We start from the raw sequence: 132,976 nt of genomic DNA, 5'->3' as shown, positions 1-132,976 counted from the left end.
CTTGTAACAAGAGATTGTGAGCCATTTTGTGTCTTCTAATGAAAAGCTGCTGAACTCACAGCAGTGAAGACTGTTTTACTGATAAGAAATAATAAACACCTGATTCCAAACATGAACTACCATCTCAAGTGCCTTCAATCCAGACCCAGAGACACCAACAACTGGTACCCCCACAATTACTCATCCAAATGAGAACCCCTGTGCTCCTCCCTGGATGAATCCCTGCTTTTGCACAGATGGAGAAACCACTGCTGCTGGATGTTGTGTACACAGATCCTGAGCAGGGACATCAGGAGTGCAGTGGGAAACCAGTTTGTCCCAGTTCCATGTAAAACCTTTGCTGAGCAGCTTAAAATGCTTTTGTCTGTTCATGTGGTTTTAGAGGACTGCAAGGTCAACAGCCTGGCTATGAAATTCCTTCTGGAAATAAACTAGCCAGATCAGTGGGAAATTGTATTATTGTTCAATTCCTGTAGCAATCCCTGCATTGCTGGAGTTGTTCTATCTTTCACTGGTGGGCTTTGTCCCTCTTGATCTAATCAACAATTATTGGGTTGTAATCCACCTCGCCAAAATTTTTTATTCCTCTTCTCCATTAAGAAACATACTGGCACAATGAAAGGAGTAGCCAGTAGTGGGTCAGGAGAAGTGGTAGGAAGAAGGCCTCAGAAATGCCCTAACAAAGTTAAAATATATTTAATGTACCAACATAACGTGAAGAATTATGTAAAAAATGTAGTGGTTAAGATAAAATAACTTTGAAATTCTTTTAAGTTAGGGCATATTAAGAAACACTAGTACTTTTTTATCTGGGTAGGCTACAACCTACCTTAGGGTTGAGATGCAGAACTGCAAGGAAGTGGCAGAGTGCTCAACGTGCCTTTCTTATAAAGCCTTAACTTAATGAACATTCAAAGGAAAAGTCTCTAAAACTTTACTGGTCTTCCTCATTCTCCTCTTGATGTTGTCTGTATTGTCCACATTATATTGGCAGCAGTCGTTTCTTTTTACTCTTTAGTTGATGTGGCCAAACATCAGCCATAATTTATATAATTTATATATAAAGCCAAACATCAGCCATAATTTATATATATTTTATTCTATATTTATATATATTTTATTCTATATTTTAACTAAGGGTCGGCACAGTCAGTAGACATGCCTGTGGTTGGTCCAGTAGTAATTAATAATTGGAATACTGTGACTGGCTTTTAAACAAAATTTTTATATACTAAGACTTCAAGTGTTCCTTATACAACATGATTATCACTTAACTCCGATGTATTTAAGCATACCTGTGCTACCCCTGCAATCACTGTTCAGAGGGGAAGTTCCAGGCTTTGCAGCACAAGAGTAGGTGTGTGTCACCTGTGGCCTTTGTGGTGAGAGGAGTGTGGCAGCCACCTATTTCAGCACGCCATCACAAAAGAAATAGTGATATTTTTGCAGTGAGAAGGATTCTAGGTCTTAGCAGCTGCCTCGTCACAAGCTGAGTATCATCAAACATGGACTTTAATGAGTGGTGTCTGAAAGGTTTCCTGCTTCCCAAATGTCTTATACAAGTCCATTTCCCCTCACACCACACCCTCAGCTGGAGGGTGGAGCAGCATGGTGAAACGAAACAGGGAATAAGTTAAAAATGGTCTTGTTTCTGTTTTGTTAGGAGTTTTAACTGTGATCAATTCACTGATCCATTCCTTTGGAGGTGTCAAGAAGTGAGGGAAGAACTACAATCCCAAGCAGTAGAAAGCTTCCAGGCTGTACTTTCCATGAAAGTACACCCTTTGTGACTGGTGAATCAGAAATCTGTTGCTAGTTTTCAAAACAGGATACCAGGGCTGGGGCAAATGTATAACATCTGTGCTGCTTCAGTCATGAAAGGCTTTAACGCTACAAATCTTTTCCTTTTCACCCTCGTCACAAGCCTCATTTCTATTTTTGTTTTACCAGTTTAGAGTAGCAAGGCTTTATATTTGATTTCAGCTCAGAGAGGGAGCACTGGGCAGGGAGAAGGCATGAAGACCTGCTCTAGAAGCAAATTTAAACTGGGTTTTTAAGTAAGGTTTATTACTAGGAAGCTTAATAGCTTACTTTTTTACTCCTTTATTTTCATGTGGTCACTGTCTCTTCCCACCCAACTGTCCTTCCACATCACACTGCTATGAATTAAAAGTATTTCAAGTAAAATCTTCCTTTCTCATAGGATTAGATTATATTTGTCCCTTTTTGTAATGCCATTTTACAATGTCACCGGTGTCTAGTTACATGTTGAAGGAGGAGTTACAATGCGAACCTTCTGGTGAACTGTTCATCCTTTAGAGAAACTGCTCTGAGCAGGCAACCTCTCCTCTGCTTTTCAATCCCAATTGATGAACCAATTTGCTAAGCAGCATTCTAAGGAAGGTAAAGGAGTGCATGATGTGAAACACAGGCTGCAGGGAATTGTTCAACAAGCCAGCCACAGGAGTTCATGCTTCATGCATCACTGTTCACACCTCTGTTACCAACAAAGCTTTGGGTGAATTCCACAGAACAGATGGACAGCATATTTAAAACACTGTGTTTGAAAAAGTACTTAAGATTTTAAGGATGAGGGGTGTCGTGAATTTATAGAAACAGTCATTTGATAATTAGCTGGGGGAGAGGGTTACAGAACACTGTTGTGGCTTTACTTCACTTTAACCCCATCTTTAGGATATATGAGACTGATGTGCTGAGCTACCTTTTTATGGTCATGCAAAAATCAATCCAGGTGACTGAATATTAGAGGACACTATAGCTCATTGTTTACACTAGAAAAATCATGCTAAATTGCCTCTGAAAAGCAACTGATCTTTATCCTTAACAGGAAGGAGGTCATATGAAAACTTTATACTACAGTACCTTTGAAGTGCACTCTAGCTTCTTAAACTCAATTCTTCATCTGATGTAGTTTCGCATCTGAATGTAGGACAGATTTAAAAAAAAGCTGAGGCTGATGTTAAGTCTGCATTTTATAATGGTTTGCACTTCCTGTTAATTGGATGTATATTTAAATAGACATTTCAGGGCCTTAATTTAGAGTATCATTAATTGTATACCCAAAACATTTTTGTGCAAGACTGATAAGAATTCGGTATAAGGTTCAGCTTAGGTTTGTGTGATCCATCCCATCAGGGCAGTAGGTGTAGCTGTAATACCTTGTGTTTGGTTTCATGGAAGACCCAGTCACAGGACACAGAAATCCTGTTATATACCATCTATCACTATCTCCCCCTGAACAGCAAATTGTTAGAGTATTGAAATATCTGCCAGAGTTCAAGAAGCATTTGGACAATGCCCTCAGATAAATGATGTGCTTCCTGGGGCTGTCCTGTGCAGGGCCAGCTGTTGGATTTTGATGATTCTTATGGGTGCCTCAAGATATTCTATGATCATCTCTAGTGTTACTGAATAGTTACACTTCAGCTGTCAGGCTGTAGCTTAGTGAAACTGGATCTTCACCTCTTTGCTGAAATGACGATGCTTTATTCTGACTTTTTAATTGGATATAATACATTTTCCTTCACTAATATTTTTGCAAAAGGTGAGTGGATTTGCCCTGGTGCCGGGTTTTCTTACTTGTTTGTAAATTAGGCTGGGGGTTCATTTTTTCAATCCTTTATGGGAAGAAAGCTTGACCTCCACAAACGGTAGCAAGTGTTTCAGTTTGTGGAGCTTGTCACTCCCATACTGATTCTGATTTCTTCATTTTCCCTACCCATTTAACTCCCCAAGACAGTTCTACCATACACTGCTTTATTCTTTTCCAAAACAAGAAAAAGAGTAGATGCTTTCGTCTTTCATTGTACCCTTTCTAACTAAAAATATATTGCTCTTCTAGAATTGCCTTGATTTTTTCCTTTCATTATAAGTGCACTGCCTTAAGTTTCCACCCATGACAGATCATTCTGGAAGTGTGTTGTTATTCTGTTCTTATTTGCAGAAATGTTATGACTTGTGTAGTGGTATGGTTGCTTGGTTTTGTCAGCTGCACTGATGTGCAGACATAGATAAAACAGTTAATGGATGACATTCAATAAAAAATGAAGTACAAGAAATTAACTTAGCTTGTCCTTGAGCTGCAAATTTCTAATGAACATAGAGCAAGTGATGTAATTGCTATATAATAGGCTAACTTGCTGGAAACCTGGTAATTTAATATGACTTTAATAGAGGTGCCCAGTGACAGGACCCAGGGGAGTGGCCTGAAATTGTGTCAGGGGAGCTTTAGGCTGGATATTAGAGAAAGGTTCTTCACCTGGAGGGCGGCTGGGCACTGGAACAAGTCTCCAGGGCAGTAGTCACAGCCCCGGCCTGACAGAGTCCAAAGAAGTGTTTGAACAACACTCTCATGCACATGGTGGAACTGTTGGGATGGTTCTTTGCAGTGCCAGGAGTTCAACTTGATGGTCCTTGTGAGTTCCTTCCATCTCAGTGTATTCTGTGATTCTGTGAAAACAAGTTGAAATAATTGGAAGAATCCTTCATTTTTCATTTGAGATAATTGCAAGAAAATTGCAAGTTCCTTTATCTCTGCTGGCAGCAGAGATTAGGGCAGCTTTCTAGCCCTGATAAATATCTCTGCCTAAAGGAAGAAAAATGGTAGATGCTTAGAAGTTTCTCAGGAATTACCAGAGGCATCTAAGAACTGTTTTAATCTAGTGACATTTGGAAGGATGAGAGATAGTCCAGGTGATGAAAGAGGTAGACTGACCTCAGAACAATGTAAATAGACTGAACCATACAACCCTGAGAAGAGATATTTGTGGGGTGCTTGGTGAGAAGGAGCTTGGTGACAAAATTTGTCAATTTTTCTGATTCTCTGTATGTTCAAGAAAGCAGAATTCTGAGCTTTCTTTTTGATACAAAGAACAGTGCTGAAGACTAAGATCCTTCCTGAGTTTTCCTTTTAAAATCAAATAATCTACATCAAATCCCACACTTATATATCACCCAAACCTTTTGCCAGAGTGGGGATGACATTGATGCCTGTGTGCCATTCAGTCACAAAACTTGTGCAGGTAGCCATCACTACAGAAAAATCAGTATTTGCATTAGATCATGACTGCAGTTTTACAGACTAATTAGCATTTGCTTTATGCCTTACAGTACAGCTGGCTTATGCCTTTTGCTGAATTTAGCAAATACATCCCTCTGGAGATGCTAAATTAGGATAAACTCTATAAATTATGAAAGTTTTATTAGCCCATTTTTCTAGATTATCAGGGAACTAGGAATCTTCATCTATGTCATAGTTTAACTCTACCCAGCAGCTAAACCCTGCTTAGCTGCTTGCTCACTTTCCCCTAGTGGGATGGAGGAGAGAATTGGAAGCGTAAAAGTGAGAAAACGCGTGGGTTGGGATGAACAGAGCTTATTAGGGAAAGCAAAATTCACACACACAAGCAAAGTAATAGAATTAATTCACTGCTTCCCATCATCAGGCAGGTGTCCTGCCATCTCTAGGAAAGCTGGGCCTCCTTTTGCACCCTCATACTCCTTGCTGGTGGGGTGGGATGAGAGGCAGAAAAGGCCTTGGCTCTGGCTGCTCAGAGATAAGGAAAACATCCCTGTGTAATCAGCACTGTTTCCTGTACAATACCAAAACACAGCCCTAAACTGGTTGCTCTGAAGCAAATTAACTCTGTCCCAGCTAAACCCAGCACAATCCAGCTGGTCTATGACTGAGTATAAAGTATCTAAAGTGTATAGTTTGGGGAGCAGCAGGGGAGGGATGTTTATCCAGTTACTTAAACACTTTCCCATGAGAGTTATGAGGCTAGAGTTATGAGACCAGAATTTGCCCACCATGACCTCTTACAGCATTCCCAAAAAAGACACAATCAACGAGGGAGGATTTGGGAAATGTGAATAATGGTCTTTAGCATATCATTCCCAAGAGATAAACCCCAGGTAGTTCTGTGGCTAGAGAGGATTATATTTTCATCTGTACCCCACCACCTCTATGCTCAGAGAATGTCCCATTGCATAAAACAAGTCTCACTGAGGAAAAGATATTGGGAGCCAAGCTGGCCTCAGAAAGAGGTCAGCTTAATCTGGAGAATGCAATGGCCTCTTGCAAAATACAGAAGAAGACAAGGCCCTAAAAAGTCTTGTAGATCACACCAGTAACAAAAATTGAATTGAACAATGTGAAATTAAAGAAACTGGCAAAATTTCAGGTAAAATAGAGAAATTTTAATATCCTTAAAATTACTGTTAGCAGGTGGCCCAGTTTGCGCAAATTATACATCAAAAATCACTGTCATCAACTTCCAAAATTTTTGTGACAGAAACCTGGCAGGGCTGCCTCAGTGCTGTTGGAAACATAAGAATTGACACAGGGAAAACCACTCAGTGTAAGAACTACGAGAGTTTCTACACCAGAAAGACATAAAGCAAACACACAGTAATGAAAACCTATTTTAAAAATAGTAAAGGTGAAGGTTCTTGTTATAGCTTGCTACAGCATGTGTTCCTTGAGGTCTTTAGAGATGACATGTAGTGCCTAGGTAGCAATTCTAATGCAAAATAACAATGATGTTAAAATCTTGGGCACGTTTGAACTGGTTCTGAGTCTAGTCCAAATGGTGAATGATTAAGTTAGATGTTGCTGTGTGAATACACTTTTGGTTCACAGAGCTCTACTTCCAGATACATAAAATGCCTTGAGATTCTCCAGAGTGTGCTGCAAAGACACTTGAGGAAAATCTAACTATTACTGGCAAATGTACATGCCCTATTGGTTGTCAGACATAATCATAACACTGGCATGTCAGTGGAAACTCACTGAAATAGGGAGGGCCAATAGACACCTCTTCAGTAGCCCACTAGTAAAAGATACACTCAATGTTTCAGCATAAAAGACAGAAACATTCAATGTTGCAGCATCTGAAGAGCTGCTTTAGTTTCCTACCAGCTGCTGTGAAAAATGAAAATATGTAAAAACATGAGAGAGCTACTGATAAAACTGGGAAAATAACAGCAAGAGCAAAGCAGCTTAACAGGAAGCAGCGGAAGAAAGAAGACTGAAGCAAGCTTCATAAAAGCAAAACAAGTGAAGATAAGCAGTTTCTAAAAAATGTCCTCAGCTCTGTACAGAGCAGCTAAGCAGGCCACTGGGAGTGCCTGCAAGGTCCATGGTCTGCTTGCCACTTTCTCCTGGTCTGACACAGAAGAGTTCTGCAGGTGGCGGGATGTACAGGGGTTGGTACCAGACAGGAGTGTAGCTACACTGCTCTGGGAATCAAAGTCCATGGACAACACAGACCCTTTCCCATGACTCTGAACCCAAGTGAATGACAGGAACCCATCAGGTTCAAATGGGTTCCTACACCTAACACCCAGATGTGTCTAGACCACCCTCCAGCTGCACTGGGGAGCACAGCGCTGTAAGGAGCCCAGAAATACAACACTGAAGTGCTTCTTCAGAGACAAGGCCTGCATGCTTCCATGATCCCTTCCACTTATGGTCTGCCTCTGTATAGACTAAGGTAGTGAGCTCTGTGTGGCAGTTTGGGTGCTGGTAAGCCTTACTAGCTTGGGCACAGGCCATACTCACAGAGCATGGCACCTGCCAGTGCTAGCCTTTCCAGAGTTAGAAGTGTGATGCTTCTCACCCTAATTGCAGTATTGTTTCTGCCCTGCTAGCCATGCAGAGGGTGACTGTAGTGAGCAGATGGATTCCTTTGGATTATCTTAATTATTATGAATGCCCTGATCTGTTGAAAATATTATTCAATGCAAAAAAAAAAATTGTACTTCAAGAAAAGAAATCAAGATATATTGCTAGATGCATTCCAAAACACCTGATTGCATAGTATTACAGGAACAGCAGGAAAAAAAATAGTTTCACTTATCTATATTGGCAATGAGCAATGAATGTCTAAGCAACAAATCACCTTCATAAATTAAGAATGTCTCTCTCAGAAATATATGCCTTCAGTGCAGACTTCATACTTTTTTAGTGAGGGGACATAGAAAACCATTAGAGTATCTATTAAGAAAGACTCATTTATTCCAAAGTCAATGATCCTAGCAAATCCTCAGAGAAAATTCTTCTTACAACATTAAGAATTCTAACTAGGACAAGCCCACATCAGTATCAAGCACAGCAAGACAATTGAAAGACAGATTTAGGACATCATCAATATGACTTCCATAACAAGTGATAATATGGGTGCCATCTGGAAAACACAGAAAGGGAGTTGGATATGGATGAGCTTCTGTCAAGTTATTTTCTATTTTTTTTCTGGGTTTTTTTTGGTGCAAGTTCCTAGCTGTGATTATTTTTATATAATAAAAATCCTCATACTCTAAGCATGCTTATGGGTGGAGTGGTTCTGAGACTTAAGGGCTTTGGTGGAGCAAATGCTTAGTTCTGCAAGGTTTCAGAGAAAGATTTTAATCTGTCTGGAATTGCCGTAATTTGCTGTGATGTGTCCTAACAATTTTGAAACACATTTTTCACTGCCACAAACAGCAGAAAAAGGGTTGCAGCTTCCCGAGTATATTGTAGGTTGTTCTTATGATCAGGTATACTTTAGCAACTGTTACTCCTGTTGGTCCCACAAGGACTTAACTTGTCTGAAGACAGCCCATTCCTGCCCTGCCTGGCTGTATATGCATGAATTCCCTTCTGAGGCTGGCATGCCTGAGTAATTTAATTGGACTTAGTTCTTCTTTAGAACACTTAACATGGAACTCTAATCCTTTAAAGGAAGAGCACCTCATTTTATCACTTTCAAATTCACAAGCCCCTTAGAACTTGTCATCTTCCTGTTAGCAAAAAAGGGACCCTGCAAGCTGTAGTGGTAATAATCCCCAATTTATGGTAATTACTCACTGTCTAAAGCTGGTTACAAGCTATGTTTCTTGTTCTCATTGAAACAGCCATAAAATAAGTAGCTGCTGAGGCCTGCAATATAGAAAATTTATGTGCTTCAATTCTCATAAATTCAGGTCCTGTTTAACCTCTTTGTCAAAAGGGAGACATTTGCACAAGGTAATTGACCCATCTCTTGGTAAGTTGATAGCAACAGAGGGCAGGCCAGGTGGCCAGGCTGGACTCTCCAAAGCACATGGCAGATCACAAGCTAATGCTATCTGAGACAGTGTTTCACAAATTGGGCAGTCATAAATTAGGGCTGTGTTTAGAACTGAAGTGTCATGACCGTGGGATACAGGATGTCTCCAGAAGAGTGTTTATATTCAGCTGAATCACCAGAGTGCCAAAGAAATTCATTGGAAAAGCTTTGCTGTAAACAGCAGGTTGTAGCTCAGGGGATAATGCCAGAGCACACAGCTTGTCAAGGGAGTCAGCTCCTGACTCCAGCCAGCTGCAGACATGTCCTGGCAGCTCCTGGCTGAACAAAACAAGAAGAGGACCTTGGGAATCTCCTTAAACACAGATAGCCAGTAAAGTTTGTGGTTGGTTCGTTTGTTTGTTTTCTGTATTTACTTTCTAGTTTCTTAATTTATTTTGCTTTTCATCCGGTCATCTGGCAGCTGTCACCTGGCTTGGTAAATACATTCAGCAGAAGCTGGCAATAGTTCAGGTGGCTTGACTTCAAAGGAGAGCAATATAACAAATATCCACTAGATTGCACCTAGGCATTAAACCACACATGCTTAAATTAGTCTCTCCTGCTACCTTCTGGAAGGAAGTTGTGCAAGGAGAAGCTATGAAAGAAGTGATGCCTTCCAAGCAAGTCAAACTAGGCAAAAAGCCAGCTTAATCCTGGCTAGATAAAACATGATATGTCAATGCAAAAAAAAAAACCAAAAAAACAAAAAAACAAAACAAAAAAAAACATAACAAAAAGCAAGAAAATCAGTCAACAATGCAATGAAGTTGTCGACCAAGAAGCAGATGTCAATAAATTGGGGCTTCTCAGCTTCTGAGAATCCAAGAACTAAGGTAAGGAAGCTTAGCAGTGTCAAATATGATCTGATACCTGAGGGCAGACAGATATTCAGGTACTTGAAAGAAGTTCTTATAAACAAGCTCAAGTTGGTCATTTAAACAAATGCAGAAATTGAATTCATGCATACAAAACACTATGAAGTTGATATTACATCAACAGAAGAGGGTGGAAAAAGCACAGAGAGGCTGAGGAGCACTTTGCTTTGCTGGAAGTGGGCTTCCAGCATAAAGCAGCACTAGCCCAGCTCACACTGCACAAGCTGGGACATGCACCTCTCATATTTTGAATCTGATCTGCATGTTGGCAGGAGTTAGAAAGAGCCTGGGGGCAGGAAGAGGATCTTGCTTCCTTCAGTCTAAGGGAATGAACCCCATAGGACACTTTTAGTTTAAAATACTGAAACTTCCTCCCATGAGCAGGAAATACACTCTCTCTTTGGCAAAGAGAGACCAGATTCTTAGAGAAGGCTGCCAGAAAGCAATTACTCAGGTTAAGTGCACAAGCTACATCTGGGATGGGGATATTGCTCAGTGTATTTAGCAAATTAAGTTATTTCAAGGTAATACAAATAGAAACAGATTGCTCTTATTTAAAGGGTGGTGAAAAAGGAAGAAGCACTGGAAAAAGGAAGAAGCATCTGTCTTTCATGAGTCAGAAAAAAAATTACTTGGCTGAAAGAGGCAAGTAAATTACTGAAGGTATGCCTGAGTGTAAGTAGGAGTGGACATACCTAAAGTGTGATCATACCTCATTTCCACTTTGCCCACCAAGAGATTTCTTGGACTGTATTTGTCCTCTCTGACATATATGGACAATACACAGAAGCCTTTTTGATTTCTCTAAGGACACCTAGTAGAAAAGCACAAGATCTGAAGATGCATGACCAAAGTCTGCCATGATCACTTAACTGCAGTTTAAAAACATTTATAAAATGTGAACTAGTTCAGACAGGGCAATGCAGATTCAACCCTGTCTTCTTCACATGTGAAATTTTCTAGCTCAGCAGTAAGCTGAACACAAAGGGTTCATAAAGCTGTATCAGGAGAGTTTCAAAGGTAAATACAAAGATGAGAGAGGATAAATCTGCTCCAATTCTACATTCCCAGTGCAGACATCTGCTTTGGCATTGGTCTCTCTCTGCAGTCAACTGAGAGCAACAGATGTTTCTGGGCATGACTCATCCCATTCAAAACCTGGTACTTGTGCAAGCAAAGTGCACCTTGAGATTGCCACTCTCTCTCCAGTGACTGAGGAGGGTAGACAGGGTGATCAGCTCAGCCTCAAATGTTTCCTACATTGATGCACAAAACCGAGTTAGAAGACTGAGTGTTGGACCAGAAGACTTACAGAGGTCCATTCCAGCCTCAGAAATTCTGTGAAGTTCAGGCCAAGTGCCAACAAGTAAAAGTAGAGCAGCCAAAATTAGAGCTGCCCCTCAGGTCACCCAAACTAGCTATAAGTCCAGTCTTTCACAACATTTTAAATGAAAGCAGGATGGGCATGAGGGGTCAATGATATTATCCCATAATTTACTCATCTGGGTGAAAAAATGCAAACTTTGACAAGAGAGTATGTGCAGAGGCTCATTAAGTGATTGTCAGAGAAGCAAAAGAAGACTTACTGAAGTGTCTATCTTGTTACTGACAGCCTTAATTTGGTAAGATATTGATCTGTGTACCATTAGCCATTTTTAAGAAGAGATCAGCTGAAACTTTGACTCTTGAGAACAGAACATACAATTTTTTCATACTCTGACTTAACCAACTACTAAATAATGGTTTTTATCCCTTGTGGACAGAGAAACAGGTGCTGAACTGATGTCCAAGCCGCTGAGGAATATAAAATGCCTCAGGCTTGAGGGAATTTAGATGCAGCTGCCATAGGAAAAGGAAACAACAAAAATGGCCTGTTTCTGAGGAGACTGTGATGGCCAAAGAAGCAACTAACTAGGAGAAGATCATGTTATTTGCCTGAAAGCCTCATTCTGCCACTAGTTTCTGGAAATAGATCAACTCAGAGGAGTAAGTATAATCATCTCCAAGCCATTTATGAGCCTGAGATTAAAGTGGGCTGGTGGGGTGTGAAGAATTATGGAGGTGTGAGGAAAAGAAAATGCTCCTCTTTAACTGTTGTCAGATACAGCATCCAACATGCAATCCCATAGGCTGATTGCATTACAGAGGAAATGTAATATATTTTGTAATCATCACAGGATTTAGTTTTCAGTATTCTTTAGATTTGTGTTTTAATGCAATTGTCTAGGCTCTCCAGGAGCATCTTGACCTGTGATGGCCATAATTCCCACCCCAAAAAAACCCTTAAAAATTCCTCCATACTTTTAATGAATTTGGGAAAGAAAAACCAAACAACCCCCAAAAAAACCCCAAAACCAAAAACAAAAATAAACTAAACAACAACAACAAACCAAAACAACTAAAAGAAGTAGCCCTTCTCACTTGCCCAAAACACTACTGAGTAATGGCAGGTAGCTTGGACAGGTGGATTTCCAGGGCAGCTATATTGGACTAATGCCTGCTCAGAAGAAAAGGTTTATATTACTTTATGTGCCCTTTCTCTTTTCAGCACTTTCAGTCTTGAGGATTTTATGAGTAAGGAAAATACTTGGGTGTACAGTGACAATATCAAAAATGTACATTTACTAGACAAATAAATTTTGTTAAGCAAGCCAGGATCATTATAAAGGGAAAGTTAAGGCGAGAAGGAGAAGAAATAAAAACAAAACGTCAGAATTCTTGTGACTGTTGAAGCTATTCCTTGTCTGACTCCAAAACACAGTCAGAGAGAGAAAAAGGAATGTATTAGGTTGGCATTGGCAATTTTATATTCAACCTCTTTAGTACTTTCCTGCTACAGTTAGTTCATGAGGGATCTGATTCCTCACTTTGCTATCCGATTTGAAATCAGGTAATCATGAAAGGTAATCCTGTATCTTTTACTGTGCTAAATGAAGCAAACTGGCTTATGTGGCAAGGAAGTAGATGATCTACCAGGCGTATTTAATATTTTAGTACAGTGCTGCTTAGTTTTTCAGTTCCTTTCAGAAGTATTTCCTCATGTTCCTAGCCAAAGGAATGTGCCATACTCACAACTGCCAACAATCAGTGTCCTGAAGGAGCAGAAAGGCTTTGCTGCTAGTCAGCACCTCCCAAGTCCCATGTATGAGATAAGGAACAGCAGCAGATGTCACAGCATGATTGGTGCAAACTAGGAGTAAATCTTAAAATCATGGACTCCTGTGCACTACCTCAGCGAGGATCTGGTGTGGACACCAATCAGTTTGAAATCACTTTGTCCCAGATCTTGCAATGCCTCCAGTCTCTCTGACTCTACTTTGAACAAGTGCAGCATTTCCAGGCCTGGCCAGTGAATTTTCTGGTATTTGATGCATTCAGCTCTAAAGTCATTCACACAAATACACAGGGGGAAAAATAATAATCAAGTAATGCTTTTCTGGTAAAAGCATTGCAGGAGGAGCCCACAGCCCTCTAGAAACTAGAAAAGCAAAATTTTTTACATTAATAGTTACTTCTTTTCAGCACACTTTAATAGTCTCCATTATTTTGCTAGCTTTTCATCTCATCCCAAGGCATATATTTACATGTTTGATTGTTTCTTTTCCCTCTCAGAAAAGAATGATGTGATGTCATCAGCAGTTACAAATGCTGGGCCAAAAAAGCTTTACAAATGCTAGACCACATTTATGGATCCTCAGCATCTCAACCCTTTGCAGTTTCTGCAACTGGGGCCTGTCCCCTTCTCATCAGGAATACCTGTGGACTCTCTCCTGGCTGGCAGAGCTTCCCTTTAGTGGCCTAGTTCAGATTTACTGCTCCATGCCCTCACCTCCAAGCATGACTCTCTCTTTTAATTTTTATTCTCTGCTTTCTCTGCTGGCTGTAGTCGCTTTAAGCAAATGAAAAATGAAAAAAAAAACCACAGGTGGAAGGTACTGCTTTAAAAAGAGTGCCCCCAAATCTGCCCCTCAAGTGAATCCTGCATGACTGTTGTAAGTGCAGCTGCTGTCACAGGAGCCTGGAAAGACCAGCCCTGTGACCCATTTTAAACACACAATCCCTGATTCATGGCAGAAATCTCATTATGGACATGCATTTTTTTAAGAACTGCTGAATAGTGGGTAACAACATATCTTCAAATTAAATCCAGTTCAATAAATAGCACAAAATTAAATCATTCAAGGTCTGGCCTGCCTTGAGCTATACTTAAGCCCTGTGCATGATTAACAGATTAGAATGTGAAAAAAAAAGCAGCTTAATATGTCCACTGCAGAATGCTTTTATTCCCCTGTGCTACAAATTGTTTTATCTCTAGATACTACACCAGCCTGCTCTGCCTGTAAGCCTGAGCAGATGGTGTGGCTAGAGGAGCACTGAATTTCCAATTTTACCCTAAAACCTGGATATTTGTGTTGTGTTCTTTGCATGATAGTGATAGTAGTGTTTTCAATTCTTGCAAAGAGCTATGTATTTGTCTGTATTACACTCATTATAGTAGTATTCCCAGTCAAGATCAATACAAACAAACGCTGACAGGCTCAAATTGGTCCCAAGCCATGCAGTAAATTCAGTATAAAAGAAAAGGCAATGGCATCCACATAGCCCAAATCCTACCTTCATGTCTTATCTGTAACAACACACTATGGGGCTGTCACTTACCATCCTTTAAATTTGCACTTTTTTTTAGGACATTTAAATCCTAAGTATTCCTCACAATGAACTTTAATTTATTAACAAAGCTAGCATTCCAAGCTTTTATTCTCTTAAATGGAGCCTACTTTTATTTTTTTATAAGACTGCATAGCTGCATGACTACACCACTGCACTTAAAATAAAACTAAAGTAGATTAATATAAGGCTCAATACAACAGAATATAATTTAAATTCTTCTGGCATGGCAGAACCATGTTTCACTTTCAGCAGAAATGGAGAGGTGAGAGGGCTCAGCCTTGTGCAGGATGAAACCATTTGCAATATTACATAGCACTGAGGACAGAGAGAATCAGGCAAACATTGAGACCATGCTCAGGTCTCAATTAGAAATATCAGTGATATTCCAGGCTCAGGTGCCTGCAATATCACTGCAAAGCCTTTGGCACTTAAATAGCCAGAAAATCCTTGTCATCATTTGCATTTCATAGCTGAAACTCACTTAAATATAGGGACATATCAGAACAGCAGTGAGAGGCACTGGCATATTCATGTATTTTGAAATATGAAAAAGACCACCCTGCTGTAGCAGGTGACATTTTGCAGTCTGCTCTGATACTCTCCTTCAATCACGCCAGCTACTTCCAGCAGATGTTTTCTGCCGAAGTGCCTGAACAAATTAGAATCCTGCTGGCACAGGGGATCTTTCAAATTGAGCAGTGGGATTTTAATTTAGTGATTCTCTTAAACATAACACTCTTAAACCCCTCTGTGGACTTACAAGGTGTATGGCCAAGTCAGACTTGCCTCAGGTACAAAATTCCAATGACAATCAGCCTGCACCAGCTGTAAAAGCAGTACCACTGCAGGGTGGTAGTATGTCACCTACATCTGCTGAGGCACAGGCTTATGTCAGAAAATATGTCCTAGGAATAAGTATACCTGTGATATTGTTTCCTTCTGTTAAGGTTTCATGTCATTTTCCTCTGCCAAGATTTCAGAAATTAGTCAGGTGATAAATGACCCAATTTTGAACAGGAAGGTTACCCCAATTTGCTATGCTACTGTGAGCATGTATAGTCTTCTGATTTTAAGTACACATAAAGAAAAGAAGTGTTGATTAAATAAATCATTAGTTCTTTGTTGTAACTTTTCAATGAATTGATGTTTGAGCAGCAAGCTTTGTTGTGTTAGAGGTTTTTTCCCAACAGCAGTTTCTGTAGTGACTTCTGCTAAAACAAAGGCAATGTGGTTTTCAGACCATTCAGTGTGATAAGGCTGTGCTGAGAAATCAAGAACCTGTTTGTATATGTCATAATACTTTTCTGAAGAAATAAATCAGAACAGCACTCTGCAACGTTGAAAATTGTGAGCACTTTTCCAGTTGCTTGCATAAAAATGACTGCATTTTTAGTGCTCTGCTTCAAAGTCAAGTGGCCACAATTCTATTACCTGATTGATTTGTAAATCTTGGAGTTTGAATTGTGCAAAACCCCTAAAAAATAGTCAAGTGTGTCTGAGGCATCTAATATTTGAGGAGAGACTGACTTTCCAGACTCCTCAAAACAGAAAATCTCAGGAAAACATGCAATGTCAACAGCTAAGCCTCCCAGATGCTCTCCAATTCACCTTGAAGCAGCAAAGAAAACATCATTTTATGTGATGAGCTCATTGTCTGCAGTGCCAGACTCTGCCCTTCCAGAATCCCAGGTGCTGGGGAAAGAGTCAGTGAGCCCAGCTTTTCCCACCTTTTATTTTCAGTCATTTATTATCATTGCCAAAGGGATATCCATAGCCATGTTCTTTCTCTTTTTTTTGTTGCAACAAGGGCACTGACAGCTTTGCACATGCCAGATGTAAGAGGCCCATGTCTATACACAGCCCAGCCAACATCAGCAACCAAAAAGACACAGCCAAAAAGATTAGTCCCAAAGTCTCAGCATCTTTCAAACACGTCAGATTTGCTGTGAATATGCTGATCAGCTGGGCTCCTGCAACTGGTCTGAAAATGTCCAACTAAACATGTTAAGTTTGTCCAGGATGACTGAAAAGGCAACAGGGTTGGCTATCAGAAGTTCAAAGACTGCAGAAGTTCAGAGTATATCAGCAGCACTCCAACCAGAGCTGTGGGGAGGTCCCCAGCTGCATAGTGATTTTTAGAGTTGAATGCTGTATGACTGGGGGAGGAAAAAAAAGCTGTCAGTAAGGCAGGAGAGTGTAGGTGAGAAAATTTTCCCCAGATTTAACAAGATCCTAAATATTTTCATCAAGACAATCTGTGAACAGTTCTTTGCATCTAAAATACCCTGGAGATTTGAGAGTGCCGCGTGCTCTTGTTTAATTAATGTTTGTTACAAGACCTACTGAAACTATTTTTCTTATGTTCATATTATAAAGACTCTGTGATAGTAATGTGAGACCAACAGGAATAATCCCATCTGCATAAAAGCTAAAGGAAGATCTGATTGAATTTTATTGTGTTTCAACTACAAAATACATCTTTTTATATCAGAGACACATAATAAATTGCATTTCTGTCAATAGGTAACACAGATGAGTACACCATTCTATCAAAATGAAACTTTAGCCATTTCCTGTTATTAAGATTATGATTCTTGCAGCCACATCCAGACTTTGGATCCAGAAGCACATTCTTCCAAAGATGTACCTTCTGGACTGATGCAGACTGACACAGAAAGAGAAAAGAACAGACAGAGTTAATACAAGTAGGAGAACTGTGAGGTGCAGACAGGAAATACCCTTTCTGGTTTTAAGTAATTTGGTTTAGTTTGTTTTAAAACTTCTATTATTCAAAGAGACATGGAGAAAATTAGTCCTTTTTGATTCCTAGACTTCAAAATTATACATCTTAAAATTATAATAGAAGGACACCAGTTCAGTTTGTTTGGAAATTACTTGGGATTGAAATATTAGCCATGTGCACTTTCATTTTGACCAGTTTTTTTTCAAACTGAAAAAGATAAATATATTTTTAATTTCACAATCCTTTTCTGCTTTTCATTTCCTATAAATGCTGTTTAAGGTATTTTGGATTACAGTGAAAACCTATATATTTTTGCAGCTGAGAAGATGCTTACTTACCTACTGACTGCTGAGGGTACTGATGACTGACAAATATCCATTCTTTGAAAATTTGAGATTTGTCACTATAATTACTAAGCACATCAAGTTATTTTAAATTTCTTGTCAGTCTTCCCATTCAATGGCAGCAGAAATTGAGACAGCATTCAGCAAAACCACAACACCAGTTTTACTTTCATCAGGAGACATTTGGAGGCATCACTACTTAAGTCAGAAAAGACATTAAATGCTTTTTACTAGAGCATGTTGTAGGACAGAAGGAATTGTGGTTGAGAGAGTAAAACTCCATCCTACAACATGCCTGGTTGGAACTCAGATCAGAGGAAGCTCCTATTTGGGCCATGGAGGGAAGGGAAACAGGTCTCTTAACACAAACAGAGATAGTTTTAATTACTTTAATTGTTTTTGCAGGAACTCTTTAAAGAGAAATTCGATTTTTTAGGACTCCCACAGGATAAAGGTAAGTTAACAAAGTAAATAGACACAGAGCATCTTAGATCCCAGACAAAACATTTAAGCAAACTGATCTATTTGGCTTGCATGCAGAATAACTGTTAGTATTCCCCAGAGGAAGAGGGATGGCATTGAGAAATCCCTGGGCTTCATCTGAACCCTTCAAGTCAGTAAAGCCAGGTGACTGTGAAAAGTGACGATTTAGACTTCCCTACAAAACCCTTTTGATGGTACAGTGAAGGTGCAGTACATCAAAGCCCAAGATACTCTTGAATAAAGGCAGTTCATACTGAAAAGAAAAAAAAGTTTTATAAGAGCAAGAAACAAAATGGATTAAGAATGAAGGAACTGACATTGAAGGGTTTCTCTAAGTACCAGGGATGGCTAAATTGACTGATATCCTCAGTAACTATCAGTAAGTCACTGATGCCAAGGTCCAGGAGAGCTGGATGAGGGCCATGTACTCCTGACCAAGTCTGTGTTTTTAAGGAGGTGTGCCTCAGGAGATGACTTAAACCAGAGCCTCAAGGAAAGTCCTCAGTGTTCCGCAGATGAAAGTCTGCTATGGCTGAGTCACTCAAGAGACAAGGTCACACCACTGCTAAGCAATGCCTCTATTTCCAGTCATTCCACAGACCATGAACTTGGGTGAAACCTGTTTGGAAGCTTATCACCAAGACCAAGTAGATAAAACCCCAAAATAACTAAAATGTAAAGCAACTGTTTAGCTCCCTGCTTTGGCTACGTCTGGAAGCAGGCATGACTCTTCATGGTGAAGTTATTTTCCTCAGTCCCCATACTCAAGAGGACATCCCATCCCCTTTGCAAAACAGCTGTGTGTGCGTCAAGGAGGCTCACAGAAGACAGACCCTGCCATGTTTGTGTTATGTTTGCAAGGGGATATCCCGACAATAACTCCCTAGTACCTGTTTTAGCAGCTCTGAGTGAGTACACGTGGGAAAGCCCAGTCCCTTTCAGCAGCAGCTCAGCTCAGATGAAGGAGGGTGTCAGCAAAGTGACTCTCAGCAGAAATGAAAGCCAAAGGTGCAGAAAATTGTCAGTTACAAAATGCTGAGCCTCTGAGAGCACCCCCTGTCCCTGCCATATCCTATGGGGTTCCCCCACCCTCCATTGGTCAAGGATCCCCTTTCAGCCCAACCTGGACCCATCAGTCAGGTCCCCATTAGAGTTACCTTGCTTGAGGTAACTTACCTTCCTCAGAACTCAGATGGAGGCAGCTGTGACAATAATTTCAAATACTTAAAATATTAGACAATTTAGTAAACTTTCTTCCTGCTTTGCCAGTAGCCTTGCAGTGTTTTCAGGGGGTATTTCCCAATGGTAGGCTGGAGGAGAAATCACTTATAAAAATCTCCACCTAGTAAAACCACAAAGTATGACTGTTTCTCAAAACAAGATGTAAAGTAGGGGCATTTCACCACAGTACCAAAAAAACATGAACAGTCCTCTGTAGCTCCTGCCTGGGCAGCTGCTTCAGCTTCAGACGGATCAATACTTTTCCTTGGAGGCTGAGTGACAGGACCATCCAGCAAGAGGATAAACATAAAAAAAAAACCATAGGGAAGAGGACTGAAGACAGTGAAGGAAGGACAAAAGAAAAATCAACCACCAACAACAAGAAATACAGCAAGAGAAACTAGAATAAATTTTCCTTTAAGCAGAGCAGAGGTGTAGGGACTTCAAATACATGCTTCAGCCTTGGCCATTCCTCATGGCCAGGAAGCTGGAGCAGCCTGGTTTGACCACCAGCAATGCCTACATGCTCTTCTGCATACAGCAAAGTCCAGCAGCTAATAAATAATGTGTGAAATCTGCCTGGACAGAGGATCAGGTTTTCCCAGAACATTTCCACAGTCAGCCCAATTCTTCTGAGAACCTGAGGAGTATTGTAGAAACTGTGCTGAGATCAGCTTGAAGTTTTCAGGATGTATTTGAATTTTTTCTCTTTGAGCTGCATGGTTGAAATAAATTTTTTGCAGCAGCTCAGCAATTGCATGTAACTTTTTTTGTTGTTTTTCAGCTCGAACAACAGTTATCTCTCCTTAGAAAATCAGCCTCTATATCCTGTAATGACCTTTTACTCTGGTGTTTTTTTCCTGTTCACCCACTTGTTTCATGAACTAGGGCTGTGTGTTTTCTCTTCTTTTTCTACTAGGTATAAGCGTGAAACTACTGAAGAGCAGATGATTTCTGTGCTAAAGCTTTAGTAAATTTTGTGAGGCAATTTTCACAGTCATATAAAACCTGAAACTGCATTAAATTGTCTATGTAGCTAAAGTAACAAAGCCTGACAATCAACATTTGCATACCAAAAACTGCCCAGAGACAATGTCTCTTTACAGAAAGCAGTGTACAAGTTCTTTGTTTACAGAAGTTTGCAGTAAAACCAAGATGGTTTTCATCCACTGTTTAAAGCATACAGGCATAGGGATGTCTCACTAAATAAATGATGTGCTGCAGTTGTGCCATGATTGCTTTGGACAAATTTTGTAAAGCTTGCAGTGAAAGCTCAAAGCAAGAGACTAACACAAATTTTCAAATCTGCTGCACTCATTAGACATCTGAAGAAATAAATTGTGGACTGCTGACTACCATTCCAGTTGGACACCCCCAATTAACAGCATAACAAGCACAGAGAAGACTGCCTCATTAATAACCAGTAATGACAGGCAGGGAGTTAAACTGGTTCCCAGAGGTTCCAGGAACCCAGGAATTTCTCAGAATCAATATCTTTTTGCCTACTAACATTTCCCTCATGAAAGTTAAATTATCTGGCACAAGCACATACAAGATTAATTTTCAAGTGAATTATACATTCTGGCATTTGTCTTTCTTCCGTATAGTCACAGTAATATCTCCTGGGAATAATTTGCAGAAATTATTCAGAAATTCCGAATTTGCAAAATTATCTTTAGAAAACTTGATGGGACATATTTATAAAGTAGGTGCAGTGATTGAGCACTCAGCATTTTCATTTGCATATGTCAGTACGGATTTGCACATATGACTGAAGTGAATAAAAAGGCAGATAGATGCTCAGTTCAAAAACTAAATTCTGTGCATGAAAGTGTTGCCTGAGGAAGTGCAGGAGAATTGCAAGTATTTTGTTACAATAGCTGTCAGAGGGTTACTTTGGGGGGAAAAAAATCCCCCTTTAAAAATAGGTCTTAAATTTTCTAGTTAATTTCTTCGCTTGAGTGAACTGTGAAAGAATTAGTTCCCTAATTATGCCAACACAATGGCTTGACTTGTTGAGTGTCAAAAGCTTGCTCTTAATCAGCATCTCCAATTCAGTAAAAGTAAGCCTGTGACAATGAGAGAAAGCAGAAAAAGATTCACAGTTTCTGCCAATAAAAACTATTATTTCCCAAACATTTTAGTATAGAGGTAGTTCTAGTACTCAAAGCTGTCAGACCCCAAACACATTACCACAGGAATAAATTCACTGTGGCAGTTACTGTTAATGGCCAGGCAGTGGGATGGAGGTGCTGGCTGTTGGTATAGTGTGTTTCTGGGCTGTGAGAGAACTGCCTTTCTGCTAATAGGACAACAGAGCCCACTCTACAGGGGAGAGGTTGAAAGTCTTCAGTTTAGAGTCATCCTTGGTGCAATTTAGGAAAAGTCAAGTTACATTGGCATTGAGTTGGATTACAGAATAGATGCTTTTTTCTTTCATTGTTGCTGATTTATCTGAATTTACACTGTTAAATACTAACAGACTTCCTTCTGAGCTTCCTCTTGAACCTCAACAAATACATAAGCTTACTCTGTTCTGCCTTCCACCTCCTGCATTTTCTTATTACATTTCCTCATAGCATTTTCTATCATCTTCAATGATGGCATTAGCTTCTTTCTTTGAGGAAGTTAGAGGAGCTCACAAGATCACTGATGATGTAACCACGTTTTAAATTTAAAAACCCCAAACCTTCCTGCTTCCTTTTTTTTTTTTTTTTTTTTTTTGTTTTTTGCCATTTCAATACTCAGATTTCACATTCTTGGAAAGCCACAGACAATCTCTACTCTGACAATTACAGTGTAGTATATTTTTTATATTTTAATTTTTAAATAAATCATAAGCAGAAATAAAATGTCTCTGCTTCTCTTGGGCATAGAAGAGCTCCCCTAGCTAGGTACACGTCAGGCTGCTGCAGCTGGTTCAGCAATGCTGCACTGGGCTATCAAGCATCCCTTAGCCCAAACATGGGCTGCAGTGCTGAGTTTGGCTTAATCTGAGCACCTTCTCAGCTCACTCCCTGTACCCAGCCCTTATGTCAGGAAGCTGAGAGCAGCAGCAGGCCTAACTTTACAACTTTACCAGTTCTTAGGAATAACTGGAGAAATTTGGGAGAAGGAAGCAATGCATCCCTTCCCTTCTGACTCCACACATGCTGGTGGTCCCCAAATTCCACTGCCCTCTTCCCTCTGTCTGAGTGGTACAGGAGTCTCATGCTTTTCTGCTGCCCTTGCTCTTTTGCAGAGCCATTGGGTGGTCTGGGATGCATGGTGGCTATGTGATTGTATTAACCAAAACCTGAAGCTGTACAGAATCACAGAATAGGCTGAGCTGGAAGGGACCTTCAAGGATCATCAAAGTCCAGCTCCTGGCCCTGCACAGAACCATCTCCAAGAGTCCCCTCATGTGCCTGAGTGTTGCCCAAATGCTTCTTGAACTCTGTCAGGTTTGGTGCTGCAACCACTGCCCTGGGGAGCCAGTTCCAGTGCACAGCCACCCTCTGTGTGAAGAACCTTTTTCTAGTATCTAAACTAAACCTCCCCTGGCACAACTTCGGGCTGTTCCCTCGGGTCCTTTCACTGGTCACCACAGAGAAGAGAAGAGAAGAGATCCAGTGCCTGCCCCTCCTCTTCCCCTCATGAGGAAGTTGTAGGCTGTAATGAGGTCTCTTCTCAGTCTCCTCTCCCCCAGGCTGAACAGACCAAATGCCACTCCTCATACAGCCACTCCTCATACAGCATCCCCTCAAGGCCCTTCACCATCTTTGTTGTCCTCCTTTGGACACTCCAAGGATTTTATATTTTCCTTATATCGCAGCACCCAAAAGTGCACACAATATGCAAGGTGAGGCTCCCTCGGTGCAGAGCAGAGTAGGAAAATCCCCTCCCTTGCCCAGCTGGTGATGCTGTGCCTGAGGCACCCCAGGGCTGGCCCTCCTGACTGCCGGGGCACACTGGTGACTCATGTTCAACTTGATCAGGACCCCCATGTCCCTTTCCATGGTGGTGCTTTCTAGCATCTCATTCCCCAATCTGTCCATACATTCTGCCCCATCCCAGGTGCAGAATCCAGCACTTTGTCTGGTTGAACTTCACAGTGTTGGTGATTGTCCAGCCCCCTGATTTGTTGGAAGTCTCTCTGCAGGGCCTCCCAGCCTTTGAGGGAGGCAACAGCTCCTTCCAGTTTTGTATTGTCTGCAAACCTGCTTAGTGTCCCTTCCAGTCCTGCATCCAAGCCCTTTATGAAGATGTGTAAGAGCACAAGACCTATGAGAGAGCCCTGCACAGCCCCACAAGTGACAGGTCACCAGTCCAATGTCTCTGTTCGTTGTAATCCTTTATGCCTGACCTGTGAGCCAGTTGCTCATCCATGTGTTTATCCAGTTGTGTGGTGGACATTTTGTCCAGAAGGATACTGTGAGAGACAGTATTGAAAGCTTTACTGAAAACCAAGCCCTTGATCACCTGGGTGGGTTACCTTGTCATAAAAGGAAATCGTGTTTGATAAGCAGGACTTTCCTCTCACAAAGCTGTGCTGGCTGTGACCAGTAACTGTACACATGGCTTCTCTCAAATCAGCCCACAGAGAAACTCAGAGCTCTGGACTTGTGCCAGTGTAATGATCAGTACACAAGAGCAAGGTAGTTAAGAATGCTACACTTTCCTGCATCATTTCCTTGTCTTCCTTGCAGATGCTCAAGAATGACATCAGGTGTACATGCAAAAAGCTGAATTGCTACCTTCTGAATGTGGCTTTGTGTCTGAAGCCACTTCCACCCAACTGCTTACCAGCCCCACATTAGAAGTCTACTCTGCTTTTGTCTTACTTTCCACTTTCTTCAGATTCTCTAAATTTCCTTTGTGTCTCAGAATTTCTGTGTCATTTTTGACTTTTTTAAGGTCCTCAATCTCTGTTCCACTTTTGGGGAAAACTATACTGCAAAAAGTCCCTTCTGCACCAGCCATCTCGCCTGGACCAGCTTGTCCTTCCCGCTATTCTCAACATGCCCTTTCTAAAATGTGAGCTACTAGGTCTGGTCCCATATGCGAAACATGTGGTATTGCACATGTTGGAAAATCTGATGACAAAGTAACTTCAAAAATAAGGACATTTGTCCCAGCTTGTTGGCTTCTGGAAGATTTTTTAAGCTGCTACTAACCACGGACTTCCTTTTGGCTGAAGCCTGTGAGTGACAACATGTGCAAGCAGAGAGCTCATTAACAGTCAGGATGTTTGAGGGCGGTGCTCCGTGTGCAAAGCATGTTTAATTTTATCAGCAAATCAAGCTATTTTTACTCACAAAGTACTCTGTGAAAATGACAAGAGCATGGGAGAGCTGAAAGATTGCAAGATATAGAGGCAACTATTTCTATTTTGAAGCCTCTGCTGAGAAGATAAAAATTATTGAGGCTGAAATGCTGCATTCCAGCATTTACTGTCTCTCTTGACAGTAGAAGCACCGTGGGAGACAGAAGAGCAAAAATTAAGTTAGAGAGATAATACACAGGAAGCCAATGTTATGTTATATTAAAAACAGACAGTACTTACAGTGACAAGCTTGGAAACTAGAAAGGAAATACTGCAATACTAAAGTATGCAGAACATGTTATGCCTATATTCTTTCCCTAACTCTTTACAAAAAAATATTAAGCATAGAATTATCACCAAAAACTGGCAGGAGCTAGATGTCAAATGGGCAGACTACTTCACAGATCAGTGAAGAAGAACCTGGCTGTCTCCCTTGGGTACAGAACCCTCCTGATCTTAGAAGGAGATGCAGATCATTTGTATATTTAAATGGTGTCTTTGTGGTTTATAGAAAAAGCCTAAACAGTGAAAAATCATCTCTCTTATCTGTGCTGAAGAGACAATGCAGATGGAACTGAAAATTGAGAAAAGAGAAAGCTGATCTGTTCCTGCTCTATGCAGAGCAGCAGTCCACTCCCCAGCGCTCAAATAAGGTACTTCTTGAGAAGCAGGCACTTTCTTCAGGAAGGCTGGAGCTCAACGATTACAAGTCTAGTTCAGGCACCTGGTGGGTGACAAAATAAATACTGGCTTTGCTGGAATCTTCCTGTGCCAAAAATATCTGTAACCCAAAACAACTGAAGTAAACACAGCCTAATCCTCTCAAAGTAGAGAAACCATTGTGAAGGTGCAGAACAAAACATTTACTGTCATTCTTTTTTGATCTGATAATCTTTTAACAACTATGGTTTTATCTTTACTAAAATACGTAACTTGTCATAAATCTATTTGCATCTTTCATTTTTCTAGAACAATTGCCACAGAAGTTTGTAGCTCCACTCTCTAAAAAAATCAGTGTAACATGTACATAGTTTTATTTCTATGGTTTCACATTTTTCTGATGGATTGTCTTACTCTGTAAGATGTTTGATTCTTTACAAGATGGCTTTACTTCAGTTAGGCAGGTTTAAGACCTTGATTTTAGTTCTTAGGCCTAAGTATGTGTCTTAAAAACCCATATAAAATTAGTTTAAAGTAACATGTCCTGAGGCATGGCTCATTGGCCATCACTGGTGCTGATACTACTGCCAACCCAGTATTTTGTCTTACAAAGGGAAAATCCTGGCATCTCTGAGTTATCCATTCTCATTCTCATCACTTCTCAGGATCCAATCTTGTTAAATCTATCCAAATTACTATTTTGCATGATGCCACACAAGTCAGTTACACTGATGATTCTCAAAATACTAAATATAAGTGGGTTTTGGATGAGGAAGGGATTTTTTTGACAAGACTGTAACATGATTTTGGCAAGTGTGTTTTTATTCTGTCATCCTCCTTTAGTTGAGAGTCTGGATGAAATCCTGGTATTATTGAGTCAGAGGTGAAACTCACACTGCTAAGTATGAGATTCTGGTGTATCTTGGTGTTTAAAGACATAAGCAGTAAAATGTATGTTGAGGCAGAATTTCCTTTCCAATGATATAATTTCAACATTCTTCTGCTAAGGAGCTCACAAATCTTGTTTGGCACCCTCTGCTCACTCAGCACGCCATAAAGGGCAGGAAGCCCAGTCTTTAACACTTATTAACATGGGGTAAGTAAAGCATTAGCAGGCAGACAACTGGCTCACCACCTGCACAGAAGAGAAGCATGCTTTTTCTCTCTCACTTTGATTTCTGGTCTGTGTGCTTTGCCTGATAAATTCAAAACTAGATTATTATTTAATAACTGGACATTCATACTATGTCCAGCATCTTCAGGCTGTGTATCTATATATCTGTGTGGATGGAGCATTTTTAGAAACCATGAAACTAATGGGTTGTTTCTGCTCTCTGTTGCATGTGGTGTCATGTGTCTAAGCACAGGTGCTTACATACCACAAAGACTCTTCGGGGAGTCAAAACATCATACACCAAGGGCAAAAACTGTGTTATCCTCTCTGAATTTCGCCCTGCACACCATACTTAAATATTAGTAGTGTTTTACAGAGGATACCACCTATTGCCTAGAGGTCAAGACTGTCTGCAGCTACCACTACACCATCAGCAGGACAGGGACCTCACTTTCCTGGCAGCTGGATGCTTGGACTAAGAACATGGGATCATGGTCCATCTCCTTATGTGAGCATCTTCCAAGGTCAGGCAGGGTCTGGGCTGGAGATTCTGAGACTATATATTTTAATTTAAACATCTGAAGTCAACATCTTGTTGACTTTCCATCTCCCAGGAGATTTCAAATATTCTTAGATGTCTAAAAACCTAGAAGTCTACGTTGGAACTGGTAATTTTAGGCTCCTACTGTAGTTAATAAAGAGGGCTAACAGGAAGACAGCCACAATAGGTGATGTCCCTCTGTGGGCGCCCATTTCTTCCTTCCAGCTGCAAAGGGAGACCTGCTCAGACAGCTATGGAACTTACAGATGTAAAAACTGGAGCAATGAGTCATGATCGAGATGTCCGCATCCCATCAGCACACACACGTAGACAAAAGTGTGGCTGAGAAACCCCGCAGCTCTCTACAGCGCAGAACTGCAGCATTTCTGAAACTCACTGCAGATTTTAATAGCTGTCGTCTACCCTAAAAATACATTTGCACCTCTCCTCCTTACTGTAGCGTCTTGCATTTTCTTTCTCCGGAGCTCTGGTGAACAGCAGGACCGACCACTCCTCCTCGGGACATCCTCGGCTGCTCGGTACCTGTCCTGGCTAACACACCTCCTTTTCGGTGCGCCCCTTCCCGGGCGGGGGTGAGTCCCGCCGTGCCGAGCCCGCCCCTCCGGCCCTGCCCGGGGGAGGGAGGGAGGCCGGGCGAGGGGCGGCCCGGAGCCCGGCGCAGCGGCACCGGGAGCAGCAGCAGCCCGCGCCCCGCCGGCGGCAGTGGTTTCTCCGGCGGCAGCGGGGGCAGGTGCGGGCGCTTCCGCGTCGCGCTGCGAGGAGGAGCAGGACGAGAAGGAGGAGGCGGCGGAGAGCGCGGCGGGCGGCGCGGCCAGCGGCCCGGAGCCGGGCCGGCGTGCCCGTGGGCGTGCTCCCCGGCGGGGAGCACCGCCCGCCGCCCACATCCCCGCCGCCGCCGCTGCCGCTAACTTTGCTTCTCCGCAAAGAGCCGCCCTCCGGCAAACAGAGGGTCGGCGGAGCCGGGGTCCGAGCCGGCCCCAGCGATGAAGGGCCGGCGACGGTGGCGAGGCGAACATCGCCGCTTCGCCGCGGTGCTGGTGCTGTACACGCTGCTGCTGCTCCTGTTGGTGCCCTACGCGCTGGACTACGGGGCCAGGCGCGGGCGAACGGACGAGGAGCCGCTGCTGCGGCGCTGCCCAAGCCTGGAGGAGGCGCTGAGTGAGTGGGGCTGGGAGCAGCGGCCGCCGCTGGACGAGGAAGAGGAGGAGGATGAGGCGGGCACGGCCGGGGCGGCGGGTAACGGCAGCGCGGGGACGGCGGGGAAGCGGCACATCTACCTGCACGCTACCTGGCGAACGGGCTCCTCTTTCCTCGGGGAGCTCTTCAACCAGCACCCCGACGTCTTCTACCTGTACGAGCCCATGTGGCACCTTTGGCAGGCGCTCTACCCGGGGGACGCGCTCAGCCTGCAGGGAGCCCTCCGCGACATGCTGCGCGCCCTCTTCCGATGCGACTTCTCCGTCCTGCGCCTCTACACCGCCCCGTCCGGCCCCCGCGACCCGCTGGCCCCCGCCCCGCCGGCCGCCGACAACCTCACTACGGCCAGCATCTTCGGCTGGCGGACCAACAAGGTGATCTGCTCGCCGCCGCTCTGCCCCGCCGCCCCGCGGCCCCGCGGCGAGATCGGCCTCGTCGACGGCGCCACCTGCGAGGAGACGTGTCCGCCGCGGGCGCTGCGGGAGCTGGAGGCCGAGTGCCGCAAGTACCCGGTGGTGGTCATCAAGGACGTGCGGCTGCTGGAGCTGGGCGCGCTGCTGCCGCTGCTGCGGGAGCCCGGCCTCAACCTGCGGGTGGTGCAGCTCTTCCGCGACCCCCGCGCCGTCCACAACTCCCGCCTGAAGGCGCGGCAGGCGCTGCTGCGGGAGAGCGTCCAGGTGCTGCGCAGCCGCCACCGCGCCGAGCCGCGGGGCCCGGCCCGCCACCAGCAGCAGCATCTCCTGCTGCCGCCCGGGCTGCTGGGCGGAGGGCGGCCGCCGCAGCCGCAGCACCGCGCCGAGTTCTTCCTCGGCGGCGCGCTGGAGGTGATCTGCCAGTCTTGGCTCCGCGATCTCCTCCTGGCCCGGCGCGCCCCGGACTGGCTCCGCCGCCGCTACACGCAGCTCCGCTACGAGGACCTGGTACGGGAGCCCCGCGCCGAGCTGCGCCGCCTGCTGCGCTTCGCCGGGCTGACGGTGCCGCCGGCCCTGGAGGACTTCGTGGTCAACATGACCCGCGGCGCCGCCTACTCTTCCGACCGGCCCTTCCTCATCTCCGCCCGCGACGCGCGGGAGGCCGTGCACGCCTGGCGGGAGCGCCTCAGCCGCCAGCAGGTGCGGCAGGTGGAGGCGGCGTGCGGAGAGGCCATGAGCATCCTCGCCTACCCCCTCAGCGCCGGCGACGCCCGGTAGCGCCCGAGCCGCACGTCCCGGACGGGCCCGAGGGCGGACGGACGGGCGCCGTCGGGCAGAGCCGAGCGCGGGGGTCACCGCTGGCATGGTAGGCGCCCACTTGGCGGGCGGGGAGCTCCCTTGAGGGCAGCTCCGGGTGAGGGACACCTGCCTCGCCTCTGGTACAGGCAGCGCTGCAGGGTGCAGGCCCCCCGTGCCGCTGTGGCTTCATTGTGGCTGTTTTCCTTCTGGGCTGCGTGGAGAGGGCGGGGGGATGTTACATTTACGAGAAGGGTTTGGTAAGGGGTGTCCTCTGAGTACGGCATCACTCTTGGAGCCTTTTAGCTTGAAATTGTGATCGTGTACAAAGAACAGGTATGCTACAAACAAACTGCATGAAAATTCAAAAAAACCCCCAGGCGAAGACTCTCAGCAAGAAACTAGAGGGCCTGGAAGGTGCTCCTGTGGGAGCATTGCCCTTCTGGAGCTCTGAATCACACTGACCTCTGTCCTACTGCTACTGAAACACAAGAGGCTTCTGTGAAGTCGCTGCAGGGGTCGGCAGGGGCCTGGACAGCCAGGTGGAAGGTGCCTGCTGCAGGGTAGGACTCAGCTCTCCTCCAAACCTGCTCTGCAGGGATGGTCTCTGTCCCTGTTCATTGCTGGTTCTGTAGGGAGGGGGCTGAAGGAAGGGGGACCGTGTCCAGCTCTGTCCCTTGTTCTGAGCAGCAGGGTAAGCAGTGCAGGGAGGGTAAGCATTTGCCTGCTTATGTGTTTTGAAGATATTTGTGGCAGGAATTTTTGCTTTTCTAAAGAAAACTGTAATTGTTTTGAAAATAGGATTTTTTAAAGTATACATACATTAATATAGTTTGGTCATACCCATGTGAGATACAGGTGACTAACATGTTTCTTTGGAACACGTGTAGGGGTGAATGAAACTGGAAGGCAACTGCTTGACATATCCGTTTTGTTTTCTCTCTCAGATGAGAGAATCACTTTTCTTCCCTTGCTTCCGGGCTGACACATTGTGCCATGCACAGGGTCCTCCTGATCACATCCCTTCCAAACAATAACATCCTCTCAGCTGGCAACTCCTGGACAACAGCACATGTTTCCTAAGAGGCTAAGACAAATTAATCATGAAGTTCCCAAATAAAATCTTACATTAAAAAAGCAAACAAACAAACAAACCCTGAAGTTTTATTTTAGATTTTAAAATGACATGTTCCTGTAGATATCCTGCAACTTGTGTGAGAAGAGGGTGTGTATCTGCAAGTACCTTTGTTTATTAATTTCTTGATGTGGGGATAGAAGGTTCAGTTGTAATTTAGGGATGCAGTTTCATAACTTCATAGAGACTGCTTTTGAATCTGTTACTGTCTGGTAGTCTTTAAATGGCTCCATGAGAGTGTACAGGATTATAGGGATGTTTGCATGCAGTCCTCAACTACAAACCCAGAATATGAGTTTCAAATTGGGGATAATCCAGGATCAGGAAGAAAGTGCTTTTTAGATAAAGTGCTGAAAATAAAGGCAATTCAAAGATGTTATGTTATCGTGGAAGAAGTGTTTGAATTGCACTGTACATTTTTGTGCTCTGAGTGTTATGCTGTACAGCATGTCACTAAGTTAGGATTTTCATTTTTTTCCCCCTTGATCTTCCCATCTGAGAGTATGTTGGCATAAGAAGCAGGTTTCTTTCATTATCTGACAGAAAAACGTAGTCATAACAATATTTATGAATAAATTTATCCATTTCCCTGTAGCATACTTCATTCAGTTTTGCAACCTTGGGCTTCTGCTTGAAGTAAGAATTACAGGGTCTCGTTTTGTGCTGGAAAAACTTGTGTATTATCTAGGGGATGTTTCTGCATTCTCTCGCTGTGCCTGTGACACCAAAATTTGTCTCTGGGTATTCCAGTGGCATTTAATAATGATATTTGTGTAGCAGGTACCTGTACAATGCCTTGATATCCTGTGTCAGGTAACCTATTTTGGGAGGCTTTTCTGGGACTATACCCAGCCTGGCTTGTACTGACAGGTTTGGAAAGAAATTAAGATTTTTGTGCACACCAAAAGATGATATGGTACTTTTTTTCCTTAATTGGATGGGAGATTAAAATCCAGTATATCCTGTTGATTTGTTCTTAGCAAGTTGCAGTCACAGAATTGTGTGATGCAATAGTTAAGCATTCTCCTCACCTTGACAGAGAATCTCATCATGCTCTTTCAGGTGGTAGATATCTTTCATAAGTCTTTCAAAATTCACACTTAATTTCACTTAAAATGGTTCATCATGATGAGCAAAGAAGTGTTACCATCTAGCTTGACTTGATTCTTGTAGCTGGGAGGAAATTATTTGGTATTTTCTGAAACTGTTTCTCTGTTTGAGCTGCAGAGGTGGTGAATGGCCTTGAGGGGAAGCCATGTGAGGAGCATGTGAGGTCACTTGGTCTGTTCAGCCTGGAGGAGACTGAGAGGAGACCTCATTGCAGTCCACAGCTTCCTCATGATGGGGAGTGGAGGGGCAGGCACTGATTTCTTCTCTCTGGTGACCAGTGACAGGACCCAGGGAATGGCCTGAAGCTGTGTCAGGGGTGGTTTAGGTTGGGTATTAGGAAAATATTCTTCATCCAGAGGGTGTTTGGGCACTGGAACAGCTCCTCAGGGACGTGGTTACAGCAGCAAGCCTGACAGAGCTCAGTAAATTTTTGGATAATGCTCCAGGCACATTATGTGACTGTTGGGGCTTTCCTTCACAGAGCCTGGAATGGGACTTAGCTGATCCTTGTGGGTCTCTTCCAACTCAGGATATTCTATTAGAGATGCATTTTCTGTACCAATAATTATTTCTGTCAGCACAAGTTGTTCACTAGCCTGATTGCTCTCCATGAGTGATTATTTTAATTTTTAAATTTTTGTATAATGTGAAAAAGGCTCCATTGGGGAAAGTGTACAAAATAAAGCAAGTGCAATTTTTGGTTTGTATTCAGTGGACCTGAATTCATCAGAATACTCATCTAAAAAATCCATGGGGGATATCCAAACCTGAGAAAGGAGCAAGTAGGCCAGAGAGACATCTTAGAACAGGATGTGGATGACAGTTGTTTAGTGACTGGTGGTGTGACATGTGCGCTTTAGTCACTAGCAGGTTTTCTAAAATTCTTCTACCCAAGGAGGACAACTAATGCTCACCAACAAATGCATCCCATTTTTCTCTTCATGGTGTTTTGATGGCATTGGACAGCATCATTCAGGGTGCTTACAGCATGTACTGTAATGCTTACAGCATTACAGCAATGCTTACAGCATTGGACAGCATCATTCAGGTGCTTACAGTATGTACTTCGTCTTGAAAGAAAAAGCAAATGTACTGTCAAATGTCAGTGTTGTTATTTATCTGAAAAGGCAGAAACAGGCCTGATTAGGACAACCAGCATGGAGTTTCAGTGGCAGAGATCTTTGGAATCAACCAGAACCTGCTGAAAGCAGGACACCCATAGTTAGACTGCATTGTGAGAGCAGTTGGACATTTATGGCTTGGGCAGTTTGAGGTGAAGTCACGGTTCTACTGGATGATGTAGAAAACTGAACTGCTCATTTAGAGCAGAGTATGGCATGACGAGCAAGAGAACAGTAAACACTTTTTAATATCCTACCTGAACTTGGAAGGCTTAGAATTACAGTGCAGGACTCAGCCATAAAGTTTTAGTATTTCAGACTGAGATTGGTGAAAATTATCTACTTGTGCTACATTACATACAATGAATTAGCAACTAATTTATTAAAAAGTCATAGTGGGAAATGGGTACAGAAATGACAAATGCTCACAAGACAACTCTGTTGTGTGTTTTTACTTAACTTCTGGTTGTCACACGTCCAAGTTAAGGGAGGTAGAAACTTGAGTACTGTAATTATTCATGAAAGGCTGGGATACTTCCATGCCATAATTGCTTGTGGGAAATTATGAAAGTCCAGGGCCAAGAAATACTTGGGCCCTGCCTTATTTCTACTCCTTAGGATATGGAGTCCTTGTAGATAGCCACAGTATGTACTTGCATACTGCAGGTACAATAGAAATAGTTTGGTATCAGTTGCAGTATCTAACAAAAGTGTTAGAATGGTTGTGGAGTTACTTATTTAACAACTTCAGTATTGCATGAGTCATTTTAGCCCCCTCCTCCCCCATCAGTCTGAGCATTAAGAAGAGTCCTGAGTTTCTGCATTAAGTTCTCAGTATCCCCACTTTCAGTAAAGCTCAACGATAAAAATGCTGCAGAATTTTGGGTTTGTTATGGTAACGCAATTAAACCACTGAAACCCCGAGAGCCAGCAAGCCCAACAGCATGTTCTGTTCCTTTCTTCAGCACAGAGAGCTGTCACTGAGACTCCCTGATGGTGCCTGTCATTTTTCAGAGTCACCAAGCAATCCGTACAGCACTGGGACTACCTGAGAGGTTTTATCTTTCCTATTTAACTTAACATGACTCCTACCACCACGGAGGATGACCTGGGGGAAAAAGGATTTGTCAAGCCTTGCACTAGCAGTTTTCAACACCCCTCTGGCAGTGTGTGTGTGTGTGTGTGTGTGAATGAGGGGCCAGGTTCAAACTGTCCTCATGGCTGTGTTTCAAAGAGGTGAAAGCTGGATGGAAGTACATTGAGGCGGTGGGTTTCAGTGATTGAGGGGCCTCTTGGTTGTTGGTGAGACATATATCTGGCAGTCTCAGCTCTGAACCACAGGCTGCAAGCTGATGAACATTGTTTTAGCACTTGCAGTCTGGATATTGAGTACTGTGAAATTCTTGCTTCCAGCACTGAGATGTTCAGCTCTGCTGCTAACCTGGGGCACCTGCAGTGCCATTTCTTGTTGCTGTTAAGTGGGAATCGAGCTCCTTCCCTGGAGCTTCCAAACTTGTTGCCCATTTCTGAAGGTCCGACTTTGCCAAATTTCAACTGTATATAGACTGAAGCTTTTTGTCATGGGCATAAGGTTTAAGTCTTTTGGAATTTCAGTCAAAGCAGTTGCATATTCTTTTTAACTTAGAATGTGATGGTCTTTTGCCTGTGTTTAAATATCCTCAAAGATATTTCTTTGAAATCATTTGTCACTTCAGTGTTTTGGGACAGAAACTCCAGTTTGGGTAGGGGAAATGACCTCTTCGTAGAGGATGTCCCCTGTTTTCTATTCTGCTTTCTATTCTGATTTGGCCAAATATATTAATGTTTGTATAAAATGGATAGCACGTGCTCAGTAAAAATGGTTTTGGTATGTGTGTGTATCTTTATTTTATACCAAATAAAATCTGCATTGGTCTTATCTCCAGTGAGCATGTGCAAACCTCTTTCTTTCCCATAGAAAACTCAGTGTGGTACAGAGGGAATCAAAACCATGTAATTATGGCAGGGGCTGCATCACTGGGCTGAGCAGGGAGGATTCTGCCATTCCTGGTTCCCAGCTTTCCAGTGCTTAATAAGGGAAAGGACTATAGGTTGATGACAGATGGGGTTAACATGAGGGAATGGGGAAAGGAATTCACTTTTGGTTGAGGATAGTGGGATTTGTACAAAGGACTTGGGTGTGAGATGAATGAGGGACTGAGATATGATGAGGAGAGGCAGGAAGTTGTGACTGCTTTAATTGGAAAAGCTGGCTGGGAGTGGGTGAGGAAAGGAAGGAGCATGGAGAGAGCAAGCTAGGAGAAGTAGGGACCAAGAACTGGGAATTGCCCCAAGTGTATTATTTGGAGGAGATAGAGGAAGAAAGCTCAGGGGAGGAAGGGGGGAAGATGGAGAGCAGAGTGAGTCTGAGTCCAAATTGCAGGGGGAAACTGGTAACTCTTCAACAGCAGCTCTTGCCATGTTTCAGCTCAAATTGCTGTGCAGACAATTGGCAGTGGACCAGCCCCTGAGTGGAGAGCTGGTCCACAGGGCAGAGGTATCTTGCCCTCCCCTGTAACTTTCCCAGCCCACATAAACATTTCTCCTGCAAACCAAACTCCCCTCTTTCCCTCTGTATAAGGAATTAATTAACTGCCCCCCCTGCTCTCCTAGCAGCATTGGGGTGGGATGCATGGGAAGAAGTTCTCTCCTGCAAAACTGAGATTTTAAAGCTCAAATTTGTAAAAATAAAGTCTTTGCCCACCTTCTGCTACTGTTGGGCCCAGTCTGTGAGTAAAAGGGATGATGTGAGAGCTGTCTTACCCACCTGCCTTTGTCGGAGCTCCATTTGGGAGTGCCTTTGCAGCCCCTTCTGCTATGGGCATTACCACCAGCCACCAGAACAGAGGAGTCTGGGGGAGGTCCTTGTCTGTGTCCTTGGTTCAAGTGACAGATGTTTGTACGCTGGATTTAAAAGTCCCAGTTCTAGCAGTGACTCATGTGCATATCACCGACACCTATTGTTTTCAGTAAAAGCTTTTTAAAAAATGCCAGGAAACCTCTTGTCTATGCACCCTGTTACAGGGGCATTCAATGTCTGTGCTGCAAAGTCAAGCACTGAAGGAGTCAGACTCAGTGTCTGCTGCCTCTCCTTTCATGCTCCTTCTCAGTCATGGATCACAAGCGGTTGTTTTTTCTCCAGTGCAGCACTTGATCAGCACTCAAGGTTGGACACACCTGGGGCAGGAATGGATCGTGCAGCACGACTGGCACCATGAGCACCTGGCACCTGGTCTGTGCCAGAGGTTAGAAAGTGTGCAGGAATCTGGTGGGAGACTGAAGGAGGTAAAAATGATGGAGGCATTATCTCAAGGCTGAGGTATGTAAAAGCTCTCAGAGGAGCTGGACCCAGTCCCTGGTGCCACAGTGTCTGTGGCAAGGGTTAGACAAGTTAGATTTTCTGAAGAGGCCTAGTCCAAATCAAGCAGAAGCTGAGTGACACCTTTGGTATGCTGGAGCTGGCTTTGCAGAAGTGCTGTAGCAGCAGTCAGGGTTCAAGTGTGCCTGGTCAGGGGGCACTGGTGGCTCAAGGGGTGACTCTGAACCCCAGAGTGAGCTAGTCGTGAAAAGGGAAAAATGTATGGTGGCATTAACATGTTCTTTGTCATAGGCACCCAAGCCCCAAGGGTGTGAAGTTATATTTTTAATAGATACAGAGAAATGTCAGGTGAAATAACTTCTTGGAGAGGACCAAGCTGTGTGATTTATTTAGTCTGAAAGTCAAGGTTGAAAGAGGAAGCAGTGCACAGCAGCATGAACAGCAGTGTGGAAGAGAGGTAATCAAGCTCTGAACAATACTGGCAACAGAACAGATTTTTACACATCGCACTGAATCATTTCAGCCTGGAAGTTGGAAGAAGGTAGGGCTTTTTTAACCATAGAACAGCACAGCAGGAAGGGATGGAAGAGACAACTCATTTTAAGAAACAACTCCTATAGTTTAGAAATAGAAAGGAACTGATATGGTAGATTACCATGTTATGACTAGATGTGAAGCTGATGGTCCAGAAGCCCTGTGACCCATAGGAAATACTGTACAGAGTGCTGAAATCTTCTGAAAAATCAGCTTTAATGTACAAAAAGACCAGAGCCCTAGTTTAAAGACGCTTTGTACTTTTTTTGTGTTCTGTTAAAAGGAGGGAATGCTGACTTTCATAGAAATGTTGTTAACTCCAGACTCCAGTTTGTTCTGGAGTACTCTGCAATAGGTTAGTGTCTCATAACATTTCCTATGAGGAAATCTGGCAATTGTGCCTCTGCCAGTATTTGAATAACATATATTGGAGTTGTACAATAAATCACGAGGAGCACAATGCCCACACCATTAACCCAGTAGCTTTTGCCCCTTTTTTCCTTGAGATGAGAGGAGCTGAAGGGAAAAGAAAGGTGGAGTGTGTTTGTGTAAGCAAAGGCTGCATGGTTGTTCATTTGCCACGGGTAGAAATCCCAGCTGTGCCAGCAAGTGCAGGATGTGGGACCACCCAGCCCTAGCACTGCCCTCGCTGTGACTGAGCAGCCTTTAATGCTTTGCCATACAGCTGTAAAATGATTAGTCCCTTGTTTATTTATGCACAGGCATGAAACTAGTTTCAGGTGGGCTCTGGCTAAGACCTGAAGTGCAGCACTTGTTAAAATAATGGGAAAGAGCTGTGGGAGATCAATCCAAATACAGCAGAGGCCTCTCTGATGGAAGATTTGAAAACCTTTCCTTGGCTTTTCACAGTCATTTCACCCCGCTTGAGCAGGGGTGACTTGACTCAATTGGTGTGAGTGTTCACCCCCCCCTCTTATTTTTTTCCCTTTTTTTATAAAACCAGTTTAAGAACATTGAGTGATACTTAAATCTTTCTCAAATGGATTTAGAGATGAGAGGGTAGAACATTTGTCACCTGTTTCAAGCTGGTTTTAAAATCATTAAGGACAAAGATTTCATCTAACATTCATTTACTCCATTATGTCTGTATGCCCTCTGCTAAAACCTGCTCTCAATCATCTGTTTGAATCATTCTTGATTCAATTTAAGCCTGGTACTTCTCTTACTGAATGCAGAAAACAGCCTGCTACCATTGCTCTGTGCTTACTTTTTCTTGTCACAAGCACATAATTATAGAGTTATTTTTTTACACAATAACAACAACCCTCCCCCTCCCCCAAATACTCAGCTTTCAAGTTTATTCATTTCCAATTCAGGGCTCCATTTTACAGTTTTTGTTTCAATAAAGCACTTTGGTTTGCTCATGCTTGCATATTGATCAGCTTCCATACTCAAGTCCCAGTTCTGCCTTCATGCCCCAAATCAGATAACCAGATAAATATTTCAGTCATTTATATAACATCAATTTCTTGCATGAAAAGAGGTGCTGTTGCTTACCTGAAAATTGGTTTTGTCTGTTCACAATATTTTTAATATCTAAAATGTGAAAACTGCTAGAAACCAGGACCCAGCCTCAAGCTGCTGCAGCAAATAAGGAGTTGCTTTAGCATGAATTTGATTTTGCATCCTTAAATTGTAAATTGTAAACCAAATCTTCTCTGTAAATTCCTGTTAAAATAGTTGCTAGTTGACTCTTCCAAGAACCTATAATCAAAGCAGTGGCATTTAGATTGGATTATAATAATAATAACTAGCTGATATTCTAAAACTTTGTTCCTTAATAGGAAGGGAGTTAAAATCTTGACAAGCAGTATAGGTTATGTAGCTGCCTTGATAGCTCTGCCCTGGAAAGTGGCCCTCCTGCTGCCTTTAGCTCTCTACCAGAGGTTAACATGTTGCTTGTAAATTGGTAATGCTACCCCTGAAGGAAGCAGCTAGTCAGCAATTTTAAGACTGCATAAACTTGGCTTATTTCTAAACTGAGCTGTCAAAGTGTGTCTGGTCATGCCTGAACTTACAGCTTCACAGATTCCTGCCAGGAAGGATTCCAGTTCTGAGACATTGAGCTCCTGAGGGCTGACCTTGGAGCACTCCTCAGTATGCAGAGAGTAAAACTCCTCTACTGGCTACTGAGCAGGTGAGTGATGCCTCAGTCCTCATAGCAAAACTCCTGTCTTTCAGAAGAGTTAGGCTGTGCCTTTAATAAACATTACTTCAAAATTCTTTACTAGTGCATGAAAGAAAAGGTCCAGGGATAAGTGGGAGAGAAGTCTCTTGTGATGTTACAGAATAGCTGGAATAATTTTGAGCTAGACATTTAATTAGTAAAATTTTTCATCTTCTAACGATGCTTTGATCTGGGGAATGCACAAGTAGTCTAGGGCCCTACAGAATAATTCCTGGGACTTATTTCTGAATGCCTCTAGGGCTTCATCACTGCTCTACCCATGAGAAGTTCATTCCAATGTTGAGGAGTTTTGAACTAGTGAAGGTAAAAAGCATCCAGGGAAGGTGATAGTTACTCCTTCATCTAAACCAACTGGAATATTAGACATATCTAACTGTAAGCAGTAATTTGAATACCTGTAATATCATAAGTACAATTAATACAGAGTGAAGTTTGCATCCTTTGAAATCCTTTACATCCTGACTTGACAGTCAAGTTTTGGAATAACTGCTAAAAGGTAAAATCAGGTTGATTTTTGTAAACAAGTGCTTTCATACAAGCATGGTGTTATTCTCCAAATAAAGCGTGAAATTCTACAAGATAAAATGCACATCCATCTTTGCAGATTTTTGTTGGCTAAAGGCCCAGTATGGACCACCTTCCTTTTTAGAAGCTTTTTGGATTTTTTTTTTTTTAACTTGCTGCTGCCCTGCCCACGCAGATATGGCATCTGTACTAAGCATGCAGCTATGGATAGCTTATAGTAACCTGAGGGTGGTTCTGTTTACATTTGACCATAGTGCTGTAACAGTTAATTCCTCCCTAGTGAAGGAAAATCTGTGGAAATTTGCTGGCATTCCCTTCTCCTCCCTTTCTAAATACCAATGTCCAGGGTAAATCACATCTTGCCCTGTTTGTTTTTCCAGTAGGATTCTACCAACATGGGTGTTTCTTGTGCTTGAAGAGACTTTCTCCCATGATCCATTAGCTGCCTCTCTGGGGTCTAACCCCAAATTCCTGCTGTTGGCTGAAAAGCCCAGCTGAGCTGGTTTTGGCTGGGGAAGTTTTTTCAGAGCAGCTAGTGTGGGGCTGTGTTGGATTTGTGCTGCAGGCAGTGTCAATAACACAGGCATATTTTCCTTATTGCTGAGCAGTGCTTGTAGGGAGTCGAGGCCTTTTCTGCTCCTCACCCACCAGTGAGGAGACTGGGGGTGAACAAGGAGTTGAGGTGACACAGCCAGGACAGCAAAAGACAGGTGCGTTCTCTACTGCAATTGTTATAGAAAATGTCATGACATAAACCAAGTTTCTCTCTGTGGCATGTGTTTAATTACTCATCCTTTCTTGAACAAAAGGTGCTCTCAAGACACCTGTACATTTACCTCAGGTTATAATTTCCTTTTTCTGATTGTATGTAATCATTTACTATTTAAATTTGATTTCTTGTCCTCTCTCTCTCTCACAAGAGAGCAGATGTGGTTTTGTTTAAGACTTTTAATAGGGATGGATTTGATAATTTTATTTCATTGATCAAATGTCTCAGGACACATAGTGTATATAGAAATAGTCACATTTTCAAGTGTTACCCTACACAAAAACTGAGGATAAGCTGTCACTTTTTATTCTTCTTAAAATTCTTCTTAAAAGGAAAAGAAAACAGCTCCTAACTGCAAAACACACCTGGCTTATTTTACATTAAGTGCTTCTCAGAAATCACTTTGTCTTGGACTGTGGATTAGTTTAGCAGGAATAGTTTTTACTTTGTGAGCTCACTCTTGTTTAGGAAAAGTAATAGATACCTGAATTAACAAAATTCGGTTTCTTTGAGATTATTGAACCCAGTCGTGGCAGAGGTGCCCTAGTCTTGGAACAGAAGCAATGTTAGATGGACAAATATCCTTTATTATGTATGTTTAAGAAAATACAGACTGGCTGGGGAGGGAAAGTCAGTGTGCAGAACGTCTGTAGCTCTTCAAGCAGAGTTAAATTCTGATCACCATCTCTTTTCATTATTTCCACTCCTCCTTTGATTGATCCAGTTCAAATATTCAGCTGATGTTAGCATAGTGAAAAATTCCTATCTATATACGATGGGATAATGCAAGACAAAGCAGGCTCTCCTCTGGTATCTCTGCCAAAGCTCCACCTCACGTCCTCAGAGGACTGGCAAAGCCACCCACACATCGCTGCTTGGACAGCACGGGCAAGCAGCTCCTGCACTGGATTTACAGTGCAACAGATGGTTTGGGAGTTTGGCTTCAGCTCTCAGCAGTGCCATTTTAATCACTCCTGCTGTCTTCTGAACACTAACCAGGGTGATTCCAAGCTCTTTCTGACAAACAAGCAGCTATTTTATAGGCTGTTGCACTTGTAGGCACACACACACTGGAAATGCTTTTCACTAAGTGCAGCACCCCATTTTACAATCAACCTTGGGTTCCAAAATTACTGCATATCCCCCACATTCTTCACTTTGCTGTGATTCCCTTCTCCAGATCCCTAGATGACAGTGCTAGTAACTTCTCTCCGTTGTGAAAACTGGTGAAAAGATAAGAAACAGAATAGAGAATAACTGGTCATTTATTAATCCTCATAGATTCATCTTCCTACAGTGACTAAGAGAGCATGAACCAAGGCTTTTTGAGAAAGGACTTTCCAAATATCTCATAAAATTTAGTATATCATCAAGACCTCCTTTGTCTGCATGATCATTCACTCTTTCTAAGAACACATTTAGAAGTTCTCTAACACCTCTCTATCCCATCCAGGTTGATGTAAATCTGTAGTTTATTTCTCTACATAATGTTTACTTTTTGTTGTACTTTGCAACCCTTCCTAGGGTAGAGGTGCTCTAAGGTGGAAGCCATTAATTAGATTTTAAGGAAGGGAACTCTAAATCTGTACTGTGAGAAGAGAGCTGAGTTGCTCTGGCTTTGCCTTGAGGGAAGACCTGACAGTGTCAGCGTTTTTCACTTCCAAGATAAAATACAAAGTTCACGTGTATTGCAAATGTGTCAAGCCACAGTAAGTTTTGTATTACTGTCAGCCAAATAAGAAGAGAAAACATATTTCTGATGTCTACAAATGACAGCTATGATTATTTGTTCTAGTGCAGCCAATGGTGTAACTCAGTGTGAAACAATTAACACCACAAAAGCTACCACTACCTTGTACCTGCTACGTCCCAATGACTCCAAAATCTATTTGAAGTAAGGAATAAAAAATGGAAAGATAATGCTGATCTAGAACAGTAACACCCTCTTCATACCTAACCTGAAACTTGCTGGCAGAGCAGGAGTTCCAAGCAGCACTAACATTTCCTCTCTTGAGAACAGAATGCTTGGATGAAGCCTCAATCGAGACACTCAAAGCTGAATTTACTGCAGTATCTTGTCCCAATGAATGAAAGTTTAGCCAAGCTTGTACACAAGCCAGCCTCTGGCAGAAAGCCCAGCAGGTGTTTATTCCCCATCCTCCACTGCTACTATCCCCACAACATGAAGAGCTTTCACAACATTTTGCTTTCTCTCTCCTCCCCACCCACTGTTGTATTCAAAAGATAATTCCTTGCCATTTAACCTCTTTAGGATGCTGAGCTCCCAAACTAGGACTTGGAGACCTGCACACAGTTGGTGTGCTGAAGTCCAAGAAACCAAGCCCTGGTACTGCAGAGAGTTGCTGTTCTTCTTACATCCTCACTGTTTCACATGCAGACATTGAAAGGACAGCTGTCATGGAGCTGTCAACACGATGAAGAGGATGTGTCAGGGCATACAGGACTATACTCCAGTTCTACTAACCTCTGCTTACAACAATTACTTCAGCATTATTAAAGATATTTGGTGCAGTAGCACCCAGTTTCTTGCACACAAGAAACCGTGTTTATCTCTTGGAAGGATAGGACTAAAGATATATTACAGCCCTCCCTAACAGCAGTTGGACCACTCCCAGCTTGAACCTATCATACCATGCAGGCTTTAGGTGCCTCAAGGGAGACACCTCCTGAAACCTTACTGATAATGTTTATATCATAAGTGACAAGAATGGTAAACTGAAAATTCAGGCTAAATGCTGCTTCTGATTTTGAGCATTATGAAGAGACCAAAACTAATTAACAGGCAACCTGTGGCAGCCAGCCTGTAACTGCAAAGGCAAGGCATGGCATCCTGTCTCCCTTAAAGGAAGGAAGCAAATCTGGGGCCTCCTTAGATGGCTTACATTCTCCTTGCTCCACCAGAACCAGCTGTGGGTAGTGTGATTTTACCTCCTTTTCTTTACTTCTGATATCCCAAACTCAAATCAGACAAACTTACCTCAAGTGACCCCATGTGCTGGAAGTTGTTATTTCACAACAGCTATTACTAATCGGCTGATGCGATCCAGAAGAATGCCTTCTGGTGTTCTGCTTTCTGGTATTAATCTGTGTCAGCATCAAGACATTCAAGCCAAGCAATTTAGGACTGAAATTCAAAATCAGACAGTGGAGGATAACCTCCATGATTAAACTAAAGTCTGGAAACAAAAGTCATAAATATATTACAACACGGAACTGCATGACCTACTTCTCCCTGCCTCAGTAATAACAACTTCAGAGATTTTACTAGTTAAAAAATAAATCCAATTCATTTCTCATAGCCTAAAGTTAAGTATTTTAACATTGCAGCAAAAATCTTTTAAGTTGGGCATTCACTTTCTCTGAGGGAATGCAAATCTGGAGGCTTTTTTTTCAATTAGAAATAGGAAAGCGACCTTTAATTGCTGCATTTCAAATTACTGCCATTTAATTAATCAAATTTGCATAAGTTAGCAGTGTAGCATAGCTTTGAAATTGTACTCAGGCACCAAAGTGAAGTTTGATATTCTGCCTCTCTCTCTCCTTTTTAAAAATCTTTATCTAATGTGTTTATATGTGACATTTTCAAGCTCCAAAAGGTTAAAAAACTGCAGGAAATGGGGCTTCAGAAACTTAAACTAAAAATTATTATGTCAATAAAAGCTAGAACTAACCCAAATATTTTTAATTTTCCTAGGACAAAGATTGCTGCTGCTCCCTTGCATGCACCAATAGAAATCCTCTCTGGCTCTGTACTATTGCACAAGAACCTGATGGGAACATTGGCTTTACCCTTGGCAGATTAGCAGGTGTTCAATAAGCCAGGGCTTCTCTCCTTCCATGCACATACCTTTCTCCACCAGAAAGTTCCCTGATAGAGACAGTGCAGGCAATTAATAAAGTATTTTATTCCAGAATAAATTATAATGAGCTGTCTCATCCATTTAACATTCAGTCCCTAGATAAATCTTCAAACCCACTGGCATTCTGGATGTCAGCAAGTCCATGTGGGGCACTGCAAAATAGATTATTATCAAGAAAGCACCAGAGGAAGAGTGAATAAAGCAGCAAAACCAGATAGATAATTTTATTACCTGAAAATCTAAACTGATTCTAATATTCACTTGCTGTGTTGCAACTGTTTAATTTCCATAACAAAACCTTATATAAATTGCAAGTATCAAATGAAGATATGAAACCTCTTTTTGAGTCTGCAACACAGATTGAAATATTAGATAAGCATTTGCATCCTGTTTTTAGGTGTGCATGTTTCATAAGGCCCCTCCATATTTACTAATGTTACCCTAAGAACTGCTCTCAACATTACTATAGGCAGTTTAGAATCAAGAAAACATAGTAATGATGTGAGGTTACTTTAAAAAAATTGTTCAAAGTTACTTTCCTTACTCTGGAGAAGAAGCAAGTCAGTGCTACCCTGTAAAAGCCTTTCATTTTGTGATCAGTTGGAATGGGGTGGTTTTATTACTTTTGCATTATCCCACAGCCCTTGTTTTAGATAAGGTATGCAGAAGCCAACATAACTTCTCAGCATTTAGGACTGCAAGATTAAGAATAGCAATTGTTTACAGTGCTGTTCCCACAGTAGAGCTGCCTGTTTAAACCATTTCCTGGCTTTGTAATTCACTGTTTCCTCTACACTTTCCTCCTCTTTCACTTTGCAGGCTTATTTCTACTGGAAGTTATTTTTCAGAATGGCACTCCCAAAAATTCCAGACCAAGAAGTATCTGTGGTTTTTCACTGTGCCATATTAAGCTCTCCCCTAAACCTTGGGACCCTGCTTCTGCATTGAAAAGAAGGTTTGCATGGGCTGCTTCTTACAAAGAGTGCTTTCCAATATAGGGATATTTGAATTTGTTAATATACATGATTTCAACTGATTAATGTGTTCAACCTATTCAGCAGCTTTGTCCTACTTTCTTCAAGTCTAATTATGACCAAGATTTTTCATAGCCAGTCCAGGGCATTTACTGGCTGCTTTTCTCCTGGATGGTCTGTGTCTCCTAGTCATGGGTTGTCTTCCCTTTCTTCTAAAGTTTCAGTGGGTCATGAGTTCAGTAATTTTGGAGACGAATACTCCCTGCTGATGCATTTGTAACTTCTCTGGTTTCTCCCCCAAAAAGGTCCTCCCCCAAATGTTAAAGAAAAGCATATGAAGTTTAGGCTTGAGAGTATCCAAATTCCATTCCCACACTTGTGCAGAAGCAGACACCATGTCTGCCAAGGCTGAGGTCAAGCATGTTATGCTTCAGAGTTAAAAGAAACACTGAACCTTTCTCTGAAAGGCTTGTGAAGCATACTAGTTCTTAGGGTTTTATTGTCCAGAATAAGACTAAAAGACATTCTGCTGACCAATACTGTTTAAAGAGAGACTGCAATTGGACTTTAGTTGATATTATCCATGAAGGACCATGCCAATCTTATTATAAAGACAAAAATCACAGAATCTGGCCTCCTAAGTAGCATGAGCAGCTCGCAATATCTGTGCAGGTTGCTAGAATTCCTACTGTGAGAGTTTTTCCTCCCCCCAGGAGTAAAACATAGCAGCCATCATTTCATTAATAATGGACGTCATTTTAACCTTTGCTATTTGCTCGCTTCAGATCAGCTTTTCGGAAGGTCAGCCAAAAAAAGAAATTTTTTTTCTCTCCTCCAGTTAAAATTCCTGCAGTCCTTTCCCCAAAGGCAATTCCTTCATTGTAAAAGTAAATAAAATTTTTTTTGGTCTTTTCATAGATCAGAAAACATGCATCCTTGGAATAGGGCTAGACTTGGTCAAGTACCAAATATGTGATACTTCACCCTTGTCCAGGCTTATCAGAAAAGCCAGTTTATATTGCATACTAGACATGTAGCAGAGAGTGTAAACACACTTGTCATAGTGCTCCTCCTTTCTGATAACTGGAGATCAAGGATCAGAGCTGCTCCCAGAACCAAAGCCAGCAGTGCTTGGAACACCTCTCACGGAAAGCACCCTGGAAATTCCGGTGTTGGGCCCCTGGTTGTAGCAGTGCTCTTGGCAGTCACAGGATCTGCTCATGGCTCTTCAGCCTTAACTGAAAAGCTGCCTGTGCTCCCAGGGAAGTGAAAGGAATTGACTTTTTGTTTTGCAAAACACATGCGGGCCTGAAAAGTTTTTCTGCTCAGCCATCTTCATCAGGGTTTGTCACTCGGGGATCTCTTCTCTGTGACCAGTGACAGAACCCAAGGGAATGGCCTGAAGTTTTGACAGGGGAATTTTAGGTTGGATATTAGAAAAAGGTTCTTCTTCCAGAGGTGGTTGGGCACTGGAACAGCTCCCCAGGGCAGTGGTCACAGCACCAGTCTGACAGAGTTCAAGAAGCATTTGGACAACATTCTCAGGAACAAGGTGTGGCCCTTGGGGATGGTGCTGTGCAGGGCCAGGAGTTGGACTTGATGGTCCTTGTGTGTCCCTCCCAACTGGGAATATTCTCTGATTTTATATTGGTCTTACAAATTTTCCACTAAAAGATGCCTGGTTTCCTTGTCTCTTTTCTTAATAATGTGAGACAGTCATTACAGATCAACACCCTTTATAAATTTACCTTGGAGGGACAGACAGGGAGGTAGATCACTCATTAGAGAGCACGTCTGAAAGAAAGCAGACTAGACAACACAACTGCAAAGTTCCTCTGCAGCAGGAAGTTCACATACTGAGGTTAGCCCAATAAGTTTAATAGTTAAGGAAAAACAGAGTGGGTATTTACTCACACACAATTTTATGAGAGGAACAACTGAAATGGCAGCAAGAAAAACACACTTTCTGGACAAACTGATATTACATCACGTTAGTGGGCCACAAACTCTTTAAAAAAATAAATCTTTTGAGACATGAGAATGAAATCACATTTTAGCATGCTTTAAATAGCTGAAAGGCTCTTCAAAGCATACATTTTCAGCTATTGGCAAAGACAATGATTATCTCCTCATCTGGAAATTAAAAAGCATTTAGCAATAAGTTAAAGCTAGCCTACACATAAGTGGGCTAAATACTAGTCAGAGATTCTTCCCTTTTCACATTTAAGATGATACTACAGTTCATCACTTCTGTAGCTTATATGCTGTTGTGCAATGCCCCACCGAAGTTTCACATCTACTCTGCGAGAGAGAACAAGGGTAAACAGCTTTCTTTTAGGATAGTCACAAATGGTAAAAACAGTAGTATTTGTTTATTGGATGTTTGCTGTTTATCACACACAAGAACTGTAAGCAGAGTCCATGAATTCTTCTGAGCAATATGAAACCTCCTGGTTCCATGCAAGTTCAATACTGCCTCTCTCTCTCTCTCTCTTTATTTCTCTCCTCCTCCTATCTGCTGTTTTCCCCAGCCCAAGTTTCCAACTATCTTCATATGAAAGAAAGTTTTACTTTGTGACTGCTACCTGAGAGAGCCTGGGTCCAGGCTCACATTGGCTTCAGGTACATCTTAGACCACAGGAAGCTGGATGTTTTTCTTTTGAGGCACTAGAAGTTAGGCTAAGAGTAAAAGTCAAGTTGCCCAAGAGTAATAGTCAAGTTGCCCAAAGCTAAAGGGACAAGTAGCTTTCATTACCTTCTTATTTAAAAAGCTGGCCAGCAAAGAAATCTTATTTTCCCTTTTTTTTTCCCTGAAATAGATTAAGTACATTTTGCAGTAACAGATTCCCCAGTCTTTCATTCACACAGCTGTAACCCTAATGTTTACTGTCCTGTTTCACTTGAGTTTCCTCAACCTCAAGAGAGAAGTTAACAATGGATCTCTTCACATTCAGATACACACACAATCTTTTTGTCTCTTAATTTTCAAGTTTATAGTTGTCCTTTCACATTCTCAAGCTAAGCCAAGACAAGCTCAGTTCTATGATAACATTTTCATGTACCTCTCTTCAGAGAGAGAGCTGCTGCAGCTGAACAAGACAATTGCAGCATGCTAGTTGTACTTGAATTTGATAAGCAGTTGGAAAGAGGAGAATAACCAGTTTTCTCATTTGTCTAATTTCAGACATTTAGAAAACCCCACTGTCAGCATCTTGAGTAAAAAATTGGTGACATCTTCAGACCCTAGTAAAACCACTTCTGCGTGTTAACTTGTTTAAATAAACACCCCCACCTCAAGTGACACAGTGGCCTGCAGTCTTCCTTGACCCATTCACAGAGCAAGAGTTATTTTTACTGAGTCAGTAATCATGCATTGTATTCCAGAGGAAATACTAGCCGGGTCCCCCTGCTTGTAACTTCATGATCTGCTGCTCCCAAATCACGTTCCAGTGCTTCCTCTGAACTGCTTTTTGTTCTCCTGCTGTCAAGGTTAGTGGTAGCTGTATGGGGGCCAGAAGAACCATTTGCAGTTATTGTTGTATCACCATATGTCACAGTAAGGTCACCATCATTCAGAATAAAATCAGAATCCTCTTCTCGTAGCTGTTCCTGATTCTAAAGAAAAAAAAAAAATCTTTATACAGTGCACAGCACCTTTCTCTGCCCAGAACGTAACTGAAGAATTCACCTACATGTCAATACAGAAGAGATAATGTTCCACCTTAAGAAATGTTAAAAATAACCTTGAACCCAGTGTTTGCAAATCAGCTTACTGTTCCCTGTATAACTACTGCTACTGGGGAGAGATGGGAGGGAGCTGAAGCCAAGAACTAGGTTATGGAACGGGTAACCCGGGATTTAGTAGCACTGGAAGTACACCAGAAGTACAGGAGATGAGTGCTACATATTGGGTTTTGCATGACAGTTTAGAAGGCAGTACAGGATATCAAGCACAGTTGAGCCACTCCAGATGCAGAATTTCATCTGTTATTAATTAGTCAAATTCATTAGTAAACTTTTCGTGCAAGTCCATAAGGCCTCAGAAAGCCCAAAATCTCAAGAATTCTTCAACAATTATTCAAGAATTCTTCAACACTTTTTTGTTACACATCAAGAACTAACAATATTTTTTCAAATTATCTCCTTACTTTTACCCATTCCTAAGTAAAGAATTACTTGACCTAGTTCCTTGGCATGCTCCTGAGCCATAAAGGATGGATACAACAAAGTGCTTGCTTCGTAGTTTTGTAACTAGTTCTGATGGGTTTTCTTCTCAAAATCATTTGAGTGGCTCACAAAACCCTGTGAATTTATTTTGGCAGAGATGGAATGAAATATTTAGTCAGAGAATAGAAATTGCTAAAGTGCAATAAAGCACTTCATTTCTCTGTCATAACATAACCATTGTACTGTGTTCCACTCCTGTTTAACGTGGTAAAAGGCAAAATAACTGAATTGGTCAGAAAATGGGGCTTTCTTCACATTTGAAGAAAATTCTAATCAGTGCTATAAGCTTGCTTTCTTGCAACAGAAAGCAATTATTTCCCCACATGAATGGCTCTGCACTGCTTAGCAGGAGCTGCAATGTGTATGGCTGTTCCCTCGGCAGGCTGGACACGGATGGGGCTACGTTCTCAAAATGGATTATTTCCTTGCACTGCGGCAAAGGGAGGGGGGCACAGGCCATGTGAGATGGGATGTCTGTGATCAGTGTGAACAGAAAGCTCTGCCTCTACTGCAGAACAGGAGTTCAGGGCACTGGAGATGGAAAATGCTGATTAACCTGTCCATGATGAAAAATGCAGCTCCTGACTAAATAAAACTTCCTGGGAAAGCTTCCTGTCATTATGTCAGAAAGATAATCAGACAAAATGAAGCAGCAGAAGCCTCTAGATGATACAGAATATATAACTAACAAGGACTAGAAGAGGTGTCAGGAGTTTGCCAAAATCAAGTAAAGAAATGGTGCAGTTCAGCGTTGGGTGCAAGACAAGCTCTACTTCGAAGGAATGCTAATTTCTTAGAACCTTTATGGCATCCAAATTTATCATTGCTTTTTTGTGACAGGGTTAGTCTGATAGAGAGCACACTGTTCTCAAAGAGCAAATATGGGTTAGGACACTTGCTTTTTGATCATAAAGAAAACACTGACTTGCTTTTTGATCACAAAGAAAACACTGACCTGATAGCACCATCTTAAATAGAAAAAAAAGGGAGAAATGAAGGGGTTCAGCTATAATTGGCAGAAATAGCCTTTGCAATCTTTTAGTTGTTACAAAAAAAAAAAGTCTGAGGAACAAGACCAAAATTATTAAAAGGGTCACAAAATAATCAAGATTTAAGAAAATCTGGTATCTGTTGATATTTTGTTTTGAAAAAGAGGCATTCAAATAAGGATGAAAATCAGAAAAATGAGCAAGAAGCAGGAAATCTGTGACTGTTGACTGATTATGTTCTAAAAAGTCAAAGAAGCTGCTAAGGTCTATCACACATTCCCCTTCATGGTTTTTGCCCTGGGAGAGGCACCAAGGAGGGGAAGGCAGAGCTAGCAGAGCACCAGAAGCTATTGCTGTACCAGGCCCATGTGTGAAGTGGCTGCAGCAGGCTCTCCAAGCACCTCCTGTCTCCACAATGCTATTGAGCAGTGAACCCCTGCAGCCACCTAGCAGATATGAAACTGTAAGAACACACTACACTTGAGCTTCCCCAAAAGGCTGAGGTGCTCTTGGAAGCATGATACTGAAAGAGAGGGTCACAGGCTTTATACTATATGGCAGGTCCTGACTCAGTCTTTCTTGGTTTGTCTCATGCTGCACTTACATGTAGCTAAACATGATCAGTTCCAGAAAAAACACTGAGACTGAGCTTTCTCTCAAGGTAGTGAACAAACATTGCCTCGTACAAGCCAAAGTCCACTTATTTGTTCTCATTCTGAATAGTACTGCAAGCAGCATGGATTTTATTTCCTATATTTCCCCAGAGAACACCCACGAAAAATCTCATGTACTATACAGTTTTACTATGTTTGCAAACAAAGAGGATGGGTGAATAAACCTCTCGTGCTCCATGCAGCATGAACAGTTCATTCAAGAAAGACAGGAAATGTATCCAAATAGATCCACAGAGACTTGAAATACTCCCAAGAATAACCCTGAACAGGCCTCTGCAATCCCCTACGGTTCTGTAGGAAAAGCTTCAATTCACTCAGAAAACACAGGTCTGAACCACACTACTGAAAGTGACACACTAGAATGGCTCAAGACCTGAATCCAAATCTGCAAAAGCCTGAATTCTGCTTTGATGTGCTGACCATAACCTTGAGGGACCTCTCTGCAGACTGTCCTCTTTGTGGTAAAATCTGTTCCTGCTCCTAAGAATACATGCTGGAGATGTTTTTTGTTATAAAAGCTTATTTAAATGGAGTAACTGCTCACAAAGCCAGTCTTCATTGCCTCCTAAGACACTGTTAAAAAAATCACAAGCAAAGGACGATGCATGTGCAAAGTGCTGGCAGTTGTCACAAATGCTGCACACAACACAGGCACCACAGATAACAGAACTTGCATTAGAAGTTACTTATCTTGTGGCTCCAAAATGAAAGCACCAAGTACCATGCATGCGAAATATATTCCAATTTAAACCTGATGCTCCATTTAGTTTCTCTTTCTCAGCTGAATTTAAATTCAGCAAGGAAACTAAGTAATTTTTGCTATGAAGCTAGAACCACTAAGGAGGGGAAAGGGGAAGCCTGGCTGAACAGTTTTCTTAGCCATTTTGAGAGTTATCTCTTCCAAACATTGCAAATCAAGTTTTGTCACTGGGCTTGTATATTCATAAATTACTTCAACTCTTTCTAGTTTCATACCAAGTTGTCATACTGTATGTGCAAGAAATACTTTTTTTTTTAAAGCGTGCAAGAGCCCCGAAACAAACAAACAAACATCAACAAAGTATCCCCAGGAGGGCTTATTTCAGTTGGAATAAATGACTGATGGAACTGAAAATTACTAAAAGTTTCAAAGGATATTTCAAAAGAAAAAGCAAAATAACTGACCTACTTCAGTTTGGTCATGCGCTGAAGATAACACCAGAAGAGAAAAAAAGTGATTAAAATTATAATTTTCAAAATTTAAACTGCTAACTGCAGCACCTTTTCATGCTTTAAATTCCAGCTTATCCGTCTGGGTTGGAAACAGCCCAGTGGCACAGCCTTAAAGCAGTGGGAGAATGTCAGCAAGGAACAGTAACATCATCTCTGGAAAAAATCCACGGTACCTCACCCCTGTGGGCTGACTCAGAGCCTTACACATACTCCATGCAAATTGAGGCTTAGAGGACACAATCTCATGCTGAGGAGCAAGTTGTGGGTGGGCTGCATTGGAGGATTATTTGACTTTCAGACTTTTGAACCCCCCTTTGGCATTTAATTAAAAAGACCTACTCCCACTTGTGGAAGTGAGAGTGAATTCTAAGTAAGGTTGTGATAAAGTCAGAGAAGAAAAAAAAAAAAACCTGAAACAAAAGCTGAAACCAATCTACAAATATACAGTCAGCATAGCCACATACTTATTGCTTTCTTCTTTATATAGATATCATAACTCAGACATGCACATGTAATGAGGTCCAGGATTTAACACTTGTTTGGGAAATATATTTTATGGCTATATTTTTGCAGACTTTTTTTTCCTTGTTTAACTGACAATCTTCAGTCTTTATTTCTCACAGGTGTGCCATTTAATTTTCCTGGAAATACCTCACAAAAGCACCATTCCAAGCAGTTTCTGTCCCCACAAAAACATGGCTGTCTTGGTTGCTTCACCTTCATTTAATAGAAAGGCAAAAAGATTCCACAGCTTATTGACCAGTAATGAAAAGTCATGGCCAAGTACTGGAGCAAAGTCAGCCATGTAAAGAAACAAAAAGACAAAGCAACTGCAGGGTTCAGAAACCTTGAAAAGAAGCTAGAAATAAACTTCAAAATCATATTCTTTCGTAAGACAATTGCAACACTGCACTGAAATAGGAACAGGAAAGAGAATACAATAGGAAAGTTCCATATTATTCACCTTAACAAAGTACACAACCTAAAAAGCATTTTTAATGAAGTTAATGTTGTGTGTGTATCACAGAGCCAATCCATTAAATAGTAAGTTTCCACATCTGGTGGTAGCCAACAATGATGAGTAATGTGGGGAAAAAAAGAAGAAAAAGAGCCAACTCTAAGAGAAAATGAGAGTCAAAGCTTGCATGTTCATTCTGGTTAGATCCCCAGTTACTGGACAATTACCCTCATAAGATCATAGAAAGGCAGACATATAGTGCACAAGGGCTAATTGGTCTGATGGATGCCTTCCAACCCTTCCAGTGCCTTCAAGACCTCCAGTGCCATTGCAAAGATGGGAACTAGGCCGATTTCTTGCATTACTGTAGTTCCAAATGGGCAACAGGTATCTCAAAGTTCTTTGAAATTTTTCTATCAGGTATAAGTAAGTTGCTAATGATACCCAGAAAGAAATGTGGGGAAGATTTCAAAGCTGCAATTAGAATTCATAATTTTTAGGAAATTTTTAATAGACAACTGGTCCAAGACTACTTGAGCATAGAGATATTAATATTCCAGAGAACCTGCAAATTTAAGAAGTCCCACGTAGTACTATGGCTTTATGTACAAGCAGCTCATGAAAGGTTGTAGATTTCAGAAGCACTGTACACATAAGAATGACAAGTATCAGGATCCTACAAGAATAATATGAGAACAGAGCACTAATTATTGCAAGACACGGCTCTAAAGACAGTGTGGTGACCTGCTGGACTGAGAAAAGTAACTGATGAACAGTTTCTGAAATCTGATCTCAGATTTTGCAGTGGAAGCAATGAAGAGAAGTGCTACCAGGTTTTTATCCAGCTGGGTAAATGTGTCAATGACATCCCTAAGAACACCTCGAAGTTTAGCAGTAACAGGCAAAGAATCTTGTCCAAAAGCCTTGAGAAGGGACTGAATATTATTAAGTGATTCACTGAGCTGGGTTATTGACTAGGCATGTAACTTCCCCATATCCTTAAGTGTTATTTTTCTAATGTAGTATTTGAACAATAAGATAATTCCTGATCTCAAACACCAGAAGCTTTTGCCTCAGGAGAGACAATCTTCAATCTTTTCTGCCTAGGAAAACCAGGACTTTCTTGCAGTATGTCTATCAGACCAGCTGAAACCAGGACATTACCTAAAAAGAAAAACCACCAATTTGCTGAAGTTTAATACATAAAGAACAAAACCAGGAGGCATTGAATTGTTCTACTTACATCATAAACCTGGGGACTTGTCAGACAGCGGGCTATCAGGCCACACCAGCTGGGCAGCGTTGTGGTCAACGGAGGGCCACTGTGAGTGAGAATTGGCTTTAAATAACTTCAGTAGTTAAGGAAAACACACCAGTGCTCAAAAACCACTACTGAAAATAAAGAGACAATTGTACATAAATGTGGTTCTGCCTTTGAACTGTGATATGCAATAATTGTACACAAAACACCCTCCCAGCATTTTCCCCTTGATTGTTTCAAGGGCAGTTTCTTTACTCACTAATCTTCTGCAAGGACCCCTAGCTAACTTTCTTCTTACAAGTTTCAAAGAGTTGTAATGTTTCTAGGTTCTGTGCTCTCAAGGAAAAAGGAGAAACCAAAGGTGCTTTAGTGTTGAGAGGTCCAAGGGTATTTCTGCTCTGAAGATAGGACCATGGTGTCAAGGTTGCAAGCTACAGGCAGGAAGGTGACGTTCCTGCATGGCTCAATATAGGGAAATACAGAAACTGTGCATTCAACGTCCTCAAAGCAATATATCCACTTGATCTGCTGGTTACTGAGCCACAGGGGTGCAACCAGAGGTATTAGCCCGGGCAATGCTCACAGACATTTCTGCAGTGCACATATATTATCCACACAGAGCCAAAAAGGCAAAGGGAAAACTGGATGAACCATGAACCACACTGTCAAAGGAAAGCAGTGCTGCCTAGATGACACTGAGGGGAGATGGGTGTGGGAAAGGATAATGTCTTTACCCCTGTTTTAAGGTCTGTGCCCTGGTTAATCCACACTTTTCACATGACTACTCCACGCTGATGATATGCCTGAAAAAAATACCCAAGAGTCAAAATATGTGTCTCTGTTAAAAAGCAGCATGTTGATCTTGACTAGCACATGAATCAATCAATTTTTAAATTCAAATGTATAAGTTGCAGGTATTCTAGTTACTTTCTTAGGCCTCTAAGCATGGAGAGAATCAAGCCCATTTGTAAATATAACAGTTTTCCTCCCAACCCATTAAGGTGCTTAGGGTAAAGAGGGGGTTAAAAGGGGGCTGCTTTAGCAGAGAGCTATCCCTTCCCTTTAGTAGAGCTTGGCATAGCTGTTTACTCCAGCAGAGTTATGTTTCCTCCTTTCCTCCTTCCCTAAGAGTGTGGTTACACCCATTCCTGGAAAGAAGCAAGCTCTTCGCCCTTGCACTAACCCAGGCTCCATCCTGCCCTGTGCCAGACAGGCAGCAACTCAGCCATGAAAAAAACAAGCCCAGTTGAAGACATCTGCTACTTCATCCAAGTTGCAGTTTTCTCCATGTTCAGCAGTTGTGGGTGAATCCAGGGAACAGCCCAGAACATAAAGCGAACTCTGCATTGCACAGGAGTGAAGTCCCCACTCACCCATGCGTAGAGCTCTGCAGGCAATAGTGAGCTCTGGAGCACACTCTTCTGTCACTTACTCACATCTTTTTCAAGTTAAGCTCTCTTGCAAAGAGTGAATTTTGAGACAAGCTGCCTTTCTACCCAGAAACCAAGTGAATGCACCAGCAAAAAAACCCCAAAACATTTAGCCATGGATATAGAGGGGGCAGTTCTAAAGATCATCCAATCTGTACAATTTAAGCCCACCCAGCCAATGCTTGTCTGAATCCCTTCTTCCAATAGAAGGAGCAGACTTTTTCTTCTACATACAGGAAGACAGTTCTGCCTCTCAATGTCAGTTTCCTTGGCACAAACTTCACGGAAACTTTTCCTAAATATTGCAAGTCACTACTAGAAAAAAAAAATAAAAAAAGGATTGCACTGTCAGGATCCTTTAAATTCCTGTGAAACAGGTAGTTTGGCTGTAATTTTCTCCAGGCACTCTCCCCGCCTTTGCTGCAGCTGCTAGGGAGGGACTGTTCTCTGCAAGCATCAGCTGAGGGAAGTCAGCATTGCCAACTACTCCTTTCATCAGGCACATCCCTTTTGTAAAGGCAGGGGAAGAGGACAGCTCTGTTTCCTTCTTAAAAAGGCTAAAAAGAACCAGTTAGTCACAGCCAGATCCTTTCATGATTTCAACACCAAAGTCTCTCTGGGGTTTTTTTTTTGGTTTTTTTGGGTTTTTTTTAATAATCAAAATTGACCTTGAGCCACTTTGAGGCCAGTCACCAGAATTTGAAGAGTTAACTTGGAATTACAAACATTTATGAACATTTGAAATGGCACATATACTCCCTTTTGTGCCTTGGGTCAGTACTACTGCATCTGAAAGCCTTGGTCACAAACAGATTTTATCCCAAAGATGCAAGTGCTATTAGGATCCAAACATTTTCAATGTGCTAGCTAGGTTTGCCTGGGTTTGAAAGCCTTGTGCACAAGGCATGGAAGAAAACTACTGTGCTCCATCCAGCCCAGCAATCTCTCAACAATCAGAGGTCAAGACCGCAGTGAAAAGGCTCACGTTGGAGCTACAAGAACATTAGGGCCCTATCTCTGGTCAGTGTGTGTATTTAGATGCCCCAGAAATTACTAGGAATTCAGTACTGAAATTTCTTTGGGTTTCTAGGTGTGACTTGCCATGGCCACAAGATTATCTTTGCCATTTTCTGCTAAGTGACTCTAAGCTGTTGAGGAGGAGCAGCTGTGACATACTTAATGTGTCATAATTAATAGCATACTGATTAAGTTAAGTAGATTAAAAAAAAACCCCAAACCCACAAGCATGAAATACAGGACAGCTACACAAAAGTTGCTCAGAATCTTAAACAAGGTTATCTGAATAGTATAATAATAGCTTCAGAAGGGTTGTACTGTACTATATACACTCAGAGACACTCTGCTTTAACACCCATAGTACCTTCTGGACATACTTAAGGAGATCAGCTGGATCTCATGTAGATTTTTAGTTCCACAACTTCCTCTTTAGGAATCAACCACAGATTTTGGGGCTTCATCACAAAAGCAGATGGCTCTGCAGAGCAATGAGTTGAGGCTTAGATATGTACAATGAACTGAAAACCTAGTTTGTGCTATTAGCATCATTGAAAATAAGCACAGATTAATAGAACAAATCAGAAATAGTTAATTGTCTGTCTTATTGTTTAGGAAGGCCTTTCATCTCTGACTGGTCTCTGTCCTCCAGCAAGTGTCACACACCCTGCATTAGGGAAAGGAAAGGTCTGACTGCTGAGCCAGTGAATTCAAGCTTCAGTTCCGTGTCTTGAGCTCGTCAAATACTTGAGAGAGTCAAACAGGAGAAAGATCAAGTGCTTAAGGATACATATGGGTACATGGAAAGGGAAAAAGGGAACATTTCATGCCTTGAAACTAAGCTGTGTTTTCAAAAGGATACTTATGATCAAAGCTGTACCACAGCCTGAAGAGCCAAGCGCTTTCCTGCTTTGTCCTGTTCCTTCGTGCAGAATCTTGGCCATCCTGGAAGTAAGATAAAAACATATTCAATTACTTCAGGCAGAAAACCACAGAACTATACACTCCAATAATTCATAATGTAATGTTCTGTCAAAAAAGAGGCCAAATTCAATACTGTACTTGAAATGCAGAAGAAAGCTGTTTAGAGACTTGCTTATCCTGGGTTTACTTTCCCTAGAAAGACCAGAAACAGCTGCAGAGAACCAGGCTGTCTTCATTGCACTCATGTTACTTTAGCAACTCCTCTACCACCAAGTTCCCTGGAGCCTAAAACCTTATCTCACTGTTAGTCCAGTAACAGATATAGAAATAACTTCCAAACTGACAAATAAGCCTTGTGATAGTCCAAGACTGATTCCTATTCATTGCTTGGTTGGCTTCCTAAATTCTAGGTCTAGATCTAACTCTAGGTTTGATGTTTTTTTCTTAAGCATGTTGCTTCCTTGGAAAAACAAGAGAAATTGCAATATCTGATAAATTCTCAGAAACCTGATGAAATATATCACATTTAAAAGAAATGTGCTTAACAGAGAATCCATATAAAGATTACAATTGAGGGAGGTCATGCAAATCTCAGAAATGCTGGATCAACCTTGAAAGGGCTAACAGTGTTAAATATAATCTCTTAACTAGCGGTGCTGCAAATCATCACACCAGCTGGTCTGCAGCTGCATTTGTTCTTACTTTTGTTACTGTTTAGGGTCTGAGTGTTTTGCTTTGTGTTTTTGTTTTGTTGTTTGTTGTTTGGATGGGGGGAGGGGGTTGTTTATGGCCTGAGGCCAGAGTTAAACACAGGAAAACAAATGAAAGCCTTGTATGAATCATCTTCCAAACTACTGGAAAAGAACAAGACAGGATCACACTGTGTACTTCTGACCTGCAAAAAACCCGTGATCCACCAAGAGTTAAACCCAATACATTTTCACTCCCTCCCCTTCCCAAATGATATATTTTCTTTAACTGTGACATACTGCTAATCTTGGCTTGGTGAGAGAAAGATAAATCCAAAGGGAACTGACTAATGGACTATGTTAGCAATGCAATGCACGGCTAAAGAGGGAAACAAACGGGTAAGTTCTTTATGTTTACATGGGAAAAAGCAAACATGGTATTTCCACAGCAGACACTGAAGGAGAGCAGAATACCCATGCTCTGTTCCCATTACAGCAATTCCTCAATTACTGAGGACAAGCTCAGTCTGAACTGGCCAAAGCCATCTTTCCATGATGCCACTTCCTAACCCTGGCTATGTGCAATAATTGTGGCCTTCACTGTAACAGCTCTTCTGAGGCCTGGACTTCTGGTTACTTCCAGATAGTTACAAAACAAAGTTCACCCTTGCTTGTAGCCAGCTCCACCACTTCAGCATCTATTTGTGTGCTGGACACAGGCTTTTACAAAGAATACAGAGATGCCGAGTGCAGTGTCTGAAATGAAAGGGGTGCTTCGTGAGCAAGTATCTCTTACCTGTACAATATGTACCAGGAAAAGAAAAGATTGGGGAGGGGGAAAAAAACAACCACCAAAAAACCTCACAACCAACCAACAAGAAAAAAAAAACGAAACCAATAAAAACAAAAAAAAACCAAAACCAAGAAAAACACCCCAAACAAATAACAACAACAAAAACAAACCAAACAAACAAAAACCCAAAGCCCCAAATGCACAAAAAAAAAAAAAAAAAAAAGGCAGGAGAAACCACTATGAAAAAAGCTAATCCCAAATACATTCATCTATCTCTGACAAGCCTGAACACCAGCATCATCATACAACACTTGGTCCCTAAGCATCCCCTAGATCCAAAGCTGCCTTGCTCAAGTAGGTTCCTACATAAGCAACAAGCTGTGCTGCTGATCTATCAGTGCCAAGCAGAACTCTGGAAGAATGGAAACTAAGATCTGGTCAGAGGAAACGCCCAGTTAAGCCTGAGGAATTTTTGAGTTGTTTTGCTTTTTTCCAGACCTTTCGTTCCTCCAGTGAATCTAGTTTATAGATGAGCAAAACTGAAAATTCTGCTATGAACAACATTCCTCCAATGATCTTGTTTGCAATAGCATATTTCAGAGGGAAAAAAAAGTCAACTCTTGGGCTGTTACTGATGCATGGAAAGCTTCACTAAAGATTCACAGCGACAGTTTGCTGAATACAAATGGCAATTTGCCCGTGCTCCTTCTGCCTCACCCAGGTGATGGGTAGTCCAGGCAAGATCCAGCTGGCATGTGGTTTGGTATACAAGAGTCAAGATCAGATTAGCAAACTTAATCTTGGATTCTAACCAAGCCCAAGGGCTAAAATTTGGTATCAGTTAAGGAAGGGGAGCCAGGAGTATTACCTCTGAACTGAGAAGAATTATTTGTGCAGTAGCATGCTGAGAGCAAGCATGTTGGGCAGGTTGGGGAAGAGGAAAGTACATTGTTATACAGAGTATTAGTAGATTTGGGGAGGTCTGTGATGCCTTATGTATACACAAAAATGTGACCATGACAGCATTAAACCCAGAATCACTGAATGTTTTTCAGTGGGCATTACTTGAATGTTACAAAGTAAAATCCCCTACTGACTTGCCAGCTAGGAGAGAAAGGTTTTATTCATGCATGCAACTTCTGCAGTTTTCTATTGTCTTAGTTATAAAACAAGATCAGCCTAATAGAGAAGTTATGTAATTACTTACTCCTTGTAAGACTTGAAAGCTGTCATTAGTAGGTGGAGGATCCTGATCTGGGTCAACCCCAACCCTACAGAAACATTAGGAAAACAAAGCAAGTGGTGTTACTGAAGGCTGCAAATGCTGTAAGTTTGGCAGAATGCATTTTAAAAGCACTTTAAGCACCCAGCAAAGCTGCATCAGAGAGGTTATGAGAATAGATTGAAGAAGAGCTGTCCATTACTCCACTGCAGTTACACACCTATAAACAAGATACATTTTCACTCAAGAAACTGCTTTAACTCTAGGTCACCATCAACATCTACTGCTTACCTTTGTTGCCAATTTTTTTAGAACAAGGGAAAATACTATTTTTGCCTTAAAAAGTGGATGGCATCCTCTTCAGTGTAGAGTATCCCTCGTATTCAGCAGGAAGAAAACAGAAACTAAGGATAAAGCCCAGCCTAAATATTTCCCCAGCAAATAACTGCCAGATAAATCTGAGAATGGCTGAAATACTCGATTTTAAAAAGACACACACACTCCATGTTTTAAAGCACTATGGGAAGCAAAAAAAAAAATTTATAAAGAGTCCTAACATTAATTTGCTGCAAGTTTCATTCACCTAACACAACACAGCCACAGTGGACTAGCACGTGGCCCGTAGTCCAGCCTTCCATCTGAGTGAGGAAGGGTTTGTGTAATGAGGGTGTTGACAGAACAATATGTTAAGAAGAAACTGTCTACTCACTTTTGCATAGTTAGAAAGCATCTTATTACTGAACCATCCTTGCAAACAGGGCTCCTATCCAAGAATGGCATTTAATCCTTGTAATTATGTTCAGGTTTTTCTGGTCTGGTTTGGGGGTAGACTGGACTTGTCTATTTTATATCCTATTCCTGCCCTGATCTCTGTAATTTCTTGTAGAACCTAAGCCTCCAACCTCAAAAGTCAGATAAGATGCTCAGTCTCAAATGTGCTGTGTTTCAGTTCCACCATGCCACATAGTAAGTGTGAGGAAACATATGTGACAGCCATTTCAGACAATAAGATTTTGTTAACACTGTCACTTCTGCTCTCTTAGAAGGGACTGAGCTGGTTTGGGGCAATGTCCTTGTTACTTAAACTTTTTGTCAGCTAATCATTTGATAGCCATGGTGTTTATGCAGCAGCCCTAAGAGAACCTTGGTGCTTAGACCATATCATTGGTTTGTCCCAGGGACATCATGCTTGGATCAAATAAAAAGAGAACACTTTCAAATAGCTTCCAGGGCAGCATCTTTGATAGAACAATAGAAGAAGAAAAGTTTAAAGTCATCCTTGTGGACTCACAGCCATCTCAAGGCCTCACATAAATTAATGTAGTACAGAGAAAATCCAGAAGGCTGCTCTGCAGCAGCCTCATATAAAACTAGTGCTGACCCAGTCCTTTGCTTGGATTTTTTCTTCTTTTTTTCTAAGCATCTTGTTCTTTCCTCATTACTTCCTTTTTCCATATATAGAGTCATCTCAAACTTTAGGCATATTTAGCCTGCAAATTCCTTGGCACTGACCAGCCTCTGAAAAGCTTCACCAGTTTAAGGGAATGCTGGACAGACAGATTGAGTACTAGATTGCAACACATGCTAAAATAAAACACCACACACAAGAGCTCTGAGAGCTCACAAGGGCTGAGGTGTTGCTGCCTTGGCTATCACTACATAAGAACAGGCTTTGGCAGGAAAACTGGGTTCTAATGCAGAAAGCTGACAAACAACACCAGGAAACCAACTCAGTACAGAAATATATGTGTACACATAAGAGTAGGCATTCCTTCATAAGTACACATGGAAATAAAATAAAAATGCTTGTGGCTTTCCAAACTGCACAAGGGGGAAGGTGCAATGTGCTATGCAAAGCAGCCAGGCTCAGGTTGGCTGCATAACTGACAGTGTGAACAGGGAGTTCAAGAAGTTTGTTCCAGAAGATGAACATAGCTGGCATTCCCCAAATAGTTTTTACTCCCTGGGCTACCTATTCACTTCAGAGCACATAAGAGAACCAAACAATTCAGTGTCTCAGCTTTTACTTGACTTACAAGGTTGTGCATTTGTTTTGAGAATTTTAACTGCCCTTGGGCAGGGGAATGGGGCTTAATGGAAGACCAAAGCAGGATAAAGACACTGTTCAGTGAAGAGTCATAATATATCACAGACCAGGAATTTGGGTTCACTGTTGTGCTGAAGAGGCAAAAAAACCTTTTCTATATTAAAATGGTTCAAATTTTAGGGGGAAAAAAAAATCATACCACAAATGTTCCTTTCAATATTGAAATAGTATATCCACACAGGCTTGTCCATTTAACTTTTTTTCAAAGTTATTCTTCAAATGAATTAATATTTTGAATTTTTATAAATAATTATTTTTCATAAATCACATTTAAAAAAATCACTCTCAAAATCTGTTCCTCACTTCAGACATTAACACCAAATACATTGCCATTTTGAATTCTCACAATTACATTTTATATTTTTCAAACAATTTGCTTTTATCCTCTGTTCTAGCATCAATTGTATAGGAAGCTTAACTTTTTGGTAGCAAGCCTGCCTGTGTAAGTTTCAAGGCTAAATACCCTTATCTCATGACAAGCATGACTGTTTTTTGCAGCCCCTAAAATTCTAAGGAAGTGTCACTTTTTTCACCTAAAACAAAATAATACCAAAAACCAGTCAAGTCTGTCCCAACCTCCTTTACAGTGAAAAGAAGCACAGAAAACAGTTACTTCACCTTTAAATAATTAAATAATTAGTTACTTCATCTTTAAATAATTAAAAGTACAAGTAAGGCTGATGCATGCATGTCTTCAACATTGATTTTCTTCTTATGCTGTAGAAAAAAAAATCCATTTCATATGCTTAATACATTTTGAAAGCTTCCTGTCATTTCCATGTGCTGCAAAGGTCAAGATCAGCTCTCATTTATCTAACCTGCTTTATAAACTAAACTGTTACTGGGTGGAGTCACACAGATCCCCTCCCAGAGGTCAGAGCACAGAGAGGGCAGCCTTGCTCAAGGCTGGGCTGCTTTGCTCAAACCCCCAGCAGGAAGGCAGGGTAAAAACAATGTTTTATTGAAGAGGCACCTCTGTGATGGGGACTGAGGGGCACAGCAGATGTGGCACAGCCAAGGCCAAGGCAGTGCAGATGCCAGCAGGCACCTTTGTCTTCCCCTCCACTCTTTCTGAGAGCCCTTTGCAGCAGTTGTGTGGGGATTCCCCCAAGGCTGTACAAATAAGTAACTCTTAAAAAGAAGATTTTGGATGAAGAATATGAGCAGTCTTTCAGCTGTAACAATGCATATATGTTTCAAAATCAATGAAAAATCCATTTACTTCCCCTTTTACTTAACTTTGCTATCTGATATACACTTTATTCCTCCAGTACAGACAATTACTAGTATGTAAAGTTCAGACATCTTTATTTCAGCCTTGAGAAAGTCATTGGAATCTGTAGACAAGAGTATGCTATAGTCAAATTAATCCAATTTAAGTGTATTTCTTCAGTCCTCCCTAATGAAAACTTCTTTTTAAGGCAAAAGAGACTTTTCATGCTTTAAGGTCTCTGTAACAGCAAAGAGACTAGTCTTGAGCTCCTAATGCCAACACCAAAACTCAGCATTTCTGTCCTTAACTGACTCCTGGACTTCTTGGTCTTTATCCTGCAGCTACAACTCCAGCACCACATGTAGGAGAGGAGCTACTCAGATTTGAACTCCCAAAGCATTAAGCTTATGCATAATTCAGTAATTTAAACAGTGTGGGAGAAAGTGGTTCACACACAAAACTGAGCTAAGTGGATGGAAATGAATGGTAAAAAGGCATCTAAAACTACATCAAGTTCTCTGCTGCATCATTTTTAAATGGGTGGAATGATTTCTTCTGAAACTTCAGAAACTTTTCCAGGGCTCTACAACACATGGATGACAAGTTATTGAAATAAGCAGGCATTATTAGATTTAGCATGTGTAGTTACTATTACAACAGCCAAGAATGACTGCAACAGATAATAGTTCTCAGATTGTCTGCACAAACTAACACATTGCATCTCTGGCAAATCTAGTGGTTTGCTGGAAACCTTCAAGAGTGACAAGGTACATGAAAACCTTTCATTACCCCATCCAAAAGAACTTTCTTTACATAAATATTCTGTATGTTTTTATATACACACATACACATATGTACATACACATTGCCTATAGATGTCAGTAAGAGATTTCTCTTATTTTAAATTCTCTCTCTAACCATTTATCTGTTCTAAAAACCCCATACCAGAATCCTAGTATTCTCTGGTTGATATCTGTTTTTGAAAATATATCCCCAAAAAGGCTGAGCTAAATCACCTATGAAGTCCCTTCCAACCTGAAGAGTTACACAAAATAATCTCAAGCAATGGTTAAGAATACCTTTGTGATTAAATATTATAAGGTCAAATCCATTATTTGATCTTATAATCTGTTTCAGCTCTCAAGTCTTCCAAGGTCAGAGATTCAAGTTTGGCTTTATTAAATATCTATACACAGAGTGAAAGAATGTGTTTTGTAGTTTCATTTTTTAGACATGATGTGTGATCCACACTCTCACAGCTGAGAATAAGTGAACAGACTCAGAATTGAGGAACACTTATAGTATTCTCAGAAAAGAAGCAGCAGCAGCAGCATGCCACAGTATAGAAAAAGAGCACACACTCAGTGTTACAAAGATGAAAAAAGCCAAGCACCAGGTTAATGTGGTATCAAGGAAAGCACAGTGTCACCTGAAATACAGCCAGTGGCTTTCACTCATCTCTTCCACCGATGGAACATGGTCACCAACTCTGGTACAGTACAAGAATGCAATGTGAGTAACAAAATGCTCATGAGATGGGGGCTCTACAGAGCTCTTCAGCAAAACAAAGCAAACCAACAACAAAAAATCCATACCCAATCAAAAAAGACAAAACATACATGAACAACAATGGCAGAGCAATGACAAAGTGACCGAAAAACCAAACTTAACAACAGCAGCAATTTGTGATTGACATATCCAGTAATATTCTTCATACATTCAGATCCCAGATGGTAATACATCTGTGTTAATGACAGACTGCATTCCCCAGAAAACCAGATTCAGAGACAGAGCCAATCTGAGATAATTCCTACCACTTCAGACCTGCACATGGTCTGAAAGAGAAAGAGACATCACAGGAAGTAATCATGGGAAGCTGTACATGTGTGAGAGGGGTCACCAATACTGCCTGGTTTCAGAGCACTCCAAACCAGCTGGAACAAGCACCAAATCTCTCCATTGCTTTAACTAAAAATTGACTATCAGTTTTTGATTTAATCTCCAGTCATAGCAGAGTCTGGTTTTACTCATTGCTTTGCCTTTTCCAGTACTGTTTCTGGAGGTTATTTTAGGTGCAAACAAAAGCAAGCTTGGTTTCCAGTATTTTTCACATACATTCCTTAGCAGCCTGTGGGGTTTTTTCCCCCCTATATTTTTCCACAAAGGCATGTGTCATGAACTATATATTGCTTATGTGAAATAAAAGCCCAGATCATCAGAAATCCACAGAGACCTCACTTTAGAAAAAGCAGGTGTACACACCCTGGTTGCAGGCTGACATCCTGACTAACCAAATATTTAAGGCCATAGCTTGTGATACAAAAAGCATGTACTCATCTAATCCTTGAATATTGAGGCAAATACCAGACTTGAGATAGCTTTGATTTGGATTCCAGGTTCAATAGCTCTTTTCCCAGGCCAACATACACTCCAGGTCAGAGTACTCTGCTCCCCAAGGCCATCACAGAGATGGTTCTGCATGTACAGCAAAAACTAAAATTAAAAACTCCCCAATAACTTCCCTTCTATGACTTCTTTCTCTTTCCTGTATCTTTGCCAAGTTAGTATACTAAAGTTTTCCCAGATGTCTGTAATGAATGCAGCATTTTTGGAAAATTTTAGCTATTTTTGAAGAGTTCAACAGTTTCTCAGAAGATGGCTGAGAAGAAGAGAACTCCCACCACCATGTTTTTAAAAAACTAAAACCCAGTCCCTAAAAACCTCTGGAATTAGGAAAAGTTGTGTCAATAGGATGTTTTAGGATGCCTTTGGGTATTTGTTCACCTCATCTAACCAAGACAATGACTGCAGTCATTGTTTGGCCAAGGCTGGCCAGAGCTTGGCAGTTCAACTCATGCCATCTATGTGCTCTAGATGTGCCTCAACCCAGCTCCTGCTCCAGCGTGTCTCAACCTGATGTGTCTCAACCCTACTCCCACTCCAGTGTCTTCCCCACACTTTTCCTCTGTGGTCTGAATTGCTGTGATCAGAGAATGAGAAGAGAGAAAAGGAAACATCACTTCCAGACTTCCAGAGGAAGAGGTAATCTCTTTGCTACTAAGGGAAAAGCCTAGAGGGGTGAGGCTGGAGGCTTGGAGGCTGCACTGCCCCACTATTAAGGGAGATCCAAGACTGATGATAAAAAACTGGAGATTGGGAAAGGAGGAAGAACTGAAAAACTAGGGAAAGACAGCTGGAAGAAACAGTACAGAAAGAGATGGGCGAGGGAAATGCTCACAACAGAGGGCAAAGGACAGCCCCTGTGTTTGTGCATCTGCCTTCAAGGGCAGCAGAGAGTGGCTGAAGGCAGTGAAGGATCTAAGTAAGACCATAATGGAAACAGGCTCCTCCATCCAGGAGGATGGAACCTCCTGTCAGACATCCCCCAGCCCAGCCTGGAACACAGCATGAGGCTGGATCCCAGCAGCAGCACTCTCCTCCTGCCATCCCAGCACACCGAGGTGTGGTGTGTAATGCACATTTTATCCCTGCACCACCTGGTAAGAGAATGGAGAATAACCACCAAGCCAACACTTTTACCACCATCCCAGTTAGCCTGGTAGTTCACATAGCAGCTGGATGAGAGTTAATGTTTCTACATTTCTTTTTCAGTTTCCTCTTTTACAGGAAAAGAAAAATCACTAAATAGGAAACTCTTTAAAGATTGTATATGCAAAGTCAGACATAAGACACTAAATATTTAAGTTGGCCTTGTTGGTGCAGTCTTTAGCTTTTATGGTAAAAAGAAACCTGAATTAAAGTGTGAGGTATAATGCTTTGAGATTTATAAAAAGGTTTCTAAGTATAACAGAAATTACTTCATTAAAATAAGCAATAACTTCTGCATTTGCAGCAGGTTATGAAGGAGAGGAAGCCACTAATCCATGTGTTGCTTCATTGAACATGAAAAGAACCAGGTCACTAACCTCTAATCAAAAATGGAAAACACATTGTTTAGCAATACAAATGCTAGGAGTTCCCTTTTTTTTCCTCTGACAGATAAATGAAACAAGAAGTCAGCTATTTTTTTGAAAAGAGGAATTTTGCCAGCGGTTTTGATTTGCATAGCTCTCAAGTTTGCTGAAACTGTTAAAGCTTCAGCCAGGAAATTGTTTCTTTGTTTAGGTCTTAAAGGATGAGGCTATATTTTTAATATCCAGGTCATGCTTTAGTTTCTAAGGGAAAAAAAAAATATACTACTAAGAAAATGTAACTGTTCACCACTCAAATGTTGGATGTGTCTCACTGAGAGTCAGCCAAGGAACTCTAACACACGATATCACAGCTTGAACTCCAGTTTCTGGTATTGGTTTTTATTTTCCTCAGTGTCAAGTGGCAGAAATCAAAAGCTTCTAAAGATCCTGTTATTTTTCTACTGAGATTTTGAAGTTGTGACCTCACTTTTCTAACCAGTTAAGCAGTAAACTGAAGTTAAGCCTCTGCTGCAAACCATAGGTTCTTTTCTGCTTAGCTGTATGTAAAAGCCTGGTCAGTGGTCCCTGGTAACCTACCCTATCTGAAAAAATAACTGCTCATCTGAATATCTGACATTTTCAGGACAGCAAGAGGAGGCAGAAAGTATTTTTTGCCTATTTTCTTCCTTATACTGCTTTTTATTTTACCAAACTTAATTTGCACGTTAGCCTATCTGCCCCTTACCTACTTTTAATATTTTGTATCATGGGGGGGAGGGGACCAGCAGTAAATAAAGAACCAAGCACACATCCCAAATGCTACTCAGCTAATGGTGTGGCCAGAAGGAGAGTGCCTCTTCCTCCAAGCCACAGCCAAGCAATTCTGGATCCCTGTCTAGGCATTTCCCCTTGCATGCACACAGCTGCTTCCCCATGAGCTCAGAGTATCAGGCCAGGCTGACAGTCCTGGCTGGAGTCAGCTCCCTGCTACAGTTCTACTTGAATCATGCAGGCACCACCTTAAATAAGCCCCTTTGGTTTGGATGTCTGTCCTGGCGCCTCTGACCTGCCCAGACATGGGCCTTCTATTTACACCCACACTGAAGAAAGGCCAAATACTTCATGAGGACTTGGTAATGGCTGACTAGCCTGCCTGCCTGCCTGGTACAATGGGTACAACCTTCCCATCAGAACTGGACTCTTAGCAGTCCCCACAAATCCTGACACTTAAGTCCAACATAGACATGGCATTTATTTTCTACATCCCTTCACTTCATCTGGGAAGCAAACCACCTTTTATCTTGTAACCTCTTTTCTGCTAAATAATCCTGCATGCACCCACCACTTATTTCCAGCCTCTGGCAATTGAATTTAATGGGCAAATTCCAAGGCTCAGCAGGCATCCTAGGGACAAGTTACCTGCTGCTCAGCCTCGGGACTGCATCAGCACTGTGCACGGCTGCTGAGCGAGGCACTGGGACAGTGCTGGGACAGATTCCTCTCCTCCTGTTTACCCCTTCCACTGAGTAGAAGGGGATGGAAAAGAGATAACTAGCATGATTGAAAAATTCAGCTGGAAAATAATTAGTCCCTCTTTTTTTTTTTTTTTTTTTTTAATCTGTAAAATCAGGACTACTTTTTTTTTTTTTTTTCCCCAGCAGAACATGTTCCAACCACTGGGGGTACCTCGCCAGCACCAAGCCTCTAGTTCTCGATCAGTTGCACACGGCCGCCACCTCCTGGCACCAATCTGATTCCATGCGGTGCCAGAAGGTGCAGACTGCATCTCCGGCCGGCCAGTGCCTACCGAGCCAGCTGCAGGCAGACCCATGCAGTTCTCTGAAATGCTTCCTATGTAGAGTTCCCTTGTTATATATGTTATCCTTCCTTTGACAGGAAAGTTAAGCCTTTACTTTCGGTCAGCCATGCAGAAAAAGTGATAGTTAAAATTACTGCTTACTCGCAAGGATGGGTAAATCTCCCCCTAAAACTACAGCTAAACACTCAAAACTGTGCTTCAGTCAGCTGCCTTCTGGTAGATACTTCTCTAGGAATGGTACCAGAGCCTTTACAGCTGTTCTGCCTTGTTGGTCACACTAATGACCTTTGCCAGCCTAGCCACCTCGAGGGACAAGCCTGGAATGGATATGGGGTTAGTCCTCTCTGCCTGCAGGACCAGCTCATCAGCCAGGCTTATGGAGGCTCACTACTGACTAGATTAGCTAAAGCAGGAAGTGCATAATCTAGGATGCTTCCTGGTTCCGATGGAGGAGGGTGGGAGGAAAAAAGCTGCTACCTCAGAATGATTTTGCAGCTGGCCAAGGGCTGGGCCACATGAAGGAATTCAGTCCTATCCTACTGCTGATGACTGAAGGAGCCCCATGGTAGAGGTAATGGTTGGTTGCACTCAAGGCTTGCACAGCTTGTATTGTTTTAATTCCCCTCTACTTATCTTTGTCTCCTAAACTGCCAAAACTTCCAAAATTATAATATATATGACTTTAACAATTATTGATTTGTCATTCTCTAGCATATCTCTTGATGAATAGTCTCAAATATGAAAGTACATGCAGTCAAAAGTACTAAGTATTAGCCAGGATTTATAGTCAGACATCTATAATCATGCAACTTACCATTTTCACAGATCTCCTCAAAACAGGAGGAAACATACCCCAAAGACTAGTAGGATCCCATTTATCCCAGTTGCTTAGATAACATCAGGTTTTGTTTACAGTACATTCACCTTAGCACCACCCAATAAAGAATCTACTGAACTTAAATGCTTAACAGGCCCATTATAGAGGGCCAAAAGAAAGGGAACAGCCTTAGTATAATATGAAGTTTATATGGGACTAGATTAATCCTTTGTTTTCAATATAGAGCTGCTTTATCAGGCAACACTATTCCATATCCTGCTGGACTGACATAGACCTAGATACCTTCTTGCAGAGCACTAGAGCACCTTTAGGCTGAATCCCAGCAGCATTAGAACATTTTCTTCACCAGATTGCACTAGTACCTTCCTCTATAAAATATCATGTCCTAAATACCTATATATGTGTTTATATATATATATATATATATATATATATATATATATGTATAAATACCATGTTCTAAATTCTTTTAGCAAGCATGAAAGAAGTTCTGTAGAACTGTGCCAAATGAGCACAGCTGCCTGTTGAAAAGTGAAGTTTCCCCAGCACACAGCTGCATTACCAACCTGATGTTCAGCCACGACAGCATGGGGGTTGTGCCTCCACCAACAATCCACACAGTGAAAAACACGATGAGCAGAGTTGTTGAGAACATCATTTGGTGGGAGTAGGTAGCAGTGTCTCGTATAGCCAGAGCAAATGCCATGGCTCCCCTGAGACCTACCAGAAAGAATGAAACAGCACAGCTTCAGAAGTGCAGATGTGACTGTGGAGAGAACAGCACCTTTGCTTGTTCCCCCCCACAAAGTGTCAGGCAGAAAGCATTGGGATCCAGCAGATTTTAATTTCCTTAGATTCCCTGATAAATTATGCCTTGGAATAATTTACAACAGAATATTTTAACTCTCCTGGTTTCTTATAACTTACAGAATCCACGAGTGCTGTGAAAAGGTGTAAATACTTCCAGAAACTAACAGGAAAGGAAGACAGAAACAAACAAGTTGTGAACAACAGCAAAACATTATGTAAGTTAAGCAGCTTCCTGAATCAGATAAAAATTCAGACTTTTCCAGTTGAATTCATAATTGAAATGTGAGTTCTTGACCTGACATTTTTATCAGCCAGAAATTCTAGTTAATTACATGGTCACAGGCAGACTACATCTTTCCTCCTCTCCTCTGCCCCCAGTTTTGAAACTTCACTAGCAAGAACAAGCCATGGCACTGGACCATCTGCAGACTTCTTATGTAGAGGAATCACAGGATGGTTAAGGTTTTAAGGAACCCCTGGACTTCATCTGGTCCAATTCCCCTGTTTGAACAACCCCTGCTCCACCTGCAGTAGGTTGCACAGGACCACGTCCACGTGGCTTTTGAATATGGATGGAGATGCCACAACTTCTCTGGACAGTTTGTACAATGCTTGGACATAGTAAAAAGGATTTCCTGATGTTCAAACAGAAAACCTTGTGTGTTCCAGTTTGTGCCCATTACCTCTGGGCCTGGCACAGGGCACCCCTGAAAATAGCCTGGCTCTATCCTCTTTTGCACAGAGGATTCCCTGGAACTTCTTGAGGATGCACACGTTTAGACACACAATACATAATTTGCCTTAAATTACAAATTTAGACAGTTGTCTGTGTGACAGAAATTACAAGACAATTTAAGTCCAATACCTTTGTCCAATTAAATGGGAAAGGGTACCCACAAATACACCTCGATTTTCTCAGCAGGTATCCTGTTTCTGCACAATATGAACATCCTCTCAGTTAGAAATAACCTTTTGGAAGAGATACATCCCAATTCTCCCATGTCCTTCACAAGCACTTCAAATGAAAATGCTCTATTCCCAGCATCAGGTGTTGCCTGCTGTGAGCAGGTAGCATTTCACCCACCCCAGGCATGGCACACTTTCTGTAAAGGCTGAAAGACCCATGATGGCATGCTGCAACAATCAATCAGTAAGCCTTCCCTTTAGGATGCATGAATGTGGATCACAAAAACAGAAGGTAGCAGAGTCAACTGCTTATGAGTTAAAATTAAGACTTTTTGCATTGCCCAGAATTTTTGCTCTTACCTGAAAACATCATCATGTGCTGAAAGCTCCAGCTGATCTTATGCCTTCTGCCCAAATTCAACAAGAAGGAGAGGGGGTAGATATGTGCAGCTCTGCCCAAAAAGATTGCAACCTGTTTGCAGCTGAGGGTTAAGGATTTCTTTTTCCTGAGGTATGCAGTTTTTGCTACCTGGCTTTAACATGAAGCTTTTGTTTTAGTGAGAGATTTACATCATGAGATTTACATAAATTGTTCTTCCTATAGCTGTGTATCTGAAGCAGTCTTTCCCCAATTTAATGCAATTTGTGTGTTCACAAGTGATTGCACACAATGCACAATTTTACTAATATAACTAAGTTTCTAGATGCACAGTGAAATTATACCAAGTATTAAAATGACCAATTGTACAAGTGAAGGCTTTACTTTGAAAATTCACACTTTAAACAATTATCACCAGCACCATTCAGTTTTGAGTTTTGGAACAAAAGAAATGCAGCCCTATATACAGAGGGGAAACCAACTTAAGACCAGCGAGTGGCCACCCCTCCTGCAGAGGCAAAATATCCTAATGGCTAGCAAACACCTGTACAGAGTTACTAAGAATAAAATCCAAAACCCATTTGTCAGCGCCAGAATGAAGCTGAAACAGACTAATGAAAGAATTTTGCAGAAATTCATGACAGTAGGTGGTAAGCATCCCCACTGTGCTGCAAAACATCCAGTGAAGAAGCAGAAAGCTGAAAACACTCTCAACTGTATAGGGAGCACTTTAGGAAAAACTAGAGTGGTGGGCTGAAATCCTATAAAATGCCAACATGGCCAGAAGCCAAACAAACACTGATAATTTGCTGCTAGGATGGGAACATTTGAAGAATAATACATCTCCCATGGAAAAGAAATAAAGAGAATATAAGAGCTCTAGACACCACTGGGTTGTTGTCAAACTAAAGTAAAGCAATACTGTCAGCAGGGAATATAGCTAGGAAAATCAGATTTTGATTATTAGTTTGTACAATAACCCTCAGATAACTATTCCAAGCAACTTTTATACCAGTCCTTTTGAGGACTGCAGAAATCAGACATCAGAAGCCATCAAGACTAATGTATGGAGGAATAATAGATAAGATTTTGCCAAGGATGCTGAGGCTCTAGCTCTGTCTTTACAGTCCAGCCTTTTGCTTTCAACAGCTGGTGATGTCTCTGCATTTTACCTTGGCAAGTTGTTAACTCAATGAGGACCACAGGTGCTGAGTAAAACATGGGTGCTAGTACTAGTTGCCCTCCTCTCAAAGGTAGAAAAGCACTCAAGAGGTAACAGAGGTTAAGTGCAGTGGTAGAAAAAGATGTGGAAAATGTATTAAAAGGCAAGTAGGTAGAGAAACAACTACTGAAAACAAACCCAGGGCAGACAGCAAAACTTGAGAGCAGATGGAAGGCCTCAATAAGCATGAAAAATTGCATTGTTTAGTATACCAGGTGCAATTATTCTGTTCGTTTCTTTATCCAGTATCTGCAGGGCTCTGGAGCATTTCTTAGGTCAGGAAAGTGGATGTGAGGCAACACAGGAGAAAATTTATTACTGTTCCAGAAAAAAGTAAATGGACAAAGGAAAATAAAAACAGATGTGGTAAATCCTGAGAAGCAGTACAGAAAACAGTAGAAAGAAGAGAAAATAAGTACATCTCATACATGACCATCTTTATAAGTCCTTTTACAGCATTTTAGCTCCATTGCCAACAGCCCTACTCCTACAGCAGGCAGAGGGAAATGAAGATTGGTTCCCATTTCTTCACGCACACTTATAATTCTGCTGAATTTTCAAGCAGCCAGGAATATAGTGAGGAGAGACTTCCATTTCATCAGGGGCAGGATGCAGAGGTTACATGAGTGTGACTACTACACAAAGTGTTCAGTCCTGGGCAGTTTGAGAGGCAGGTACCAAATCAACCAGAGACAATGGCAGAACCTTTAATTGTGTACCCTTCATGTGATGGTCTGCACCCCAGCTGAGTTCCTTTCTCTCCCATCACCTGACCTCTGGGGAATTGCTCAAAGATGATCTATTCACCCACATTCCTTTTTATGTATTTGAAGTTTGCCCCTTACCTTCTCAAGGGGCCACTGGAAGTGGAGAGAAGAATTAATACTTTTCTAGGTCTCCAGAGTTAAAATACAAGAACAACACAAGCAGTGTTGGCTGTCAATAGCCAAAGCACTCAGTAAAGCATATTCATTTCTTTATCTAGTGAAATTATATGGCTTCTAACATTCAGGTACAGAGCCAACAACTCTGTGGCACAGAGGCTTAGAGCTTTGATGTAAGGTGTAACCAAAGATTTTTCTCCAAATTATTGTGCCTCCAAGACATTAGGAAAACTTAGACCAGCCACCATTATCTGCTTGATAAAGCCAACAGAAATTACAAGTTTTTGGGCACATAAGAAACTAGAGAAACCTCACACAATGTGAAAAAGGATACAAAAGCTCCAATAATGAAAACTGGGCTGAATATGTGCTTCTGGAAAGTAAACAGTGCCAAGCCCATATAAGAAAATATGAAGTTCTCAGCCAGGAAGTGCAACACTTCAAAGAGCTAGAGAGAAAACCATCACATGTTAAAGGCCAAGTAAAAAAGATGCTGTAAAAACAAAAGCACATGGACTACTACAGCAATGCACTGTAAGAAAGGTAAAAGTCATCCTTGCCTGCTTAGTGCGACTTCTTGATTCAACTGACAAGTTATTGTATGTATAATGTGCCTGGGTAATTCCACAGAAGAGGACAGCCACCACACCTGTGAACAGAACCACATGTAAAAATCAGCCTGTTTACTGCCAGCCCACCACACCTTCCCTTCACCAGCTCCATTTAATTTATAGAGAATCCTTAACCTTGAGATTTTATGACTCTTCGATTCAAGTGAGTGAGATACCAGGTTAGGGAGATGTGTCTGAGCCAAACCATTGCCTTTGCTACACAGTGAGCGGCAGCTTCAACATGGAACAGAAGGCAAAAAAACCCAACAACCCAACTTTGAGCACAGCTTTATTTCTCATTGAAAAGCTTTAGTGAAAAAGTGGGAAAATAGCTGCTGAGATGGACTTCTGCGCTTAAATCCAAGCAACTCACCAGTAAATCCACAGGCTTCTGCAAGCAAGAAAGTGCTCCAGGACATCAAGAAGAAGAGAGCCGTTTCCAGCAGGGGGAAGCAGTGCAACTTGGTAAACTTTGTCACGTTAAGTCACTTGTTAAGGGATCAAAAGGAAATCCTTTGGCTACTCTGTTCCCTGTACTTCTGAAAAACACTTTTATGTTTCAGAAGCCCCTGCTTGCTGGAAAACAAAACACTTTTGATGCTGAAGAATGCAAATTCCAACACATCAAGGAAAAGTTCAGACTCAACTTGTCAACAATCAGTTTTGGTTATTTTTGTTAAATATCCATAGCATAAAGTGTGGCTCCACCTCCTAGAAGTAATATTGTCTTATTCTATGATTCCCTTTGAAGTGCTAGCAAGGAAGAAATATTTACCTGCTGTTCCTTTTAGACTGTGTGTGCCTTGGCTTTTCAGGGGATTGGTGGGGGAATGATGTTTTGTTCACCCTACCAACCTCAATTATGAGTCCCAATCCTACCTTAAAATAAAGCATAAAACGAATTCAAAAGTGTTTAATTTACAGAGCTGTCCTTGACTACAGCAACCCTAAGACCAACAAGAATTTTTCTTCTCAGATTTGTTAATTAGCCTTTTCCAGCAAGCATGGTTACTTCAGTATTTTTAAGGCAAAACAATTGCTGCCTACAAATGTATTTCCTCTCCTTGTGCTGATGTGTTTTAGAGAAAAAGCCAACTCAGAGCAGCTCAGCTGTTTTTCTTTCAAAGGAAAGAAAAAACAAGTTCATCTTGCAGAGGAGAGCAAAACCTGAGGAACATCAAAGCACACACTGGATTAACAATTCATACAGCTACTGAAGAAGCGGAACAGACTTTAGCAGTGTTAAATTTAGCTCTTCACACACTACAAAAAAAAGTTGTTCACCTATTTATAGAATCCTTTCGGTGTTGGTTTTTTTCCTGAGCACTACCCTAGCAGCAGGTACACCCTGAACAGCTCACTGTATCTGTATCTGAGGTGCAAAGAGCTATGCACGTCAGAAGGCAATCAGTGCCAACTCTCCACTCACACCTACTTCTGGCTGGCATTCTCTGCTAACTTGGACTAGGGCAAACATATACTCCAGACACACCTTCAGCCATGACCTTACTTTGTCAGAAGGTTGCTCTCAAAACAAAGCCCAGAGCATCCTTAAAAAAAAAAAATCCATCTCCATGTTGGCACTACACCAAATATAAAACACAGCATAATTTTTAAACAGCTGTTAATTCTGCACAGAAACCACATCTAAAACTTCTGAGCTCAGCTGAATTCCTCCCCACCACTTCCCCCAAACAGATCTATTTTCTAAGATCATGCTTCTGAAGCAGCAACATCCACCATAACAAAAATTGGAACCCATTTCCCCACAGGGTACTCAGATAATCCCAGTGCCTGGCTCAAGAGTCATTCATGGATGCCTAAGGAAACTGGATAGCCACAGTTACTCCAGGGGAGAGGAAGAGGCTGAATCTTGCTCCCCCAAAGTTAGGCAAGAGGCCTTGTCAGAACCAGTTCCTTATTTCCAGTCTTTTCTGGCAGTTTTGTGAATCAAACTGTTTATTCCCCTTGCTGTTATTGTCAGTAACCACACCAAAATATTTATTTAAATCTGAAATGAAAACCTGTACTCATCATTTTGGAGGAAGCTCAAGGTGAGAGAAAGGTAAGAAAAGAAAAACATTTTATTATTTCATATAATTGATGAAATTGAAATGTTAGCTGAAACTAAATTTTTAGTTATTTTTTTCTTATTTATCTTCTTCATTTGTTAGATATGGCCTTGTATTTCACATCTTTTCAACCAGTCAAATGCTGCAATTTAGTAAAAATATACAATGTGGTACTATAACTTAGCTATTTAAAAAAATACTGAGACAGCTTGCTGAAAGCCAGAATAAGTCCTTGCATATTATCTTCATAATTTGGAAACTGAGCAATCTATTTTCAAAGGACAGTGCATGGCTGCATGAAACCCCTTACTCAAAGAGGTACAGGTATAGGTACTTCATGCTATAGGGATATTAACTTAATCCTTAATTCATGGGTTCTAATCAGCTATGAATAGTAAAATGCAAATTTTGTTTGCTTAGACATCATTGCATGACATTGAGGATGTTTACAAAATAAAATAGCCGTATAATTAAACAACCTAAGAAAAAGAACAAAACAAAACCAAAACAGAACAAAAATTAAAACATCCCCACCACATATGCAAAATGCCACCACAGAGGCTTTGTTCTGAACAGCCTCACATCACCTTCCTGAGCACAGCCATTAGAAAAAGCAAGGATTGGCTGCTGCTTCAGAGCATAATTTTACAAAGTGGATCCAGATGCATTTCAGCCAAAACCCACAACTGCATTTGAGCAGTGAGAGCCATGGATGGCTGGTAGCCTAAAAGCCAGAGGAGGAATCATGGTTCTGGGTCACATAGCTTGCAGATCAGTGGAACTGAAGATTAAAGCATCAACAGCACATCTTCCCCTTTCTACTTAAAGGGTTTCCATCGTGCAGACATGTCAGGAAAATCTGCACAGCGTGTATATAAGATACAGTTCAGGCAGTACTGCTTCAGAGTCACAGGTTCATGATCATTGTGCAGAATATCACATTTTACCTCTTTCAGGTCAGTGTTCAGAAGCCTAGGCACATCAGAGCAGCCTGGGATGTGTACAAATATGGCTATGCTTGCCTGTCAGAAAGCAAAGACTTTGTTTTGTTCCTGAAGAAGCATCATGACCCCTGGAGTAGGTCAGGCTGAAGGTCTACTGCCTGAGCCTAAAACAAGACCCACACAGAGGGCTTGCTAAGCACCTCAGACCTAACCAGTTAACAGCAACAAGCATTGGAGAATGGAACAGATTATGCAAGGCACATCATGTTATTGAGTTAAACTTTCGCAGAGATAAAGTCTTATCTGAGATGTATGACATCAGATTTCTGGCAAAAAGTTTAAATGCAAGACTCAAAGAATGCTGTGGGGGGCAGAAATAGCTGAGAGATTCTGCTGAAGACAGAATCAAATACCAATTATCATAGGAGATGGCTTTCAAGACTAATAAAAAACCTAGGTTTTATAACTCCATAAAAAGAAACTAGACATTGTTAGGACATGCCTTGGTTTGCTGTAGCAATATCACTAAAACTTCTACTATGCCCTCAGTTTTAAAGGAAAAGTTGATTTCTGTGGGTACCTCTATTGTCTTTCTATAGAAAAGAAGTCAAATGAATACTGATCACATCTTCACACTCAGAATTAAACAAGCTAGAGTCAATTCTGCTATTATGGGAAACAGGAAAGCCCTGATAATATCCACCTGTGCTATCTCAGCTGGAATACCAAATAGGAAAAAGGATATCAGAGCTGTCACAACCCCTGTCACTGCTCCCATCATGAAAGAACCACTGAATATTCCCAGGAAAACACCAACAGACTTGAAAAATGCTGCAGCATCAAAAGCATGGGTATTTTCACCTGTTGGCTGGTAGGCAACTATAGATCTAGAAAGAGAGAACACAATGACACGTTAGAAGTGGCATCAGGAAAGATTTTTTCAGTAGCAACACTACCTGAGCTACAGGGAGACAATCCCAAGACAAAGGCATATGTGTCATTCTGGCCTTAGGGGCCTTGGAAAATGTTTGCAATGGTTATCAATCCAGTTAAAGGCAATCAATTTAAACTTAAAATAACGTTTCTCAGAAAAAGCATTTATTTTAGACAAATGCCAAAAGCAATTCAGTAATTTCAGAGTAGAAATTCCCACAGTTACTTACGAGGATAATACAATGGCAACAGCATCATTCAACACGCTCTCTCCAAACAGAAGGGCATAGAGATCGACATCAGCATGCAGCTCATTGAATATTGCTAGCACGGTAACTACAGAAGGAAAAGAGGAAAACAACACTGCAACGACTGCACGAGCTGTGGAACAGACTTTCCAGGTTGGCTAAAGCAAGAAAACCCAGGAACTGAAGTAACAGTATCAAAACTGAAATGGGAAAGCATAGTCATGTTTACCTACAAGTAAGCAATTCCTCCATCAGTTTTAGGGCAGCTCCATTAAGAGGTGGCTCTTTTGTCCTTCCCTCTGCACAGTGCTCATAGCAAGGCCCCATGAGCAAGGGGCATGGGGCAGACAAAGCCCTTCTCCAAAAGCCCTGATATTATTTTAGAACATATTCCATATAAAACAGTAAACAAAACATTGCACAGCTCCCCCTGCTTTTAAAATCTGTATGGATTGTTGACACAGGTTTATTATTTCAGCCATTGTAAAATAGTACAAATGACCCCAAGTGTTCCCTTAAGTATCCATTATGCCACAGGTGTGAACTTCCACATAATTTAAAAAGGACAAGAGTGCTAAATATTTATAATCATTCTTTCAAGAAAATTCTGAGATGAAAGACCATGATCTTGAAGATGTTCCCATAGATGCACTTCAAAAATCACACGGTGATTTTTTGCATAAATTGTATGCAACCACCAGCTGTTCAGAGCTCAGCTCAATCACAGGAGCTACTTCCCGTTTTCACACTAATCACCACTAAGCACCTCAAATAAACTGCTTTAAATGTCAAGCTGTACACTTCAGCACTCCCCACCCTGGCCCCTGACCTTTGCCAGCCCTACAAACTGATCTCTCAAGTGGAGACTTCAGCGTGAGCTTGCTTGACTCTGAAGGATGTCTACATTATTTGGGCAAAAGTTGAATCACTTGGCCAGAAAAGCATTCTTCTGCCTTAACTTATAAAACACGAAGTTTATTTGAAAGAGGAACAGAAAATCTCCCACCTAAAAAAGCTAAAAGTTTCAAATACTGCTCTTAAACTAAAAATACTGCTCCTAAACTACCCAGCCCCAAGCAATGTAGCTGAAGAAGGAAGTCCTGCTATCCAGAAAAAGCAATAATTTCATCTATTTGCCATCCTAAACTTGATGCACACTTAATAAGAAGCCACTTAACAAAAACCATTTAAGTATTTGAACAGGAGAGTTAGACTTTTCTCCAAATATACCATAGTGTCATGCCAGTTCAGTCATAAATCAGCAGAACAGCTTTCAAAATACTCAGAATCTGCATGTGTTTCAGAGAAGAGGTTCAGAGACACTAATATGACATAACTGAAAATAAAGTCCTGTTAATATGCAGCTGAAATCATAACAATAGGGTTATTTTGGAAGGTCATTAAAAATGTTCATCAAGGTACCTGGATCAGTGGCAGATATTATTGCTCCAAAGAGGAGGCAGTCTGTATAATAGAATTTATCAGACAGCTGACCCACCAACTTCATTAGCTTCACAACCCCATACATGAGATTCCTGAAGAGAAAGAAGAGGAAACATCCTAAGTCAAACAATCTGTCGTATGTCAGACAGACCGAGGGAAAGCACAAGCAACACTATTTCAGACAGGCTTGTTTGTGCTACAGCTCAGTGGGACACTGCCACAGTGTAGCACAAAGCTCTCAAAGTGAACTTTCCTTTTTTCCCAATGAAGCAAATCAAGCAATATATGATCCAGGAGACATCGTATAAAACCAGTAATCTTCTTCTGAAATCTTCACACAATCAGCACAGAGTCTACATGTTTCTTCCATTTTCCACCAAGTTTTCTCTGCTCAACATTCCCCTCAGTACTAATTCTCCTAACACAATACATAGGCCAAAAGCTCTGAGGTAAGAACAATCTATAATAATAGATTACTTCTCTAGAGAAATTCCTTGAGACACAAGCCAAGGTCACCAAAACAATTCAGGATTTCTGGTATTTAGAATATCCTTATACAAGACACAGTAATATGAGCAGGATAAGAGATTGTAGGCAAGCAAACCAACATGACCAGCTATCTTAAATTAAATGTGTGTGCATATACATACATAAAATATAGATATGCAGGCAAAGACAGAGAGTGTGCTTCATCAGCTTAAGCTTTAGTGTAGAGAGGAACTGATATCAGAGTTCACTTACCCAATAATAAAACAAGACACAGCTGTTCCTAAAAAGGCATAAGCCAAAATGGACCCCAAATTCCTGAAAAAGTGTCTCTGCATAAGAAAAAGAGGTTTATATAATTACTTCAGAAAAGTTATATTGCCCATTCAGAACCATGTAGCACACTACTTCACTTGTATCAATACACAGAAACACACATCCATTTCAGAGAAACATTTCAATTACTGCTATGTAAATTCAATCTAACTTGAATAAATTGAATAAACCAGATCTGTGCCATGCATTAGACCCTACATGTAGCTTTCTGGCAGAAGGCTTATTGACAGAAACCAGCACCAATTCATGGTGTCTTCAAGCAAGATCAGAATCTGGGCCCTTCTGCCATTAAGGGTCTGGCATATCTCCACTGGGATTCAGGGTTAGGTCTGCCTCTCAGCATAATTTACTGCATTTTGGACATTTCAGAAGGACCAAACCAATTCATAACAGAACATCATTTACTTTAAATGAAATTGACATCAATGTCTGGCTAAGTTCAAAGGAAAACAAATCAGCAAAATTAAGTAAGGTTTAATATATTTATACTCAAAAATATATGTATTTTCTCTTAAAACAATATGACCTAACCATCTCTGGAGGAAATGAGATTTTTCTGACTGTAAGTAAATGCCTGAAAGGAGACTACAAGCCTGAACAAATCAGCAATCTCTCATTTAAAAAAAAAGGATCTCTTCTCCTCAGAAGTTATCGCACTTACTTTCTTCAGGCTATAACCAGCATGAAAAATAATAGGAGGTAACAGAATGTTGAAGAAAACTTCTGGGTCAAATGTTACCTAAAAAATAAAATATGAAATTTCAATTAGAAACAGACATATACAAATTGTTAGGGCTTTTTCCTCATTCATTTTCTGACAACCACTATTTTTGGTTGATGAAATCGATAAGCTGAGCCTCTAAAACACCGGCCAGCTCTATTTGTACATGGCAGCAAAAAGCTGTAGCTCCTGCTGATAAATACCATCTAGAAAGAATAGGCATTGCATTGGTCACTCATGATCTGGCAGCAGTCCCAAACACAGTCCCTTATTTTAAATTAAAAATTTCTAGCAGAAATGATGCTGGAGAAGATCTCTCCTATTATTGTGATACCTGGTATTGGTATAGCTGCAGATGAAATGCTATTTTAGCTTACTATTTTGTGCAAATTTAGCCACTGAACAGTTATTGTAAGCCAATCAAGCCAGACACAAGACTGGTTTTCAGAAATTTGGATCATACACCTCTTCCATGTATTTCAGTAGGAGTTCCAGATATCCATGAAGGACTACACTAAACTAAAGAACAAAAAAAAACCCAGTTAAAATGCAATCAGAAGACCTTCACACATATGGGACTAACTAGGCTCTCTTCACCTGCTGCCTAGGCACAGGTTAGAAGATAAACACTACAACTGTGCCCTCCCAGAGCAGGACTCCTTTCAGCTAACTTGAGATACCTACAGCAGACAGATACACACAGACAGCTAAGCTCTCTCCATACTCTGCAGAAAGATGAACTTCTAGATCACAATCCTATGCTTCAAAGTCTAGCTTTGATACACACAAAAGGTGATTAATTCCTGACACTGAATAAAAAGGCAAATAACACATCTGAATAACTGCTGATAGGTGAGTTTTACTTCCAACACCAGACTGCCTCATTTGGTGCTTTATAGGGTAACTATTTCCTGGCAATAAACAGATTTTAAAACCCTAGGAAAAAAAAGACCAAAACAACAAGGAACAATTGCTTTTCACTAAGAAATTATAATTTTCCTTACTTTGAATTTATACAAGGCAGAACAAGGTTTTTTGTTTTTTTTTTTCAGTTCAGCTGGTCTCTGTAAATTCTACAGATGTTAGAAACATACATTAAGTCTTCAAACCAAGGCCTTTAGGAAAGCACCACATACATGTAACAGAGCACAGCTTTCTCCAGCAGTGATATAATACAGAAGGTGCTTTTGAATTAAGCATTAAAGTGCTGTTTCTGTCAGGAATACTGATGCTTGACACTGCCTGAGGTTCAAACAGGATGGAGGGGGGAGGAGGGAGGAAAGCATAGATGAAGGAGGAACAGTTAGCCAAGCATGTGGAATGGTACAGCCTCACTCACCTTTCTCAACATGTCATTTTGCTCCACGTTGTGTATCTTGCCAGGGCTAATTTCCCCTTTGAGCGTGTACTCGAAGAACTTGCCGCTGACGTTGACCAGCAGGGTGGTGAAGGGCCTGTCCTCCTGTGAGCAGCTGAATGGTTTGTCATGGCCACTCGTGGAGGGAGTCCCGTACCTCAGGATCACCCCGACTATGAGTCCTGGAAGAGAGGTAAAAACCCGTGAGGCTGGTTTGTTACTCCTGCCCTCTAAGTTCCAAAAATCATCCAAGGGATCATGCATGAACTTCACAAGCATATGGGCATCATAAACAGGTTGAAGTGAATTGGTTCTATCGGTTTTCTGCAGGGGAAGAGAGGCCCTGAGCACATCAAAACTACCAGTGAATCTGAAATATCTGGTACCTGACTGAAATGACAAACAAAAGGTTCCATTTCAGTTTTTGTCTTCCTCACCCTCATTCACACCTCGATAGTGTAAACCCCCAGAGAGGTCACACGAGGAACATTAGGACACACCAAATACATTTCACCTGCCTAAGGACAGAACCTAGCAAACACATTATTGCCAGGAAACAACGACTGCTGGAAAACACGTGACGTGATCTGGAATGGTGATGTTTGCCACATTATTTGATGGCTGCAGCAAGAACACAGTTTTTAGTCTTACAATTCTAGGCAAGTAAACAATGCCTGCTGCACAATCTTCTGTGTACTCCACAAACTTTTAAACTAAGACAGACATGCACAAAAGTCACTATATGTCATTTGCAAGCATTTTCCACATTTCTTATAAACAAAAATAAAATAAGGTGTAAATGAGCAATCATTAGAGATCAAGCTTTCAGGAATATAGAACAAATCACTTAGGCAGCAGAGAAAATCCAACCAGAAAACACTATCAATAACAAATGCATCAGACTCATTTGTAAATTAAAGCCAGGGGGCTGGAGAAGCACTAAGTTCTAACTGAGCATCATTTCTGTTACAATGTACTAAGAAAAGAACATCTGCAGAAAGAACATATAAGAGCAGTCAAAGTGGTTTTGGTCTGGTAAGTAAACAAATTGATAGCCACTTACTAAAGGCTCCCTGTTGCCTTAGGGTGATCTGCAATTTAATCCTTGTTCCAGACCACTGCAAGATGAAGGTGGATGTTTGGTGCTTTTGTTGAAGAGTCAGTAGTCAGTGTTGGGTTTGCTCCCTGTGACCCTCCCTCTGCATCCACAGTTTCCCCAGTAGTAAATGAAGCTGACCGGTAGTAACCAAAAAATAAATGAGGTGAAACAAACAAAAAAAAAATCTGCCACACATAACAAAAACCCCAAATAGACTTATTGTCATGACATAGTGCAAAGAGTAACCAAGCTGTGCCCCCAAAAAGCCAACCAGAGGAGCACACCTCATTCTCCTGAAGTTCATAGTAACAAAACTGTTTTAATGCAAGAAGATACAGCAGGTAGCAGCTGTGACACTAGTGGGAGGCTTATCTCCAGCCTTCCTTCTCTAAGAACAAAGCAGCAACATGATCATTCCAAAGTAAGTGGAATATTAAGGTACATTTTGTTTAGAAAAGAGAAGTCAATACTCAGAGAGATCACAGGAAGAAATCTCCTAAACAAGATAAATCTACTTATGAAATTTCAATGCTAACAATTTAAATACACAGATTTATAGGAGCATCTCCTAACACCACCAGAGCATTCTGCAGCTACGGATGATGCATGAGGCAGAAACACAGCTCTGCACAAAGTGACAGTCTACAGCCAGGCACCTCTAAGCCACTTGCACTAGCAGTTATGGCTACAGACCTCTTCACCAACCCAGCCAGGCAAGCAGCATAAGCCTTGTGCTGCTCTCACCCTACTCATGGCTAGGAAGAGCTACACTCACAGAAGACATCAGGAAAACTGACTGTGGTAAAAATCTCCCTAACCAGCATCAGCCAGAAATCCTGTAGTAAATCAGAATGCAAAAGGAAACCTGTACAGATGAGCTTTCACATAGCTGTGGCATAAAGCCAATTCAATATTGCTACTCAGCTGAGAATAGAGAGGGGGACACTTCTTAGAGTAGCTTTTTAGGGTCAGAGACTGTCCTTATTGAATGCATTGCAAAAGCAGATGGGAAACCCCATTATTATTGCATTAGGAAGAGAAACCTGAGAGCAGGAGGTGATTGCACTATATAACTGGCTACAACCCACTTGTACATTCTCCTCCATAATAAGATATACAAGTTATATGACAATTATATTTATAACTGGTACTTCTCATTTGAAGTGAAACATTCTATCCCGAATCCTCACTCTCCCATGGCCCAGTTGCACAGCTACAGGGAATTTTCATTCAGCTCCTACTGGTAAAACAGCAAAATGGATGAGGTTTTTATACTGAGCACCATGCAGTTCAGGAAGATGGGGTCTCTGCTGTCAGGGTGCTGTCTTGCAGCAGGATGCACCTGGACCTTTGTTGAGGCAAAAGTCTGTCAGAAGCAGTCAAGTGAGTAAAGCCACCCACAGCTCAGTCATTAAAGGAAACACGTATCAAAACAAAGGGGGCCAAGGAAGACACGCAAATTCACAGCCAGTTTCATTAGCAAAATACTTGACATTTGTTAGTTCAAAAGATCAGCTAGAAGAATGGAAAGCTCCCTGGCTTTACAAAGATACAGGCATACTGATATATACACCATATAGTCCCAAACCAAAAGGTTTTGGATATTAAAGCACACATTTAACAGAAGTCATTAGTGCTTTTCCTAAAAATATTTGAAGTCTTCACAGAAAACTATTTGTAAGAATTTTCTGCTTTCTAATGAACATTGAATCTTTTACACACTAAAAAGTTACTGGACTTGTTATGTGATTTCTACATCGCATCTCACTTGATAATACGACATTAACAAAGCTCAGACAGCTCAGTCAGCTCCCCAAGATCACAAAAAACTAAAACCCCAAATGCTTTTCAGGCAGAAGAAGCTGCCTGATTTATAGCCTCAGGAAGGGCGCCCTCCTAAGCTGTCTGCCATTAGGTGTTATACAAAGACCAGGGCATCCTCCGTAATTCTCTCTGGATATTTGATTTCAACCTTTCTTGAAACATCAGAGCTGCAGCTGAAGGACAAAAGTAGAATAGAAACAGAGATACCTGGAATTTTTCAATGGATGAGCCTAGTTTAAGTCTTACTTATAGGCTGCTAACATAAGCAAAAATTCAGTATAGCTCTGTTGTTTATTTGGAAGCAAGGAATGGCTGCTGGAACCTAGGAACAGATAGAGAGGAATCAGTACATAAGCTCTGTGTTACTCCTACCCAAGAGGTTACTGCTGAAGAGCTTATGGAGAACCTGGAACAAAAGCAAATATTTTTCTGACTGCTTAAGAACACTCTACCTCTTCTAAAAAAGAACCTCTAGGCCAAATAAATCCAGCACTGCCTTTTATTGCAAGACTGCAACAAGACAGAAAAAGCTACAAATGGGTACAAATACTTCAAAATTTGAGAAGGGCCTTACTTTCAAAGTTTTGGGTTGTGGTAGCTATTGCAAGGGCAAGTTTACATCATTGCTCAAAGACTCTTATGAAGGATTATCTCAGAAACTAATACCTAATAACCTGTATGCATGACTTACATTCTTACTTTTAATAGAGAGCATTTATGCCAGCAGCTTGCCTATGCAATGCTGACCATGCAGGTTGTACACAAGGAACATCTTACTGAGAGTGAAGCGTTAAATCCTGGGAATATTTTGTCCCTCCTGAAACAAATCACTATTGATGATAAAAAATATTAGATTTCAGACATAGTCATAGAATCATTTAGGTTGGAAAACACCTAAAATCACAGAGTCCAACTGTTAACCTGGCCCTGCCAAGTCCACCACTGAACCATGTTCCTAAGTGCCACACCTACACATCTTTTAAACACCTCCAGGGATGGTTACTCATCCACCTTCCCGGGTAATTCCAATCCTTGACCGCCCTTTCAGTGAAAAAAATAATCCTAATATCCAATCTAAGCCTCCTTTGATGCAAACAGATTGGTCAACACCAATCTAACAATACACCATTTAAAATGTCTTTGTTACTTTTGGTTTTGTTTGAGTACAGAAGTCACTGAAGCGAGAAGGTGAATTCAGAGAGACACACATAACCACGAGTGCCCTTATCTGGTAAGAGCTGTGGCCTGAGTGATTTCCAGCCCAGTTCCCTGCTGAAGCAGCCCTGAGGTTTCAGGGAGCGCCAGCTGGCAGCTGACTGCAGGAGCCAGAGGCATTCCCACTTCACATCACACAGTTTGATCAGTGAATTCAGCTTGATCTCTGCATCAGTGGAGTGGATCAATCCCTGTGCTCAAACCTGTTTAGATACAGTTTCTTTCACACACTTCTGGTAAAGAGCCAGGGCTGAAAGCTGAGGGTCCTTCCCCTCCAACCTTCAAACTGAGGGAGTCTTAGTAGAGATTTTACTGCTTTGCAGCTGCTCTCTGGGGAGGCAGAGAAGAGAGGGACAGAATCTTCTGGAAAGCGCACAGTGATTAACACCAAAGGCAACAAACTTGTTGCAATGTAGGTGAAAAAAATTAGGCAAGGCTTGTTTTTTGAAACAAGGACGTGGCTAAGCACCAGAGCAGGCTGTCACAAAAGCTGCATCATCTCCTTCCTTGCATATAGCCAAAACTCACCTGAGTATGGCCATGAGCAACCCAAGCTGTGGGGGCCTGCAGTGAGCAAAGGGCAGGACAAGACTAAACCTCCTAAGGTCTTTCTAATGAACATTTGGACCCCTCAGACAGATACCTCATACTGCAAACATTTCCTTTAAATCACCTGAACTGCTTTCTGGATCAGATCTTGGGGCTATCTGTTGCTTTGGAGCTGGGTTTTTATTTTGCTTAAATGACAGGCTGCTCTCCTAACTCAGTAAGTCAGAGCAAAAGAAATAGCAATGAGTCTCATCATAAAAGCCAAAGAGATCCAGCAGGCTAGCAGGGGGCTGCTTTTACTGCCTCAGTCTACCCTCACTTGCCACCTGCCTTGGGCCTCAAATGACCCTAAAAGCAGGCAAAAGGGGTAACCAGGAGAAATTCAGCTAATTCCACACAAGTACAGGAGAGCAGGTACTGTGATACATCACATAAAACACTTGTTACTAGTACTTCTCTTGGGTTTTTTATTTTTTTTAATGCAACAGTAGTATCTTTTGGAAGTGACACTACAGAAAAGCCCTGACAGGTGTGTGAAGCTGGGTAACATTGTCAGTGGTGTCAGTCTTGGCTTGGCAGAGTTTGTCATCCCTTAGTGCAGCCCACACAGAGGCAGAATAGCCCATTTTATGCACCTGGACACACCAGCTTCTTTGGTGATGGAGAGTAAAACACTGCTAGCTTTTGAAATAACACACAAAGAATGTGGGGGGAAAAAAAGGATTTCTTATGTTTACAAGTCTAGATTTTTCTTCCCTACTTCCAAACTGAACTTTCTACCAGCTTGAGGGCAAAGAAACAAAGCTGAAAAAAACTTGGCAAGAAGGATGAAACAAAGTCCTGTATGTATTTTCAAGGTGAAAGACTAATAATAATACACAGTGTTTATCACATAGATCATTTTTCTTCTGGATGTTTATGTGCATTAAGATATCACACTTGGAAAGTTTTACTTTAAATAGCCTAAACACCAACAAGTAAAGTATTTTTCCTATTACAGTGTCATCCTTGGAATATCACAGTCCACACCTTCAAATTTCACAGTGATTTTTGATGAAGTTTCAAGACTTGTACAAAATAATTGAAGCTTTTTTTTTTTTTGATCCAGAACTGAGCCAGTAATGTTGTATATTAAAAAAAAAAAATTAGATCACATGTTCCATACCATCTCCAGAAGCACTAGCAATGCTCTGTACCTACATTTGCTTGCCAGTGACTGTACTACCCTGCACAGGAGGGCAGAGGAGCACCACCACACAACCCTTGAGGAAGGGTTAAACCAGTGTCTGCAGAACCCCAGGCCTCCGACAGCATCTGCATTTTCTATACACTCAGCACTGGTGAGGCCACACTTTGGGTCCTGTGCCAAGTTCTGGGCACCTCACTTCAAGAAGAACATTGAGGGGCTGGAGCATGTCCAGAGAAGGGTAATGGAGCTGGTGAAGGGTCTGGAGCACAAGTCCTGTGAGGAGCAGCTGAGGGAGCTGGGGGTGTTAAGCCTGGAGAAAAGGAGGCTCAGGGGGGACTTTATCACTCCCGGGAACCACCTGAAAGGAGGCTGTAGCCAGGTGGGGTTGGCCTCTTCTCCCAGGGAACCAGTGACAGGACAGGAGGAAATGGCCTAAAGCTGTGCCAGGGAAGGTTTAGGTTGGATATTAGGAGGAATTTCTTCACAGATGGGCTGATTAGACATTGAAACAGACTGCCCAGGGATGGAGTCACCATCCCTGAAGGTGCTTAAGGAACAACTGCACGTGCCACCCAGTGCCATGGTCCATGGACATGGTGGCGTTGGATCCCGAATTGGATTTGATCTCAGAGGTCTTTTCCAGCCTCGTTGTGATTCTGTGATTCTGTCTTGCACTCAGCACAGCTAATCATCAACTACTTTCTCAGTGGTGCAATGTTGCCTGTGTGGCATTTGCCAGCTTGTCACATTGCTGCAGAAGATGCAAACTTTGAAAAATGGGAAGCAGTTTATGTTCAGCAGTGTGAGCACACAATAAATCCTCACTACATTTCAGTTTTAAAAAATTTAAAACCAGCCTTTTTCAACAGGAAAGGAAGGCAGAGGATGCCAATTCTAGAAGTCTGGAAGAAATTTTGAGGATATCCAAACTCTAAAATACTGAATAACAAGTTCAAGGTCATGCTTTGTCATTGCCTTAGGGCTATTTTAGATAAGGAAGTTAAAAGACAATAAACAAGCTGGTAGTTCTTCCTCCTTGTAGGCAGACATAGCACCATGCTATCAAGGGCATCTTTGTAATAAGCATTTTACTCACGTTTAAAATCAGCCAAACTAAGCATAGTTTGGAATTTAAATAAACAGATTACACAAAAAAGTTATTGGCACACTCTGCAAAACCAAATATCAAATTAACTTGCTGGCTTCGTGCTGCCAGACGCCTGTGCACTGTGCAGTTGTGCCTTCTCACAAGCCTTTGGTTCCAAAAAGCTCACTGAAGTGTAGGGATCTCTTTCTTTTTCATTTTGTGTCATGCTGTGTGATTTACATACTTACATGTATAGCAAAATGGTTAAAAAAAACCAAACTACAGGGGCAGGCAGGTATGCTTTATTCTGTAATGCACATTCTTACTGACAGTAGGGTTAAAGAACAGGTTCAAAGCAGAAGAAGACTGATTTAAAACACAACTATCAAGAGATTTAAACAGAAGATTGCTTTGGAATTTCAAAAGTTAATTTCTGAAGAACTACTAAGTTTCATATACAGCCTTACACTTACATAGGAGATCTCTAACCCCAGAAAAATTAGTTTGTTCCAAATAATTTGGAGGGATGAGTAGACCCTATTAGCTAGAGGACAGTCACAGAAAGATGACAATAAATATGTAGCAAAATGACAGCCAGTAAAAAAAAATTGCTGGTTTTATTCTCCCCTAGAATCTAAAATCCAGAAAAGACCAAAAAAAAAGTTTAGAAGCATTAAAAAAACCCTAAGCCCACAAAACACACACACACCCCAACCCAACAGCATCTGTCAAACAGCCTGAACTGACAGGCAGCCCTGGAAGGAGCTGCTGTCCTGTGGTAATCACATGTGGCCTCTGGTCCAAGCATGGGACTATGAGTCAAGGCTCCTGAGCCGACCCCAGCCTTAGCAATGACTCAGTGAAAGACCATGGACAAGCTACAGAAAACAATTTAAAGAGAATCTCAACTCAAAAATAAAATACCACAGTTATAAAGGGCATAGGTAATTGTCAGAGATTACAGTCTGCAACTCATTTCAACTCAGGTGTTTTCAAGTTTAGTTACTGCATAATCATTGTTTCATGCAACACAGATTAAAGCATTTAAAGCACTTGCTGTTAAATACTTTATAAATAACATCTCAAAAGCTCCTTTACACTTTTCAACATTTAAGTTTCCCTCCTTATTTGTAAAACCCAAGTAGTGAAAGCCATACATGTACCAACACCACATATGTTCCTAGAGGTGTGAGCAGCAATAGGCCATCACAAAGACACCAAAGCCTGCCTCACTGTGGCTCTCTTTCCTTCCTTCACACAGGAATGACTCCCTAACAGAGTGCCAACTGCAACTGCTCCCAGTCCCCTGCAGCAGAGCTGAAGGATTTCTTTCAACACAGACCTTTAAGCCAGATGAGTAAAACCCCAAAGACCAAGATTCTTTCCCCCAGGCACATCAGTGACCATGCTGGTGGGCCCCAGGAAGAGCAGCAGGACCAGCAGCAGTTTTTATGGTGTATAACAGAAAGCTTTCTATTTAATCCTTGGGTTCTGTTACTGCTTTTTCTCCCACTTGCATGTTAGGACACTCAGCATATCTCAAACAGGAGGCCACAAGTTCATCAGAGTCTGAAAAACAATAATGTCAAGTCTTTTGTTACAAAAAGATTTACAGTAATAGCACCTGGCTCAGGCACTAGCAAGAAATGAGCTTTCCAGTTAAAAAAAAAAAAAAAAAGCCCAGAAAATAATTATCCCCCCTCCTAAAGCTTCAGCAGAAGGAGTTATTAATCTGTCATTGCAAGGAGTCAGGCTTCAATCTGTAACCCAACTGAAACTCATTAAGCAGCAACAATCTCTTTCTTGACACTGTCATTTCATTATGAAGGCTTGACTTAAGGGGAGGGGGAAGGGGGAAGGGGCAGGAACTGCATCCGTCTTGGTACAGTTTTGGGTTCAGAGATCCCACAATAGCTACCAGGAGTGTAGCTAGGTCTGTTTTCTCACTAGAAACATTCTGACATCCCCTCCTCAGGCCTCTGCTCATTTGTAGAAAGTAACATATGTGGGGCCTTCATCCTAAAAACCATTCCTGGGAACTTCTAATTAGGGATAGGGGACAAAACAAAGTCTTAGGAGGAAAAGGACAAGAAGAAATTTGAGCAAGGTGAATGAAATAAAACCTGTCCCAGAAAATTCTCTTTGAGACAAGTGAAAACATTCCAGTACTCCTCTCTTCCCGAAGATTTTTTTGCACCAAGCCCTTTCCAGTTGCTAACAACACAACCTTCTACATGGAGAGGGGACAAAGCTTCAAAGCTGACTGAATTTTCAAGAAAACAATTATTTTGCTGTGGCAAGCCCCATGTTTTGTAGCTGTGGGCAGAAAAGCAACCAGCACTTGTAGATAAAATGGTTTGTGGCTTACAGAGAAATGTACTGACCCAGAAGACAGAAATAGCAGCAAGATGACACCTCTGGCTTTCTGTGATCATTATGTCTGACCATAGAAGCCTTGTTATTACAGCATCCAAAAACACACAGTGCAATAAAAGACCTACCCCATCTCATAGAAGCAACCTGCCCCTTACAGATGTGTTCCAAAGCAGAGCCAAGATGTCCCACGTTTCCTGATTCTCCTTTCTGGGTGACAGCTAAGAGCACAGGCACTTCATTGACCATGGCCTTCTCACAGCCACACCACAGCTGCCAATCCCACTGTACAGTTGTGCTAACATCCATCCCACTCTATCTGCTTTGAACCAAAAAAAGCTGGCAAATGCTCTTCTAGGACCTTATGGACAGCTGTGCAGAGGAGCAAAGGAATCTACTATTACTTCTTTTCATATGTAGTTTGAAATTGAAGCAGATTTTTTAGTACTAACTGCAGAAGCCAGCAAATGACTTCTACCACAGCCCGCAGTGAATGAACAGTTTCACAGCACTTCTGCCTTCCTGACTGATTCCCATGAGCTGGAGAAGAGGAAAGAATGCACTTTGAGCTGTAACAAAAAAAAAACCCATCTAAAAGCTCAGCCTGCTTACAAAAAGTACATTGTCCAGAGGTCCCACAGCTGCAGCTCCAAAACTCCTACACAGCTCATTACCACTCTTCTTTCCTCCTAAATTGGCACAAGCTCTACCTTTTTCCAGCTGAGCTCACCCTACAGTTCCTAGCCACTAGCTTCTTGCTCTGCTCCCACTACACACTGATGCCTCCTTGCCTGCTCCCAGCAGATCTCAGGTGCTGCTGCACCCTGACACTTCTGCCATCCCTTACATCTTTTTTAGCCCCAGTGGTACCAACAAGATGCCTGAGCACTCACATCCATTTTGTCTCCTCTCTGCATGCCACCTCAGCTCTAACCCCAGCATGTCTCATTGGTGGCACACAAGTGGATGGGAACCTATCATTTCATGTTTCCTCCTAGGCAAAAGGTGCCAGATGAAGGCTAATAAAATCAGATTTACTAGGGATGAAGAGCAGCCAATTGCTGCTACACGGAATAATCTGACCCACTGACATCCAGGGCAGCTACTGACAACACAGGGTTTTGGTGCAAAACCCCTCAGCAGGACAGAAAAGGGTAAGGACTAAAGCTCCCTTCCAAAGGCTGATCCCACTTACATGAGCAGAACCATCCTGCACCCCATGAGCTTCCTCTTAAACAACCCATTTTAAGTGTGCAAACCATATTTTTTATTTATGCTGTCTTTTGGCCATTCATTCCTCTCCTCTGCATATTTTCTTGAACAAACATAAGAAATTCTCAGAAATTCTGCTGTTAAGACAGCAGGTTTTCCCACACAGTTTCAACACAACAGCTCTCAGCCCTGCACTAAAATTGTGGGTTTGGACATTTGCAAAACAATCTCTATAAAGCAATTCTTGCATCCCAAGGTAGAGGAGTAACCTCTCAGGAAGATACCAAGCCAGAAGAAGGATCTTCATTTCACTTTTTTCACACCACAGCACTTTCAGGGCTGTTTCAGACAAGCATCACCAGAATATCCTCCAAAATTCCCTAATTTTTTTTCTCACGACATGATTTAAATGAATTCAAAAATATCTATTTTCATCAATAAAACTGTGTCTAATCAGTTCAGTTGAAAAATTGCTTAAGTCAACTTGCTCTTTAGATAATTAACTGCACATGATACTTATAAAAGCCTATGAATCTAATAAACACCCAGGAATTTATACATTTGCCACCAGAAGTATGAACAACTCCTCCTTTATATAAAATGAGAGGATGGGATGGACCCACAGCCATGCTCACAATGAAGGACAGACAGCAGCAGGCCATGAAACCAAGCACTGCTGCTCACCATGCACATCCTTTACCCTTTTTGCACACGAGTTTAAGTAGCCTGCCACATCACTGTTCAGATGTAACCTTCACAGCCTTTCCACTTTTCCATTTAGACTTTTCAAGTCAAATACAGGATCAGCTAATTCTGGCTTCTATTCAGTTTCACTTCTCCAAAAACTAAGAAAATTGCATGACAGAAAAATGCAAGTGCCAGTGACAGCAACATGCAATATATTTTAATGCATTTTGTCCAGCTTGCAACAGCCATCCCAAAGCACAGAAAAAGCACCTCATTTAATAGCAATGTGCCTGCTAGGGCCCTGGTATCAGATAAGTAGTTGAAACTAACAGAAAGAAACCAACAAACCCCCAAGGAACAATGGTATGTATAGATAAAAGGTTACTCTACCCTGCTCTAAGTGCTGAGACAATCTATATCCATCAGCACTGCTGGTGGAAAGAGCTACCTCGGAGAGCATGCAACTGGGTTTTTGTTTTTAAAAATTATGTGCTAGTACTGCTGCTTTTGGACAGCATGGTTAAGAGACAGATGACTAATTAGATACTTGGAGAAACTCCTCTTGAAACTGTAAAAAGTACTCATTCCAAGATTTTCTACCATGTGAATCTGCAGGTTAAATGGCAGGGTATGGCACTTTATTAATATCCTCACAGCACAACAGCTGGACCAGTATCTAACAGATAAAGACCTCAGATTTACTCCAGTGGAGGTAAAGTGTCTGGGCAGCTCATTGCAACTCCTATTTTGCCTCCACCAAGCTTTGGCTTGGAACCAGCCCTCTGTACACCTTAACATTTAGGGAAGCCACCAGAAGTGGTGAATGGCACTTGCCCAGAGCCAACAGGAAACACAGCTCTCATCTTTCCTCTTCCAAGCATTAAAACAAAGAGAAACAGCCTAGGATTTCCCATATCTCCCATTGCTGCTCAAAGCACCAAGTCAGAAGATAAATAACTTTTCCTTTCAACACACTGCTTAAGGCTTCCAGTGCAACACAGCATTTTCAGCACAACATGATACTTTCCACCTCAGAAGAAACGTTTTAATGTCTCAAAGTATTAGAGTTGAGTTCATATACACCTCATAGGCAGAAACTGAATGTCTTTTGTGCAATTCATGTTAAAAAGGCTACACATGTGCTCTAAATGAAGTCCATTTTTTTTTCAGACACAAAGTCCCTGGTGCTGGGACCAGAGACTGAGAGAGTTCTGATTTAATGATTTGCCTTTTAAAAGCCATTAGCAGTTTGCAGCAGCTCCCACACATTTATCTTCCATGCTGTTCATCACGGTGGGAGGGGAAAAAAGAAAAGTACACAGCTGCAAACAAAACAAATTAAAGCGTTGAAGAGTTAGAACTGACTTAAGTCTGACAAACAAATCTAAAAGTTCAAGCTCAGGTTCACAGTTTAAAGATCTACTAGGACAAAACATTTGCAACTTGAAACTGTGATAGCTACAGAGAAAAAAAAATGACCAAAAATTTACTCAAGCCTCCAGGAAAAAAAGAAAAGGAAAAATTGCCTTTTTTTTCCCCTTAGATGTCAGCTGAATGTTACTGGCTAAAACCACTTTTGAGACCTAAAAAAAGCCACTTCCTGGGTTTAAAGACAGAAATGTTTTGGAAGAGTTTTAGAAAACTCCCAAACCACAGAGCTTTTCAATTTCAGCTATGAACTTCTTACACAAATGTGTAATTCAAAATGTGATCACCTATAGCACGGATTGCCTTGGTGAAATACACCCATTTATTGGCAAACACTTTTAAATTTGTGCATTACTTTCTACTGGCTAAGGGATTGCAGAATGAAGGAAGTCAGATTGTTCACTTAGACTGTCCAAAAACTGGCAGAGGCAGTAGTTTCAAAGCCTCCAACTCAAGCTAGGAAATTTAGAGAACAGAACGCAAGGGATGAACACTTTCCACCATGACAAGTCCAGCTGATGGGAACCTGCAGGATTTTAGGATTAGCAATCCTAAAAATTGACTCCCGTGTACACAAAGACAAAAACGGAGTTCAAATCAGAAGTTTGAAATGAAAGTTTATTCAGACTCTATTTCTCTAAGATTCTCCATGGCTTTTTCTAGAGACAAACATAAAACTCTGCCTTCATAGAGCAGGCTCAGCTGCTTTTTCCTAGCACATCAGCAGACTTTCTAGCACTTCTGCTGCTTTCACTGTTGCCATTCCACTGGCAGGTATGGGTTGCCCCTCTCAATAATCTCCTCTGTTCCCTATGGAAAATCTAGGTCCCAGTGAACCATTCAGCAACAAATGGACAACTAGAACATGCAGGCTGCAGCACTACCTGGACACTCCTAATACTCATCCTCCTAAAAAAGCAACTTGAGCCTTGCCACAGTCCCCACTGACCAGGAGCAAACCCAAGGTCCTGATGTGCTGTACAAAGTATTCATTCTGCAAACTCCTTAAAAGTTTAATACAACAGGAACATGGAGGCATAAAATTGATGACTGCTCTACCCATCACACATACAAGCACAACTCTGTCTTTAAAGAGTCTGGTAAGAGCTCTGACAAAAGTAAAAGGTGGTTTTTAAAAGAACTGCTCTCACTCTGAGGTTGCAGAGTATGAGTCTTATTAAATATTAAGGCCAGACAAATTGCAGAGATGTCAACAAGACTCAAGACTTTGCAATCCAATACTGACAGGCTGAGCAGTCACTGTGGTATCCTCACCTAATATTGCTGGAGATTTTGCCAAAGTAGTGATTACATAAAAAGTAATTTGATGTTTTTTCCAGACAAGGAATAAAAAAAATTTCTGTCAGAACAACATTTCAGTTTCAGTTTCTGAGGAAATGTCTCATAAAAGCAAGGCAAGGTCTATAAAATAAAATTTGTATAATTCTATCTAGCTAGACTTAAGCCCTATCCTCATTGATGCCTGTTCTTTAAAATAAATTTACTGTAAAAGATTAACTAGAGGCCTCCATAAAAGATTTTTAAGGGGGATTTTAAAAAAAAGTCAAGACTTATTAAATAAAAAACAAGCCCAAAAACTGATAATAGTGAGAACAGCCGTTAAAAGAATCACTTACTACACTAGGAAGAAAAAAATCCAAATAAAGTTATGAATATTTCCAAAGAGGCTTCCATAACAATTCTGCCATTAGTTATGAAAGATTAGAAACAGTTATATTTAGCTGTACATTTTGCTAGGCTTCCACACTTACCTTGATCAAAAACACAGCACTGATTCACAGGACACCAGAAGACCCACAGATGCTGGGGCAGGGAGGGCACTGTGACATGGCTCAGAGAGCAAGGAAAAGGGCTGGGTGAGAGCAAACTGACTAACAAAGCAAAGACAAAAACACTTCCCAAGAAGCAAAGTGCAAAGAAGCTGTAACCAAAACCGCATGGAGCTGCATCTCCTGGCTTTTCCTTTCCCTCCATCACTGGTATCGTTGCTTTATCTTAACTCCAACACCATGTTTCTGTGCAATTTTCCAAAGCAAACTGAAGTGTGCCACTATTGTGCAGAAGGAGCACAATAAACTTAATTTCAGTTTGCTTTAGAAAATTGCTCTCCACTCCCAGAAATCAGCAGGCAGAGCATGAGAACACTGCGCTGGGTTAGACAGCTCAAACACAAAACCCAGCCTTATTCCAACACATGCCTTGGATTTGCTCTAAGATTAGCCTTGCTACACCTCACAGAAGGCTGCTGAGCACTAGGATCATGTCCAGTTTGTTGAAATTTGCTAAGGATATCAGCAAGGTGGGTGTCTTCCAAAACTGACAAAACCTTAAAGCAAAGCCATGCTGTCTGCTGAGTTAGAGCCCAGGCTTGAGCCTCTAAGAGCTACCAGGTGATGCCAAAAACCACAAGTACCTTTTCACCAGGGGGCATGACTTGGCATTCATGAACAAATAAGTATTTAGTGCTCTGGTTGAGAAGAGCAGTGGTCTTTCCAAGTTTCACTGGTACACGAGACCATATGTGGGAGCATAAGAAAATAAAATCCCAATTGCAGGCATCAGAAAGGAGCAGCTGAAAGCTGCAGTGAATGCTTTAGATCTTGTTCCTTGCTACAGCCTCTCATCTGCAAGATGAAGCCATAGCTCTGCTCTGCAAACACATCTCAGGGTTTGATGATCGTGTGAACCTCAGGAGTAGCCATCACATTCCCAAAGAATAGAAGGAAGGAAGAAAACTCTACAGAAACTTGTTACATGATAACAGCTTGATATACCACATTCAAGCCCTCTGCTAGAAGCCAACAGAGACACCATGAGTGAAGTCAACTGTTGGAGGCGATTTGCTATTTTGGATCCACTGTCTCCAAGAGTATCTAGGAGCTGTTCCTCACTGCTGCTGGAAACACAATATCATTCAGTCCAAGATAAAGAGCAAGTCGAAGTAGGGCAGCAGAAGCACAGTGGAACAAACACAATGGTGCATTCCCTTAGAATGGACAGAAGCAGTGCACAGCCTGATCTGGTACACTGTCAGAGTATGAATATGACAGTCATTACTTTGGCAGTATCCTGACACCTGGTGAAATATCCCAGGAGCCCACATGAACGTGGAGTATTGTAATATTGGACATTGTTATTCAGTTTTCTGTGCCAGAAGTAGCATGGAAGCTGGTTCACACAAACATACTCTACAGTCCAGTTCCTTCAGTGTGACATGTCCAAATCATCAAGTAGGAACATGAAAAAAATTTATCTGTGACATGGCTATAGTAATACAAATCCACCCTGACAGATAACAGCTGGGCAACTGATGTCTACAGAAGTGCAAATATTCAATTAACAACATCTCTGAGCAATAATCACAGGTGTCCTGATGTCAGGAAATGCTGTCACACCATTACCTGTCAAACCAGGGAACACACATACCTCAGCAGAGAACTGTAAAAAAGCTCACCACTGTGTGCTCAAGTCTAGCACTAGCAAAGATCCTAAAGATGGCAAGTACATACAAAATAATTTCATTGAAAAGCTGAAGAAAAGAGTGTTCAAAATATGCACCTAAGTGGCTTATATAGCATTGTGTCTTCATCAAGGGAAAACCTTCCCCCATTGCTTGCTTCCTGTCATCTCTCTCCATCTCTCTGAAACAGCTGCTATTTTCAAGCTCTAAGTTTGCTGTTCAAAGGCCTTCCTGCAAGATTTATCAGTAACAAACTACCAGTAGCAAAATACTGCTAAGAGAAGATTGCCTTCAAAAAGCACCACTAACATTCACCACTTCAGCAGCTGTATCAAAGTCTTGCTATATTTGCTTGTTGACTCAACCAGAAGAGATTCCATAGTGAAATCTCAATGGCAAGACGTTCTTCAGACCAGAATATTAACACTGTTTGCAATAAATGGCACTCACTGTAATGCTGTATTTTACTACATGTATTTGGTTTGTGCAGCTGCTAAACCAGCTACTGCCAATGAAATCAAAAGCCCCAGGGAGTCAAGACATGTACCAGACACACTACTCACACATATCCTCCAAAACACTTACAAAACAATTTCAATGTAGTTCTCTATTTTAAATTATATTGTACTAGCTTCCTATGTTTTATCTATTTGAGGTGTTGGTTGTAGTTGAACCAGGTTGTTAACATGGGATTTTCCTAAATTGTGCCACTAATGGAGCACTGGGAAGTGCAGCATGCCACCTGAAAGGACAGCAACTGCCCAGTGGTCATTTACTCCTGATTAACATCTTTTGCAGAAGAGATTGTTATCACTGAGGATAGAACTGCTAAAGTGCTTTATCCAAACATCATGGGGAAAAAATCTGCATTTACCAACACCTACCCCATCAAGGGCATATTGGAATATGAAGGCACACAACTCTTCGTCACATTACTATATATATTTGAGAAACACAGGGAACATTTCAGCCTCCAGAATCAACTCTGATCTTCAGCCAGCACACCAGAGTGTTCCTTGTTCAATGCTCCTGGCATAATACAGTGCAGCATCCCACTCAGAATTGCAAGCACCTTTTGATAAGACTTGTCTGATAAGATAAGCACAGCTAGCAATGGAAAGCAGAACTAAAATCCAAAATTACAAGCTTTCAGTGAGAAATAAACAAATCAATCACACTTAGGAAGAAAGACAGCATGTGCTGTACTAGTGTGCCTTAGACTATACACCATCTCTGAGTACTCTACTGTGCTTTTAATAAAAAGAGTATGTTACCCAATGCTAACATTTTTTTCAGCCCAAATACTCCACAATATACTGGCAACTGAGTAAATGGCTAGGACAATCTGCCCATTCATGACTGCTGGAGTTCATCATTCCTACTTATTCTTCATCCTTTGCAGATGCAGTAATCCTTATGAATGCAGGCTTTCTTCAGATAGTAAAGAATGGCAATAGGGCCATAATGAAAATCAATCCAAAGAAAATCCAAGCTTTCAGAGCACGCACTGAAGATTTGCTGATCTGTACAATGGTCAGCCAGAAAACATCCACACTACAAACAAAACAGGAAAATGGTGGGAATTGAGTAAAAATGGTTTATGAAGCACTGCATCATTTAAATGTTGTATTTCAGAAATCACGTATGAGTAGAGTTTTTTACAGCATCTTCCCTCTCAAATATCCAGAAGGGCTACCTTTGCCCATGCCTTTTTTTTTAGGGATCAGTAACTCACAGAAAGAAGGAATGACAAGAATAAAGAGAGGTTACAGATATGCTGAAACATTGTTGCAGGTATTGTAAAGATTTCTGCCGCTTCTGCACAAAAGTATGTTCTTGTCAGGTCCTGATGTGCTCTGAAGCTGCAGCAGTTAAAAGAGTTATTGAGAAAAGAAAAATTATTGCTGCAATGCCTATTCATGCTGAGGACCTCAAGAGAATTGCTGCTTCAGTGAGCCTTTCCTCAGTAGCAGGCAAACCAGCTTCACAGTGCTTTTGCTGGAGCCCAATAGAAATTTAAAAAAAAAATCCCTCCCAAATTCTAAAAATAAATTACACAATTGCAAATGCAACCCAGTAAAAAGATTTTTTTTTCTTTTAAGAAGCTGTATCAGTTTAAGAAAGAGGAATTATTATGAAATATGAGCTGATTAAGTAAGAATAAATGGGAAATCAAATTGAATAACTGCTCCTTACAGTGAAGTTTTACCTAGCTGTTAGATTCAGGTATAGAGAACCAGTTCAGAGCCAACTATCCTGAGAAAGCAAATAGACTCTTCAGCCCACCACATTCTTCTGGAATAAATAGCTGTACTATTTCAAAAGGAACAACAGGACTTTGGGGATGAGCACGGCATTATTACTGTTACCATGATGTTTCAGGCTATGAGATCCAGATGGGTGCAGGAGAAACTGTCATATTTGTTACAATAGCAAAGCACTGACAAAAGGTGTGCCCAATTGCTCATGCTGAATGCTGACAGACCGAACTGCCAGATCATTGGGAAAGCACTCAGTGTCAGGCTGCCAAGTTGTAGGACACAAACATAACAATTTAAAAAAAATTGGCAGACAATATCACTACATATAGAAATTTCACATCTTCATTATCCTGCATAATGACTGGTCACTACTAAAGTATTTGCTTTGAGGACTGGATTTAGTTTTGATTACTCTCTGAGTAAAAGATCATATATTCCAGCAGTCTAAGTGGAAAACTTACCATTAAATTCAACTCAAATTTAACAAGGTGTGCTGCAATCCTTCTGCCACAACAGTAACTAAAAAGTGCACCAAATCAAATGGAAATGAAGGACTGAGAGGATCTTGCAACATGAGCAATGCACACAATGGCCAATATGAAGACACCTGTGGCAAACACCAAAACCCCACAAGGCAGGAAACCCCCCATTAATTGTTTTACCAATACTCAGACACCCTTGGAAAAAAAATTAGTCACCTCTTTTTATAATTGCTGAGTAGAAAAAACTGGCCACAAGAAGTCCCTCCACTCCTCTGTGCTGGATTAAGATTCCTGGGCACTCCAGCACCCCCACAGTCTCTAACTCACACTTCTCCTGTGAGATAAGAGAAGTGGCAGCCTGCCCACTTTGCCTGGCTATAGCAAAGGAGGAAAATGGAGGTGTCGCAGGCACAGGTAGATATGCAAAGTCAGATCGTGTTTAGCTGGGGCCCTGTGTGATCATTTCAAGAGCAAAGAGCATGCACAGCATCAACTGCTTCAGAGTAGAGGTTCCGCTTTTCCTGGAACTGTAAAGACAACACTGACGGAAATCACTGAGCAAGGACAGAATCACAGCTCATGATCTGATTCAGCAGTGAGTTTCCCAAGCTATCTTGAGCAAACCTTTCCTCTTGTACTTCAGACCTAGTATTATTTTCCATCTTTAAGAGGCAAAAATTAAAATGAAAATGTTTTACAATGCTTGGATACTTTTCATGGAGCTGTAAAAACACACACACTTTTTTTTTCTCCATCCCATATAAACAGGCAGTGATGAAAACTGGGTTCCAGCTTCAGTCTGATGAGCAGTATTAGCCCAATTCTTCCCCTACTCCCTGCTAATAATAATAATCATATTATTCCTGTAGGTGTACCAAGCAAGTAAGAATACAAAGAAACAAAGCAGCAGCATAAATGACTAAAAATATTTTTTCAGGGCTGAGAAATTCACTTGTGGTGATTCAGAGATGGTGCAACTGACACTGACTTCTGAAAACCTTTGTCACTGTTTACCTCAGCAGCCTAACCCCAGTCACAGCCAGGACTCCCCTCTTTCATTAAGTTCCTAAGAGAAAGTGTTCTTTTTCAGGATTTCCTATTTATTATCCCAAAGATTTGAGGTTATGGACTGAATAGAAAGATCAAACAAATAGCACAGGAATATAGCAAGGAAGACTAGACTAGTAAATCAGAATATTTTTCTTCTTTGCAGAAAGCTTCTTGTTTTTCAGCCATTGATTTGCGACCCTGTAAAGAAATTCATATCACCCCCCGATATTTCTGTCTTCCCATAGTCAGCATCTCAGGCCATTTCAATAAGCCTGACTGAGTCCTCTGCCTTCATCTCTCTCTGCAGACAATTCAGCCAAGCATTTCTCCTTGGGGTACCTTTTGCTGCAGGAATCTGTTCTGCAACTCCTTCTGGCAGGTTAGGTGACTTATTCAGTACTGGCTGACCTCCTGCTCACTGAAGCTTACAACACGACTGCCTGATTCTCAAGCCCATCAAATCCTAAGTCATAGAGAAATTTTCCTGGCCAATGTGACCCCTTTCCTAACAGAACATGTCCTGCAAATGTGACATCCCACTAGCAGTAGCTCCTAGCCCAAGAAACTTGGTCAGTTCAATTTGCAGTATGAAAATGAGCTTTGTTCCAGACATTACAGACATTTAAAATATATGATACTGTTTTCAAATTAATTTTCCTTAACTCTGAAGCCCAGCAGTATGGAATGGACCTCTGGCAAACTGCTGCTAACAGAAATCAGTAATGTCTTTCCAAACCTTTTTAACAGCTCTAGAACACCTTCCTGGTTGCACCAGTTCACTGCCTCCAAACCTCAGAAAGCCCCTGTTTGAACAGGAACTTCCCATAAATCTGCATTTGTCAACAAGCTGCTGTCTCAATCCTCTCAACCAGTAAGGCAAATACAATGCAACAGGAAAACCACCTACAGTAAGAGCAGTTAAATTTAGGAGTGTACCTAACTATTAACTTCAGGTGTATCAGCTTTCCACCAGGCATATATTTATCTCAGTATATGATTCACAGACTTTTTATATTCTCCACACAACATCCACTCAGTTTATGTATCAGGACAACAAATCATTGAATCTAAGTTTCAGTTGAAATGTTTCTCTGGTGTTATTAAAAAAAAATACCAAATCCACATGTAAAATGGTAGATTTTCTATACTAAATCAAATGCAAAGAAATAGTGTTTCCAATCAAGTGAAGCATCAGAAGTCTGTCTCTGTGCTCTGACAGAGTATTACACAAGAACAGGCTATTCTGGAAAGTGAGCAATTCAGCTCTGAGGCGCGCATGTTGTGTGTGGGGGCACACACATGGGTCAAATGTGATCTGTTCAAGGATCAAAAATGCCATGCACGTGTTGCATCATTGGGATTCTGGCACGTTGACATAATTACAAAAGCTCCAATTATTGTTCTTATGCATTGCCCTTTTCTGCATTTAAGTCCTCTGAAGATCTTGGAAGGTTTAACTTACTGAAAGACAGCTTTTTTTACAAACTTGTTATAAACTTGTTACTTACTATAAATGTTACAAATTAACTCAAATTTCCTTGCTGACTGTTCAAGGAAAATTCTGTAACATAGCCCTGGTGGTAAATATTCTCAATGGTCCAAATTTTCTTCTTATAGCTGTGAAATCCATACATTGCTCATGAGGCAAACTTTAGGCCTTTTTTTAAAGTATAAGGGCTAAAAACTAGGTTTTGGTCTTGACACAGTCTATCAACAACTTATAAAACTTTAGTTTGATTCTTGTTATGATTAAATGGTCCTAGAGATACTGGCATCTTTATCTTTCTCTTTACTGAGGACAGCTGAGAACACAGAAACAACGCAAGAGAGGGTCAGGGAAAAAAATTCTTATAATACAGACAGCAAAAGTTCAATCTGAACAAAATTCTCCTCTGCCTTGAAAACCAGAACATCAAAGGAGCCAATGCTGAAGTGAAAGCCTGGACTGTAGATATGTAGAGAGACATGGGAATTCATGCCTTACTCACATGTTACCTAGAAATATCTTCCACAGCTTAAACAGCTTACAGGTGAAGACAAGGCACAGACAGTTTCATTAGTGGTCAGGGGAACCAGTCTCAGTGATGAAAACTGTGGTAGCAGGGAGAGGAGGATAAAAATGACAATTAGAATGGCTATTTCAGCCATTCTAATACTCACATTCCCATGAGGCAGGGAAGTGAAAAAAGGTTTTTAGTTTAGAATGGAAAAAAAAAAAAGTAGGTCTGATGTATGGAGAGGAATCCAGGCTGTCAGCTTTAAAATAAACTATTGGATGCACCATGGAGAGAAATGAAGTAACAAGGGAAGAGTGTTAGGAGATCCCCACAAAAAAGCAGCAGTCAGCATAATACAATTTCTCAGAGAGCTAAAAGGCGTGACAATTGTAATACCCACAGGAACCATTGGAGAGCAAGGCTTGTGTGTCATCATCATGCACATGAAGGAAGAAGAGCAAAGGGAGGCTAAAAAAATTGTATAGACATCGTGCTTCAGAAATCGTGGGAGTCTCAACTTTCTCTTAGAGCTGCGGTAGAGGGAGCATCTAATGCAGAAAAACAACTTGTGGCCTGGTAACAGAGAGGTAAAGACAATCTCTAGGGTTGTCTGGTTTTGTTTCAAGAACATAACTAGAAGTTTAAGCAGTACCTAGATGATTGAGACCCTGATTGGGGGGGGGGGGGGGAGCTTTAGCTTTCACAGGCTAAGGATGAAGCGATCATAAATGCAGAGTAGCTTGTGCCTACACCTCCTGCCCCAGCCTTTCAGTTTTTAGAAGAAGGTATGAACAAAAGAAAATGCAAAGTTTCCCCTATCTGTGATTAGGGTTGACAAAACACTATCTAACATCATAAGCACCTGATGCAATGAGGTTAGATATTTGTGTTTGAAGTACAGAGGAAAAAAAAAATGCAACTGTCCCATCTTTTATACTTTGGAAGAGATCCCAAAACCATTAGGATCAAAAAATAAAAATGTTGAAACAAGTAGACTCAAGCATTTGCCAGCAAAAGCAATAAACCCTTTTTATGGCTCCCTGAGGAAATGGGGGACATAATCAAGTACTAAGTATCACCAAGATATCTATGTTGACATTTCTCTGTTTCATGCAGGCACATGTATAATCAGAGTATGCTGCAATTATATTTTGTTACTGCAGCTTAACAAGCAGATCATCATTAGGAAATCACTCACTAACTCTTCAGTCATGTAGAGCTGAGGAAAAGATTAATTTTACACCTATGTATCTCTCTGAAAGATAATCAGAAAGAGATTGTCTGTGTGTGTGTGTGTGTGTGTGTGTGTGTATGTGTGTGTGTGTATACACACACTGCTTTACCTCAAGTGAACATGCTTGAAAGAAGGTTAAAACTCTCTAGATATAAAAATCAACTTCATAAAATTTTTGCCAAGTCAGACATACTGCTGTGCAGAGATCAAAAGCAATAAAGATTAGCCTGAAACAGTGTCCTGACACTCAGTTGCCTATGTAAAAGTCTATTCCAGCATTAAGGTTATTTCACACACACCAACACATCTTCAAAATACTCCTTCTTCCAAGAATAATTCACTGTAACCCATGTCAGGTGGGAATATGTTCCCTGTAAGACACTAGTATTGCAGATAGATATGACAAAGCCACACCCTTTATGCTGTGCAGAGTATAAAGATGACTCTCAAAGTATAAACCTGCAAGACAAACCAAACAAGCAGAAGTGCCCACTTCAATTTTGTGAGCCAGGAGAGGATGCTACAGCCAAACCTGCCAGGCATGTCTGTGGAAGGTCACTACAGTCAGCCTCCTCTTCTCTTAATATATAACATTACATAATAAGCAACAAAAATATCAAAGTTAACCCAGGAGAAAGACTGGGGTGGCACTTCCCCAACAGAAATAAACCTTTACACCATTTTTCTTCTTCCATATTTCTCCTGTATTTTCCAGAGAGTGCAAAACTGCAGTGTAGCCAGTGATGCCAACTCCACTCACTGCTTCAATTCTCCTGTGAATACCCTTTCCTCCCAGCTAGCCAGGGAGCCCTCTGTTTGCCACTTTGAACTCTTCTAGGGAGCCTAACTTCTAAGGCATCAATTACACACCAAGGCTAAAAGCCAATTAAAATAAGTCGGTATTCACTCACTAAGAAGGCATTTTAAGAAGAACAGTCCTTTTAAGAACAGTCAAGTTTTCTCATGGATGAGGAAAATCTTTGCAGCAGAAAGGCCACTACACAATCAGTAAGTACAATGAAGACTGTCACAAAGGAATGAGAAACAGGAAGGATTGTGCAGCAGTAAAACAACAGCAGAGAAGTACATGACACTTAAAATGCAGGTTCCCTTTCACTACTGAAGGACTTGATGTCAGGTGCTAAGAAATGCTTGTGTGGGGGAAATAATTTCTTAGAATTAGTGTGGAAGCAATATCATTCATTTTAATGGATTCAGAGTAAAAACCATAAGCTAGTCATATCCACATGTGTCACTTGCTATTTTTAAACCATCATCACTGACAACATCTTTCTGTTAGTATCTCATATTCAAAGCAATGGCAAAGGTTAACAGCAGTTTTCATGTTGAATCCAGTTCTGGAAATAATGGAACAGCCTCTGAGCCTCAGAAGAAATAACTACATTCCCAGGGTGTTGGCACTGCTCATGGACATGGCGTGCCCTGCTGCTGAGCTGACACAGGGAAGACTCTCACACGTAGGTGACACCAAGACACATGAGCAGCTTTCTCTTCACCTAGGTACTGATGGCAAGAAATGCAGGTGCACACACCACACTTCCATAAACAGCCAGCACATTAAAAACTGTCATCTTATGCACAGACAAGTTAATTGCATTTTAGAATCCTTTTGTAGCATGCTCCTTTGTTTCTATCCCTTTTATTGTTAGGAATAGTTCCCCAGTTTCATAATAAAGTAGCAGGTGAACATGTCAAACTTACTTTAAAAAGAAAAAATAATCTCCTCAATCCTAGCTTATTTTTTATGTCTAAGTGAGAAGTGAAGACAGCAAAGGAAAGGCATGGCATTCTGAATAAGCAGACCACTTTATTTAAACATTTCCACAAATCCAGCACACCAAGACCCATGGGTTTGCTGTTCAAACTCCCCTCTCCAAGGAGCTTACAAGGTAGCAGAAGAGGAATCAGTAACACAAACACACTTAAAATATGCAACAGGTATTCTGGTGGGTTCAGCTGCATTTAAAACCATCTACGACCGATGTATTTTGACAAGGAAGAGGCATTTTGAAAAAAGTTACCAACAGAGAAAGTGGCAGCTGTGGAGAAGTAGTCCAGGCTACAGCAAACCTGCAAGTCCCCCCAGGGTGGCATTAGGGCCAGGACCCTCCCGTGGCAGCCGCTCTACCCCATTGCTGAGCCATCAGAGGTAGCCGAGCCCACACACACCCCTGGCAGCAGTGCTGACCCACGAGAGCTCTGCCAGGAGAGGGTGTGAGCTTTCTCCACGTATCACTCACCCATAGATCTGCATCAAGAGAAATGAGGAGCTTCCACCCAGCCTTTGAACAGCAACACAGAATACCAAAGCCATGAAGAAAGCACAGGAAACCACACACCTCCTCTGGCTGAGAGCAGAGCTCATCTCTTCAATTTAGAGGGAGCCTTCAACTCTTTCTTCCCAGTAAAGGAAAAAACTCCAACAGTTTCTTCTACCACAGGCTCTTTAGGCTCTTCTAAAGTGATTTGTCTGATTTCAGGACATGGAAAAAAACCCAAACCAACAGTTTCCCACAATTTTGCTTTTCTCCCTTCACACTCAGTTAATTGCAGGCTGAAGTGCTTTTTAATAGGAGAGAAAAAAGCAGTGCATTTTAGCTAAATTACCTATGTCTGGCAGACAAAAAGATCTGAACTGCTGAGAATGACTGCGTATTCTTTACAACACTAGTAAAAAACCCTTCAGCATAAATACTCCTCTACAAAAATTGCTTGTATCACAGTCTTTCAATGTAGACACCACTTAGTGTAAAGCAGGGCAAGAAAGGCAATATTCAGTATTTAACGGGGATAAAGCTTTAATCCTGAGTCACAAATAAGTACTCTGTGTTGGGAGAAAAAGTCTACAATCTGGTATTTCTGGCTGTCAGCACGGAAACAACAGACTTGATTTAAATACTGAGGCTGTCTCTTGAACACACAGGGACAGTTCAGCAGGCCAGTGCTGGACTCAGAGCATTCAGCACGTAAGCAAGGAGAGAACATCCATGGTACACAACACCTGTTTAAGACCTAGATAGGAGCTTCCAAATATTTTTACTTCTGGCCCCTAACAGGCCAAGATACGTAGTTCTAGAATGTGAACTGTGTCCTCTAACATTTTTTTTTGCTTTAATAATGGTGGAGCTGAGGTTCCTGCTTCAGATATCTGGTTTCTAAATCAGTTGAGATTTAGAATGGAGATAATGGCTGGGTGGGAATAGCTCCTTAGCAGAAGCAGAAAAAGGTTTCACCCAGCTCTCTAAGATGTTTTGAACTACTCTGCAGAGCCAATGGTTAAGGGGAGCCCAGCTTTCAGAAGGAAGGAGTGGGAGAAAGGGCTGCTATGCACGCACAAAGGGACTGAGAATATCAGAGGATCATAGCTAGCTGAACCATGACAATTTTCTGTCTCAGGGAATCAAGCCTTCCCATCACTGCTTCCAGAGCTATTTCCATGCACTGCAGGAAACCATCCTGGCTTGGAGTCCAGGCCAAACCCTTGAGAAGGGAGAGTTTGGGTAAGTCAGAGGCAAGGCTTACATCTGCTTCCAGTTGTGCTGGGAGCACACAGAGCAGAGGTCTAGAGTTCTCTCTAGTCACTCTCTTAGTGAGCCCAGGACACACAGTAATTTATAAAGGTGTTTCAGAGGTTGCACAGATACTCCTAGATGGTGCCCAGGACTGCCTGCACAGGTGACCCAGAAGCACTTCCTGATGTACAGATAATTATTTTGGGTGAAGGCAATTTCAGTGTTCAGGTGTTCTAATCTTTCTATAGCACAGGAATTGCGAAGAATTATTTAAGATGCACTGCAAAGGAATACACATCTATAACCACTTCTATTCAGCACAACATTTTAAAATTAAATTTCTAAAAGAACAATATCTGAATTGTTCATTCTGTTTGAATGACCAATTACAGCTCATTACAAACAATTTACAATGCAGCATTGTGAAATCCAGAGATAAGATTACACACTAGTTGCCACGCAGATTTTTGTTAACACAGCCAAAGAAACTTTCCCTATGACCTTTCTCTCACCATCCTTAAAACAAAGGCCTGCTTTACCAAACAAAAAGGAGACAGGTGGGAATCCAGGCCTCTCTCCCATCAACCTCTTGCCAAAAACATAGACCTCCAAAAACACAATAAAGAAGCACTGAGATGGGGACACCATCTACACCTGAGAAGTAATTCTGCACATCCTGTTGTACTTGTTAGCTTTTATATACTCCTTCACCATCTCCTTTTCTGTTTTCTCATCTGCACCAAGAACAGAAGTTACTAGAGTTGCTGCAGATGCTCTGCATCTACAGACACCAGTTCAGTCCTTGTGTTCTTTCAGGAAGAATCGTTGGCAGACCAACATATTTCTACTGCAAAGCAGCAAAGAAAAGTTGGAAGTGGTTCCAAAAGAAATTTTCTGAAGTGGGCAAAGGAAAACCTCCGGCTCCTACAGGGCCCAGACATGTGCAACATTAGCCTGCCATGGAACCACCTCACTCTGACAACAAGCTTGTGTGCCAGACATCAGGTTACCTGCCCTCAGCTCAGCACACTCCAGCCAACACAACCAGGGCACTCACACAGGAGCAGAAGGCAGGCAGGTGTGTGAGCTCTGCAGTATTACAGACCTGGCATCTGTTTCTGATAACTTTCTAAGTTAGATGAGAATTACAGGACATGCAGAGGAACACCTTCCCCCTTCAGCCTTTGTGTGGTTCCTACAATTACACGGTGCTGCAGAGCAGTACCAACTTTTACAGCCAGGTGTGTCAGCAAAGGCTTCTTCAATCTAAAGAAATCCAAGTTGCCATTTCTCTCTTCTTTGGCTTATGTCATGATCAGAGGGTATTCCGGTGCTCATTTGACAAAACTTCTCACAAAGATTAAGTTAACAAACAAAAATGAACTAATTAATCATTGTAATCAAATACACTACCCTTTATAGAAACAAATTAAAAAAAACCCCAAACCCACAGGAACAACAACAAAACCCCAACCCACAGGAACAAAGAAGGAAACCCAAAATCACTGCCCTGAGGACTATAGATTGATTGTACTCCAAAGATATTTCAGAAATATCAGCAATTATAACATATTCAACTACCCCTGCCTGAAGGGCAGATCTGAAATACATGCAGGTTAATAGAAGCTATATAGCATTTCTTCTAAATTTCTCTCAAAAGAAGAATTTATAATTTTTCTACCCAGCCACATGCCATAAAGCAAGCTTAGAGAAAAGATTTGAATTACAATTAAAACATACTGAGTAGTCAAGAAGCTGAGCAGGACTCACTTTAAAGCCTGTAACAAAGTGATTTAAAACAATATTCAGGAAGAACAAGCAGCTTGCCAGAGAAAGGATAATGTTCTCAAAACTGCTGCTCAGTTATGATCCTAAATCTAGTATTAGGAGGCTTATGTCAAAGTGGCTTATTAAAAACCAAGACTGACATTATTTTGCTGGCAGTGGAGATGAGTTAGGTCATCTCTAGAATGTGTAGATAGATACTAAAATTCTAACAGAGAGCACTGCAGCCAGATGAGTTAAAAATAGACCTTTTCTGTTCTGCAATACTCTGTATTAGAATAAGTTTCTGTATCTACTCTGTGGATACAGAAACTTAGTCTAATACAGAGTATTGCAGAACAGATATAATGTTTTCTTTCCTGAAGATTCCCAGCTTCTCTCTCATTTGTGTTCCACAAAAGGTAAAAGAAGTATTATTATATTCCTCTTCATACACTGTTTTTCTTTCACTGTACCCAAGTCCAGATTGCTTTTACTTTCATCTGCATCACTAGCACATGTGGCCCACAGACAAGAAGGTACCTGATAGGAGTGACACCTATGCTGATTCATGGGTGGCCAGTTGCCTGCATTAACACTTATGAAAAGGGACAAAGTGATTGCCTAGGGGCAGTGACACCACTGCTTCTGCTGGGAGACATCTACTTATCCAGGTGGCTGCCTCCTAAGGAGCAGCCTTAGGAGGCCCAGCAGCTGGGGGGACACCATCACCTCCCACCTTTAAGTCCACCCTGAGCTGTCCAGGTGCACAGTTCATGTCCGGCTGCTCCTACTACATGGTGATTCTTCTTGGCAGAGAACCAAGAAGCCTGCAAAACAAAGTAGCCACCAAACCTCTTCAGGAAAAACATGTTGGAATACTTTATCCTCCAACTCAGACCAACACTAAGAACAGCAAGCACCACAATCATTATCACTAGCTGAAATACATGTGTCAGCAAAATTTCAATTTCCTTATTTCTCTGTTGTGGATTGGTGTTTGCTTGGCTTGTGTCAGATTCTTTAATTGTTCCATAATAACTGGCATTAGCAATATTAGCAATACTATTGCTGGAGCAGCTGACATTTGCTGCTATTTAACTTCCACAGAGCAGCACCCTTGTTACAGTTTCAATGCTAGAATTCAATTCCATTTAGCACTAATAGATATGTGTGCTTTTAGGACTACAATCTCTTTCTTTGACATATTGCCTTATGATTTTATGTTTAAGGTAGAGTGATCAAACATATGCACTTTAAATAGATATACAGCTTTTATAAAAGTGCATTTCTCAGATAACAAGTTATCAGCAAAACAGAAACCCATCTATCAGTTTAACTGCTGTCTTTTAAACAACAAGTAAGGAAGAGGAGACTTAAGCTCAGTTAGCAGAAGTATAACAAAGTTACTACAGCACTTGTTGGTATGTTCTTTGTGTTCTATAGAAAGTCTGTGAAATGTAAAAGTGAAGCCTGGTCTCAGCAGAACTCAGGAACTGAACATACTAAACATGTTTCCAAGGATGTTTGCCATGAAAAGGCAAGAGTCAGTTTGTTTGGGAGGGAGAACAGAATGTATTTTGATATAATAAGGGGACTCATTTAGAAGGCAAGTATATTGAGGAACAATCTACAAAAGAAAAATTATTTAAGTTAGGGCAGGGCACACCTAGAAAATGTAACAGTTTGAGCCAATTATTCTTTTTTGGATGCTGCCAGTGGGGCTGTAAGAGATAGTGCCTTTCCTAAGACAAGATTTCATCATTTGCACATCAAATTGGGAACCTAACAACCCTTTCACAGATCATGAACTGCGTGTTAGAGCAAACTAATTTGAGTTTAATGAGAGACAGTATCTCTCCAGCTGAACAATTTCTCATTTCCCACGCAGCTCATCAAAACACATACTCAAATGCCCTTGATGCCCTGACACTTGTACTGCATGCATTAGCACACCCACATACACAAGATTTTCAGCATAAACTAAGCCACTAAAGTGATTATAAAACCTAATAAATGAACTTTCCAAAGGTGACAACACTAGGGTAATATCTAAACATTTTCAATACCACCTTACCCTGTCTCTTTTCCAATCAATACACACAGTTAATCTACTGTCTCCTGGGCACTCTTCAGCTGCTAAGCACTAACATGCCAGTGCATAACTTACTTATATGCCCAGTTGTTAATTTGTCAGTTTTCAGCAGTGAGCATATGTGAAGTACACAGCAGTGCAGCAAAGAGACCAGTGACTAAGAGCAAATTGGGATGGTTTAAGGGAAGCATCAGCAGAGGAAAATTCCACTGCTTTGCAAGCTATCACATAGCTCTCAAGAGCAGTAGTACTCATCGGGAAGGAAATGCTTCACTTTCCCCCTCGCTCTAGTGCTGAATTTCTCATGTGTGGTTACCTTCAATGTGCTTATCCCGACCAACATCGGGCAGGTGCTTCACACGGTTCAGCAGGAACAAATTCCGCTGGCGAAGGAGAAGTGCCCCCGGCGCTTATGGCAGTAGCCAATCACCAGCAGACAAATAATTTTTCAAATGGATGGCTGCTCTTCACCGCAACCCACTATGCTCTGCGCACCGAGCACAACCGCGGAGTTCCCCGCGGAGCGAGGGCTCTGCGTCCCCAGCTCAGGCTCACCTGCCGCCCTCTGCACCAGGTACTGACAGCACCAGGGAGAGCAGACCAGCACCGTGAACATCATCCTGCAGAGCCCAGCTCCTCTGGGCCATCAGCCCCACAAACGCAGGGGAGACACACAACTTCTCCTGAGGGATTTACCTTCTCTTTACTCACATCCCCAGAGAAGAGGGGCCTGGAGTGGGCGAACTCAACTCAGTAGAACCCTCGTTCTGCCAGGAGTGTTCGGGATGAGCCGCAGACAGTGTCAGGGTGTCTGGTCAGCATCACTGCGGTCAGTAGGGATCCGCAAACGCGGGCCGCCGGTGACAGCAGCGCGCCGACAGCCAGGGAGCCAACCCGGAGGCTACACACGCTCCTTTCCGCGTGGTGCGGCCACAGCGCGGCGAGGGCAGCGCGGTGGCGCTTTCCAGAGTCATCTCTGCCATGACCTGCACGGCTCGGCACTCCATGCTGCTGGCAGTACGGCCGGCGAGCTGCCTTTCTGCGGCGGGGAGGGTCACCGAAGCGCTGTGCCCGGCGGCACGGCCACGGCGGCGAAGCGCACCTTCCCGCAGGGCACCGCTCCGCTGCCTCACGGGAGGCTGCGGACCGCATGTCCCCGCTCAGTGTCCTTCTGTCCCCAACCCCAGAAAAGGCGAAGCGAGGGGAAGGGATCCAGGAGCACCGGAGGAGACGGCCGGGATCTGCGGCGAGGGGCTCCCCCTGCCCGGGGCTTGGCCTACCGGGCGCTGCCGCCCGCCCGCCCGCCGCAGCGGCTCGGTGCTGCTCCGGCGGCACGGAGGGGCGCGGCCGGTACCGGGCCCTCCGCCGTCCCCCGCCCCTCCCGGCACCTGCCGGGGCTGACACCGGGGCTGAGGCGCGGGCGGTGCCGCGGCCCCGGCGGGACTCACCATAGATCATGGCCAGGCCGGTTTCGTGGAGAAAGCGGACGCGCCGGTGCTTGAAGAGCCAGATGGTGAGGATGGTGAGGGTGAGGAGCAGGATGAAGGTGAGCAGGCTCACGCTGTCCTGCCGGTGGCTCTCCTCCGCCTCCTTCTCGGTGGCGAGCTCCTCCATGGCGCTGCTGCTGCCGCCGCTCCGCTCCGCCGCTCGCAGCCCCCCGGCTGCCAGCAGGAGCAACGAGAGCAGCGGGAGCCGGCGGCGCAGGGGCTCGGCCATGGCTGCGGGAGCCGGGATGCCGCGGCGCCCCGTTCCCCTCCCGCGGCGGCGACGGCCCACGGGCACTGCCCACCGCCCGCCCGGCCGGCCGGCGGGGGAGGGAGCGGGGAAGGGAAAGAAGGACGGCGGGAGGGAGCGGCCCCGGCGCGCAGGAGCCCGCCCGCCGCCGCCTCCCCCGGCCCCTTAAAGGCGCAGCCCCGCCGGCGCTCTCCTCGGCCGGGCAGAGAACGCTGCTCCGCCGTCAGGAAGCGGTGCCGCTGCTCCCCCCGTGCCTGGCCCTGCCCGGCCAGCCCGCCCCGCCCGGCGGAGGTGTCGGGGTGGGCGAAGTTTCCCTCCGCCCCCGCGGGGCTGGATCTGCTCCGGGAGCTGCAGGAGCCGCCTCTGAGGTGCGGGTAGAGCTGTGGTGCCGGTGCCGCTCTCCCTCCCCACGGTGCAGAGAGAACCTGTGAGCTGCGATCACAGTGGAGCCGTGCTGGAAATCATCACTCCAAAGCCCGCCCTGCCCATGGCCGGGCTCCAACTGGGCCAGGAGCGGACGGCCCTGTGAGATCTTTCAGGGAATAAGCGCTGTAGTCTGTAGTCTCTTTTTTTTTTTTTTTTTTTCTTTGTCTTGTTTTGTTTAATACGACGTAGGAAAACTTACTAACCGTAAATTGCTGACTTGGAGGTTTTCATCCAGGTACATCCTACTGGACATTTGCTTCTAGGAAATAAGACAATTGTAGGAAATGAATAGAGAGCTAGTCAGCAATTTTCATTTGATTTTTTTTTTTTTTCTGAAAAGAAAAAGAGCATATATTTACTGTTTGAAAATCATCTCGAGTTGGGGAGATGAAGGAAAGAAAAGGGGAAGGAAAGAAAAGTCAGTTTTTGCAAGCAACCCCAAATCAGCACTTTCTCCTTTAGCTTTTTTTCTTTTTTTTTTAAATGAGTCACAACCCCTTTAAAAGATGAAACAGATGAAACATTGAGCAGTGAAATTGTTTGAGTTTAAAGAAATACAAAGAGCTGTAAAACTATGTTGGTGTTTTCTTTTGGGATTTTTTTGGTTGGTTTTGGTTTTTTGTTTTACCAGCTTCAACAGGAGAGTGCTCTGCCTTTTTCTACCAGAGGAATACCTCCCAGCTTCCAGGGGTGGTGTAAGCAGTGCTGACATTTCTTCTCCTGGGGACTTTCTCCCAGTTATTTTCAATCACAACATCTAACGTGTATTTTTAGCCGTTATTTTGTGTAAAAATAAAACACAATAACTTTGGCCACATCTTTAATTAGTAGCATGCCAGGTCTTATCTCCTTTAGCATTGTGCTCTTTCTTAACATTGTTGCCATATTTCTGAGGGTGTTTATTGGGATTCTATAGTCACAAGAAACTTTTTTCTCTAACTATAACTAATGCATCTGGAATTGTCTTTGTGTTATTCGCTATTTTTCAGAAATTCCCTTTTATAAATATTTCAGGATGACAGCTATGTAAATCTACACTTCTAATTATATCTAGACCTTTTAAAAACAGTATTTCTGCAAACTCTCCTTAACAATTTTAAAAATCCAGTGTAATTAGGTGCAATTATATTTAAATATTTGATTGTGCAGGGCTGAAATCTTCCTTTGATAGTGCCATCATTTGTAAACCTCTTAGAGATGAAAAGAAGTAATTTGCCTTGAAGACCTAGCTCTTAAATCTATGTGAGCCATTAAAAATTACTGCCTCAAGGTTGACTTATGTTAAATCTCATATTCAAAATTAACATTTCTGCTATAATGAGAGCATCATACCACTGAATCTTTACTATGTATCTTTAGGATATACAATCTCCATACAATGTAACATATATCTTTAGGCTATAACAACCTTCAGGCCTCCTAGCAGGCTAGAGTTATGCACTACAGCGCTGCGCATGTGTAATGCTAATAAAGCTGTAAAACAAAAAACTAGATAGCAATAACAGGCTAACCTCTGTGGGTTTGGGTTTTATGTGCTGCATAGTGCTGGGCAAAGTCTGTCACTACATGATGGCTCTTTTAAAGGAGCCAATTTCCATGTATATTGTAATTTTATCCACTTCTCAGCTAAGATGCAGTCAGGGTCTTAAGTTACTTCCTGACAAGTCTTCCACCACTAACCTCTGTTTTATCCTTCTGCAGTTCACTACATACTATGCCTCTTGCTCTCCATGCAATAATGAGAAATATCCAGGCATTTTTAAATACTTAAGAACAGTAGACAAATTTTCCTTTTTTTTTTTTCAGCCGAACTCTGTTGTTTATGGAGGAAAGCATTCATCCATGGTTTGATGTGTCAGTGCTGCCATCAGCTCAAGCCTTGAACTCCCACATTCACATTTACCAGGCTTTTTCACTGCTATCCTGCTCCTGTAGCCCTGCACAGGTATCACCTTGTCCTAGGAATCTTTCCTCAATTATTTTTATCAAGCTAAAAATATAATGTTCACTTCTGTTGTGTGCAAAAGTGAGTACAGCTTATTCTTTCTCTGGACTGTGTGGGTGTAACTAAATCCTGAATGCAAAATGGTGATAGAAGCATGATTGTTTCTGGCTGTGCAGAGCATCAAAGTTTAATAGTGATGTAATTGACTTCTCTTCAACTCAGTGTTCCATCTAATAAGTTGTTGCCAGGAAACTTGATATGCAGAGCATATTTGATTTGTACAGGCCATAACTTGCAGTCTCTTTACACTCATGGATTGGTATCATGGTGCATAAATACTTAAACTGATTCAAACAGCATCATCTAGAGTGTATGCTATCAACTAAGGAAAGAAGATATCAGGTTGAGCTTCTTTATACATCTCTGCAAACCAGGCTGCATCCTTGTCAGAGGCTTGTGTTGTTGACACAGCTCAGCTCCTTGCAGTGTTGTAACTCCCTGGTCTCCATGCTGTTTTCGGTCCATTAGGAACATCAGTAATCTCACCTCAAGGGGTAGCTCCACCACCACAATAGCCCTGCAGTTACCGTTTTTGTTCCAGACTGATTTTGGCAGGTCTCCAGCTGCCTTCCCAAGCTGTTCTGCTCTAAAACTTCTTGTACTCTACAGGTGGGACCTCTGCCTGACAGCCACCACATATGTTGCAGAAGTCAGCCTGCCTGCTTAGCAAAACTGTCATTTGATTTTATTCCTGCTTTCTGTTCATTTGTTAATTTTGATCTGGACCAGGCAGAGGTCTTTGATCTCCTTGCTGTTTGAGAGGCCCATCTTGAGGCAGAAACAATGAGGTGTGCTTTGGGAGATGAAAGGCCAAGTGGATAAGAACAGAGGTATAAAAAGCTTCAAACTAAACTATAAGATGGCAATGAAATAAGTCAGAGGACGAAATATAGCCATTCAACAGAGTTCAGCCATACTTGGAGGGATGCAGGAGGATTTTTGTATTAAATGCTAATAAATATTTACATTTGTACATAGTTGGTAATTGGCAGGATTGTGTCACAGGAGTCTGGCCAAAACACCACTGAGACCAATATGGTTCGGCCTAACCTTTGCCTACCAGTCTTGTCTAATTAAAACGTTCATTCTGCTAGAATCCCCATCAAAGAGTCCATTCAGCATTTTTATAGCTTTGTTTGCCAACAAAGTCATTGTTATCACATGAACTGATGCACACTTTGGGTTTATTCTATTCCCAGAATTGAATATTGTCATGTAAGGCAAGTGCAAGGTCCTGTTTTCAATCGCTTTCTCTCCAACTGTTGGAGGTAACATCATCCACTCCTTGTCAATCATACTGGAGAACTGGTGCTCTATTGAGACCTTCTCTGTATTGTGCAAGTCTGTTGAGACTGGCTCTTTGTGCTGCTGAAAGCAGCAGTTTTGAGATTTTCACTGATCTAACACGCTGTTGTAGGACTGATTCCGGTAGATAAAGGTCTCACTGTTGCTTGGTCTTATAAAAAACGGAAAATCAAACAAATCCTTATCTTAACACATGGCATGTTTAGGCAAGTGCCTTTGCACGCTCACATTTTCTAGCACATTAATCCAGAATGCAGTAGCAAGTTGATTAGCTGTCAGGTCAGCCTGGTAGAGCAGCTGCCATGTCAGCCACACTTCTTTCTTCCCCTTGTTTCTCCTTTCTTCTCTTTTAAGCCAAACCCTCCCATTACTGTGCTTTAAAATACCAACCTATTTTGAACCTATAGCTGACTTCTGGCACCAGTGGCATCATCTTGTGGGCAACTCTCCTGTGTCTGTGTAAGATATTCACATACCCCAAGATCCCATAAAACATGCCCTATTGAGAGGTGAGGTTAAAGACAGCTAAATGTTCTGCAATTGAATTCTGAAGAACATGTCATGTTTTTACTGAAAATCATTTATTTTCAAATCTCCAGCTACTTGGAAGTGCTAACAATTGTGACACATTTTTCTGCTTGTACCAGTTCTGCAGAGGTGTCATATAGCTGAGAAAATGTCAGAACTGCCATTTTCCATCAATGCAAGTGCAGAAATCATAATTAGCCTCTACAGTAGACAAAGTCTAGCTAGAATAAAAGCTGTTTTGTGCTATTTGCAAGATGCAGTAGTCACTCATCACGCAGCCACAACTCACAGCTTTTCAGTCATGATAAACTTTCAAGGTGTCTGAGAGGGATATGACTAGAAATTTTATCTATGTAAGAGTGCTCTGTCATCTCCCTTGTACCCAAACAGATTCATTTCCCCTTCTAGCTGTATGTGATATCAGCAAGTGCCATTCTACTAGGGGCAAGGCAAGTTGTCCCTTTTTCCTCAGAAGAAGGCAGTTCATTACCCTTTACAGGTGCACATCAGGGTTATGACTTTCAAAGTTGTAATCACTCAAAGAAGAAGCTAAGCAATCATTCTTCTCATCGCTCATCACTTCCCACCATGTTCCCCATAAATATTAAAACAAGTGAATATCATAGCTCAACAAGTCCCACAACTGAACCTATGCCAGAAGAGTCTGAAAAAACATTCTGGAAAAGAGTAAGTGAGCCCCAGTTGAGGCTTGTGAATTATGATTTGACCTTGTGCACAAAAGAAGGGGCTATGTGTACATCATTTGAAACTGCAAACATGCACATAGATGCTCTATTATTGACAGCTGTCAGTTGACCACTACCAGAAACAGTCTCTGCAAAAGGTTTCCCTGAATGCAGTTCAGAAGTGTAAAGGAGGAAAGATTGGGGAAAATGTGGGAGCAGTGTTGTGGCATTCAAATTTGTTGTAAAATATTTCTATTCCATGTTTACACAATTATACAAAACCTAATGAAAAAAGAAAAAAAAAAAGAAAAACAAAAACCAACAAACCAAGCAAACAAACCAAAAAACAAAACCTCAAAAAACCTAACAAAAGAAAAAAAAAACCCAAAGCTCTCTGTTCTCTTCTTGATAGAGAAACAGAAAGTCAAAATTATGCTTCATTACATCTTGACTATGTTCAATATGTATGCCTTATGCCTGTAGGCATTGCACAGGCTAGAAAATTAATCTTAATCAGTAAAGTTATGGTAAGTATCTTGGCTTCATCTGATTTAGGCAGCCCAGAGGCATGGTGGGACATTGGACAGAAAAAGGTCAGATCTGTCCTGAGAAGTTATGTCTGAAGGTGCTTATTTTTGCTCTTGTTCTGGAAAGGAGTGATCAAAGAAGAAACTTCTAGTTTCTCCTACAGGAAAACAAGTTTTCCTAGAAATAGGAGATCCTAAAACACCCATGGATAAATTACTCCCATCATGCCGGACAACGGCTGCTCTGCAGTTAAGAAAGAAGCCTAGAGGTATAACTAGAGGTAAGGAAATATAACTTGGCTGGCAAAGGCTCTAATTCTGCTGAAAGAGCTGAATTATTAACAGTGTAATAATACAGTCAATTCATATAATCAAAGCAATTTTCTGCATGAATTAGAAATAACTAAGGGAGAGAAAGAATGTCAGATAACTGGCCAGAAAGCAGAGGATGGCCGAGGTTGGAAGAGATCCCTGTATTCCATCTTGCCCAACCCCATTGTTTAAGTAGAGACACTTAAAGCTGGTTGGCCAGGACCATGTCCATACAGCCTCTAAACAATTCCAAGGATGGAGATTCCACAACCTCTCTGGGAAACCTGTGCCAGTGATCAGTCACCTTCAGAGTAAAAACTGTTCTGATGGGCAGAGGGAACCTTCTGTGTTCCAGTTTTTTGTCCGTTTCCTCTGGTCCTGCTGCTGAGCACAGCCTGGCTCCACCTTCTTTACAATTTCCCTTCAGATATTTACAGACATTGATGAAATTATCAATAGAGGATAAAATTATGAGATTGTGAATGTAATATCCATTTTAGCAACAATATTCATTTCCAGAGCTTTCCATTCTGGCAAAAGTCTGAGAGTGGTGTTTCAAAACTAAACTTTAATTGTAAATTTGTATTACTGTGGAAACTAAAAACTTTATTTATGATTGACTGATACCAGCTCATTTTGAGTTCCACACAATTTGGGAGAACCTGAGTCAGGGAAGCAGAAGTGGCTGCCTAGCTGAAAGATGAGGATTAGTCCGAAACAAGACCAGGTGATGCCAGTACTGAGAGCTGGTTGTTCCTTTCCAAGAATTGTCAAATTTGGGCTGGTTAGGCAGTGCTGTTGGGCAAGTTTTGGCTTCTGGTGGACTCTGGCTAATACCCATGGGAAGCTCTAAAGGGAAGCATGCTGGCTCCAACAGTAGAAACCTTCCACCACAGATCTGCACTTATTGGAAAAATTATGATAATGGGTCTGGGCCAAGTTGTGACAGAAAGAGACATGTAACAGCTCCCTAAAACACTGGACATGGAGCTTTCATGGGGATGATGCAGATAGGGGTGTTTTTTGTTTGCTTGATTGCTAAGCTGCTGGTCAAAGGCAAAGAGGAGAAAGATACAAAAGACTGAAATCAAAAGACAGAGGGTAGTTGTCAGCTGCTTCGAGGTGCAATCAATATAATTGCAGGCTTTAACCCCTGATAGGGTTAAATAGAGATAGGAGACATCCAAGACAGATGTGTTGGTGTAATCAGCATCACAGTAGTCAGGTCATACACAAATGGTATTGTAGGAACAGATGCCACCTGCAGTATTGTAAGGAAGGATTTGATGTTATACTGCACTGTCTTTACCTGTTTATTCCTTGTTTTAGTAAATAAAATAGTTCATTCTATAAGGAAAGTTTTTCATGTTAATATTATTTGCATATTCCCAGTTCCTCATGCTTCCCCTGTTGTGTGCTATTTGGGATAAATTCCAGGTTTGGGCAGTAGAGTAGGTGGGGTGATCTATTGTGGTGTAGTTACTGCTTGCATACAGAGCTGGGACATGTAGAGGCCACGGCAGTGTCTGCAGAGACTGTGAGTACAAATACATCTACTAGATGTGGGTATTAGAGCATTTTCCAAAGCAGCTTAGATAATAAGTACATTGCATGACCTCTAGTGGTATTAAGCCCAAGGCACTGTCAGAGTCACACATAGAAGTTTCATGCTGCTGGGGAAAAGCCAAGGTCACAGAGGAACTATCACACGTGTGACAGTTCTGTGCTGCTGTACCCCACCTTGCTGCCTGGCTTATGCCAGCCACAATTTTGGCCCATTGCCAAGGTAAGAATGAGAAAAGTTTTTAATTCAGCAAAAATTCCTAACACTCAGCAGAACGAATGTTTTGCAGCAATGTTTTCACTGTCAACTAATAACACATTGTCATTAATCTTTCCTGGTGTCATGGTTTAACCCCAGCCAGCAGCTCAGCCTGACCTAGCCACTTCCTCACTCCTTCCACAGTGGGATGGAGAAGAGAATCAAAAGGGTAAAAGAGAAAAAACTCCTGGGTTGAGACAAAGACAGTTTAATAGAGAAAGCAAAGGCTATGGAAAACAAAACAAGCAGTTAATTCACTGCTTCCCATGGAGAGACAGATGTCCAGTCTTCTCCAGGGAAGCTGGGCTTCATCACACAAAACAATGACTTGGGAGAGCAAATGCCACCACTCTGAATGTCCCCCCCCCCTTTTTTTTAGTTCTGCCCAGCTTTACACCCCAGGCATGAAACCATACAGTGTGGCATGTCCCTGTGGCCAGCTGGGGTCAGCTGCCCCAGCTCTGACCCCTCCCAACTCCTCGTGCACCCCCAGCCTCCTCCCTGGTGGGGTGAGGAGCAGAAAAGGCCCTGACTCTGTGCAAGCACTGCACAGCAAGAAGGAAAATATCCCTGTGCTATCAACACCTCTTCCAGCACAAATGCAAAACACAACCCTACACGAGCTATTATGAAGAAAATTAACTCTATCCTGGCCAAAACCAGCCCACCTGCTATTATCTTCATGTAGAGAAATAAGGAACAAGGAAGGACCAGTGTAAGAAGGAATGACAATGAGAAGCAGAAGGTAAAATTGGCAGTGCTTTCTCTGCGGTGGCTCAGAAAGTCAAAGAGGAGAAAGGATTTCTGTTAACATCAGCAGAAAAATAATGTTCTGGTTCTCTGTTTCTGTGGGGTCTATTTCATTGAAGGGGTGCCGCCGTCATTGCTGACATCCTCTCAGTGGGTCTGGAATCCCCACAGCTTGAAAAAGAAGGTAGAAATGATCTGCTGCTGCTGCCTGGGATATCACTTTGGAAGCAGGGAAAGGCAGGACCAGGTGTGCCAGAAAAAAGATATGGACATGAAGATAGGTGGAAATGGCAACAAGTGTGGCAACAGAAGACACTGAACATCTAATCAGCTGTGTGATTAGGAAGCCAGGCTTTCCCACAGGACTGGTTGAAGAAGCCTTCTCTCTTGATTTGCTGATGCAGCCTCTGGGTGCAACAAACAGGAGGTTGTTGGACACCTTGAGACAGACAAGTTAGGTCCTTTAAAGCTATAGAGCCTGTTCCCATGATTTCCTTTCCCAAACATCATATTCTGTGGCCCCTGAGACATGCAGAGTGTGCAATGAGTCAGTCCCCAACAGCATATCCAAGAAAATAATTTCAGTGCTCTGCTACAACTGAGAGAGGTGCATTCACATTTTGATAAAGTGCTCATTATGGAAGGCATATTTTGTTTCATTTGTTCTTAAATTTGGTTTCACTCACATTCTGGTTTGGGGTTTTCCTCTACTGCACTTCTTTTGCATTTATGGCAGCAAGCTATTTTGGTGTTTTCTAATTATATTCCTGTTGCTTTCTATTATTTACTCTCTTTTGTGTAAAGAGAGAGGGACTTCAAAGTAAATTATTTTAAAAAGAAATAATTTTAAATAGGCAATGTGATATTGACCTCAAGTCAGTTTAATGCAGAAAATTAAGGTTATATTTACCATAAGTCATTTAAATTCTAAGATCTTTTTGTATGCCTGAATAAGATCTTAAATGGATTTATTTCAGGGCATCATCCAGGGTTATTTACTTACTATATTTATCTCAATAGATATACCACCTTTATAAATAACAAGTGAGTATAATCTAACCAGTTATAGCAGCCACCTCTTTAATGTGTGAATTGATCTGACCTTTTATTTTGTGTGTGAGCTGATTTGACTCAGCTGCTTCCCAGATGTAAGCCATTTCTGGCATGGACTGTGGTTTCATTTGTGTATAGCACCTCCAAGTTAGAGATAACTCCTGGAAATAATCAATGACAAACAATTGAACATAAGAAGTATGATTAACCTAAAACAGCCTTGCCTAAAGGTTTGGTGTCTGTGTTCGTCACTTTTGTTTGCTTTACTAAGAAAAAAATAAATTGGAAGCTGAGATAGGTCTGGTTAGCTACCACCCAAAAGTGCTTATCAGAGATTAATTGCCTCCCCCACATTTTTTTCCACAGCCTACAAAAAGACTGTTTTGGGTGACAAACTCAGATCCCCATATCTAACTAGCAGACCTACCAAACTATGGCTGAGGAAGTCTACCCAGGACTCTGTTTGGCAGCAATGGATTCCAGTGAGCTGTGAACTGAAAAAGAAAAAAAAAGGCACTTTTTGATCACTTGCCTTTACTGAAGATTTTTAGCCACTAACAGAAGTACAGGAGAGACAGATTTTTCCTTATATAATTAAAACCAGAGACAACTATTAGATTGTTTTTCTGGGTACTCAGGTCCTGCTCAATAGGTCTGAAACAGACTAAAGTGTGAATCCCAAACTCAGCTATCATTATTGCATTTTGGTTCTTTTTTTTTTTTTTTTTTTAATTTGGCTTTGTCCTGATGCCTCTCTGGATGAAAGTTTTTAGAAAGGGTACTGCAGTTTGAATAACCCTGGAGTTCCTAGAAAGAGAAGGATTGAGAATCATCAAAACAGCAGAAGGTTGAACAAGAAATTACTTAATTTGCCTTAAATCAAAGATATTCACCATTTTCACATTGCTCAGTGGCCAGCTCTGCATCAGTTTCTCATTACTTGGCTGTGCTTCCCCTCTTTTGACTTTTAACTCTGGACCAATTTGCCTAACTACATGCAGGTCATGTGTAGTGTAATTAACCCTGTTTATGATCATAGGACTCCTTTGGGATTTCACCCTACAGTATTAGAATTTATGCTTCTCTCTAGTGAATGAGTCTATTTTGCAAGGGGAGATATCTTTCATTCCACTCCTGTTCCTCTGTGTCTGAACATTTTATTTACTGATTTCTATACTGAACATTTTCACTCCTTCAGTGCAAAACACATTATTTGAAAACCAGTCCTAGTGTGAATCTTCCTAATAGCCAAGTAAGCTCTTGAGTTCAGTCTCCTCCCAATAATAATTACTTCTGTATTTTCTTTCCATCTGCTGTCTCTGCAGTATCCCTTGCTATTTTGTATTATCAACAGTTTAATTTATTCCTCAGAGTCTTACAGTGACATAGCACTATTTCTAAAAACGGCGTCTAGAATGTTAATTGCACATTCTGCTGAAAGACAGAAAGGGAAGAAAAGGCAAAACAAATAGAATCCTGTGTTTGTTTACTTTAACAGCAGGATTTTTCACAGTTAACACTGAATATTTAAATGTGCAGTTTAGATCTGATTCACTGGCCCATTACTATGCTGATGAAATTTTATAAAGTCTCAACCTGTGTGAGAGCTGCTCAGGCTTATAGATTCCTGTGTAATTCCCTAAAGTTAATGTAGGCAGACTACTGCCTTACTGCAGCCTTTCAGCATATTTTGGCAGGATTACAAGGTCCAGATCAGTGATTTTTGTCTACATTTTTGTTGAGGATCCCACTTTTTTCCAGTCTCATTGGGAGCATCAGGCAGCCACTGTTAACACCCACAATAACAATAGCATGGCAGGTTGGCACCACAAGAACAATAGCATGGCAGGTAAAGCCATCCCACAAAACTAACATTAAGAGCTTCAGATTGGAAGAGCATCAATAAACTGTGCAACAATGTAAAATGAAACTTCAGATAGACAAATTATGATGGATTGTGCAATAGCAAATTAACATGTTGTTACTTCCAATTATCCATATGTCATAGTCTGCTGCAGCAGAATTAGGAGGACAGCCTCTACCCCAGGTCTCAGCAACCCTTTTTCCACAGCAGCAGCCGAAACCAACAGTGAAAGAGGATGGGTATTATGTCAGACACTGAGCAAGAAAAAAACCCCAAAGAAACAGAATGTACAGTCAAAAAGGCTCTATAATGCCAAGTAATAAGACCAAGCCACTTTTACCCAAGAGTTTTATGGGCTTTTCTGCAGTGGGACGATGACAGAGGGAAACTTTCTATGACCCTACCTTTGCGACAATGCTCCACTGAGCACCCCAGTGTCAGATGCTAGAGACCTGGACAAAGTAACTGGAGACAGATGCTGGCAGATAATTTTGTCAATTTTATCTCAGAAACATGGGGAATCAGAGCACCTATCACTTTTATCACAAAAAAAAAAGTTAACTCTAAGCTTGGGAAAAATTTAAGGGCTACTGGGCTATGATGCAGCAAACTGTTAAAACACATCTTAATTTTAACTATGAGCCCAACTCTTTGCACTCCCTCAAATCCCACTGAAATCTGTAGGGTTTAGCACATGCACACATGCCTTGCTGAATCAGCACTGCAGCTTATTTTCTGAATTGTTGCCCTATTAAGCATGAATTAAAGACATATAATTCTTAAACTGTGACGTAACTACATTGCATTTTCATTTAACATTAAACTGAAGGGTCTGTCTGGTTCAGCTAGAGGCTCAGATGGAACACAAGGCTTTCTGGCAACCTGAATGTTGGGCAATACCATCATTATGGCAGCTCTCTTCATATCACAGAACTGGATCTCAGATATAGACTCATGTGTGTGATCTATCAACCTTTAAGTGTTACATAAGAATATGCTTTATAGCTGAAATCTTAATTGTGGTCTGTTGGGTAACTGCACTCACTACATTAGCTGCCCTTAAGCCAATTGTGACCTTTCCAACTGCAGGATTTCTGTCTCAGAGATGGCTTGAAGCAATATTCAGAATTAGTGTGGGGTTTGTATTGTGCAGTATGCTGTCCTTTATGCTAATATTAGGATATACCCCTTCATTCCTTCACACAACAATATTTAATTTATGCCTTTTAAAAATTATCGACTATTTGGATCTTCAGTAAAAAACACTTCTAAAATGACTTGTAGTTCTATGTGGTGCCTTTTAATAATGATTTAAAACACCGTGCTGTCTGTCTGCATCTCATGTACTGCATAGAACACTGCTCACTTTGGTTCCAAACACCACCAGCAGGAAAAGATTTGTAGACAAGCTGTAATTTCTTACAGGGAAGGTAATTTTTGTTGGAAGTAAGTGGAAAGTAATTTCTGAACAAGCAGCTTAACAAACATTAACTATTCAGTTTGGCTGCTTGTGCTTTTCCTTGTCCTACCAGGTAAGTTCAAAGTAACCTGGGGCACAGGCACACCTATTCATTGTTCCCACTTAAAGAACCCCAGGATGAAAGCTGCATATCACAGGTTCTGTTCTAGGGGCAGCTACCAAAAAAACTACAAAAAAAAAGAATTGGTGTCATTGTTGACCAGCAGTAATGTGATTCAGCACAGTTACTGGTGACCAGGGCTAATTTCTGTATGCAAGGAGATGCTGAAAAGCCATATATTGCTTGAAAATGGGGAGGACATTAGTCCAAAAATCACCATTAGCAATGCAAAAAAAGATTCTAGTACATCTTATCACAAAATTAGCCATTTTATTTGTTCTACCCTACTTGTTCTCAAGTTGCAGAGTACCTTGTCTTGGTGTTCAGTCTGGCAAGAATCTCCAGCAGCAGAGAATCTACTAAAGAGACAAAAAAGGGCTAAAATTATGTCATAGTATGTAATGACTCTGTGTGAAAATCCTAGTCTGTATATTCATCATCTTCTTCTGAAAAATAATAATAAAAAAAAAAGAAATAAAGAAAAAAAAAAGGAGAAAAGTATATGAGACTGAAATGCACAGATGTCTGATTGAAATGGTTGTTTTACACATTCCTCTGTTTCCCAACACAATTTACCAAGTCTGTGCAAATATTTGTGCGGTCCCACTGCATAGGTAGTTGGGGATTTAAACAAGCTGCTGGAAGTAAGGGATGCTTTCTGTGACAGTTCTGTCTTAAATGTGTGTAAAAATATAGTCTCAGAGAGTGAACCCAGCAGAAAAGTATCCTTTCCTTCCTTTCTGCTGAATGCTATGTAAGGAATTGAATACTGTGGAAGGATTAATCTGTAATTCACAATTTTGTATGAGTAATCTTAACTAGGAGTTCTTTCCAAAGCTTTATATCAATTTTAGCTAAGTCTCTAGGATCCCAAACACAGGATTTATAATCTTTCCAGACAGAAAATACAAAAGGAGCTTTTAGAAAGTAATTGTATTTAAACTCCTTTGTTTTCATTATTTTCATGTCTTAGAAATTACATTTTCAATGTCTTCTCTATAACCAACAGGATTAAAAACCTGCTTTAAACAAAACACACTTCAATTTTGTCATAAAGGTATGATTACAAGAGCTTTAAGAGACACACAGAGAATCTCATGAAGGAGAAGGCTGTGAGAGTTGGCTTTGTGTGTTTTGTCAGGCTTCCAATACCACCAAGACAAACAGATTCTAACCCAAGACAGGAGAAGTGCATATGTGCACACAGTGACCTTTTGTTTCCTTAAGATACCTGCTTAAGACCTGGGCAGGTTTCCAGGTCCTGATGTTTGCTGAGAACTCCCTCTCTGTGCTTTTGGGGCAGAAGACTGTCAAACAAAAGGAGGAAAGGGAGTTAGAATCTTATCTGTGGGCATGCAAGCACTTCCAGGCAGTGTGGGGATAAGAGCCAGCACATACAGAGGCACAGCCCACGGAGGGGCTTTGCCCATCTGCCTGAGAATGGCACCACTGCCCCCCTGGGAAGGACAGCAGAGACCTGAAAGGCTCCTTGCATGTGCCCAGAAGTTACCAGTACAGCAAGTCTCTTTCACCCAATTCCTTAGAATATAACCTTTACAAAGAAAATGTTTTACTTTTCTGTTACCTAGATACCACTTTTGGAGATCACAAAACTCTGTATTAGACTGTAATTAGATATATTTCACAACATCCTCATGAGGGAAATCACTCATTACAGCAGTTTGTTGAAATCAAGGTGAGTGTAGTCATGGTTGGTAGCGACTATGATACTATTGCAATTTTGTTACTCCACTTCAGGCTGTGATTGTATCAAATCTCAGAAGCCAAGAGGGTTGGGTCTGGCTGGCAGATGAATAAAGAATGAAAAACTGAGCTACTCATTTGGGATTTCTTAAGAAGTTACGTGTTTATAAATCACAAGTCATATTAATTTGATCAGGAATGAGTACACTGGAGCTTTAGTGTCAGGAAACACCCTAGAACCTGAGAGGTTGTATTATGCCAGAGAAATAAAACCTACAGCCTTTCCTGATCAGCTGCAGCCATAATAAAATCCTGTATTTTTATGGGACTGATAATTTTGCAGGACAAGTATATTGATCATAGCAACATGGGAAAATGTCAACTCCGAAACTTGCATTTGCCTTGCATCTTCTCATCAGTGATGTAAAAGTAACTTTATTTTTCTTGCATTTGAATACCTTTTAGAAACATTGCTACAGCAGTGATGAGATATTTCCATTAGAGAGCTCAGTGCATCTCAGCAGGGAAAGAAGTCTCTCTACACCCACAGACTCTAAAGTTTTCTGTTACAACAGGTAATCCAACAATTGATGTGAGATAACTATGTTCTGGTAACACAGTTTTAGATTTTGTTGGTTTAAACTTAATTAAATGGTGTTTTAGTTTTTAACAAAAAGGTATGAAATGTTGCTTTTTATTCCTTCTTTTTTTTTCTTTCTTTTTTCTTTTTTTTTTTAATGGATGCACAGAAAGAGAAGCCTGGTTGCCTAAAGGCTGCAGAACTTTGTTAATCTATATGAAATGCAGATGTCTGGAAAGGCTGTTAGACTTCCAGAGAGTGAGCTAAAAGAGGTGAAGGTGTATCAGACTCCTGCATCAGCAAACAGTCTCAAACTGTCCTAGCTGGACACACTGTGTGCCCTGGTTTGAGACAAAAGTTGGGAGGAAAGAGCAGGTGCACAGAGGATTAGATGAAGGTCAGCAAACCAGTGCCCAAGAAACCCAGGAAAATGGCTCATAGAGGAAATCCACTTTTCAACTGAGACATAAAACTGTGCTTGGTGGTGTTGAGGGTAGCTATTGACCTGAACTGTAGCTTCAAAAGCTCAGAGCATGATTCACTACTGCCCAGGCATACAGTTTGTTGTGCAGATGACGCCAAAAGAGTGTCAGTCACACCTCCTCCTTAGCAACCATTTATGAGCAATTGGTTTCACTTCCTCCTTTCTGCTGTCCTCGGGGATCTGACCTGGACAAGCCTTTCAGCCTGCTCAGCTCAGCAGTGCTCTGCCACATTTCCTGGCTTCTCTTCTGCTCCTACAGCAGGAATGTCATCCTTTGTTTAACACAAAATGTCTCAGAAGTTTTGTTAGTGGGTATGGACCCGGTGTAGGTGTCCAGGGACTGGCAGCAGAGGTGGTCTCTGTGAGGAAACAGGGTTGTCCCATGCCAGACACAGCCACTTCCAAACAGCTCCAAGAGACCCACCATGGGGAATGGCTGAGCCCAGCCAGTAACACCAGTGGCACCCCTGGGAAAACATATTTAAGGAAGGGCAAACCCACTATGTACCAGCGTGAGAGAGAGAGGAGTGGGGAGAAAAAAAGTGGGGAATTCCACTGTGAACAGAAGGATCAAGAAAAAAAGAGGGGATGGAGGTGCTGCAGGTGCTGGAGCAAGGATTTCCCTATAGCCCAGTAAAGGACCACAGTGGGAGCAAATATCCGCAGTGCGGCCCATGAGGGACCCCACAGAGCAGGTGGATACTTTCTGAAGGAACTGAACAAAGCATCAGAGGCAACTTTGAAGTATTTTACCTCAACCCCAGGAAAAAAAAAAATCTGTAAAATCTCGGGAAAAATGTTTTTGACTGGTCAGACGGTCTGATAAAAAAAGTGTGAGTTTTTACTCTGGGGGGGAAAAAAGCGGCCAAAGAAAACCAAGCCGAACAACAAACTCGCAAACCACAACCCAACATAGGAAGCCCGACTATTTGCCAAGGGAGGCACAAAGCGGCAGAGCGCTGGGGGTTCTTGTGCCGCCGCTTGCCGCTCCTGCTGCTCTGAAACAGTTGCGAGAAGCCGGATCTTCTGGGGCAGCCCTTCCAGGGCGGCGAGCTCGGCGGCGACCCGCGTCCCGAGGGGACCGCGCCGGTGTATCCATAGGAAAATGACGCGATGCAGGGTTAGTCGGTTTGTATTTACACCCCGTACCGAGCGGTTTGCCTCCTCCTTGCACAGCTGAACCCGCACACGGCTCCGGGCGGGACACAGGTTTCGCCTCGGTGGAGCGCTGGGTTCACGGGCAGCCGCCGCCTCTTCCGAGCCGCTCCCGCTGGACGGGCGGGAGGGAATCCTCCCCGGAGCGAGGGAGCCATG

At 41.7% G+C, this 132,976-nt stretch overlaps 2 protein-coding genes across 3 annotated transcripts; one reads left to right on the top strand and one right to left on the bottom strand.

Annotated features, from left to right (window-relative positions):
- Positions 1-27,946: 27,946 nt before the first annotated feature.
- Positions 27,947-34,780, top strand: CHST7 (carbohydrate sulfotransferase 7). The gene has a single exon (XM_050974703.1). The coding sequence runs from the start codon at positions 28,069-28,071 to the stop codon at positions 29,470-29,472; it is 1,404 nt and encodes a 467-aa protein (XP_050830660.1). The 5' UTR covers positions 27,947-28,068; the 3' UTR covers positions 29,473-34,780.
- A 12,183-nt stretch (positions 34,781-46,963) lies between these two features.
- SLC9A7 (solute carrier family 9 member A7) lies at positions 46,964-116,211 on the bottom strand. Of its 2 annotated transcripts, XM_030234808.2 has the most exons (17): positions 115,751-116,208; positions 83,725-83,924; positions 82,326-82,403; positions 81,584-81,660; positions 80,822-80,934; positions 79,382-79,487; positions 78,964-79,105; positions 75,576-75,681; positions 75,152-75,240; positions 74,926-75,039; positions 72,467-72,578; positions 70,957-71,110; positions 65,249-65,308; positions 60,485-60,548; positions 57,734-57,816; positions 54,410-54,515; positions 46,964-48,721 (listed from the first exon to the last, which is right to left on the bottom strand). In XM_030234808.2, the coding sequence occupies exons 1-17, from the start codon at positions 116,016-116,018 to the stop codon at positions 48,473-48,475; spliced, it is 2,121 nt and encodes a 706-aa protein (XP_030090668.2). In that variant the 5' UTR covers positions 116,019-116,208; the 3' UTR covers positions 46,964-48,472. The 2 variants fall into 2 exon arrangements, with proteins under 2 accessions (XP_030090668.2, XP_030090667.2); XM_030234807.2 differs by lacking the exon at positions 65,249-65,308 and having other exon boundaries at positions 115,751-116,211.
- Positions 116,212-132,976: the final 16,765 nt, after the last annotated feature.

The sequence above is a fragment of the Serinus canaria genome, chromosome 1, assembly GCF_022539315.1.
Source record: "Serinus canaria isolate serCan28SL12 chromosome 1, serCan2020, whole genome shotgun sequence".
NCBI classification, from domain to species: Eukaryota; Metazoa; Chordata; class Aves; order Passeriformes; family Fringillidae; genus Serinus; species Serinus canaria.
The sequence above is the reverse complement of the archived record's forward strand: the minus strand, read 5'-3'. Positions and strand labels throughout refer to the sequence as shown.

Bases quoted from the DNA above. Each gene is read 5' to 3' on its own strand.
- CHST7 (XM_050974703.1), top strand. From the start codon at position 28,069: ATGAAGGGCCGGCGACGGTGGCGAGGCGAACATCGCCGCTTCGCCGCG.
- SLC9A7 (XM_030234808.2), bottom strand. From the start codon at position 116,018: ATGGCCGAGCCCCTGCGCCGCCGGCTCCCGCTGCTCTCGTTGCTCCTG. The intron at 75,040-75,151 runs GCAAGGATGACT...TTTTCTCTCTAG, and splicing joins CAAGAAGTCGCACTAAGCAG to CTCTTTGAAGTGTTGCACTT. The intron at 57,817-60,484 runs GTAAGTAATTAC...TCTTACTTCCAG, and splicing joins GCTTTCAAGTCTTACAAGGA to GATGGCCAAGATTCTGCACG.